This window comes from Chionomys nivalis, chromosome 19, assembly GCF_950005125.1.
Source record: "Chionomys nivalis chromosome 19, mChiNiv1.1, whole genome shotgun sequence".
Taxonomy (NCBI): domain Eukaryota; kingdom Metazoa; phylum Chordata; class Mammalia; order Rodentia; family Cricetidae; genus Chionomys; species Chionomys nivalis.
The window spans coordinates 49,346,286-49,489,496 of NC_080104.1; the positions used below are offsets into that span (position 1 = coordinate 49,346,286).

The 143,211-nt window shown below is 46.7% G+C and overlaps 2 protein-coding genes across 2 annotated transcripts; both read left to right on the forward strand.

Moving 5' to 3' along the window:
- Positions 1-6,822: 6,822 nt before the first annotated feature.
- Ccdc6 (coiled-coil domain containing 6) lies at positions 6,823-105,799 on the forward strand. Its single transcript, XM_057751639.1, has 9 exons — positions 6,823-7,442; positions 49,858-50,007; positions 62,851-62,979; positions 77,533-77,636; positions 79,716-79,876; positions 85,716-85,872; positions 93,219-93,319; positions 100,602-100,726; positions 101,696-105,799. The coding sequence occupies exons 1-9, from the start codon at positions 7,161-7,163 to the stop codon at positions 101,897-101,899; spliced, it is 1,413 nt and encodes a 470-aa protein (XP_057607622.1). The 5' UTR covers positions 6,823-7,160; the 3' UTR covers positions 101,900-105,799.
- Positions 105,800-115,627: 9,828 nt separating this feature from the next.
- On the forward strand, positions 115,628-128,849 carry Mrln (myoregulin). Its single transcript, XM_057751983.1, has 3 exons — positions 115,628-115,757; positions 127,159-127,273; positions 128,619-128,849. Exon 3 carries the CDS (start codon positions 128,638-128,640, stop codon positions 128,776-128,778), a length of 141 nt encoding a protein of 46 aa, XP_057607966.1. The 5' UTR covers positions 115,628-115,757; positions 127,159-127,273; positions 128,619-128,637; the 3' UTR covers positions 128,779-128,849.
- Positions 128,850-143,211: the final 14,362 nt, after the last annotated feature.

Consider the following 143,211-nt stretch of genomic DNA (forward strand, 5'->3'; position numbering starts at 1 on the left):
TATCTTCAGAATTCTGAAAAGTTCTCAGCAATTTCCACTTTAAATGTTACCCCTCTGTAGTCCCTTTGTTCTCCAGTTGCCTACCAGATTAATAGTTGGCCTGTCCCTTAAACATATTTCATCTGCTGTTACTTTTTTTAAATATCTGGACATCTCTGTGCAGCATTCTAAGGTCCTCAGTCCTTTTTCCTCTTTGCTAATTCATCTCTTGAGAGCTTTACATTTTAGCTACTTAAAAAACTGGACAAGGGTTGGACTGATGGCTCAGTGGTTAAGAGCACTCGTTGCTCTTCCACAAGACCTGGATTCAATCCCAGTACCCACAGGGCAGCTCACACCCATCTATAGCTCCAGTTCCAAGGGATCTGATACCCTCTCTGGCCTTGACAGGCACTGCACACACAGGGCACACAGACTAAAATACCCAGGACATTAAAAACAACCAGACAAAGGAAACTGAAGGAGTCTTCAGGTTTCTGCTGCAGCCAGGCCAATATGCTCCCATCTGGAACAAACAACCAATTCTAGCAGAATAAAAACTGCCTGAATAAATCCACTCCATGTCGGTGGCTTTACCAAAGCACAAGGACAATGCCAGCCACACAAACCAGAACAACCCTCTGGACTAATGTGATTGCTTTGTACTCCTTTGTCAACTATTTGCCAGATGATATCTTGAACACACCAACTCCCTAGTCAAAACTTAGCAGGACATTCAATTACCAAGTGCAAAACCCACAAGTATCGTGTCCCACAGTTCCTCTAGTGTGTGTGGTTGTAGCTACAAAAAACTAAACAAGCCTAACTTTAGGTGCATTCCTGGCTTTTGTACAAGGGCTTCAAAATGACTGATAGAGTTACAGAGTCTTGCTGTGCAGTCCAGGAACTCATAACAAACTAAACGTTAGGGTGTTTTTTTGCTTGTTTGTTTTTCGATTTCTATTCTGTTTGGCTCATCTGTAATTCTGTTTTCGTGTTTAACAACCTTCCTTTCTATGCTTTCCATTCCATTGTTTATAGCTGTGATTATTTTAAACAGTTTTATCCAACTCAGTTCTTTCCGATATTCTTATTGATTGAAGCTGTGCGTATCTTCCTGCTCTTCTTTGCCCGAGGACGTTTGTTCAGAGTGGATTACTTGTCTGTATTCTGTAGTTTCCCATTGTACGTGCATCTTCATTTCGAAGCTTCACTCCTTCCTGAGTGCATCCCATGCCTGTGTTTTCAAGGTACCCCAAGGAGATTAGCAAATCAGTGCCAACTATTTTTTTAATTAATTGATTTTATTGTCATATTTTACACAGTGTGATTCACCCTTTCGAAGTGTGTGTTACAAGATCAGACACCTGTGGCAACCACCATCTGAAGTCTGTAGGTTACCTTTCAGGAAGGAAAGCCATCTAGGAGACTGCAGTGCGGACTCTCATCTTTCACAAATCCTAGTCCACAGAGAAAGTTCTCCGAAGATATTTAAACGACACACTCTCTGGTTCGTAAGTCCCACATGGCTTCTGTTTCAGGTTCAGACCCCAGGCTTACTACCCTCTTTCAGCCCTGTCTCCTTCCCATTTGCATTCATGTATTTTACTGAAATATAACATTTATGCAGAAACCACCCTAAGTATATATTCAAATACCTTTTTGTGACCAAACACACATGGGCACTCAGATAAGGAAGAATAAGGCTGCTGCTAGGACTTCCCAGTGTCTTCTCTGCCTCACACAACCTCATTAGCCTCACTCCTGACAGCACGCGCGCGCTAATTAAATAGCTTTGCGTTTATGCTCTTCTGCTTATCAAAAAGGATTTAGAAAGAATTTTCTGGACCCCAATGCTAGCCAGTCCCCTGCAGGACAAGTTTCCAGGAGTATAGACTGCCAATTTCCACACATAATCACGGGTTTAATATATTTAACTGTATGTAGGTGCAACTATACAGTAGTTTCTGAGTCTGGCTTCTTATTTATTTATTTATTTATTTATTTATTCATTTATTTATTTATTTTGGATACAAGGTCTTGCTATATAGCCCTGGGTATCCTAGAACTCACTGTGTAGATCAGGCTGGCTTTGGGCTCACGGAAACCTGCCTACCTCTGTCTCCCGAGTGTCCAGCTTCCTTCCTTCCTTTTGAGCTCTGCTGTATGGTGAATAGGATTTAAACAATATATTTTTTTTTTTTCTGGCTAGTAATTTTTAGATGGCCTGCTTCGGGACAGTTTTCACATGATTTGGCTGCCACATCTCCAGACATACTTCATATTTAAATAGTTTTTGCAGATCTGCCTCTTTGATTCTATTTCATTTACTTTAACTGATAACTTAGATCTGAGACACACGAACACAAAAGATGGGGTAAAGAGTGATATGTACAAACGCATCTTCCAGTCGTGACTTTCTGCCCGGGTGGGATGTTGCACGTTCAAGGTGAACAACATTTATAGCAAAGCCAGTGAAAAGGTGAGTGACTGGAGCTAGGGATAGGAGGAAAAGTGGATGTGCTTGCTTGGGGACAGACTCTCAGGGGACTTGACATGAACTACCACATGTGGACAAAATGGTCCTGGTGGCTCTGCAGGAGGCCATCAGCGTGTTGCTGGTTTAAAAGCATCCCGATGCGGGGCTACGTTATTCTACTGCTCTTCTAGATGTAATCCACTAACGTGCCTCCTGGGTGGTACCTCTGGAGGAGGAGCTCTTCAGCAGCGCTGGTCTGACTCTGGCTAAAGCTGGAAGTGTGGACAACCACGAACAGAAGGTTTTGCTAACTTACATATACTTCGAGTGTATGCATTCCATACTGGCATCCTTAAATCTCTTGTAGGTCCCAGGCTCCAAGTCACACTTTGAACAATTTAAAGGACAGGAGACTGCTTGTCTGACCACTTGGGCAGATGGGAGATTTACACAGCAGAGGCCTTGCCAGAATTACTGCTTAAGTACATCAGTGTTCGTCTTTTCCAATAGTTGTTACCGGGATCATCTTGCCCACTGGGCAGAATTATGCTTTTCCTGATAAGAGTACAGAGGACTTAATGGCAGACCAGCCTTAATGGTGGCTGTGACCCTGTGCTGACCCCTTGAACTGACCCTTAGAGGCAGGGTTCTTTGCTATGGGGATGGGCCTAATGGCTGGTATCAGGTCTCCCTTTGTTTCAGGAAAGGAGCCTAATTGGGGGTCAATCCTAGTGAACAAACACATCCTAGCATCCTAAATTTCTCTTATCTCTAACAAGCTTGGTTAGTTGCCCTACTTATCCTTGGGGTATTTTGGAGGCAGAGCTCCTTTAGCTGAATTCCATTTGTCTGACTTAATGCCTCCTAAGCGAATCTAATAGTAAGTCCTTTATAATACCAATTCTAAAATTTCTTCTACCTCATGAGTAGAACAGTCGTTTCTGGGGTGGGAGAGGGGGTGGTGAGAGGCAGTTCTGGCAATGTCTGAAGACATTTTGGTTGACACACTATCGGCATCTGGCAGGCTGAGCAGAGGAGTGCGGATAAACAAAACAAACACTTTAAAAAGGCGCACTATAGCTCACAACAACAACAACAAAACCATCTAGTCGGAAGAGTTGGCAAGGCCAATGGTCAGATCCCCCTTCAAGGCCCAGTGGCCAGACGCAGGTTCCAAACAGTGTGAACTACCTTTCTGAAAGTGATTGTCCCACATTCGCTTCACTCCAAGTCGGCTGCTCTAAGTAGTGGGGCAGGAGTCATGATGGCTCAGTGGTTAAGAGCACAGACTGCTCTTCCAGAGGACCAAGGTTCAATTTTCAGCACCCATATGGCAGTTCACAACTGTCTGTAATTCTGGTTTCAAGGGACCCAACACCCATGGCAAAACAACAATGCACATAAAATAAACAAATAAGCCGGGCGGTGGTGGCGCACGCCTTTAATCCCAGCACTTGGGAGGCAGAGGCAGGCGGATCTCTGTGAGTTCGAGACCAGCCTGGTCTACAAGAGCTAGTTCCAGGACAGGCTCCAAAGCCACAGAGAAACCCTGTCTCGAAAAACCAAAAAAAAAAAAAAAAAAACAAATTAAAAAAAAGCAATAACAACAACAACAAAACCTCTAGTAGTGGGACCTGAATCCATCAAATCACTCAGAGTTGAGTGATGTCACATGAATCTGATATTGGAGGAACCAGTGATGCCTGGTGATACATATATACATATACACACATATATACGGTCATTACAATTAAGTGACAAAAATTTTCTATGATTTATGCCACTATTTTTTTTAAAGATTTATTTATTTATTGTGTATACAACATTCTGCCTCCACGTATGCCCACATGCTAGAAGAGGGCGCCAGATCTCATTACAGATGGTTGTGAGCCACGATGTGGTTGCTGGGAATTGAACTCATGACCTCTGGAAGAGCAGCCGGTGCTCTTAACCACTGAACCATCTCTCCAGCCCTATGCCACTATTTTTATGTCAGCATTGAGAACATTAAAGTTTTAAGGGTACCCAGCAAATCAGAATGCAAAATAAAGTATTTGAGAATTTGGAAAAAAAAGATTTCAGTGTAGGTTTCCTCCTCCCCAATTCAACTGCGAGGCACCCTTTTCCTTCATCCACAGCTCTCATCACTTGCACTCAGGGTGAAGCTGATTTCAATATTTCTGAAGTGGAGGTGCCAATTTAAATACTGCCCCTTCTTCCTCCAGAGAACTCAGGCTACCGCTACCCAGGGATGCATTTCCACTGGGAAGCTGAGGCGTTTTATAATGATCCGATCTATTTTGTAGCTGGTGTTTCCATTGTAATGCTATTACCGAACCAGTGTCGTGACAAATCGTCTGTTTATGAGGAAAATCACTTCTACAAGAAGTAGAAAATTAGACATGCTTCTGTTCTGCAACAAAACCTGGACGGAGGGGGGGGGATTCTCCAATTTATTCCCATTTGTACCAGCAGAGAAGCTTTAGAAGATGAATTTTTTTCTAACATCTTCCAAAACCGATTAGTAATTACAAATACGATGTAAAAAAAAAAAATGCAGTTCCCCAAATCCTAACGAAGACCAAGACATTCTCAAGCTTTTACTGCCACGGGCCCTTTAAGAAAACCAAGCACTTTTAACTCCACCCCTCTGCCGACTGGAAGCCTGCAGGTCGCTTTCCCAAGGCAGTTTTAGTACTAAACACCAAAGAGCTAATTTGCCCCCCTACCCTGCCAGCAAGGAATGTTCCCGAAGCTGTAAGCCCTCTAAATGTGGCGGTCTGGAGGTCGGGTGGGAAAAGAATAAAAAACTGTGAAGTATGGAAGCCACGCCCACCCCAGACTGCCCTGCACTGAATAAAGCGGAAAGAATGCAGTTAAATCCCAGTCCCCGGCAGGGCTCCCCATACCCCATCCATCTCCCCCTGAGTCGGTTTTCCAGAAGCTTGCTGAAAGCGCTGGAGCTGAGTGTCTCCTGTCCCAGACCCAACATGGCAAGGACAAGGAGCCAAGTAAACTTAGTGGTTCCCTCAGCAGAGGCTTATTTAAATTGGCGATATACTCCTATAGGGGAAAGCCCTTTCCCCCTCGTTTTTTTTCAAAACTGTTATTGTCAAATTGTGCTTCCCGGACGGTGCTTTCAGAAGCCCCCTCAGCACTAAACGGAAGAATGTCTAGGTCAAGTTTGGGGGGCTCACTGGAATTTCTGAGTTGACTAGGAGCAGCCATCTTGGTAGAGAAGAGGTCAAGGTTCCTCCCTTGGCAGGTTGAGTTTATTCGAAGGTGAGGCCAAGCGAAATGCAGGTTTGATGGACAAGGGGGAGTGGGACTAGGAACGAGGACCTCGATTTCTTAAGTCATACTAAATGCTTTATATAAACTCCTGGAGCAGTTGACGGCTAGAAAACACCTTTAACCCACCCCACCCCCGTCTCCTTTTTGCATTTTGTTTCCGTGACTTTGTTCTCCCTTTGACTGAACTCGGATAATAAAACCCGTCTGGTCAGTTTCACTTTCCAATTTTTTTACCCGTAAGTGAAAGCTGTTTGGTATCAGCGGGGTGAAGTGTTTAGACCCTGTTCACCTGCTAAGCCAGTTTCCTGCAAGCCCTTCGAGGAGGGAAGGGCCTAACAGTATTTGAGTTTCTGATTGTTTGAGGCTGGCTCTCTACGGTAGTAATTACGGTTTTATTTTTACCTCCTGGAGTTTTGTAGGAGTTGGTGAGCGGTAATAATGGTTATACAGTTCCCTCACTTAATCGTGGTTATTTGTTTAGCATTGTGCCTGCAGTTACTTTGGAAAATTGGCACTTGAAGTGTGTTTCAACCCTTTTGGAAAAAATACTCCCGTTTCACGACTAGACGAATCTTGGTGTCATAATCCTATTTCGTGCAGATAAGTGTTTGCAAGATGCAAAGGGGAAAAGGGTGGAGGGGGCTGCGCCCAGTTTTAAACAACTGGACGAAAGGGGCTTGTCTTCTCTGCAAAATTCTTTCCCAAGCGAGGCTAACCTGTGGCTGCTGTCTTGCAGGGTCCCCCTCCCCCCCACCCCGCCACCTCCCGGGGCCCACGGCAGGGGAACTTTCTGTTCCTAGCTCCAAGCGAGCCTCTGCATGAAGCAGCCAGAGAGATCCACGCGCGCCGGCGCCGACGGAAGGTGCCAGGCTACAGCTTGGCGGGGGTGGGAGGGTGGGGTGGACCGAGGAGCCCGGCTGCCCCTCCCACGTGTCCCGGCACCTGCAGGGCTGGCGCGGTCGTGGAGTCCGCCTTTCTCCGGAAGAGGCGGCGCGGCCGTGGGTTGGAGCCTGGGACGCAAGGGCCCGGGGCGGGAGCACGTGCGCGGGAAGGCGGGCGCGGACCCGAGCGTGTGTGTGCGTGCGAGCCGGTCGCTGAGCGCGGGGCTGGGGCTGCGGGGACGTCCCCCGCCGAGCGCGCCAGGCCCCGGCGCTGCAGTACTGCCCGAGTCCGGGCGGGGTCTCTGTTCCCTGGCGGAGCAGCTCGCGCGGCCGCGGGAAGCGCCCTCTCTTTCTCCGCCGCCGCCGCCGCGCGTCTGCGCCCTGCCGCCCGCGCCGCGCTCTGAGCTCCCCGCTCCCCGCCGCGCGCCCGGCCCCGCGCCCACTCGCCGCGCGCCCGGTCCTCCGCGCCCCTCTCCGGGCTCCCCGCTTCGCCGGCTCCCCGTCTCCCCGCGCCCACTCGCTCAGCCATGGCGGACAGCGCGAGCGAGAGCGATACCGACGCGGCGGGCGGCGGCCCGGCAGCCATGCAGTCGTCCTGCTCGGCGACCTCGGGCGGCAGCGGCGGGGGCGGCGGCGGGAAGTCGGGGGGCATTGTCATCTCGCCGTTCCGCCTGGAGGAGCTCACCAACCGCCTGGCCTCGCTGCAGCAGGAGAACAAGGTGCTGAAGATCGAGCTGGAGACCTACAAACTCAAGTGCAAGGCGCTGCAGGAGGAGAACCGCGACCTGCGCAAAGCCAGCGTGACCATCGTGAGTGCACCCCGCCGACCGGGTGGGGGACCCCGAGGGCGCGCACCCGCGAGGGGCTGCGGGCCTGGGGACACAGGGAGCTGGCCTTGGGGTCCACGCGCGCCCTCCCTCCCTTGGGGTGTTGAAGGTGCTTGGGGAGACCCCCCACGTCTCCTCTTAGCCCCGGGTGGAGGCCCCTCCGAGGCAGGGCTGGAGGCTGGCGGCGTGGCTTGGGGGGCGGGGTGGGACTCTCAGTCCTCTGCTGCCTGGAGACTCCGAATCGCACACCCCCACCCCCACCCAGTCCTCATGAATGGACGAAGCTGGGGTCTGTTTGGGGGTTATTGGGGGAGGCAGGATGTGTCGCTGGGCTGGGCACCCAGTTGGCAGAAGCACGGCGCTTTGCTGGATCGCCGGCGCAGGGGGAGGGAGAGAGTGGCCCGGAATCCGGGAAGTGGAGTTTTCTGGCCAGGATAGAGAGGGAAGGGCGGGCACTGGGGCTACACTAGTACCTCGTTCGGAATCCCTGTCCTTTTGGACTACTAGGTTGGGCGGGTACAGAGAAGGTGGGGAATGTAGCGTCTGGCACTGGCTGGGACAGGGTTGGAGCTGAAGCCAGGATGGAGGGTGGCCGCTGGGACCGCCTGGCTGAGCAAAGATGTACGTGTGTCTCCTTCATTGGTGGTGGAGTGCTTAGGAGTACTTGTCTGTGAGTCTGGGTACTTGACGGGAACACAGGCCATCTGTTCTGTTTCTACCTGGCCCCTCGAGGCTCCCTGGAAGAGGGTAAGATTAGTCTGAGATCAGCCTCCTGGTGTAGCCGAGTGGAAAGGCCCCCGTAGCGGTGATGAGGCGAAACGTAACTAGAAAAAGTACGCGTTGTGCTCTCACCTCCCATCCTTGCCAACTCCACATCATTAACATGCAGAATCCCCCACAGACAACCCTATTCAGATCAAAACGCTTTCCCGGCCAGCAGCACGGAAGAAAATGTCAAGAAATCAAGGAGGATAAATTGCCAGAGCCGCTTGCACACAGCTGATTAGATGAAACCTTCCAGCGGAGAAAAGAAATTTGATGATGGGTCAAGGATCACATCCTGGAGACGAAATCGGGACAAATTTAAGCTGCCCTTGTGCCAAGAAAAAGTGAAGTGTGTGTGTGTTCCCTGTGCCTGGCTTCTCCATGGCCTTTCTTGGTTTGTGTAGATAGCAGGTTTCAGCCAAGGAGGCTGTGTGATTTTGTAGAAAAGCACCCTGCTTGCTTTCTTACAGCCCGGTTCCCTGGGGCTGGACCCGCAAGCATGCATCTCCAGGTTGCAAGTTGTTGGACCGGCCTTTTGATAGGGAAGGAAACCGGTTTGTGGAGGTGATGGCTTGCAAGCCTCCAGTCTGACTGGCCCAAGAGGGGACTTGGCAGAGTTGATTTGGAGCAGGGAGGACATTGGTGGCAGTTGTTTATTTAAGAGTTGATGTAAATGAAAACTACTTTAAATTCCTTGTAAAGGAAAGCATTAGTCTTTTGCAGACCTTGAGCTGTGGAAAGGAACAGAGCTTACCTTCAGCCTCTTCCCTGCAGGCTAGGCTGCTGTTTGTTGAGAGGCAGGAGACTCTGTGAAAGGGTGATCTGTTTGACCTGTTGACCTCTAAGTAGTCCTGTCACCCGTGTACAGACACTGGCCTCGCAGGGACAAACGTGTTCATTGCTGGCGTGCAAGACCAGAAGCGTCCTGAATACTTGGGAACAGTGGGTAAGGGGGCAGCTTTGTTCTTAGCACTCCTAACTGCAGCTAACATGCCATCCAGTCCCTTGTGGAAGCAAGTGTTCTGTAGTCCCAGTCAGTAAGGGTCTGACATTGTTCGTGCTGACAGTTTGAAAGTGTGGGGCAGGTCTCTCTCTCTTTTTTTTTTAATCCCTAATGTGTTCGGAGAGATAAAAGTGCTTGTGGTCCATCTGGGTCCCTCATTTTTGGCAGGGGTTAGTTAGGAGCTAATTGTCCTGTGTAGCTGCGGCATTTGACCTGGGATGAAGATGGGGCTGGGTGGGGCTTGGCCTCTCCAGTGGCTTTTGGATGCAGAGCAGACCGCCACTTGTAGAGTTCCTGCCAGTGTCAGGCTGTGTGGATTCCTGACAGATCCGACCTGGAAGGCTGTGACAAGGCCAGGGCAGGCAAGGGAGGCCTCTGCTATTTTCCACAGTTGTCGTTAATTTGACAGGAACATCGGGAGCATCATCCTGTTTCTTGCTTTCCTGGCTCTTATTAGTTCATCTAATTATAACGTTACCTTCCTTGTTGATGAGCATGAAAGGCGATGAAGGCTGTCCGTGAAGAGAGAGAGAGAAACAGAGAGACTCATGAAAAAAAGTAGGTTTTTTTTTTTTTTTAGAGTAGGCTTAGGTTTTTGGTAAAAATCAACAGAAAGTCGTTTCTCCCACCTGCTTGCTACCTCCTTGGTAGGCACAGCCTCCTCCACCAGCAGCCCCGAGAGTACCGGAGCAGTTGTTTGTTAGTGTTGAGCGTCCCATGTCCACCCATATGGTTTACATCAGGGCTTTCTGGGAGTTGTATATTCTGTGGACTTGGACAAATGGACAAAGACATCGCTCACCCTAAGAGCATAACGAAGAATTCTGCCACTGTAGTAATTCTCTGTCTTCCTTTTTGCTTCCTCCTGTAAGACTTGGAAACTGTTGAGCCTTTACTGTGTAGTTTTGCCATTCCCAGGATGTTATATGTTGGGTGCGGAAACAGGTTGGGTTCTGTCACTTGGTAGAAAGAATTGAAGGATCCTCCATGCTCTTGGTGTGTGTGTGTGTGTGTGTTTGTTTCTGTGTGTGGGGGCCTTGGATTGTTCTTGATTTCATCTCTCCCTTATATGTTGGGGCCAGATCTTTCTCACTTTAACCCATGGCCTGCAGATTAGGTTAGTCTAGCTAGCCAGCTTTCTTACCCCCCCAATCCCCAACTCTTGAGGGCTAAGATTACAGGCTGGTTTCTAGGCTCATCCAGCATTCATGGCTTTCTCTTGGGTTAAGGGAATTGGAACCCAGTCCTCGTGACTATCCAGCAGGTACCCTCTCACGGCTTGTTTCTTTTGAGTGCTGGGATGGAAGCATTTATGTCTATCTACGTACTGAAGGACGTCTTAGTTGTTTGTTGCAAGTCCTGGCCGTTGTGAGTAAATCCGCCTTAAACATTCCCATCCGTTTGTCTAGACAAAAGATTTCGGCCCGTTCGGGTAAATACCCAGGATTAGGGTTGCTGGGTTATGTGGTAACTGCGTGTTTACTTTGGTAAGAAATTGCCAAACTATGTTCCAAAGTGCCTGGAAGTGTTTTCATCCCTACCAGTGTTAAGTGAAGTTTGGGGTGCCCTTCCCCTCCTCACTGAGTGCTGTCCTGCTGCTTCTGGGATTCTACTCTTTCTCAGGGTACTTGACCTCTTTTTCTACAGTTAGGTTCAAGGCCGATAGACGCTCTAGCCTTTGGGCTCTCCTGTCTGTTCTGGTGCAGGTGGCTCCTTCCATCATGATTCCCATTTCAATAAGGGTGGATCCTTTGCTCCTTGGCAGCACCTGTGGGGAGAATAACCTGTAACAGACCTCTTCCCTAGGACTGCATTCTATGGGGGACGAGTTAGAGCGAGTCTACAGTGTCTTTTATCTGGGGCGCAGAGGGGGGCTACAGTGTTTTGAGTGATTATCCAGTTTTACCCGTTAAATCAGCGGCAGAGCTAGGCTACTGATTATAGATGACGATTTCATTTTTTTGGAGTGGGAAAATAAACCAAGTGCTTAGTCACCCCTTTGCATGGTGTTCATGTGCTTGTCGGGATCAGCCTGCCAAGTCCTGGGAGAATGTGGTCTCTGGTTGTATTGACTCAGAGCCTGAGGGTGGTCCCGGGGTGCAGGTGTGGAAGTACCATCCTGGGCGGTCCCTGTGGGGTTGCAGAGTTCTCAGCCAGCTGCTGGTACTACATGTGTAAGCATGGTCAGCTGCCAGCTCTGCAGGTGTGTGTAGTTCTTCTAGCTGGGCCGAGACATTCAGTGTGTTTAGTTTGGAAATAAATGCCTGTGATCACTAGGATTTAAGTGCTGTTCCTGATAATAAAACTAACTCCTTCTTTATAGAAGTTTAGATCACTACAGAAATAAAAAGTTTTTTTTTTAATTTTATGTTTGCCTATATGCATAAATGTGCATCACACGTGTGCAATGCCCTTGGTGACCTGTAGAGGGTGTTGGATCCCTTGGGACTGGAATTGAGAGATGGCTGGGAACTGCTGTGTGGGTGCTGGGATCTGAATTAAGGTCCTCTAGAAGGGCAGCCAGTGCTCCTAACCTTGGAGCCCTCTTTCAAGTCCAATACAAAAGTCTTTGGAAGTGGTAGCCTAAAACAATGGCCGAACGCCATGCTTAGAAACCTCCAATGGCCTGTCCATCAACAATGGTGTTCTTACCCAGTGAAGGACACCCTATATATAGTTCATAATGTGTATTTAGGATTATTTTATTTACTGTGCAGCCTCAGGCTGCAAGATTCCATTTTTAAGACTTAATTTTGGCAGGCCTCAGTTTTGCCCCTGGAAAAGGGCGGGGTATCTTTTTTCCCCTTTTGGAAAAATGAAACATATTTTTGGTTCTTAAGGAGTCACGCACTTAACAAAGTTTTGAGGGAGCAAGCTGGGAGCTCAGTGTTAGGTCACTGTACACTTCTCTGAAAGAGACTGTCCTTGCACTGAAAGTTCTTTTTTTTTTTTTTTTTAAATCTGTGAGTGCCTTCTGGGTGTCTCATTCAAAGCACCCCAAATCTGACGGAGGTCACCACATTCTTCTGTAGTCCTTGTGTTATCCATTTGCTGGAAATGGGGCTAGTTAGAAATGGGGACTAGAGAATCCACAGCGTTTGGTTTGTGGGGACAGCTGTTCGAGACTGGAGAAACGAGAAACCTGTCAAGCCAACAGCAAAGCTGCTTGAACTTTTTCTTTGTTCTCTCTCAGTCCAGGTCGGCTCTCTGTTTGTGGCCCAGGCAGTATGACTGACCCGACTTGCTTCTCAACCACTCTGTTCTGATCTACTGGCCTGTGTGCATTTTCTGAGTCCACACAGGCCTAAACTGAGTTCCCTAGCTCCATCTGACTATACCGCTGGCTGGCGTATTTTGCCCTTCTCCACCCTCGTGTCTCCAGTGTGAATTCTAATAGCCTATGCTGTCTCCACACCCATGTGCCCTGGCCTTGATGCTCTGTGAGCCGTGATTGGCCAGCATCATAACCCATCTGCCACCACCCCCATCTTCTTCAGGAGAGGTGGGTCTTCCTGTGGGATCAGACTCCTTTGTCCATGTTTCTCTGCAGTTGGCATCCTGGAGACACGCGAGGGTTGGTGAGCTGGCTCAGGAGGGGCCCTGTTTGCATTGGTTTTCTGGGGTGAGGGTTTTGTCACCTGCACTTGCTGTTCATAGGCCACTCCTGGCACAACAGCAAACCCCCGTCTTCATAATAGGTGGATGAGTGGATACACTGTATATTGTGGGGACTCACTACAGCCAGTGTGCCCTAAGCCCTGGCCTCTACCTTGTAGGCTACCTTGTAGCACATACCTGGATGTTGCCGTTACATTTCATTTGCAAGGGGACAAAGTGTCTTCAGATTGAGTTTCGAGAAAGGCCCAGGACAGAAGCAGGCCTTTTGGAAGTGGGCATGTTCACATTTGTTGCTTTGGTGGTACTTGATGGTGACAGATCTTCCAGATGGTTCTTATGGCTTCTTTTGTATTAAAATCACCAACACTGCCTCAGGGAAACACCCATGACCATCATAGGGCAGGAAGATTGTGCAGATACAGGGGACCTGGGTCTTGGCTTGAGGATGGGTGTGGGAAGAGGTTCGGGATCCTTGAGTCCAGAGCTGTCTCCTGAGGATACTCTGAGTGGAGGTGGGGATACCACACCCCCTGTAGGTGCATTCTTCATGCTTTGCTTCCCCTGAAAGACATACCTTGCAGATGTAAGAGCGATTACACCTAGCAATGCTAATGCTTGTGTTTAAGATGCAGCAAGGCTGAGCGAGGGGGAGTAAGCCGTGTTTCTTGTCCTTCGGCATAATTTTTCCCTCAGTGGGGAGGCCTTGCATTTTCTCTTCAGTCACAGCGCCGGCTGCTTTTAGGTATATTGAATTATTGTCAAAGCTAGCAGAGTGAGTGCTCACAGGTTCAGTGTGTTTCTGACAGGAAGGGATGCTCTAGAAAACACTTGTAATGGCCAGGATCCTGGAATGGAAGCTCACAGACTGGTCTTGTCTTCCACAGAAATCGTGTGCATATGTGCACGTGTGTGTAAGCACACATGTTTGATAGTTGTCAGATGCAGTGTGAAGTTTATCCCCACATCCACGTCAGTGAGTTGCAGATACCACTTTAGCTCTCTGAGGGACGAGGAATGTGGCTGCTGGCTCTTTACAATCAGCGCTCCTCTCCTGTCTCTAGATTCAGGGGGGAGTGCATTTTATTTAAAAATCTGTTTAATTAGTGTTCACTGTACACATCAGCGGTTTTCCTAAGGACATTTCCGTTCGGATATGTCAGGCTTGGACCATGCTCACCCCTCAGTGACCCTGCAGGGTGGTGTATGTTTCAGTGATTGAAAGTCATGACACTTCTTTGTTTGATGGTAGGAACTTGATCTCTGATCCCTCCCCTCTGTACCTTTATTTCCCCAGAAAGGGACAAAGTGACAGCTAGTAAGAATGGCCCTTAAGTGACAGGGTCCGGTCCCCAGTGACTGCACCCAATCTTCTATGTGCCAGTTTCTGAAAAATATCCAGAGGGAGTCTGGCGGCTCCTGTAACGCTCACCCAGCACCACACCTGACTTTATCTAGCTTGGCCCTGGCTGGGCACTGCAGGCAGTTGAGCGCAGAGGGAATGAGGCTTGATCTCCAGGATCCCCTGTACCCCCATACAAGGAAGAAAGGGAAGTTGGTACACGCTCCTTCAGGGTTTCTGAACCAGGGCCCTTCTCCCTTCGGCTTTCTACAATGAAGTTTATCTATCTTGATATGCGTCTGTCAGGAAAGCATGGTGTCAAAGATCCTCATAGCTTCGTTAGCTTGTAGTTTAGCTTGTAAGGGGGAGCTGTCTAGAGCTGCTGCTCCGTTTATCTCTGCTGAGGTGGTTCAACCTTTTGTTTGTTCTTAATTTTCATTTTTATTTGGTGACGATGGAACAGAAATGTCACTGGTGTTTAAGTTTTGTGATTTGTGTCTGGCGGCATAGCAGGCAGCCCTCCGTGGTTCTCTCCCCCCTTCCCTTCATGGAATGCAGTTGGAGGGACCAGACTGTCAAAGCTTTTTAAGCCCAAAACTATGGGAAGGCAAAAGACCAGGTAAGGTGAGGTTAATTAAGCAAGAGGATTTTCTGGGCAGGTTAGCATCCCAGCTGGTGGGAAGCCCGATGCTGATGGATGGGGCTAATCTCTCACAACATCTGTTTCAGATCGGTCCAGCCCCCTAAGGAGGCCAGGTGTGCTTCCAGCATGATCTGCTTAATACCACCAGGGCATCTCGGCACCAGGGCATCAAGTGAGGCCATGCTCAATGGAGAGTGGAGCTGGGGTGCCCTCCCAGACATGGGTCATCATTCAAAAGAACTTTCCAAAAAAGGAAGGGGGAACTGAAAGCGTGAGGACAGTGGTTTGTGGGCGCGCTTCAGCTAGAGTCCTAGTTGCCCCTGTGGAATGGTCCCTGTGTTGTTCACATAGAACCTTTTGCAGCATAGGCCTTCAGAGATTAAGTGAGAGGACCTAAGAGATGGGTGTTTGGTGTAGAAGTAGTATATAGGTGGCCACATTCAGCCCCCAGGTGCCACTATGAAGGCCTGTGTCTCCTGGAAAGAACATGAACCCTTACACACCTCTTTGACCCTTGAACGCAAGGAATGGGAAACTGTCAGGCACCCAGAGGAGCGGCAAGTAACTTTCTCGTAGTATGAAATTCTCAGTGTACACTCTGCTGACATCACCAGGTTGCAGTGTAAGATTCAGGACCTCAGATGCATTCAGAGTGTTTTGGTGTCGTCACTGATCAGAACCAGAACTTTATGCTCTTTGGTGCCCCCGCTTTCCCTCCCTTGTGATCTCTTTTAATAATCATTATATATATTTATGCATGTTCTTTATCTGTGGTGTGCTGGGTGGAAACATACTAGGCCAGGACTCTCCCATTGAGCAGTACACTCGGCTTCATATTTACTTATTTACCTGTGTGTGTGTGTCCCTGTATGGGAACGGGGAGGTGGGGCCAGCGCAGAGGTCACCACTGGGTGTCTTCTGTGTATGCTCTGTTCTTTAAGGCAGGGTCTCACAGATCCCGAAGCTCACCAGTTGGCTAGACTGCTGTCAGCCCCCAGGGCTCCTCTTGCCTCAGTGCTGGGATTTCATGCGAGTGCTAGCTGCTGAGCCCTGGGATTTACTGGATGCTGCTGTGTTGGCGACTTTTCTGTCAACTTGACACAAACCAGAGCCATTTGTGAAGAGGGAACTTTAATTGAGACAACCCCCCCCCCCCCCCCCGCTTGATTGGCCTGCAGGCAAGCCTGTGGTGGTGTATCTTCTTGATTGATATGGGAGGGCCGAGTGGTGCCAGCCCTGGGCAGGTGGTCCTGGGTGCCATAAGAAAGCAGGCGGAGCAAGCCAGTAAGCAGCACCTCTCCATGGCCTCTGCATCACCTTCTACCTCCAGGTTCCTGCCTTGAGTTCTTTCCCTATGTCCCTGAATGATGGCCTACAAGCTATAAGATGAAATAAACTCTTGACTTCCTACGCTGCTTCTGGGTGTGATATTTTTCACAGCCGTAAAAACCCTAGCTAAGACGCTGGATCTCTAACCTTAGGTCCTCAGGCCTGAGGTCAGGCTTTTTACCCACTGGCCACCTCTGTTCAGATTGTTTTCTTCTTTTTTTTTTTTTTTTTTTAAAAAAAAAAAAAAGATAAACTCCAATCTACTAAAGCAGTCCTGGAAATGATGTAAGTTGAGACTTCCGGTGTTGTCAATCTCTGGCTCCGACATAAGTTTTTATGGCCTGCTTTCTGCCCTGCGTCTGTTTTTTCTTGACCCTGTCACAAGCGAGCACAGAGCCCTGGCCCTGCGCTTGTCACTGGTGTCCTGATTTATATGGGCACCTAAGAGAAGGGACGTGGTTGTCCCATCACAGATTGCCTTCTGTTGTTGTTTTTAAATGTAAATTCATTAATACTAAAATGAAAAGTGTTCCATTTCCTGAGCCGAATTTTGAGTAAACTATTACTTGACGGTGAAGGAACAAAGAAAACCTTACAGAATTCCCGAGAACATTTCCCCACTTGTCTTTTTTTTTTTTTTTAATGTATGTGAGTGTTTGCCTGTATGTATGTGTATTATGTGTGCAGTTCTCACAGAGGTCAGAAAAGGGTGTTGCCTTCCCTCGAGCTGGAGTTATAGATGGTTCTGAATTACTGCCACATGGATGTTGGGATCTGAACCAGGGCCTGTGGAAGAACAGTAGATGCTCTTAATCCCTGAGCCACCTCTTCGGCCTCTTCCCAGTCTTTTACCTGTCTCTGTGGTAAGAGAGGTACCAAGGGAAGAGTTGTAAGCATCCTCTCATACATCTTATATTTATTTGTGTATGTGTGTGTGTGTTCCATGTGGAGGTCAGAGGAACTTGAGGGAGTCTGTTCTCTTCTCCCAGGGTGTACCCAGGGATTGAGCCCAGGTGGGCAGACAGGGCAGTAAGCCCCTTTACCCTCGAACCTTCTCTCGGGTACTGCATCTTCTCATTGAATCCTTACTGTGGTCCTATAGGTCAGTGCCTCTCATTATTTGCTGCGAACCCTCAAACAGGGGAGCAGCGAAGGGGGTGTGTCTCATGGTTTTCAAGTGAAGCCATCATTTGAACTTGAGTCTGGCTCCAAACCTAAAGCTTGAGGTGACAGCCAGTGGGAGGGTGATACACTAATTTAGGCGGTTTGGTCTTGATCTGGTCGTAGATATTTGGTCTTGGTTTCCATACACTTAGTTCATTCACTAAGGTCATCGGAGGCCATCCTATCTACAGCAGTTTCCCCAGGATCCTGGGCTCAGGGGAGCATTGCCAGGGCAGCAGACTCTGGGGAAAGCAGCCACAGCAGAGAGGGTGTCTGCACTGTCTGGGGCTAGTTCTGCTGCCTGTCTGTCTGGCTCACCATTCGACACTGCATTGGTGTGTGCCACAGTCGTGCGCCACAGTAATCCCACTCCTACACCACGTGTCATTTGTTCCCATCCGAGGCCGGAGTCAGTTTCTCGTTCTTTGCTTATGTTTTCTGATTTCTTTGCTTAAAAATAGCATGGTTAGCATAGCACAAGGAGTTGGGTCGCACCCCCACCCCCATACTCTGAGTACCGGCTTCATGTCAGGAAACTGTGCCTTTGTGTGTCACTGAGGAGAGACTGTTAGGGCGGTTGTCCGGTTTGAGTGAGAGTGAGGGCCTGCTCTAACACAGTGGTTCTCAACCTTTGTAACGCTGCGACCCTGTAATACAGTTCCTCGTGTTGTGGTGACCCCCACCCATAAAATTATTTTCATTGCTACTTTATAACTGTAAGAATTGTGATGTAAATATCTGATATGTAACTCAGAGGGGTCGCAACCCACATAGGTCAAGAATCACTTTTCTAAGCCGGGCGGTGGTGGCACATGCCTTTAATCCCAGCACTCGGGAGGCAGAGGCAGGCGGATCTCTGGGAGTTCGAGGCCAGCCTGGTCTACAAGAGCTAGTTCCAGGACAGGCACCAAAGCTACAGAGAAACCCTGTCTCGAAAAACCAAAAAAAAAAAAAAAAAAAAAATCACTTTTCTAGAAGGAGGCCAGTTTTTAGCCAAGACATGAAGTGGAAGCTGGATTTGATCTAGAGGAAGAGGGACCGATCTCATGCTCAACAAATCCCCCAAGTGTCTAGGGACCAGGGGATCTTGGGAGGAGAGTAGGGAGCTGGTGGCTGGCTACAACTGGTTGGGCTCTGCCCTGTCTCTTGAGGAGAAGTGGGAGGGAGAAGTCAGGTGAACGAGCTATAAGGGCACCCTGCCGGTTAGACACTCGCCATTTGTCTGTTTTCTGTTTGGAGCGCAGGTATTTCATTGCAATAAATGATCTGCCGTGGTCTCCCAGTCCCAGACACCTCAGAGATGGCAGTGTGTGCCGGGATAGGACCTGGCATGACGCCCTACATGGGAAGACCTTGCTAGTTGTGTTTGCTACGGACTCAACACAGCTGTCCAACACAGTTCACGCTGTGCAAGCTCTGGAGGGCAGTGGGACCTAATTACTGTGCAGCGTACAAACCTACCACAGGTGGATTGAATGGGGCGGTGGGTTTAGAGAGGAAACCATGGGTGCTGTCTCTGCTTGACTCAGGGTAGCAGCTGTCTACGGCACTCTGAGGTCTTCAGTGCTCTCCCTTCAGATCCCCCAGATGCCTTTCTGACGCCTCTCAGTGCACATTTCTTCTGTGTCCAGACTTCCCATGGTTGGGATTGTATGAATGCTACTCTGCATTTGCCGCCTTTGACTCCTCCTTGTTGGGAATATTATTTTAAGGTGTGTTACTTTTGTTTATGTTGCATTTGTTTAACTCCGTGAAGCTGTGATACTTCGCTTGTCTCAAACACCTGATGGCCTAAGACCTGAACGGCCAGTAGCGAGGCAGGGGGAAGGGTGTGCGGGGCTGGCAGGCAGAGAAGGAGAAAGCTGGGAGAAGGGGTTCGGAGTAGTAGCCCGAGAGAGAGGAGGATTTCAGGGGCCAGCCACCCAGCCTCACCCCAATCCATGGAGTAAGAATAAGATTTACAGAAGTAAGAGAACCGGGAAGACACAGAGGCCAAAGGATAGACAGGATAATATAAATTAAGAAAAGCGGGCAAGAAACAAGACAAGCTAAGGCTGGATGTTTATAAATAAGAATAAGCCTCCGTGTGTGATTCATCTGTGAGCTGGGTGGCGGGCCCTCCAGATGAGTCCAAAGAGCATAATAGCATCATATTACAACACCTTCTAGTTCGGTTCCTAGTGTCCCACAGCATCCATGTGGAGTACAGGCTGGGTATTATTGCTGGAGAAGATTTCACGCTCTGAGGACCTATCAGGTGTTTTTAGTTTCTGCCTTGTGGGTTCTGATGGCCCTGCACCCTCCGTGTGTCCCCTACCCTGTCCCCTTGTGTGGGTTCTAGCGATCATCTCAGCCCACCCCTCTCTGCAGTTGCCTAGAGTACATTTCAACAACAGTCTCTCTAGCTAGTCCTCCAAGATGTCAGTGGTATTTTGAAATGATATTTCGAAAGCTGGGATGAGAGCCGGAGCCACACCTGGATGCTGGAGACCGCAGGCTAGGGAGAGCCTCACCTTGGTTCAGTCACTTAGGGTGCGTGCTTCTCTGACTAGGGGATGGGATGCCTGGGAACTTGGCTGATGTCTAGGGGTTTGGTAAACCAGGTCTGCGCTAGCCTGCAAGCCTACTTCCTGATTGATCCCATCCCCAGGGTTGAAGGCCTAATTCCATCCTTTCTGGAAAAGAAAGTCAGCATGTACCTTCCAACTGTTCATTTCCTGGCTTGAGCACTGTGGAAAGACAGGGCTGCCCTGGTCAGCTTCTCTCATGTGTGGCTTTTGACCCTGCTCTCAGCTTCCAGAAGGTGAACTTGGTGGGCATCACACTAGTGCAAGTTGTGCCTAACAGTTGGTTTGAAGACCAGAAACCGAAACACCAGTCTTTGTGATGGTGCTGGCGTGGATGGGGCTTGAGTCGTGGAAAAGAGCTTGAAGGATGCAGACGTAGAAAGAGAGCCCAGGAGCGTGAGCCAGGGTCAGGTCTGGTAGACAGAAATTTGCTGTTGAGAAGACTCTCACGTGCCCTCTTTCCCCTCTCTGGTGTCTCAGTCTCTTCCCTGGCTGTAGTGTTAGTGTCCTGGGGACTTAGGAAGATTGAGGGCTGTGCTCCTCACGAGGACACCACACTTGAAGTTTGGGGACAGTGAGAAAGCAAGAAGCGCACCTTTTCTGAGTGAAGAGCTCTGTTGTCACAAGCTACAGAGCCATGGAGGAAGCTGTCACCTCCTCTGCAGTCACCAGGGATGTAGGACTGCAGCAAGGACTCTAAGACCCTTTTGCTTTCTGTCTTTTCTGTCTTCATCAGTCTTCTCTGAATGCCCTCCCATTTACCTAAGGGAGATGAGCGCTCGTTCGTCACCGCAGTCCCTTGCTTGCTTCCTACTTGACCTTGAGCTTCTGGCGCCAAGTCACTGACTGGTACCTGCTGGGTGGTAGGAAAAGGAAAGTTGACTTTGCGTCAGCGGTTGCTGCTTCCTGTGGGTACAGGGCACTCTTCTTCCAGGCCTCCCCAAGTCCTCTGTGGCTTCCAGGACCTTTGGTTCATGCTTCTGGTTTTATGTGCTGCCACTCAGCTTCTGGTGGCTTAGCTCTGTCAATAAGTCCTCTTTTGGGTTTTATTTGTTCTTTGAGGAAGGTCGAGGATAATGGGGGAAGACACCTGGAAACTGGGAAAGGTTCCAAATGAAACAGGACACATACATAGCCCTATATATTTAAAAAACAAAACCCCTGAGAGTTTTTACGTACGCCTTGAATGTTGCATGGGATATACGCTTTAAGATTGTTTGTCATTTGTCTGAAGTTGAGTTTAACTGTGTTAGATGCTCTGACTGGCAGTTCTGAGCCCTGGAGGTGTGTTCTCTTCCCAGGCTGTTCGGCCCATCTCACCTCTCAGGGTTTGTAGGTAGAGGACTTCTCTTATGAAAGCTCTTGAGACCTGTCTGTGGGACTTCTGTTTTCCTTTTTCCATTGGTTGTGAGTTTGCCTCTTGCCTGTGTTCATAGTCGGCCTCCCTTCTGGTCTGGAGGCAGCCCAACCCAGTGAGCTCTCCACTGGGTTCTTGAGACTTCCGATGGGCTCAACAGTGGTGTCCCCCGACCTCATGTCACCCTTTCCGCCCTTCCACCACCGGGTTCCTCTTTTCCACTCTGGCTTTCACTGTAGGTGTCAGGTGTCCCTGTGTATCAGCCACAGGTGAGCCCGTCTCTTTGATTCTCCTTTCCACCTGAGCTGTGATGGCCCAGGGAGATCTGGCTTCTTGGTGTCTCACTATTTGGGAACGTACCTCTTAGCACCTCACTTGTCTCCTCAGCGTGCTGAGGTGTATTTGCAGTTGGCCAGACACAGGTGTCTGGTTCCTGAAAGTCCCTTCCAAGGGGATGTCTTAGGAAGAGCGGACATCAGACCTGCCTGCTCTGTGACTCGGATGGCCTTTGAGTCTGAGACCCTTGATGGAGAATGAAGAGAAAATGAAGGCAAACCAGTGTATTCTGTTTGGGTTGAGCCTTGAAATAAAACTAGGGGACGCAGTTGCTGCAGCTTCAGAAATTGAAGAACTCATGTGGAGATGTTCCTTGGCCGAGGCTATTCCACTGGTTTTGTTGGGACTAGGGTTTGGCAGCCTGGCTTTGGAACCTTTGTACTTACCCACTCTCCGTTTCTGTGACTGCCTGCTATTGGGGGCCTGTGACAGTCTTCACAGATGCTAAGGACAAAGCAGATGGGTTTTGTTTTTAATTTTTCTAAAATGAATCCAGGTCCTCACTCTATAGGTTGGACAGTTGCTTTAATTTTTCGGTAGTGAATTCTTAATAGATAAATATTTCTTACACCTGCCGTTTCTTAAACATGCTTGTCAAAGTGTTCCTGTCTCGTGGCCTTCCTGCTTAGCTTTTATAGATGATGAAATGCCTATTTATTTAACTGAACAGTTTTCGGACACCTGGATAGTATTAGCGGTTAACTTAAGATGCTCCTTCTGGAAGGAAATCAGAAAATGAGGAATAAGCTATCCAAAGCCTAGGGACCTTGCGACTTCAGTGGAGATGGCATTAGGCTGTTGGAGAAACAGGCAGGGACAGCGTGACTGCCAAGGGTGGTCATCTCAATTTTCAGGATTCACCGAAAGCTATCCCCATGATGGGAGTGTCGTGAAGACAGAAGCTGGACAGTGAGCAGCCCAGGGTTTGCAGGGCCTGCAGTCCCACGCTTTCTCTGAAGGATGCAGGAGGCAGCTGGTATTTTTGGAGCCAGAAGATGGATTCACAAATGGGGAACCTGGGCAAGGTGGAGGAATCACCCCGGATTGGCCCTTCTATTTTTATTGCCTCATATTGGTGGAACACAGCTGTAGGTTAGTTGACTTCGGGTACTGGGTACTACGGCCTGCAGACCAGGAGAAGGCAGTATAGAACCCTCTTGGGCTGCTTGCTCAGTCCTAATGAGATGAAAAAGAGAATGGGTTGTCTGGGTCTGCCCTGGGCAGCTACTGAGTGTTTTGCAGATGCTAGAATATTAAAAGACTTCTAGGTTCCTCTCAAGAGGCTAGAACGGGGACCATTCCAGGGAGAGGGTACAGGGGAGACAAAGGCATGACAGGCTGTGCAGTCCCAGATGGCAGGATTGGGCCTAGCCTTTCCTGTCTTGTTCTCCTTTAGGTCCTTGTGATGGAATGCCTCCTCGTGGGTTGGTGTTGTCATTTCTGACTGACGTGTGTCTTCCCCGGGGATGCCTGTGGGAGGCTTTGCACATGGATGTCTTACAGACCATCTGCTTCTGACACACACATGCCATTTAACTAGTACTAAGTTGCTTGTGATGCCTCCTCAACACTGGGAGGAAGTTCATGGACAAGAATAGTGATGCTCCCAGTGGGCTCTCTGGTTCCCCATGTGTCAACGTCCAGGAGAGATGGCTGCCCAGCCCAGTGCCCTTTGGGGACTTGTCTCTCAGCCCCGGTGTCTGCTGATTGACTACGTCATTAGGATATACACAGTCTTCACAGTCCTCTACTGTAAAATTAGTTTTTCGATGCTAATGAATTTTATTTTAATTCTGTATAAAGGTGTGTGTATGTGTATGTCTGTGTGTGTTTAGATACTCAAGGCCAGAAGTGTCAGATCTCTGGAACTGGAGTTCTAGGTAGTTGTGACCTACCAGTGTGTGGGTTCTGGGAACTGAACCAGAAGAGCAGAACGTGTTTTTAACCAATGGGCCATCTCCCCAGCCCTATGCCAATAATGAATTCCATAGTCAACTTTTAAAGATTCATTTACCTTGACTTTATGTGTATGCGTGCTTAGTCTGTAGGATGTCTGCACCACATGCGTACCTCGTGCCTGCAGAGGCCAGAAGAGTGTTTTGGAGTTAGAGGTGGCCTTGTGCTGCCATGTGCGTGCTGAGAACTCAGGGCCTCTACAAGAGCAGCAAGTGCTCTTCACTGCTGAGGCCTCTCTTCAGTCTGCATGTAGAACACTTTCTATCGTGAAAAATTTCAGGCTTACCCCACGGAAGTGTGAGCTGCAGACTCCCCCGCTTCACCAATGACTGAAATACATGGTCAGCCTTGTAGGAAATGTATGTTTGGAGGGCAAACAGCACAGGCATTGGACTCTTGGGTCCTGTCCTTGCTTCCTCCTGTTTCCAGCTCCTCACCTCTGTGTGCTGAGCCTGCTGACCTCCACTCTCCTCGCCCCCTGGAGCTGTTGACAGCAGGCTCAAGGGTCCTTTGCCCGATGCCCTGCTTTCTGCTAGCAATGCCCCAAGCATCCAAGGCACGCTAGTTTAGCCGTCAGTAAGGTGTGCCAGCTGGCATCCCAGCACGCTGCAGCAAGTCTTCCAGGTGCCCTGCAGTTGGAACAAGGATCTTGGTTACTGGAGCTCTACTTAAGGACGTCTGAAGTAGGCATCACGCATGGTCTTCTGTGGGAGCTTTTAGCTGAGCAACATCTGACAAGCACCCTGAGGCTGTTTAGTTGTGGCTTCCAGAAAGTCTGTGGGGTATTCGAAGCCCCAGAGGTGGGGAGAAGTAGACAGGAACCTGAGGGGAGTGTGTGCAGACAGAAGGCTCTGGACCAGGTGGACGAGTGAGTAGCTCAGGATCTCTACCTCTGGGAGACCTACAGTGCAATGGTGTCAACTGTATCAACTCTGTGGTGTCTTGAGGACTGTGGGGTCAGCATAAAGGATCTGGGGCACAGGGCAAGCATTAAGTTACCTGCCAGGGAACAGTGCTGACAGCTGAACTGGAAGGGTCAAGGCTAGGCAGTATGCTCCCAGGCCAAGGTTCCTGTTCTGTAAGTAGAGGTTGTGGGGGTAGGGGAATGTGGATGGAGAGTGTGTGTGTGTGTGTGTGGGGGGGGGTGCCGAGCACTTAAAAACAAAGGGAATCAAATTCTAAAATTCTCAAGTGATTCCAAAATAAAAAGTGTGTTTATGTGTGTGTGGTATGTGACATCTAAGTGTTTGCATTGTGTGTGAAAGCCTGGGTGTGTGTGTGTGTATGTATGTATGCATGTGTGCTCACGTGGGGATGTGTGCTACACATGCACATGCTTGTGCTTGCATCTGCAGGCCTATGGTTGATATGTAGAAGTTTCTTCACTTGCTCTCCATCTTAATCTTTGAGTCAGGGTCTCTCTGTTGATGGAGCTCACCAGTTCAGATAGGCTGGCTAGCCAGTGTTCCCTGAGCTTGCCCTTTCCCTTCTAATCAGTAGAATTTTCCCTTTGTGAGTGGCCATCAGTTGCAGATAGCTTTTGGGTTAGGGATGGGGGGACTTGTGTCCACTTCCCTCTCAGTGCTGGGACCCCCATCTGGCTTAGACCTGTGCAAGGACCACACATGCTGCCATAGTATGTGAGTTCAAATGTATGTCAGCCCTGCTATGTTTACAGGCCTTGTTTCCTTGGTCCTCCATCCCCTCTGGCTCTTAGAATCTTTCTACCTCTTCTGGATTCCCTGAGCTCTGAGGGGAATGGTTTGATGGAGACATCCCTTTTAGGATGGAGTCTTCCCAAGTCCTTACTCTCTGCAGTTTGTTCCATTGTGGGTCTCTTTCTATTCCAATCTGCTTGAAGAGGAAGCTTCTTTGATGATGACTGAGCAAGACACTGATCTGAGTGTAGAAGAATGTCACTTTATTTCCACATTCCTTTGACAGAACAATAGGATTGGATTTCCCCAGGTCTCTGGCCTATCTAGTCTTAGAGTCTTGGCCACTTGAGAGTTATCAAGTATGGGTTCCCATCTCATGGAGTGGGCCTTAAGTCCACTCAGATATGAATTGGTTACTCCCACAAGCTTTCTGCCACTGTTGCACGGTATATCTTGTGGGGGTGTCACCACTGTAGGTTGAAGGATTTGTAGCTGGGTTGGCGTTTTCATTTCTCCTCTGGTGGCATACCATGAGCACTATTATTCATCGGGAAGAAGCTTACATGTAGGCGCCTGCTTGACTTCTGTTTTCAGTGGGTTGTATAGGTGTGCTCTTCAGCAGTAGGGCCCCCGTTTGGAGAACAACTGATAGTTTTCCCAGTAACCTGGGTTCTTTGGGGATTTCCATGGGGCTCCTTTGATGTAACTCATTTCTAGAGCTGGAAGTTTCCTTTCATGACAAGAGATGTCTGGTTGGGGCTTTGTTTTTCCCCTGTTAGTTGGTGAATCCATTTATATTTCTTTCATATGGTATATATTTTAGGAAGCTTCTGCTTTATTAGGTTTCCTTACAACCCCTCAAATGGCCAGTTTTAGCTGTTTTAGCTATCTCTCCCTATCTTCCTTCCCTTACCCCCCCTTCCCTCCCTTCTCTGTTTGATCTTCCTGTTCTGTTCTTCCTCCCAGACCCTCCATAACAATCTGTTCTATTTCCCCTTCCTACGGAGATCTATCTCCCCACCTCCAGTTTTCTACTTTATAGCTAACTTCTGCGGTTATACGGATCATGGCCAATTTACCAAATACTTAACAGCTAATAGCCACATATAAGTGAATACATACCATATTTGTCTTTTTGGGTCTGGATTACCTCACTCAGGATGATTTTGTTGTTGTTGTTGTTTGGTTTTTTGGTTTTGTACCCCCCCCCCCCCCAAGACAGGGTTTCTTTTCTGTAGACCAGGTTGGCCTTAAACTCACAGAGATCCGTCTGCCTTTGGCTCCCAAGGTCTGGGATTAAAGGTGTGCACCACCACACCTGGCTCAGGATGATTTTTTTTTTCTAGCTCCATCCATTTACCATTATTTCATGATTTCGTTCTTTATAACAGCTGAGTAATATTCCAGAGTGTAAATACACCACATTTTCTTTATCCATCCTTCCATTGATGGACATCTAGACCTTTTCTAACTTTTGCCTGTTATGAGTAGAGCACCAATGATCAAGTATCTCTGTGGTCGGATGAAGCATCCCTTGGGTACCTGGTGAGGAGTGGCATATCCATGGCGGGATCTTTGAAGTAGATCTATTCTAGCTAGCTGCCTGAAGAACCGCCACACTGGTTTGCACTGCCTGCAGCAGTGGGTGAGTGTTCCCCTTGCTCTTCACCAGCATGGCTGTCATTTGTTTCTTAATCTTGGCCATTCTGGCCGGTGTGAGATGAAAGGTTCAAGTAGTTTTGATTTGCATTTTCCTGGATCTTTCCTTCAGTGCTTCTCAGCCATTTGTGTTTCATCTTTTGAGAACCCTGTTATGACCTGTGCCCCATTTTATTTGCTTTCTCCATGTTCAGTTTTTTAAAGTTTATATTAGATATTAGTCTTTATCAGATGTACAGTTCATAAAAGTCTTTTCGCATTTTGTAGCCTGCCACTATGTCCAAATAATGGTGTCCTTTGCTGTGCAGAAGCTTTTCAGTTTCATGAGGCCTCATTTATTATTGTTCTTAGCGCCTGTGCTATCAGTGTTGTGTTCAGAAAGTTTTCTCCTGTGCTAATGCGTTCAAGATCATGCCCCATTTTCTCTTCTCTCAACTTCACTGTATTTGGCCATATGTTGAGGTCTTTGATCCAGTTAGAGTTGAGTTTTGTGTGCAGGGTGGTTAGGAATGGATGAATCTATTGGTATTTTAGACATGCAGCCATCAAGTTTGACCTGAATCATTTGTTAAATATGCTGTCTTTTCCCATTGTGTATTTCTGGCTTCTCTATACAACGAAATAAACAAAAACAAAAACAGGTGTGTGGACTTAATGTCTGGGTCTTCAATTTGATTCTATTGATCAGTATGTCTCCTGTGCCAAGCCATGCTGTTTTTATTACTATAGCTTTCTAATACAATCTGGGGCCAGGAATGGTAATATCCCCAGCAGTTCTTTTATTATTCAGTATTGTTCTTAGCTGTTCTGGATCTTATGTTTTTCCATATGAAGCTAAAAATTGTCCTTTCAAGTTTTCTTAAGAATTTTTTTTTGGAATTTTGATGGGGATTGCATTGTATATGTAAATGGCTTTGGGGAAGGATGGCCATTTTCACTGCATCAATCCTATTGATCATGAGCACGGGAGAGCTTTCCATCTTCTAATATGTTCTTCAATTTCGTTCTTCAGTGTCTAAAGGTTTTTATTATACAAGATTTTCACTTGCTTGGTTAGAATTTTTCCCTAAGAGAGTTTAAATTTTTTTTTGAGCTCTAAGTATCGTTTGCCTGATTCCTTTCTTTGTCTACTTGTCAATTGTATATAGGAGGGCCACTGACTTTTGTATTAATTTTTGTGTCCACCTTCTTTGCTGAAAGTGTTTATCAGTTGTAGGAGATTCCTGGTGGGATTTTTAGGGTCACTTATCTATACTATCATGCCATCTACAAATAAAGATACTTCTTCTCTTCGTATTTGTATTCCTGTTACCTCCTTTGTCTTACTGCTTTAGCTAAGACTTCCAGTACTATATAGTGGATAGGTATGGAGAGAGTGGGCAGCATTGCCTTGTTCCTGATTTTAGTAGAAATGCTTAGAGTTTCTCTCTGTTTGAGTTGATGTTGTCTGGGCTTTCTGTAAATCTCCTTTATTGTGTTGAGGTGTGTCCTTTGTATCCCTGGTCTCCATTGTATTTTCTCTGTTACTTCTCTGTGGTCGTGCTTTAGATGTCGTGTAAGGTCTTGAATTGGGACAGACAACCATAGCCTGTTGATCAGATGCTGAAATGCTTGCATTCTAGACTGTTTAATAGCAGCATTTTCCTCCTCTCTCAGGTTTAACTGGAATTCTTTCTCCCTCCTGGGCAATCTCAAGCTGTTTATCTGACGGCTTTAATCCACTCTGCAGTATTTTCCATTTCCCCTTCTTAATAATTGTATTTTGAGTATTGGACCATCCATCCATTTACTCTTCTTCCATGGTAGTCAGTCTTTGTCCATATCCCAGGCGTTGTGTTATCAGCTGTTCTGTGTGTCAAGGCTTGGGGGACAGTCCCTTCCTTTTAGAGTTTACATTCTCTAGTGAAAGGCAGACCAGGCAGCTGCCTTTAAATGGTGATAAGCCTCCTGAGAGGACGTGACTGAATTGAGCTTCTAGGCTTGGGGCAGCCACGGAGAGCGTCCCTGACGTGACATGTAGACTGCCACCATCCGTAACTGCTTTGAACAACAATAAAAGCTCATCTGGGCCAGGGGAACAGCCCATGCCTATATCCTGAAAACGTCAGAGGCGTGGCACGTTTAGGGAAGTGAAAGATGTATGTCCGGGTGCAATTGAGATGTGGCTAAGATAGATCTGGGTAAGAGTAGGGTCGGGTGCAACCTGGCAGACAGTCTCACATCTAATTCAGAAGGTAGTGCTGGCTCGAGTACCTTTTAAGTTAGAGATCGGTCTTCATTTATTCATTTGCCCCCCCTCCCCATACTATGTCAGCGTAGACCTTCTTTTATTTTTAATCTTCCACTTGAGCAGATTCAGGATGAAGGGGGATGGGTAGTCTTTTTTTTTTTTTTATTTAAGGCTTTCTTTAGGGTATATGTTTGTGCTGGTCATCTTCATGATCCAAAGTCCAGATGCGGCAGAAAGATGCAGCTGTGTGTGTGCAAAGCAAAGCCGCAGCTGAGTCTGAAGAAGGAAGTGGCAGTGGAGAGGCAAGATGTGCTATAGATGCAGCCCAGATGGGTGTCTCCGTTCATCCCCATGTTTATCGTCTGCCCTTCCCTTCTGAGTGTGCAGTGAGGGGAATATGCCTTCTCCTAAACCACCCTGTTTTCCCCGAGACTTTCCTGGTTCAGACTCTGCCTGCCCCAGTGTTAGCATCTTCTGACTGAGGGAGAACCCCTCGACCTGCAGCCCAGATGAGTCAGAGACCAGACTTTTCCTTATCTGGTGGAGCCTCTTGGTGTGGTAATCTCCAGGATGACTCAGAGGAACCCTTTGAGTCTTGGCCTGCACATCAGGGCTGCAGAGGAAGCCTGGCAGAGAAAGTCGACTTGGCGGAATTGGAAATGAGGTGGGCCAGTGGTCGGGGCCAGAGAGTAGGTGAAGGCAAGCAGGGAAGAATAAAAGTTCAGAGTAGGTGGAGTCAGGTGTAAGAGGATGCCCTTATGTCTAGGTCAGTCACTTAGGGAGGTACATGGATAAGAAGTGGGTGTCTGTGGATGGAGACCACCAGGAAGGAGTCTGTAACTATGACGTATGCGTTTCTTTGACCCGCTAGTAGATTGCTCTCTGTGTTGGGGACTAGAGTCACAAGCAGATCCATCCCCTGGCAGCTCCCAGGATGCATCATGTGCTCCTCTGATCTGCCACTTTATCATTAGATAGCATTTATTGCTCCTCTCTGTCCCTGCACCCAGTTGTCCTCTGTTGACTTGCTCTCTGGTGTGACAGGATGAGACGCAGGCCTTCCTTAATAGATAATAGTAGGGGCCAAGTCACAAGAACACAACGTTAGATAGGTTTGTATTGTATTTTATGACAGGTTTAAATGGTAAAGGGCTCCTGCCTCTCAATCTGAGACCAGATCAAAACCAAGGCTGGGCTCTTCATCCCTGTCATGTCTGTCTGTAGAAGAGACCACTGTTCTTAATTAGGCTTCTTTTAGATAAATTTTATGCAGATAGAAGTGTCCCATATCCTTTTTAAAAGATGTTCATGAATGAGCACACACTGTACCCATTGCCCACCCCCCACACACACTCTAAGAACACTCTTGAGTTTATTCTTCCTCTGGGCATAGCGTTGCATTCTTCAAGGGCTGCATGTGCAGTGGCTCGCAGACAGTCAGGGCTGCATTTAGCACCCCTCTGTTGTATCTAGTGTGTTGCTTCCCACAGATGAGGTCACAGACTCGTTTCCTTAAAATCGTTTCATGCATCACCCCAGTGATGGTCTGTGCTGCCCCTTGGAGCATCTTGGAGTGGAATTGCCAGTTCAGAGTCACATGTATGCTTTCAGATTTTTCCACTGATGTTCACTTGGGTGTGGCACATCTTTCTCTGTCGCATCAGCCAGCTCCCAAATAACAACACAGAGACCTTTTACTAATTACAAAAGCTATGCTGATAGCTGAGGCTTGTTTTTAGCTAGCTCTTATGAGTTAATTTAACCCATTTCTATTTATCTTTGTGCTGCCCCAAGACTCATTTACCTCATCTACGTACTGTCCATCCTGCTTGCTCTGAGTCTCATTGGCATCTCCTCTCAGCTCTGCCCTTCTCCTTCCCAGCATTCTCTGTGCCTGGAAATCCTGCTTAGTTATTAGTCTTTCATCTTTTTATTAACTCAACCAGAGTGACATATTTTACACAGTGTAATCAGATATCTCGCAACATTTGGAAACTTTTAATTTACTTCTGGCTTATTGTCCTCTATCTCTTTAAAAAATATATTTCTAGAAATTATATTAGTTGTGTGTGTGTGTATATGGGGTGTTCGTGTGTACATGCACACACAAAACACCATACATGTGGATGTCAGTGGATAACTTTTTAGGGACTAGATTCTCAATTTCCTCTTGTTATTGCAACTCTGTGTACCCCAGGTTATCTGGTCCTAGAGCTTTCAGATGGTTCTCCTGTCTGTGCCTCCCATTACCTTATGCTGGGATCCCTTACCTGTTTTCCTGTGGTTCCAGGGCTTATACTTAGGTCATGAGGCTTACATAGCAGGAGCTTTTCCACACCAAACTGTCTTTCTCACCTGCCTCACCCTCTTTCAGCCCAAAGCCCCTTTTTCTTTCTTTATACTTAACTTTCTTTTTTTTTGTAGGAAGAAACATCTTGTTTTCTTTGATTTTGGAAAGGATTGCTTTTACGTAGAAAAAAATTGCCGCATGACTTCTATTTATCCTCCCCCCCATGGAATTACTCTACTTCTTTTGCTTAAATAATCATGAACTGAGAATGATAATGTGGTTTTTCATTAAACACTCTTCTCAGTAAGAACCTACAACTTCGTGAGTAGCAGGAGTTGGAAGCTATTGAAGGCTTGTTTTTAACAACTGTTTATAGTTATTTCCTCTGACTTAAAGCATCCTATCCCAGAGGAGGGCTTAGAAGGGAAACAACTCACCAATCCCAGGAAGTCCCTGAAATTTACCAGCTTCACAAGGCTCCTCCTTCTCCAGGTTATACAACAGACGGGATGGGTGAGAAAGACTTTGCAACCTGCCCAAGAACATTGCACAGTCTGTATTGTCATCCTCCATTAGTGAGGGCCACGGTGGGGGGCGGTGGTCTTTGAAGAACCCTAGGAACGATTAGGAGCTTTGCTTAGACTTTGGGACTTTGTTAGGAGTGAGGGTTTTAAATTCTGGCTAGCCCCTGAACTTTCATCTGGTGTGTCCCTTGTCTAGGGTTTCTTAAAACAGGCCCTGCCCCAACCAATGTCATTTCACGTGATAGCAATCGTAGCCCTTGGTTCTCAAATATGTTAGGCCATTTTAGAGCAAAGTGCATTTGTTCATTAACTGTAGTCAATTGAGTCTAAGCCAGTTTGTGTAAGTCAAGACAAGCAAGGAATACAAGTTCTTACACTTACTGTGTAGCTGGGTAGGATTTGTAGTTTGAGCAACTTTTCAGTAGAACTTTCTAGTTTCATCACCATAAATATGGGGCATAAACAATAGATCAAAGAAATGATTCCACTTAAGTCTGACTTGTGACCCAGTTAGTTCATTGGGACAACTTAGGGGAGTACGGGTGACTTCCTTGCAGCACGGATGACTCAAAGGCAGCTGCATCCCTAAAAGGTCACAGCCTGGGTGCTGGTTCACAGAAGCTAGGATTCCTAGAGCACTCCACAGTGTTTCTGCTGCTGGGCAGGTTACAGAGTCTCTTCCTCACCCATCCCTACTGTTGGATAACCTGAGAGAAGGAGGGGCCTTGTGAATCTAGTAAGTTTCAGGATCTTACTGGGATTTGGGAGTTGTTTACCTTCTCATACTAAAGCCTTCCGCTGAAGTGTGACCTGAGATGTGATGTTTTAAGTCAGAGGAGATGACTACAAACATGTTGAAATGTGCCTTTCCCTCTCTTAGTTTCTACTGAAATTAAAAATTCAATTAAAAAATAGAGTGTTCCATTGTGAGCCCCTTTGTACACTTTACATGAATTCACAGGTATTTATCATCACCCACTCCCAAAGGACCCTGCACCCCTCTCCTCTCCCTGTCCCTTTGTTTAACCGTCTGAAAGTAGGGCTACAATATATTGCTCGATTCCTGCATCTTCATTGTGTCTCCCAGGATGCAGCTGGGAAGTTGACTATCCGCCCCATCACAGTGTCCCTCTTGTGGGGGCTCACAGGAGAAATGGTTTTCCTAGGTCTTAGTAACGCTCCTTTTCCTGCAGAGGCCACGCACTGCCAATCAGTCAGGGTACTCGCAGGACCAAGATTTCAGTTTGCATAGGAGCTGCTGTTAATTGACCTTTCTGTAACTCTTGATTTTGGGCTTCCTTTGACTGTTTTCCTCTACTTCCCATGACCACTCATGTCTACTCGTCCTTAAAATCCTGTGTGCACTCAAAGAACTGTCTTAGTGCGTTTTAGGATGAACTGCTTTATAAAAACTTCCCAGAACAATCTGAAATTACAGTAGGCCCAGTCTGACCTTTGAGAGAGTCCAAGTTCAGAACCATGTTACCTCTTCAGGCCCGTCAGGGACATGCTGGTAGAGTTTTTCTCGTCTGCAGCCCCAACACTTTCTTCTGCCTCCAATATGCCGCTTTGATGTTTGTCTTAAACTCCTGAAGACCTTATAGGACACCCCATGTTCTAGCTCACACCTGCTCCTCAGAGGGCGCCTTGGTCCCACTTTCTAACAATATCAGCCCCTCCTCTAGTATTCTGCTTGTGACAAAATGAAAACAGCCGCAGGGTCTCTTGTCTTGGTTCAGGGACACAGACAGTAGGAGAAGGGGGATCTTAGTTTGGGATATAACTGGTAATTGCTTGTTTACACTTTAGAATGAGTGATGGATAATGTGATGTGTGTAGTCATCTTAACAGAATCTGGAGTCATCTAGGAGACCAGAACGGCAGGGTATTATCTTGACTTGGGTTCATTGATATGGGAAGACACTTATTGACCATGGGCAAGGCACCCTGGAATGTATGAAATGAGACAGCTAGCTGAGCAAGCATTTATGGCTCTGGACTGTCTTGGAACTTGCTCTGTAGACCAGGCTGACCTCAAACTCACAGAGATCCATGTGCCTCTGCCTCCTGAGTGCTGAGATTAAAGTTGTGCACCACTACCGTCAGTCAGTGGCTCTGTTTCTTGACTGGGTGTGACCAAATAGTTTAAAAGCCTGGCTGCCTTGACTTCCTTCCTGTGATGGGCTCTACTCTGAACTGTGAGCCAGGAAAACTCAATCTGCTCTTTGTTGCTTTCCTAAGAGTGTTTGATCAGCAACAGGAAAAGAAACTAAGTCAGGTATCATCTGGAGGACAGAGGGTGGCCAGCAGGTATGTATGTGCCGCCGGAGGAGCTTCCCAAGACCTGCGGAACAGGCTAACAGTCACAGGCAGGGGAAGGAGGCAGAAGGGGAGTGTGGCAAGGGGCAAGCTGGACATTGATCTGCTCTCTTCCTGCTTAAGGTAAGAGAAGCATCTCCTTTGATGCCCCTCCCTCACAGGGGGAAACAGTCTCAGAGAGACTCAGGTGTGGCCAATGGACATACACAACCTGCAGAGTTTGCACGGCTGCCGCATCTGCTCTTTGAAAAGACGCATTGTAGGTATAACTGACATAATACGTGAACGTCGTTGTGTGATACATATCCAGGTCGCCAAACAGAACAGCCCTGAGACCCTGGATACTGACCTCCGAGCGTCAGCTCAGCCACAGGGCCACACTGCAGGAGCTCAGGATGCCCTCCTCCCTGTCCAGTCTGTCCCCCTTAGAATCTTCCAGTGTCTCTCCTTTCCCTTTTGAACTTGGACCTCAGGTCTGTGGCCGCACCATGGTGTGCGCTTAAGTTTGAACTAAGATTAGATCTCAGGAACTAGACTGCCCAGAGAAAATCTACTTAGACGCTAGGGCTGTCAGGTCCCCTTTAGCATCCTGTTGGTATTTTCAGAATGTAGACAGGTGGGAAACGGTTTATCTGGGTCATCGTTTGGTGCCCTTTAGATCCCCAGATCCTCTCACTGTAGCTGGGAATGGAGCTTAATCAATGCATGCTTTCTTAGTGTTGGGGTGTGTGCACACAAAGATGTGCATGTGTGTGGACTGGCCAGACTGGCTATCTAGGATTCCTCTGGTTTCTGTCTCCCCGGAGCTGGCTTTATTGGTGTACACCACCATGCTGGGCTTTTTCATAGGAGTGCCAGGGACTGAACTTGAGTCTTCATGGTTGCACGGCAAGCCCTTTGCGTGTCCAGCTATGGCCTCCCACCTCCCTCCCAATACTGCTTTTTGATAGCATCCAACCTCCTCGGTGGTGCACATGGAATGTGTTCTTACCCGTGGGCTGCAGCTGTGTGGCTTTTCTGGTCTCAGTACAAAACCAGTGGATAGGGATGGTGAGCCGAACCTTGTAGTATGCAGCCCAGCAATGTAAAAGAAATTAGAGAATGCTTGGGGCAGTGGATTCCGAGTCCAAGGCAGTGTATGCAATGCAGTTGAGCAAGGGGAGGCCTGGAGATGGGGGTCTTCTGTCGCCTTCCTTTTGAGATCTTCTAATTTTTTATGTATCGTGTGTGTAACTTAACATATTCTGGTGTTTTCAGTGATGAGACAGAGACAGTAATCCTTTAAATGGCATTGGCTTCCCTGTTGTGTGCCTCTTACTCCTTGATTGTAAGCTTGGGGTTAATCTCCGTACCTCAGTTTGTTGTGTGCACGCGGGCCTGAGTTGAGACCTCTGCACTACCTGCCTGGACATGTGGAGGTCAGAGATCAACCTTTGATAGCGTCCGTCAAGAACTGTCCTTTAGAGACAGTCTCTGACTGGAGTTTACTGATTAGGTTGGGCTGCCTGGTCAACAAGTACCAGGGATCCGCTTGTCTCCACCTCCCCATCACTGGGGTGACACGTGAGGCCACCACACGTGGCTTATTATATGGGTTCTGGGGTTCAGACTCAGACTCTCTTGTTGCTGTGGCAGGCACTTTACCTACTGAGCCCCACAAGTTTCTTGTTTCTTTCCATTGACGACTTTTTTGTTGTTTTTAAAGAGAACAGGATCCTGACACTACCACCTCACCACCACCACAGCCCCCTCCCTAACTGTACCCCAGCCATCCCATGAGCAAAGAAAGGCCAGCTGTCTGCTATGGTCCACTTCCGTACTGACCTTGGGCCCTAGCCCTGACGCGAGAAGCACTTCCACAGTTTGCTTTCTTTTTATTGCCTTGGCCGGGATGTTCTGTACCATGCTGAAGGATGCTGACAGTAGCCTCCTCCTCCTGTTCCCTGTGTGTATGGGAGTGCACCAGTAAAGTCTTGGGTGGAAGTTTTGGGGAGATGCTGGGAGTGCTCGCTTGATTCCATTTGCTCTTATGACTAAGACGTATAAAGACACATGCTTTCTACCCTTCGGTCACTAACTAGTGTTTGGTTCCCAGAGAGACGTGGCTTGCACTTGACATCGTTTTCCACAGAAAACTTGAAAACGGAATTCCAGTGTCTGAAATGCCTTCCGAGGTAGGAAGAGGTTGTCTTGGAAGCTCCCCTGGCCATGAGTCTCGGAGCGGTCTGTCTTGTAGCTCTCTTGGACCGCGTATAATTCTTCCTGCTCAGAAGGCTTATCCAGCTCAGACCTCCTGACTCAGTCCTGGGGAGTGTGTCCTTTTAGATGAGCTGATCTGTTTCCATATTTTTATCAGTCTTTGTGATCTCTTGTGTGTTTATGGTGAGTGTGTGTGTTTGTTTGTTTGGATATATGCAGTTGCATGCATGCCACAATGAACACGTGGCAATCTGATGACGACCTCAGATTGTCTCTGTCTTTGCTTTTAGACCTTGTTTGTGGCTGCGTGTGTCAGGCCAGCTGGCCTGTGGTCTTCCAGGGATGCTGTTTTCTTTGCACTTCCCCTCTTGGATGAGGGTGGGAGTTATAGGTACCTGCTTCACACTTGGCATGGCAGGGATTTTACTCTCTCTGCAGCCCTACACATTGTTGCTCCTACTGCTAAATACGCACCGTGGGTTTACTGAAGGCTGCTTGTCATTGCTGTCCTGGAATCACCTCTGACCTGGTTTCATGTTTTAGTCCCTTTAGCACCTGAGGGATGACATGAATCCCTTCAGTGAAGAAGTTGGGATCCTGGTGTGTTTCTCAGCCTGTCTTTTTCCCTACTGAGCACTGGTGGTCTGGGCACGGCTGACAAGTACTTACTTGTTCTTAATCATAGCGACATTTTTCTATGGTCAGGGTGAGTTATCATTCCCCAGTGCCTACATTAATTCTTTCTTGCTGTAGCAGATTTCCACAGATGTTGATGGCTTACGACTGCATAGATTTGCAGTCCAGTTGGACGGACAGCAGAGTGTGGCAGTCTTGAGTAGCCACAGCATCCAGAGCAGTGGTCCTCAACCTTCCTGACGCTGTGACTCTTATACAGTTCCTCATGCTGTGGTGACAGCAACCATAAAATTATTTCATTGCTGCTTCAGAACTGAAGCCCTGCTACCGTTACGCACCATAGTGTAAATATGATATGCAGGATATCTGATAGGAGTCTCGACCCACAGTTTGGGAACCTCTGACCCTTGCTTTCTCTAATATTGAGAGGCAGCTTGGATTCCTTGCTGGTGGCTCCTCTCTTCCTCTCAATGTTAGCCATGTACCCTGAGGTCTCTCATATGGTGACCCTGACTGACCTTTTCTGCCTCCGTTTTCCATGTCCAGAGTTTCTCTGGCCCCACCCGGAGAAGCTAAAGTTGATCGGTCAGCAACCCTAACTGCAACCGTACCCTTTGCAGCTTCCTGGGAGATTTTATAGGACTGGGGTTGGACGTGGGCGTCCGGAAGTGAGGCAGACATGATGGCACCTCACACCGGTGTCTGATGGCTGATGGATAGGCAGTTTGGATTCCAGTGGATGACATTTCTGTGAGCACAGAATGTCCTGTCTCTGTACTGCTTAATCCGTGTAAAGATGTCCAGACGGGAACTAGAGAGATGGCTCAGTGAGTAAAGTACTGAGTTCGGATCCCCAGAGTCTACGGAAATGCCCAGTGGACATGGTGGGCCACCTGTATGTGGAGGCAGAAGCAGGATCGTCTGGCTGATTAGGCTATCTAAAGTGGTGAGTTCTGGGTGCAAGTGAGAGACCCAGCTTCAGTATGTTAGATAGTGATCAAGAAGGACACCCAGTGTGAGCCTCTGACCTCTAAATACATACATGTACATCACACCCACATACACAAGTGACTCCACATATGGCAACCTCCAACACACACACAGACACACACACCTGCAGAAACCCCAAAGCCAACAAATGTCTTCATGACTGCAGTTTTAGTGTTTGACTGGGTTAGAGAACAGGAGGCAAGCTGAATACCAGTGAGGTGTTTTCAGAACTGAAAGGATACTAATCCGTCCCTTAGTTGCCTTCTTAGTAAGAATGTAATGTCCCGCCTCTTACCGTCTCTTCCAGTCATTCTGTTATATTCCTGTGCTTGTGGCATGGTTAATTTGCCGGCGTGTATTTGCCAGGTAAATGTGTAGGGAAATGAACGTCTGCTCTTCTGCACTTTGCCAGCAATTGCCACCGCCTTTTGACTTCCTTGCAGTGTGCTAGCCGGGACTATGCCGCAGCATGTGGCATGCAGGTTGTGTCTGTGTGTCACTGCCACACCACCTCCGAGTTAGGCAACATTCATTCTTCCTAAAGAAGTACTTGGATGGTCCTAACTTTTCTCGCTAATTTTGAAGGCTAAACATACCTTCCCCCAGTTTATTACACAACCTCCGCAGTGTTAAGGCAAATGCCTTATTAGAGCCTTGAAAGAAACCTGGAGGTTCCTTTGGAATATTCGGGATAGGAGATGTTAAAATGTGTCTCCATAGCTCCTTATATGTGGGTTATTTTAGAGGGAGGATTTGTGTGTGTGTGGCAGGGGAGAAGTCTTGTGGCATATGCTAGTTGCCCAAGGAATGTTAGACTGCATCCTTCAGTCTTGGAGTTTATAAAAGATCTGCATTTTCTACCCAGCTCTGGAAGCTGCAAGTTCCATGGCCAGATACTGGCCAGGGCAGTTTCTTAGCTGCTAGTTTCTCCTCGCCAGTTCCTGCCTCTGGCTACAACGCTGCTGCTTCCCCTATCTCCACCCCCCCCCCTTGTGTTTCTGGTTTCCCTTGTTAGGGACACCAGGAGTTACAGTAGGGCCCACCCTAATGACCTCATCTTAGCTTTATCTGCAGAGACTTTATTTCCAAATAAGGTCACCCTCACTACTCACTGGTTCTTGGGAATTAGGACTTTGGCCTATCTATCTGGAGGGACCCAGTTCATCCCATAACTGGTAGTGGAATATGGAAAAATGCAACACTGCCGGCGGGTTGGCCCAGTCGATGCTGGAGACCCATCACCCAGCTGTGTACAGTCCGTAGTGTGTACAGTAAGGAAGTGTGATAAAGCCAAGAGCCTGTCTAGAGTGCCAGGCAGCTTGTCTGGGTTCTTGGCCAAGTAACTGGGGCTCTTGGTTTTCAGTCTTTGGGGAATTGTATTTATGGGATCCAGTACCACCTTAATCCATTGCACTGAACAACGAGCTTTCCAGGAAGCTCCTCCAGGGGAGACATGGGTCTCAACTATCTGTTACCCCTCTGGAGAATCCCCCAATCTGGGAGGTTCTACTCCAACTGAACTCCGGGTCTCGAGGAGGTACCATTGTCTCACCCCTGTACCCTGGTGTCCAACCAGAAGAAAACCTTCACAGTGGAAGTTAATCTCCGTGAGCAAGGTTCAGTCTCCTGTCCTCCTCCCCAGGAAGTCTAGAAAGAGCAAGCAACAAACACATAGCCACAAAACACCTGCCAAGGAAGCCAGTCTCTGAAGCCACGCCCCTAGACCTAGACAACAACTCTTGGCTGAAACGAATGAACCCCCAGGGCCAGAAGTAGGGAGATAAACCCCGCCCCCAATGCGTTTGCAGCTGTGACTCTCATTCTTACAGATGTGTGTGGTTGGAGAGACTTCACTGTCAATTGCCTGCCCATCTGCTGTCAGTATGGCTTCTTTTCAAAAAGTAGATGTGTTTCCTGCCCCTTGATCTCACCTTTGATGCTGGTTACCGGTTCAGTTAAAGCTGCAGCTGAACGCAGATCCAGTGCTAAGGGTCAGCAGTCAGCCTCCAGCAACAAGGCCTTGCTGTTGCTTGGAACCTGGGCATGGTTAGGAAGCGAAGGAGTGGTTCTGGTGGGGATTTTGTGACACCTTCTTATCTCCTCATACCTCAGGTTGGGCAGTTTTTCACGTTGTAGAATAATTTAGGTCAGATTGATAAGTCTCTTTCCAATCCCCATCTGGAAGGGTCTCTGGTGTTGCTGTGTAGGGGAGTTTGGCTGTTTGGGGGAGGAAGGTCTTCATCTCTGACCTGACTGGTAAGCAAAGCCGTAGATGGGTCTGAATTTAAAGAGGAAGGGAAACTTCCTTTCTGCAGCCCACACAGAAGCGGTGTTTTCCAACCAAGACCCAGGCCATTTTCTTTGCATCCTAGACTAAGGTTACTTCGCGGCGTGAATGAGTCCTTGAAAGCTGGCCGGGGGAATTGAATCACAATGAGATCACAGTAGAGAACATTATCCTAAGCAACGTACAAACCAGAATGTTTTTAACTTGTCAGACATTTATAAGATGGAGTTTGCCTGAAAGCATAGTAGAAATGATGATACATGGAGCATGGGCTCGCCGTTTGTCTAAATGTGTCAGGATGATAAGTATCAGGCATGTCTAATAATTATGGAAATTCATGAATTGTCATAACGATAGGAACTTAGAGCTCTTTCGAGTTTTATTATGTTATAAAATATGCTTCTCTTTCTGCCTCTTTGAGGCAGCTGCACGTTATTATTATTATTTTTTTTTTGGTATGAACACAGCATAGGCTGAGCATAGCGATGCACACCTGTAATCCCAGTACTGGGGAAGCTGAGGCAGGAGGATCAGGATCTCAAGTCCTTCCTTCCCAGAGCCACAGAAACAATCCACTTGTTTCTTAGAGGCAGTTCAGTTTTTAAGAGTCCGACTCTGCATGCTTTATAAGTTGTGCATGTTATATGAGCTGTTTACTCTTTTGTGTGAATGAAATGAAAATTTGTGTATTAAATGTGTACGGCTAAGTGATTACTTTTTAGTGTTGTCTTAGTTAGCCTTCACTGTCATCTGATACAGTTTAGAGTCACCTGAGAAAGGGGTCTTGATTGAAGGGTACACTGTTGACAAGTCTGTGGGGGATTAGCCCAACAATAATATGTCTCACTACCAAGGGGAAATGCTTCTCCACCGTGGCTGTATAACTTTTGGCTAACGTTTTTATTATGTTGTAATTTATTCAGACAAAATAAACGAACCATAAGACGTGCAAGTTTCAAAGCACAAGAAGAACTGGCTGGCCCCGGTCCACAGGCCAGGATGGTTCCCTTAGACCTGGAAGCACCCATGAAGTGTTCTATGTCTTACCCCTAATCCTTATTTCTCAAGGGTATACCTAAACCAGTAACTTTTTAAAATCTTTGTTTCTTTAAGTGCCTGGGTGCACATGATCGCAGTGCCTGGGGCGGACAGAAGAGGGCTTCAGATCCCTCAGAGCTGGAGAGAGGCTGGTGGGAGCCACCCCACCTAGCTACCAGGCACCAGACACAGGCCCTCTGCAACAATCAAGTCCTTTTGACTGCTGATAGGTCCCTCTAGCCCCCTCACTACGCCAGTTCATCATGTATTCTGTGGCCTGGTTTAGCTTTAATGAAGAAATGTGCATTTCTCCTGTAGCTTTTGTTGATGCAGTACTATTTCTTAGATTGGTCCATGGTATAGTTAGCTGTTTCTCTGGACTTCATTGCTTTTTAGTTCCTTTGAATCTGCCCTTTCTGGTCTGCCGAGGCGTTGGAGGTGCTCGTGGTGTTTTATGCACACAAAGAAGTCATCTCTTGATGCACAGGGCACGATTTTCCAGGCAGATAAGTGAAATTGGTACCCTGGAAAGAATAGCAATATTGAGTTTATCGGGACACCTGGTCCATTTCACACTGCCAGCTGTATTGCATGGAGAATTCCCATGGGTCTTTGTTCTTGTCAAAGTTTGATTTTTGTCTGACATCTTAATTTTTACCAGTCCAGAGTAAGTGTTCAGGTGGTGGTTTTAATTTGTACTTTCTTAATTCTGTGTGGGGATGAGTGTGACTGTTGGAAGCCTTGGTCATTCAGCTTGTAGGCAGTGGAGCCCGCTGTGACCATTTTCCCTTTGGAAAGTTTCTTGTTAACGATAATAAAGTCTGCCTTGCCCTGGAAGGTAGATGGGCACCCATGCCTTGGGGGTGTTGTTAGGTTTCCTGTCCCCATTCACACCTCATGGGGTGGGGGGAGAAAGCTCCTTGATTCTGATTTTGGGATATTGTCCCTAGTGTTCCCTCTGGATTCTAGTTTCCTTCTGTCTGCTGAGATCCCCCTGCTCCAGCCTTTACTTAGCTCTTCTGCTAGGTCCTTTAGCATTCTGTCCTTGCTACTGTAAGCCCCCCACCCACACCCCAGTTCTCATCTCTGGAAGATCACATCCTGATGTTTTCTATTGATTAAAATTTACAACTTGATTTTGTGTGTGTGTGTGTGTGTGTGTGTGTGTGTGTGTGCATGCTTGCATTTTTCTGATTTCTGTCATTCCTGAGTGAATGGTGAACATTGTGCACAACCCGAAGTCAGTGCCGTTCATACCACACCACCTCCTCCGTTTGGGCATCCAGCTTCAGCTGAGTCTGTCTACTCAGCAGCTAGGCCAGCTGCCGGGGGTTTGCTGGGATTCTTTCTTTCCTTGACCTGCAGGCTGTAGATTCGTCCAGCTGAGGGTTTCTGTCACCTTGTTCTCAGGGCCTGTGGTACCTACTCTCCCATCCTCATGGTCCGTCTTCTAAGCTGGAGGGGTCTTTGTGTGCCTGACCCGCAGTGTCTGGGGGCAACTGTGGACCAGGGTCGGTTACTGGGCACGCGGTGGAGGCCGAGGGTGGTTCCCAGTTCTTCTGAGGCTGAGGATGGTTCCTTCCATGCATGGAGACAGGGCCTCTCCCGTCCATCTGCCCCTTTCCTCCTCTGATACCAAAACCGCCTCAAGCCTCGTGTTTGTCTTGGCAGGAGAGAGATACAGGCTTGTCCTCCAGGTGGTTCATTGCCCAGGTCATGGGGGTGGCACTTCAGGTCAAGCTCAAGGTCTTGGGCATCAGGAAAGCAGAGAATGCCCTCCACTCCAATGTCGGTTACTGGGGTGTGTGTAGAGCTCCTGCAGAGTCTGTGCCACCATGCACACCCGGTTAAACAATACTTCTTTCTTCACCCCGAAGAGGTGCCACCCTCTTAGTGCTCATTCTCCACACTCTGCTGGAGTCAGTTATTATTGTTCTTTCTGTCTCTGTGGATTTGCTTGGTTTTGATGTGGCATCCTATAGCAGGTGACCTTTTATGACTGGCTTCTCTCGTTGGTGTAGTATTTTCCAGATTTGCCTTGTGGTAATATGGATCCTGACCTCATTCTTGGAGATGTGATGGCATTCTGTAGGTGGGCACTTAGGTAGTTTCTACTTCTTGGCCTTCACGAATGGTTCTTCTGAAGGATGCTTCTGTGAACGCTTGTGTATGAGTTTTGTATGGAAACGGAGGTACTGTGGTGAACTCGATACTTGAAGTGTGTGTGTGTGTGTGTGTGTGTTTGTGCTCACACTCACTTGTGCACATGGTATGAAGACCAGGTGTCAGGTGTCTTTCTTAATCATGGCCTACCTTATTTGTGTGTCGTCTGCTTATTAAGATGGGGTCTCACTGTGTCACCATAGCTGGCCTAGAGTTTGCAATATAGGCCGGTCTGGCCTCTAACTCAAAGATCCACCTGCCTCTTCTTCTTGAGTGCTATGTTTAGAGTGACCTAGTGCCACCAAGCCCACTCTACAACACCCCCCTACCCCCCGCCGAGACAGAGTCCCTCTGAATATGAATCTTGTTGATTGGTGAGACTGGCAGGCAGGAACCAAGAATCTTTTTGTCTCAGACTCCAAAAGATACCAGTGTGGTCAACTTTTTATGTGGGTGCCAGGCTCCCAGACCCCAGTCCTCACGTTTATGTGTTAAGTGTTTGACCAGTTGAGCCATCTCCCCAGCCCAACCGAATCACTGCAGTGTGTCTTCCCAGCACCTCAGAGGGAGGTGACATATTTATTTAATAAGGGAGAAGACAATGCCTTGAAGGAGTCAAGACCCCACTGGGGCCACACAGTTAGAGGTGGCTGCCACATACTTGTCTTGTGAAGCAGGTAGCCTGCTTCTTTCATCTTGAATATGACCCTCTTTCCCTGTGTGGTCTGTCTGTCACTGACCTGTTAGACCAGCCCATTTCATAGATTTGTGATGTACCCACACAAGTAAACAAGGGTTTCATTGTGACCTGCTCATGGATTTGGGTGTTGGATTCATGTAGTAGCGTGAGATGTACTTGTGACATTCACGCAACCATGGATATTGTTTGTCTCCCGCCCTACAGTCTTATAACCTGGGATACAGTCTTATAAGTCTGGGATAGAGTCTGAGCCTGGTGGTACCGTAGCACTACTCATGAAGAGTCTGCAAGTCGGTCTGTTTCTCAGTGTGTGTGTGTGTGTGTGTGTATGTGTGTGTGTGTGTGTATTTGCACTCACACAAGTGTGCACTTGCATGCTTATGTGGCTGTCCTGGGATAGAATCAGTAAGTGCTTTTGCTGCGGACTAGTGCGTAGGATGGGAGGGAGCATGCGTCAGCTGGTACAGCCGGGTGAGGAATTGCCGTCCTCGGGTGTTGAATGGGACTCCTCCTTGAGCTTTACATTGGGACGGTGGGACATCTGGCTTGTGTTTGGTTTCACCGCCGCCTTCCTTAAACAGATTTCTGCAGGAAAGTGGTTTGTGGTGGTAAACCTATTGGTTTAGCCAGTGTGTAAGCTAATCCCTTAAGACCCACCAGCTGTCAGCCTCCAGGGATCCTGTTAAATTCTGAGCATCTGCTGGGGCAGTCAGTAAGTGCAAACTACCTCACAAAATGACAGTTTAGAAAGAATGGGGTTTTATCCAGTTGCCTGGCAGTGTGTTGGGTGGTTCTTGCTGCCCTAACAATATGCCATCAGATGGCATTCAAACTAATTTTTGGTATTACTATTATTTTGAGACAAAGACTCTGTAGCCCAGGATAGCCTAGAACTGACCATATAGACCAGGTTTGCCTCAAACTCTGTCCCTCCCCCAGCTCCCCAACTGCTAAGCAAGACTTTTATACTTTTTAAAATTTAGATCTGGGGATGTCAAGGCAACTCAGGGAACAAGAGAGTGCGCTGCCAATCTGAATTTGGTCCCTGGAACCCATACGGTGGACTCCCACAAAGTTTTCCTCTGACCTGTATGTCTCTGACAGGGCACAGGTGCCCCCCAAAGGGTTAAATTTAGATCATTAAATGACTAGACAACAGGATAGCAATCGTAATGTTTATTATTATTATGTGTCTAGGTGTGTGGATGTCAAGTCATTGGACACCCTGGAGGTGGAGTTAGAGATGGGATTGTAAGCCAGCTGTGAGTTCTGGGAGTCTCTGAAACCCCGGTTATCTGAAAGAGCAGCCAGTGCTCTTAACCGCCCAACATCCATCCAGTCCCAGAATAATCATTTTTTTAAAAATAATTAAAGTAACATATACAAGTATAGTCTTAATTTAAACGATTGCAGTAGTAAAAGGATCCTGTCTGGATTCCTAAGCAGTGACAGTTCGTAATTCTTGGTAACTAAAACAGATCACTAGCCAATGTCAAGGTAGTGCCTTAAGTCACTGCACTGAGTCCTGTTGATCGCCACTTGACCATTGCTCTGCCTAGAGCCTTTTCCTGAAGCTGTGGTCAAGCACATGCATGTGTGTGTGCCTGTACTTTCGTGCTTTGGGAATACGGCCCGCCTTTTTTTTGACCTCGCAGGTGTTACATCCACCTGCGGGGTTCTGGTTCACTCAGGCCCTTGGATGTCCTCAGCAGCAATGAATGCTCTAATAGATAGTTTTGGAACTCTCCAGAATGCCGTGGGTAACAGGCTGAGAGTGAGGCCACCACCGTAGGCACCGCCGACAGATCTCTGCCCAAGTGATGGTGACTGAGAAGAGCCCATCTAAGGGTCGCTCCATGCTTGCTATTCCAGAGGAGTTGATCCAGCTCTCCCTTTGATTATATTCACTTTCTAGTATATTGGGATTCTGTTTGGTAGGCTAGGAAAAGGATAACGGTGAGGGTAGGGTCCATTTTCACCTCGGTAGACACTGAGAGCTCACTGGTGGCAGAGACCAGCATGTTGTGTAGACACTGGTCCGTGACTCAGATGTCCTCATTGCTAAGCAACTCGATTCGTACTGGATATGAAGACAGAATGGTGTGTTTTTCCTCATCTTCAACTCTACAGACACACAGAACAATGAAGACATTTTTCTTGCCTGCGTTCCCGATGTGCTTGCTTACATTTTGGTTTGAGACTTCACAGTGAGAGAGAGATAAACCTGGATTTGTTTGTTCAGCTTTGAGCTTTGAGATGCAGGCTTTAGTTTTGAACTGAGACGTGCTTAAGGGCACTGAGATTTTCAAATATTTCAGATAACGGCGGTGGGGGGGGGTAGCTGATGTAACCTGAGGATGAGATTTCACAGGAACTTGATTTATCTCCCTCTGTCAACTGTTGGTGTCTTGGGACTAGCGCCCGGGCTTGCTCTTTGTCCTGACCTCCTGTAGGGAATGCCTACAACAATGACTCTGTACAGATTCGATCCGAGGGCCTGTTTTAAGATTGGGATGTAAAGTTGAGATGATGCCCCACACTGTGGGCAAAGCCTGCTGGAGGATTGAATGGACGTAGGATGCTTTTCTGTGATGTGTGGCTTCTGTCGTGATCAGGTTTACCCATACCGTCAGGATACCAGCAGGATGCTGGATGCCATGTCAGATTTTTCTCAGAACATTATTATCCTCCGAGGCAGTGTTGAATACATCTTACCTTTCTCTTCAACTATGAACTCGTGTCTGACATAACCTGTGCCAACCAGATGGCCCCAGCTAGAACTTAGAACTGCCAGGAAGCTGAAGGAGCTTTTCATAAGCTCTGGCAGCCTCACTGGGCTTTTGAGACAACATCTTGCTGTGTAGCTCGGGCTGGCTTTGAACTCATTGTGATCCCTCTTCAGCCTCCCAAATACTGGGATTACAGGTACGCACCAGGACATCCAGCTTCATATAGTTGTCAACATGATAGTTACTTTTACTCAGGGTTTCAGAGTAGCATTTTCTACTAATGTGCTTTGCCAAGAAATAAATGACTCCTCTTCAACGGTAAATCTTTTATCTTTTTTTCCCACAGACCTGGCTTCTCACCCCCATGCGTGTCAGTTGGGAAGGAACATCACAGTAACTTAAAAAAAACGTGCTCCTTTGCCTGGGAAGAATTATGTAGAAAAACAGCTCTGTCAAACATGCTTTGTTAATTCGCAGAGTCCTTTTTTAATAATACAAAAAAGGATAACAGTCACCCTTTTAGAACGTATGTTTTGGTGGCAGCTAGTATATTCAGAACTGTCCATGCTACCCAGTTCCAAGATGCTCCCCTCAGCTCTGCTAGCAATCGGCACACGGTAGCAGCCACTCCCTAGGCTTGGGCAACCGCGAGTCCTCATCTGCCCTTAAAGTTCTTGTTGATAAGGAACTATAGTCTGTCATCCCTTTAACTCGACATGAAATGATGAGACGGAAGGAGCCAAGTAGATGAAGGCTGAAGGTTGATCTGTGTCAGAAGTACTAGCTGGAAACCTCTTACTGTCCCTGTAGGCCCCGCTTGAAGGAGGAGGTGGTATGCCCGGTCTGGGTGGAGACTCCTCTTACTACTTGTGGTGAAACTCATTTAAGATAATGTGTGATCGTGTATAAGTGGTGGCTTGGATGCTGGCTTGTGGCAAGTGACCCTTTTGAGATCTAAGCCCAGCGTCAGTTATGCCTCTGTCTTTCTCTTCCATGACATTTAGAATAGTCAGAATTGGACTAGATTGGTCAGAACCAGGAAAGCAAGCAGCTTGGGGCGATTACAGGTGGATTGCGGGGTTAGCTGTCTAGATGAGCTAGCTATGTAAATACTTGGGATTCTTGCCTATCATGTGAGCAGGGGATCTTGCAAGTTTCTGAATTTGGAAGAAGAGTACAATAGTGACTTTAAAAGACAAAAGTTGAGTTCTCTCCTACTTCCTTGTCTGTAGCAGGGAGGATAAGATCATGGCCAAGGGCTTGTGAATGAAGCAGGTAAGGGAACCAAGCCCTGGGGGACTCAAGTTCTGCTCCTGGTATCCTTGGCTGTTCAGGGACTTTATAGTGAGTGGGTACGCTCTGTGTGGCTCAACACTTCAGTACTGTCCTGTGTAGTCCTGGATTTCAGTCCCAGTATCACAAGTGTATTTTGGCGGCTGTTTTCTAGGGTTACTGAGAGAATGGAACCCAGGGGTGTGCTGCCCCCCAAGCCTTGAGGATCTTGGTCTATGTTGGGGAAGCTGGTCTCGAGGTAGTGATGGCCTTGGAGTGGTTGTCCAGTCCTTTAAAGATAAAGGTAGTGGCCGCCCAAACCGGCCTCCTTTTTCCTGTCCTTCTGGCTGTCTGGTGTCAGCAGAGGCGTGGGATTTATGCAGCGCTCGCGCTCCCCCCCCCCCCCCGGACTTGGCTGTGTGCTTTCAGCTTGTAAATGCCAACAGTAGAATTAAAGTATCTATTTAAAATAATAAAATACAAGACTGGAGAGATGATGGCCCAGCAGTTAAGCACACTGGCTGCTCTTCTGGGGGATCTTGGTTGGATTTCCACCACTTACACAGTAGTTTACAGTCACCTATAACTTTAGTTCTAGGGGAACCAACACTGCCTTCTGGCTGCCATAGGCATACATGGTGCACAGACATCCATGTGGGCCAATACCTATTCACATAAAATGAAAACCTCAAAATCAAAAAAAAAAAAAAAAAACCAGCTCAAGGAATGTACGTGGAATAAATATATCAAAAGGTTAAAAGGTTGGTGTGTTTTTGTTTTTGTTTCTTTTTAATATTTTGGGTAGAGCTGAGTCCCTTTCTTTCTAAAAGGGATTTTCCTCGAGAGTGATTATGCTTTGCTGTTTTTTAAAGCTTTTGGGGAGATGAGAGGTGACCCCCCCAGAAGAATGTTGTCACCCACTGCATTATGCCTGGCCCCTTTTGCTTGAGTGTTTCCACTGTGTTTTTGTGAACCACCATGTGGTTGCTGGGAATTGAACTCAGGACCTTAGGAAGACCAGGCAATGCTTTTAACCGCTGAGCCATCTTGCCAGCGCACTGTGTTTTTTCAACTCAATAATTCCTGCTTTGGCAGTCACCCCACCTTCCACCCCTGAGTTCCTAGTAGGGACAGAAAGTAAACCGAGGGAGCTTTCTCTCTGGTCTTCCGGTGGGCCTGTAGGCACTTAGTACCTCTTACATATTCTTTAGGACTCAGTACTTCTCATCTGTAACAGTTCCACGAGCACACAGGTGTGCCTCGGTTCATTCGAGGTGGTGGCATTGAGGGACTGCGCTAATCGGGTGTGTGCTGCGCAGGCTGGGTCCTGTCACAAGGGATGCTGTGTGTTCGGGTATCAATCTTGGGGTACCTCCTGAAATCTCGCCTTTGATAATTTGACCTATCATTTTTAGGAAGGTTCATGCAGATAGTGGGAAGTTGTACCTAGAACCCCTGAGGAATTCCTCTGCTTTGTGTGTAGGGGTGTGAAGGTTCACTGCTAAGAACAGAGCTCTCGTGTGCTAAAATAGGCAGGTCTAGAAATAAGAGCTGCGGTTGCATTTGGGAAATTCTCTGTGTTCTCACCACATATTTTTGTTTTCTTCTTCTCATTCTTCTAAACAGCAAGCGAGGGCTGAGCAGGAAGAAGAATTTATCAGTAACACGTTATTCAAGAAAATCCAGGCCTTGCAGAAGGAGAAAGAAACACTCGCCGTGAACTATGAGAAAGAAGAGGAGTTTCTCACCAACGAGCTCTCTCGGAAGCTGATGCAGGTAAACTAAACGGTCTCTTTGACCTTCCCTGCCCCGCACACTTCCTCTCCCTCTTGCTCTCCTTCTCCTGGAAAAATGGCTTTATAGAGTGTTTCATTTCTCAAGTGCTAATGTGGTTGTCGCCTTGGTTCTGTGACTTAAGAATGCTGGGGTATGGGTCCTGCAGACTCTGGAGCCCACCTCGGGAAAGGTGGGATGAGGCGCATGAGGCTCCTCAGGGCTGCACCCAGGTCACATTGTGGAAATGCAGGGCTCAGCGCCTGCTGGAAGATTCCTTTCTTCTTTGCTGTGGAGTCTGCAGTTGAGTCACAGACACCTCCACAGGCGGAGGTGGGTCTTCTGCGCTCACATATGTGGTGGGGAAGTGAGGTCATGTGCTAGTGGGTGAGCTGAGGTACTGACTGGACCAGATTGCTCTTGCTCGTCATGGAGTGAAGCCACTCACAAAGCACAGCAGGGCGGTTTGGGTCCCTGTTAGGAGTCAATTCGCCTCTTTGCTTGTTTGTAGGCGCATAAGTTATTAGCAAAACACAACTAAAGCCCTCTATGGCAGTGGTTCCTAACCCGTGGGTTGTGACCCCTTTGGGGTAGAAAAAACCCTTTCATAGAGGTCATCTAAGACCATTGAAAAACAGAGATTTACATTATGATTCATAACAGTAGCAAATACAGTTATGAAATAGTGATGGAGATCAGTTTATGGTGGGGGGGATCACCACAACATGAAGTTCGTTAAAGGGCCGCGGCATGAGGAAGGTTGAGAAGCACTGCTCTGCGGCGATAGTTTGTATGCTAATTCCTAGGAATTTTCGAATAAGATACTGAGATAATGAGCAGGTGGGCAGTCATATGAAGCGTCTGTACTGTGCTGAGATGACATTGAAGGAAGCACGCGTTTGTGTTTTCTGTTTACCAGAATCACACACAGGTTGCATATGCTACAACCAAGAGTGTGTTTCAGCGAGGTCCCTTGTAAGAAGGTACTAGAAGCTTGTCACCACAGTGCTAGGTTCTCTCCTCCTTGCCTAGAGGCTTTTCCAGGAAGCTTCTGTGTATAGAAGCTTTAACTCTCTCCCTTTTCTAGCGTTTTCTTTCCTAGTCATTGAATAAAGACGGTGCTGGAGCTTGTACCAAAGTGGATTCCAGCAGTGGCTGTTGGGAAGGGACTGATGCAGGTGGCCAGGCCAGTCATTAGCAGAGGTGCAGAGCAGAATGCTTTTGCACACAGTTTTTAAAAAATTATTCATTTGCATTGTGATGTAGAAAGAAGAGGGAGGAGGTTAATTTGACTTGCCGCTGTGACCCATGTTGTCAACAGTCGATGGCTTATTCTGCGTGATGTTTCTAGAAACGCAGGGACACAGGCACAGTCACAGGGTGTTTCTCCCGTGTTTAGCTGGGCCATCAGTTTCCTTCAGTTTTCACAGTGCACGAAGCCTTTCTTATAGAACTCACATTGCTGTTAGCATCTGGCTGAAGCTTCTCACCCAACAACTAATTAGAACCTAGCCAGTGTGTAAATGTTCATCTCTGGGGCGAGAGGCCTTGTTTGTATAATTGGCCTCCCATTTACCTATCATAGCCTTTCCAGTTAACATCGGTGTCCCTCCCCTTCAGATAAGATATGAAAAAAAGAGAAAATGTGAGAGCCACGTGCAGAAGAAAGCAGTGATGGTGGCACATCAGGCCCAAGACGAGGCTTGGGCTTCAAATGTGTTCTCCCAGTGTTTTAAGAATTCACCTCTTCCCTGGAGAACTGTAGTGACTGTCCCATATTCCTCAAATCTAACTTTGTATGTATTATAAACCTAAATCCACACAACTAGTTTTTCTTTCTAAAGAGAATAGTGTTTGAACTGTATGACACGCTAAACGGAACCCCTTACCCCCAAAGTAGTATGTAGTCTGAAACTTCATGTGATAGTGTCTTGTGTCCACCTCGAGACCCAGTATAAAGTGTGATGCAGGAAAGTCTCAGAACACACTGTCAAACTCTCGGGGGAAGGAATAGTTAGCATGTTCCTAGACAGTTCTTCATGAATCTTGGCTTGGCCTTTAGATCTTTAGGTGCTTGTTGGTTGTTTATACTTGTTTAAACATTGTGGTAAGTCTGTTTATGGGGTCTAATTTGGTGGTAGTATGTACATTAGCATCTGACAATGTCACTACTCTATCTCCAGAATGTTTTCAAACTGAAACTCTTGACTGTGGAACCGTATTGAACCATTGTCTTGTGGGTCTTGGGATCTTGAAGGTAGTCAGTAGTGTGTTGCTTGGAGGTGGATGTTTCTGGCCTGTCTCCCAAGTGGGGCTCCTTTTACAGCTCTATAAACCCGTTCTTTCAGCTAGCAGCTGTATTGCTTGGTCTTAGTTTTTGACAGGGTTTAGAATCGGCCAGGAGGTCTGTTGGGAGGGCATTTCCAGACAGGTTTAGCTGAGGACGGAAGACCTATCCTGATGGGGTGGCTCCGCCCCCGAGGGCGTGGGAGGGCTGGACTATCTAAGAAGGAGAGAGTGAGCTGAACTTTTTGCCTGAGGCTGCAGCGGGATCAGCTTCACACACCCACTGCACACCCTTCGGTGTGATGGACATACACCCTCAAACCTTTAGCCAGATAGTTCATCACAGCAACTAACCCAGTAGGCATACACACATGCCCAAGAACCTGCCTCCCTTGTTGGCCAGTCGGAGGAGCCATAACTCCAGGAAAGGACTGTCTAGTGTTTTATCCCCACCCTCCAGGCCCTTGATACACATTTCGTTAATGGAGCCAACCGGTCCTTTGTCAGATACTCAAACTCTGAACCACCCAGTGTGGAAAAGCTTACTCCATCTGGAAGATTGTTAAGAGTAATCGGCCTGAATAGGCTTTTCCAACTGTGTAATTCCTTTAATATGGCTTTCGAGGTGTTTATTTCTGTTTTGAAATAAAAACTTGCTAAGGGAGACTGTTGTAGGTGCCACAGACAAACACACGTGGCAGAGTTGATCTGTTCATGAGAGTGCTTTAGCGTGTTCCGCCCAAACACCCCTGGAGATCCGGTTTACAGGACAGTGTGATTTCTCTGTCGGGATTGGATGTTTTCTTAGTATCCATTTCAAAGAGATTCCTGAGAACAATTAGCCAAAGCCCAGTGGAGTTCTGCCTGCCTCGGCCTCCAGGGACAGAAGGGAGCACCGCCACCATACCTGCTCCTGAGATGCCCATATAAAAACAAAATCAAGTTCATGTAACTGTAGGTGAGGGCCCTTTGGACTATCAGCCTGGGAAGTGAGTCTTCAGTAGAGCAAACTACATGCTATCAGACATGCAGCGTGTAGCTCGTCTCACTGCCTGCTTTTCTGTGGGACTACTTTATGAGTGATGACTGACCTGAAAGAGTAGTAGCTTCCGAAGGATAGCGTACGCGCGGCTCTGCAGCCCCTCAGAGAGAAGGCAGCATTGTCATTGTGTGGAGTTGAAATGAATACGGTGCTTGGAACGAGCAGACTCACACTGATAGGCGGCATGTGTTAGAAGTCTCAAAAACGGTTCTCCAACGTGTTAGCAGTCACTTGGGCTGGGGCCGAGCATACAGTCTGTTATTAATTTATTACCTTTTGAGGCAAAGTCTCGATCGTGCCCCAGCTCATGATTCTGCTGCCTCAGCCTTTCAAGTGCTGGGAATACAGCTGAGCACTGCCGCACCCCGCTAGGTTATGGTCATTGTTGGGCTGCCTGCTCTTACTGTTTACAAGCAACATGCATTGTTTCTATAACTGAACACTCTTTTCATGGGGTTTAAAAATTCTGTCAACTGGATGTCTTTGCCTCTTGAAAACCGCATCTCTGCCCCTTACTTCAGCCCTCGGAGCCCCGCTGTCGTGGTCAGGAGTAGCGTGGAGGCTCCTATGGTCAGTCAGACTTATTCTTGGGTGATAAAGGTTTCTCACTTACCTCCCATCATTAAGAACCAGTATAATCCAAATGCCTGGTGGGGTTCACTCCATGCTGACCCTCTGTTGCTTTATCATAGAATAGTTGAGGATAATAAGGACTGCTGGATATTCCATATTCCTCAGTTTGTAAAATCTGGTCCAGTTCTCAATTTGCTTACCTTGAAACAACAAATAGGTTCACGGTCTTATTTTGATTTGCATTTGAAGTAGGATCCGGCCCAGAGGGAAATGCTGTCATTTTAGATGGAATGGAAATGACTTATATTCTACTGAGAAATCAATTCTATTTTTAAATTGTATGTGTTTGTGTGTGTGTGTGTGTGTGTGTGTGTGTGTGTGAGAGAGAGAGAGAGAGAGAGAGAGAGAGAGAGAGAGAGAGAGAGAAAGGGAGAGAGGGGCTTTGTGCATGCAAGTGCAGTGTCCACCAAGGCCATTGGACCCTCTTGGAGCTAGAGCTACAGATGATTGGCAGCTGCCCGATGTGGGTGCTGGGAACTGAACTCAAGTCCTGTGTAAAGAGCAGTGGATACCTGTAACTGTTGAGCCGTCGTCTCTCCGGCCTCTTGAGTGTCATTTTTGTTACTAACTTGGCCCCCCGAGGTTAGAATGCTTTCTATAATTTCAGTAGTTTTCTAGCATCTGTAGAAACGTGGAAGTTTTGTGTGAAACCGGTGGCAAAGCTGCTGGCACCAGGAGGTTGCCAGCCGGTACCTCACGGTGGTGAGTGTTTCAGACTGGTGCCATGCAGTGGCAGTAGCATTCTTCCTTCTCTTCCAAGGGAATAAAAATGGAAAGGAAGCAAAATAACGTGCCCAGTTGTTCTTGTTTGCCCACCATGCTGCCGTGGTGGTCGGCATGAATGGCCCCCGTAGGCTCGCGAATGTTTGAGTCCTTGATCCGCAGTTGCTGCCGGTTTAGGTAGCGTTAGGAGGGGTGGCCTTGCTGGAGGAAGTATGTCACTGGGAACAAGCTTTGAGACTTGTGCCATTTATAGTTAGCTCCCTCTCTGCCTCCTACTTGTGAGCATCAAAATGTGAGCTCTAGGCTCTTCTGCTGCTGTGCCTTCGCTCCAGCATCGTAGACTCTAAGCCTCTGAAACTGTGAGACCAGCTAAATGTTGCCTTGGTCGTGGTGCTCTGTCTCAACCATAGAAAAGACACCTTGCTTTCTCCCTCTCCCTCATGGAGAAGTTGTGTCTCCCCCCAGATGGGTGTGCTTTCCCCAGAACTCCTGAGCTTTATGCCTCTGAGATGCCAACTAGGATTTGAGGCTACTTCCTGATGCCTCTACAAAAGTGGTAACTCATTTCATTCAGTTTGTGCAGGCAGCAAAATCACATGACATAGTGATAATAAGAAACTGTTTTGTTAATTTCAGGGTCGCCGAGGTCAAGAATGTCTTGGTATACATTCAAATGGCAGCTTCGCCTCCTGTGGGGGAGGTGAAGAGACCTTGATAGATGTTTTTCATTAGGTTGGCTGGACCGGTGGTCCTTGTGGCCAGTGGTGTTTGGAGATAATACTGACCAGGGGAGATTGCTTTTGCATCATAGCTACCAAAACAGTTGGAAGGGTTGTTTTTTTTTTTGTGCTTGCTTCTCGTTCCCAATTACCAGACTCTCATCTCTATGTGGTTTTCATTTCCTTTCATGGAGCAAATAAGTTCCATTCACAAAACAGCTGCAAAGAACTGCCGGATTGTTTAAACTGCCTTTGAAATGCCACTGGCCCACCCGTGGCCAAAGTATAACCCCAAATCCCCCTGTAAATAGCATGCTTGGCAGCTCTCCGTAGAACGGGTTCAGTGTGAGGACGAGAGAAGACGAGAAAGCTCTGCAGGGATAAGACATTGCTCAGTGGCTGGAGAGAATACTCAGTGGTTGCGAGCACTGGCTGCAATTCCAGAAGACCCGGGTTCGATTTCCAGCACCCATACTGTAACTTACACCCATCTGTGGTTCCAGTGCCAGGGGATCCGACTCTCTTCTGGCCCCTGTTGGCACTGAACACATGTGGTGTATGGACACACATGCTGGCAAAGCACCCCATACACATAAAATAACAGTAATTGAAAATCCCAACATTGCCACGTTTCTCTGAAAGACTGCACACGAGTGTCTACACACTCCATTCGTCCTTGAGTGTGTTAGTATTGATTCTGGAAAGATGCACGGGGTCAGAAGCTGCTCTGGCCTGGCTTTGACACAAAGTACGAGATAGAGCAGATAGCAGGGAAAATAAAGGTTAAAGGAGAATAAAAACCATGAGGTTAAAGCCAGGGCCGAAGCTTGCTGGATTTATGAGAAGGAGGGAAAGATTATTGTTTCTAGTTGGGAGTGTGCGTCTTTGTGTCAGGTTGACCTGACTGGATGAACTTGAGCCATCAGTGGGAACACAGGAGGCCTAGAGGTGTGGGCCTATGGCTGGAAAAGCGGTCATCATCCTTCAGAGTGGGAAAGCAGCTGGTGGCGTAGGCTGATGCAGAAGGTCAGAAGCCCAGGAGAGACGTCTAGACTCGAGATGGGGAAAACAGGTCTTTGGACAGAGGCCCTGGCTCTGTGGAGACAGCCAGGCTAGTGGCGATAAGTAAGGCTGGAGGTATTGTCCATTAGGATTTATCTCTATAGGAATCAACACCATCGCTAGGAGATGTGCCTTGAGGGTCAGAGACACCTTAGGAGATTGTGTAAGGCGGGTACAAGGGAAAGCCACGTACAAGGGAAAGCCACAGAGTAGGGCAAGGTGTCTGCGACACAGGGCCAGTGTGAAACTGCAGTCCTGAGAGAGATGGACGCAGACAGTTGGGAGGAGAAATGGCACAGAATTTGACCCCGCTGCTCTTGTTGGTAGGGTAGCTAAATGGCTGGGATACAGCGAGAAAGTACAGGACTCCAGCCCAAGTGCTAGCGAGTTATCCTGCTCTGCTCAGAGAGCCGCGGAAGTGTGACATCTTTGGAACAGATTTGCATTTCCTAAGTAAGCTAGAAATCTTGGTTCCATGTGATACAGCAGCCACACTCTTCCCTCGGGGTCACCCTGTCCGCACGTGCTCGCCACACCCTGGAGAAGAAAGTAAGAGCCACGGTTTAACTACCGTGAGAATCGGGGGTTGAGGACCTCAGGGAGAAGGGGGTATTTGTCGGTTGGGGTGACGGCTCCTGGCGTCCATTACTTGCATTCTGCGACCTCTTGCTGTGTCATTGAACTTCGACACCGCCACAGCTTTGTTCTTGGTGTGGATGCGGTACCCCCATCATGGTGTCTTTTCTACCTCCCGAGTTGTTTTCATTCATCCTGAGGGTCATTCTAGGACAGACAGTGTGCAAAGAGTGCCGGTGCCATCATTCATCCAGCCACTGTGTGAGCTTTGTCGAGACATTGTGAGGTAAAGAGTCCTGGTCACTGCCCTTCAGGGCGATACAGTGTGGCCGGCTGCTTACGTCAAGTCTAAGGGCAAAGGGTTTGGGACCAGAGACCTTGGCTGGAACCCTCACCTGCAAGGCTTCTGGCTGTCCGCTAGCCTTTGAAGGTAAGTGTCTGTCCTATGTGGCGCACAGGGTCACAGTTCCCTATGCCAAGTGAGAGCAAATAAATGACAGCAAGTTACCCAAGGTGCCCAGGGCATGACAGCGCCCTCAAGCGGATTTCCTACTTTTAGAGGGTCATGTGCTAAAAAGTGCCACGAACTATCATTAAATCGCACAGGACCTGCCAACAGTGCTCACTGCTGTGTGAGTGTGGGGCACATTGTGCCGAGAGGCACGTGGGGAGGCACCACCGTGGAAGTGTTTTGAGCTACACCCCAGTGTTACTAACTTGGGATGTGGGAGTCAGGCTCTGTACACAAAGTTCTAAGGTGACAGGGGCACGAGGTGCAAGTAGACCCACTTTCTGCTAGGAGCGGGCCTGCGTGACCCCCAGTGTTGTCACCTTCGTCCTTAGGCCAGAGTGGTCTTCGAAGGTTTTACAGTTTGGAGAAAAAGACCGAGGGAAAAGACATGGACCTTGTGTCTGTGCCTGTGTGTAGTGTGTGTATTTGGATAAGTGTGCATATGTTTATGTAGGCCAGATGTCCAACATTGGGAATCCGGTACCTTTCTCTTTGGTTTTTCTGAGACAGGGTAGCTTTGGAGCCTGTCCTGGAACTCGCACTGTAGACCAGGCTGGCCTCGAACTCACAGAGATCCACCTATCTCTCTCTGCCTTCCGAGTGCTGGGATAAAGGTGTGAGCCACCACCGCTTGGCCTCTGGTCCCTCTCTCAAAAGATCTCCACTCTACTTATTTTCTTTTTTCTTTTTAAGTGTGTGATGTGTGTGGGCACGTCTGTTTGTACAAGTGTTGGTCCGTGCCTTGCACTTCGATTGAGGCAAGGTCTCTTTGCTAGGTCCTGTGTGTACAGGTTAGCTAGCCCCAGAGTTTCCTGACTCCTGCCTCTGCCGCACCTCTCTTAGGAGCACTAGGATTGTAGACATACACTCTCACCGGATGGTTTTACATGGGTTCCGGGGATTGCTTCTCCGTGGAGCCATTTTCTCAGCCCACTTTATTTTTCGAGATGGCTTCTCTCGGAACCTCGAGCTCTCTGATTTAGCTCTTCAGTTGGGGAGCTTCAGAGATCTGCTTGTCCATCCCCCTTTACACTGCCTCCCTCCGAGTGCTGGTATTGGCATGCTGCTGCCTAACCCAACGCTTTACATGGGTGCCGGGCCAACAGCATCCTCAAGCTTACACAGCAGGCACTTTACCCACTGAGCTATCTCCCCAGCCCAGGATTTGCCTCCACAGCCACTCCCTCACTCAGGCCCGTCTCTTTCTGCTCATGCTGTCTCGTGAGCGTGGTACAAAGCCGGGGGGCTGACTGGACTAGGTTGCAGAAGGACTTGAAAGTGATGCAAATGTCTTTGGACTTAATCTGCAGTAAGTAGGCAGTTATTTTCTAGTGTTAAAGAGGACACTGGAATATCGGGTTGTCTGCTGTGCTTGCTAGATTTATATCAGCTTGACAGGAACCGTGGCCATCTGAGAGGAGGGAACCTCAGTTGAGAAAATGGCTCCATAAGCTCAGGCTGTAAGGCAAGCCTGTAGGGCATTTTTATGAATTAGTAATTGATGGGTGCTGGGGACAGAACTCTCACCCTCTGGAAGTGCCATTATGAGCCGTCTCAGCTCCTAAACTCTTTAGTTTTCAAAACAACCCTTTTCACCCAAATAAGCAGAGTAGAATTGCATTAAGGAAATAGCGGTAGTTGATTTCTAGCATGTTGTGGCGTTTGCTTGCTTTCTTTACTTGGTATTATTTTATTTTTCATAAGAATTGCAGACCTTAGTGGCAGCGTGTGAAGGGCCCTGATGAGATTAGAGATTTAATGGTTGAGTTGAGGTTCTCACCCATATTGGAGACAGAGCAGCGAGGGTCCTGGAGCCCATTTCTGGTGGCGGCTCTCAGGTCTGCCTCCGACAAGGTTCCCTCGAGGGTTTGTGGTGAAATGAGCTATGATTTGAGTCAGCAGGCGGATTCAGGGTGTCCATCCGAGCCCTTTTCCGTCTAGGATGGCTTGAAATGGCACAGAAGAGACAGAGAGTGTCTCTTCTGAAATGCTTGGGACACTGGGTGTAAGGAATTTCAGGTTTTCTAGGAGTTTGGATTATCTGTTTATAACTAATAGAGGTATCCTGGACAAGAGGACTCAAGTCAAAACACAGAGTTCATTGAATTTTCATCACACAGTGTGACTGTTGCACAAAGCCTGGCTGTGGTCTCAGTGTTGAGTGCCCCTGTAGTTTTACTCTGGCGTGAAGGCAGGTTGTGACACTTTCTACCTGTAGAGGTTTTTTCAGTGCTCAGATAGTTTCAGGCTTTGGAGCATGTGAGGGCTTCAGGTTAAGGGTACTCAGTCTGAATCTGCCTGAAATGGATAATTTATAATTTCTATTTCAGGCAGACTATCTGAGGCAAACTGGAGATCTTTAAAATCACCACCTGCGCCACCCTACACACCTCTTCCCCCTCTCCTCTCCCTCGTCCTCCCCGCTCCGCCTCCCTCTCTGCTCCACTCCCCTTCGTCTTAAATCTCATCACATTGCTGTGGGGGCGTGTAAGCCATTCATGCACTGAGTCACCTTTTCCTCTTCTGTTTCCTCCGCTGGGAAACTCCGTGCCCTGCTTCAGATCTGCCTGTCACCTGAGAGGTGGCAGAAGGCCTGCTGACTCTGTTCTCTCCTTGGGGGACAATGACAGCCGTGAATCCCTGGCAGAGTCAGGGCTTGGGGTAGCTCGGTAGCTTCCAAGTGGTAGTGTAACTTGGGGACCTTGTCCTGGTCGTGACAGCTTTATCCTCCAGTCTTCCTTAGGGCATGGCTCTGGAGGACACCGACCTGCCGCAGCAGGGCCTTTGTTCCAAGTTCACTGTGTCGTCTTTTAACGGAAACGCCTTGCCGGCTATTGACAGCAGTTGAACATCTGTCTAAATGTGACTTCCTGCCGTCAGCCAGAGCCTCTCAGGTTAACATTCCCTGACAGATGATGCTGGTTGGGCCAGAAGCTTTTCAGGGTTAGATTCCATTCTTTATTGTTTTAATTTACCTGGGGGCAGAAGCAGCAATACTCTTTTCAGAGGAAAACAGAAGAAAAGAAAAACTAAAGAAGCCATTTTCAGCTAATAAAATGCCTGCAGTTGAAAAACATGTCGGAGGGTATATTTAGAAACACCTTTATGCAAATGGATTAAAGGGTTTAAGACTTAAGTGCCTCTTGTCCTTAACTCGCAGACAGACCTAATGTTCCAGTCTATTTCAAGGCACGGGGACATCTTAACAGTGGGTTTACCTGCACCCTACACATGCCCAGAATGGCAGTATTTGGTGAAGGCAGCCCTTGCTTGTTTTTCCGAGTCTGCCGCTCAGAAGCTCTGCCTGGGCTCTGGCCACTCGTGTAGTTTGAATGATTGCATGGACTTGCAGAATCTGAGTTTTCAAGAATGAGCTAAGAATAGATTTATCCCTGTAAGCATCCCCTCACATCTGCTTTCTGTTATTTTTTTTTTTTTTTTGAGTCCCTGCAAGGGTGACCAGCTTGTTTGTGGGGAGGGAGGACACACACTTCCCGTGTGGAAGATGACCTCAGACTGAGAAGGAGCTTTTAGACAGTATGCACTTCTAAGCAGCAGAAACCCCTGCCAGATGTGAGTGTGTGTCCCTTTGGGGGTGATCTGGCCCTGGGTCTCCCAGTTGCCCACTGTCCCCTCCTGAGGGAAAGTGGCTAGCCTAATTTTTCTTGGACTTAATCTTTTGATTCTCCAAATGCCAAATATGTCTCTTGACACAACTGGAGGCAGAGTCTGAAGGCAGCCTTCCTGGCGTGTCCTGGGTTCACTGAGGGATGGGGCCAAGGGCTGGGTGTGGTTCCTGAGCTGTTGATTTCCAGGTGCATTGTCCTCCTCCGTTCAGTGAGCTGTTGTGTTCCGTATAAAAATGGAGGTGAGTGAGATGGGCCGGGCCCCACTGCTCGTGCCGAACGGTACCGTTCAGTGAAAGATGTTAAAACTCTGTGTACTTCATTATTACCGTCAGCTCTGCGGGGTTCTGCAGCAGAGGGCTGACTCTCGCTGTAGATTAGTGTCTGTGTCTCACTGATGCCCCCACCCTGTTAGTACCCAGGCACACCTTGGCCCTGCCCCTTGGGAACCTGGCGCAGTGCATCATGCCCTGTGCCCTGCCTCATGCCTGCAGGCCTGGCAGACAGTACCCTGTCCCTTAAGAGGCAAGCCCCGCCTACTCCCACTCTTACTTTTTGCCATTTCTCTGAGGAGGCAGCTTTCTGTCTCTTTCTCTCCTTTCATGTTCTGTCCCTCCTGTTTTCTCTTTCCCCATTCTCTTTATCTCAATAAACTCTACACTCAAGCTCTGTCTGTATGGCATATTGGTCTTTCACCCGCCACGGGTCCTGCTTGGGTCCCTCTCGCGCTGCAATTATAACACACCCGCCCGTGAGCGTGCTAGAAATCATGACCGGTTATCAGCGAGGACTCTGGCCTCCCTTGTGACCCCTGGGTTTCTTTAATTTCCTTTTGATTTGAAAATTTTAAATTATGTAATTTTTTTTACGTTTAACATCATAGCATTAACTTTTTATTGCATATATAAGAGGTTCTGCCCTAGTCACCCCCCCCCCCCCCCCCCCGCTCCACATACACACCCCGGGTTCGTTAGCAAGACGTAGGAGGTGTGATGATTTCATTATGCAAAGAAAACTTGATGTTGCTGATTTTTGCCAACACCAGCTTACGTGCACCTTGGGAAATAGCATAATTCCAAATAATTTGCTAAGTGTATTTTCGGATTGTGACATCCCTTTCTAGAGACGTGATGCAAATCTGAGTAGGTTATGGTTAAATTAATGGCTGACAGCGTGAAGTTTCTACATGGAAAATTCCTTGGGCCGGTGAGATGGCTGAGCAGGCAGAGGCACTGGTCATAAAAGCCCGACAACGTCAGTTCAAACCCAAATCTCAAGGCAGAAGAAGAGAGCTTACTTTCTCTTCACTGGCACACATGTGCCTGAAGTCCTTAGTCTTTCTGTCCATGATGTATAACTTAAAAGGGGCTGCAGTAGTGTTCTAAAGCATCCCTCTCTGATCTCTGGATTCCCAATTCCTCCCTGCAGAGATACTCACTGAACTCTTTTAGAATAGATAACAGGGTTTGATTATGGTTTATGTATTTACTGTTTGGATGACGCCCTGTGTTTACAAAGAATCAGCTACTAGTTGTGCACACGCGAGCCTAAGTAGGCACCATTTTGCTTGTGAGCAGCTTAGTGGCGCAGCCTTTGGAAACCCGGATTTGCAAGGCATTGATGGCGTTTGAGTTGCTCAGTGTCCGTACCCGTGTTCTTGTCTTCCAGCTGCAGCATGAGAAGGCGGAGCTGGAGCAGCATCTGGAGCAGGAGCAGGAGTTTCAGGTCAACAAGCTGATGAAGAAGATTAAGAAGCTGGAGAATGACACCATCTCCAAGCAACTCACGTTAGAGCAGGTGAGCCCTGGCTCCCTCCCTGCTTTCTCTCGCCATGGGTGGGGAAGGCACAGAGGAGTAGGAAGGAGGGACTCATTTCAGCTCTTACTGCCTCCCTCCCTGTTCATCCCCCTCACGTGCTCTCTCGCTTCAACCACAATTATTGTGCTTCAGGAGCTGGGCCATGAGCTCCTGTTTCATGGCAGAAACGTCAGCTCCCTTTGCTGTGAAGCAGTGGGGAAAGGTTCTAAGGCCAGGATGGTTTCTGTGTCAGTCCTCTGGCAGGCTTGTGGGGACCAAAGCCGCGGTCGAGAGTTCAGAAGAAACGATGGACACCTTCCCACATTCCTAGCACTCGTGTAGGAGCAGCCTCCACGCAGCTAGTCTTGTAGAGACTGGTAAGGAGTGGCAGGATGACCCTGAAGAACTGTGCCCACGTCTCTGAGCCCCAGGTCTCTGTTAGCAAACAAAACAGGTGAACGCTGAAACTGGGGAGCAGCAGACTGGGGGAGGTACAGAAGGTGACTGGTCTCAGTGGACCCCTCCGCTTGTCTGACAGGCTGCTGTGGGTGTCCATTCCAGAGCTAGCCTTAGAAGTACACACTGGTCCTTCTACTCATGTCATACACAGCTGTGGCAGCCGTCTTCCTTCCATTCAGGCAGCTGTGTCCCCGGCATTGTGACCTTTGATGCCTTTTCTCACTCAGTGGCCTGAGGTGACATTTCCCTAAGGCACCGTATAAAAGGCCATCCACGGTGTGTGGCTTTGGGCTTCCACGCAGAGCTGAGCAGGTGGGTTAAGACATCCCAGCTCTGTCTTGCAGTGCCGAAAACCATAGGATGATCTGGCTACGTTTGTGCTAGCGCTGTGATCTGCTCTCCGTCTGCATCTTTTCTCTTTGCCCATCCCTGTGCTGGCCCGTTTGTCCATCACTCTGTAAGTCTGGGTGTTCACAGTTTGCCTGAGTTGAAGCCAGGATGGGAATGAGAGGTGGTTTTCAGCCAACAGTGACTGATTTTCTTGTTATCCACATAGTTCCCTACACAAAGGTATCAAAGGAGGGGACCGACCAATTGTGCCTGGGTTTTGTGGGACTGAATGATTTCTTTAAAAATGTCCTCATCCCTTCCTAGTTAAATTTTGTTGCCAAATGCTGGTTGTTTCATACGTATATCTAGAGTTCTCTGTTTCTGTTAATCAGCTTTGTAAGGAAGATGCAATATATAAGTTTTAGAAGGCTCGTTTCCCCAGTTTCAAAACGCTTTGTTCCAGTGTTTACCTACTGCATTGCCATGATAGACAAACGGCACCGCAGGATAAACCTTTGAGGGTTTGTGTCTTATTCCACAGCACAGATCCCAGGCGTCTAGACCATTTAGCTGAGGGACACTCAGGAGGCTCAGTAAGAGTCTCACAGTATCGATATTGTGCACACTGCGCTGGGCTGGGACATTATGATGTGGGTCGGTGGCCTGTATTTTAAGCAGCCTTCTTCCTGGTGTGTGTTCATAAGCTGTGACCCTCTCCCCAGGTGTCAGTTGTGGCCACAAGGTGGAGAAAGGAAGCTAGCGTCAGCAGGAGAGGGCTGTAATCTCTCACAAGCCTTGGGGAGGTGGGGAAAGGGGTGTCGCGTGACACAATGTCTGTTCACCCCAGATAGGGAACTCACAGCAGGTGAGATATGGATACCACCAAAGTCCAGCTTCGGTGAGCCAGTGAGTTTTATTGAGGTTGCTTGCAGGAATATGGGTGAGGGGTTACAGGGGCAGAAATGACTCAAAGACAGCCTATCACCAAGCACGGGTGGGGGGTGGGGGGGTGGCTGACAAAATAGCCTGGAGCACACTGCACAGCTTCCAGGTAGCTCCACAGGTCTGGAGAGTGTCCTTGGTCCGGACCCCTCCCAGGCAGGTCAGAGGGTTGCTGCTGCTTCCAGGGAGCTGGTCTGGTCTCAGGTCTTCTTGTAGCTTGGCTTCCTTGAGTCTAAGGGGAGTACTCTCTCTTTTTGTTGTTGTTGTTGTTGACTCTGGCAGGGCGGGGCCTAGAGAATCTGGTCAGTTTCAGGGACTTTCTGAAGCTATTTTGAGTTGTTTACCTTCTAGCTTAACGAGTTTGCTACAGGATGGAATGCTTCAATCTTAGAGGAAAGTTACACAAAAGCGCTGTGTGCTGTGAAGACTGGAGCCCCGATGGTCTCTCCCGCTGTCTTTCAGGCTTTGGACTCTTCCCAAGCTTAAGTAACAGCTCAGTGCACACTGTCTGTGACCTTGCATCTTACTAGGAACAGACCCAGCAGAGTGTGTCTTGCAGGGAATCAGAGACGAGACATGTCAAGATTATATTTTAATTAAAGCGGAGAGTTGTTACATTGTCTAAAATGTCTCTGGCATTCGCGTGGGTGGGTCTGGGTGGCTAAGTGTGAAGAACTCTGCTGCATCCTTTTGCACGGCAGGTAATTGTAACCAGTGTTTGAGAGGGATGTTCTGGTTTCTTCGGAGGCTCTGCAGCACCACCTGAGCAGCTCGTGGTCAGCTCTGTGGTTGTCGTCTGTGTATCTGTGGGGGTGCTGTGCTGTCCATTGCTGTCAGCAGTGGGCACCTTTGTTCTTTCTAACGATCCACCACTGTTGAAGCCAAAGCTGCTGGGGGTAGGGAGAGTGCTCCGTCCTCCGTCCCCACAGACACATCATGGTTAGGCCTGAGTGTTGCTTTGAATGCAAGAGACCCACATTGGTCGTTTCCCTGTTAGAAGGCAGCGCTGGGTGTGGGGAGTGTTCAGGATCTGCTGTGACTGTGAAAGAAACCAGGTGTGGCTCTGGTTCCTCTCTTCAGGTTTTGCTTTTTTTCTTCTTTTTCTATGTTTTAAGACAGGATCTCACGTAGCCTAGGATGACTTCAGTATCACTGTTGTGGCTGAGGGTAACATTGAACTCACGGCTTCCTGCATGCTAAATGGGCATTCAGCAACTAGCCCAAGCTGCTGCCCTGCCCCCTTTCCCTTTAGACCCAGTTCTATTGAGATGTAATGCACGGATCATCATTTCATGTAGTATATTTACAGTTGTGCCAGCGTCATCAGTCAGCTTTAGAGCAGTCCCATGGACTCCAACAGTAGCCTCACACCCTCCACCTGGCTGTCCCGCTCCCCTTAAGCCTGCTGTAGATGAATCTGCCTATTCTAGGTGTTTACTCCCACTAACATCATACGGTATGTGGGTTCTTGAGACAGACACCCTTCATTTAGCATAGCGGTCCATGTCTGCACACTTCTATCTCTTTTCTAGCCGAATAATTTCCCACTGTATGTGGTATACCACATCTTACCCATCCACTCATCGTCTAGTACGTGTTTGGGTGAACTTTTCCAGTGTTTTACAAAGATGTGTGTACAGTTTTTTGTCTTTGTTTTTTACTGTGTGAACAGCAAGAAACCCCTACTTGCATGGCCTTAAACCTACCTTGAAATGAAAATTGCTAGGTCACATGATCACAATTAAAATCGTATAAAACAGAATTTTAGCATAGCTCACCATTGGTGGATGAACCTGAGGAAGGGCTCTTGGAAGCCGTTCTGCCGGAACTTTGCATTGGCCGTGCTGCGTTCATTTGAAGGTGCAGCTTGGGCTGTCATGGTTTTTAAGAGGTGCATCCCTGTTCTTCATAAAGCAGGGCTCACCTGGCCACGAACTATGTTCTCGGGCTCCCCCCTCTGGAGACCATGCTTAACTTCGCTTCTACAAGGCCTTTGCTCTCAGCTGATGGCGTTGAAAGTCGGGGCCTCCTCGTGAGAGGTTAATGAGTAGTGCTTGGTCTTCTCTACGGTGCAGAGCCGGGCTTCCTTGATTATTAAGGCAGGAACTGTAGCAGCCCGATGCATACGGTCCCTGGGCCACCAGAGCTACTGCTGGTGCTTGTGTCACAGTGTGTGTATTCATAGTTGAAAGGCCGTGTTGCTGGTCCTCACACCCTATGAGGACATCAGCTCTGCTTCCAGAAGTTGTCACTGTATCCTCTTGTTCCTGATATACCTCCAGAACATTCTGCAGAGGAGGAGGGTCTTGGGACTCGCTCCTCAGGAACAGATGAGTTTGGCCTGTCAGTGGCCCAGCCCACTTGGGTTCCCTTCTCAGGGATGGAATCAGAGGGTTGGGGCGGGGACCAAGCTTTCTCCTTACGCAGGTCACACATGATAGGCGAGGGGAGCGTCCCCAGTCTGGTGTTCTAGACAAGGGAATATGTTGTTTGTCCCCCAGGGAACTCAACTTCTGTCTGTTCAGACAGCCCACAGCGTTCATAACCGTCCAGTTAGGGTTTATTTCACGTTCTAAATGCTCAGTGCCAAAGAGAATTTATAAGCAAGTGTATGGGAACATGCTGAAGTAACGGAAACCCGCGAGGCCTTTACTGACCACAGTACTAAAGTGGACTAGTCCGGCCGGCATGCCTTTAGAGCTGATACCAAACAGCCCTTCCGTCTTTATCCGACAGCGACAGCTTGGTCACTGTAAGTCTCTTGCTTGCTATTCACATTGCTCAGGTGACAGTAACAACATTTGGAAGTTGTGTTTTTGTTTTGTTTTGTTTTTCTGTGTCTAAGACTCTTGATCCCAAAGTGTTTACTGTCAGCTGGGTAAGAGTGTCCTCACCTGTCTACCAGGCAAGTCACATGGTAGCTTATTAGTGAAGCCCGGCTCCCCAGTTCCCGGGGCCTTCTCTGCGCTTGGCTCAGGAAACTCTCGTGAGAAATGTCGTGCCTTGGATGTGGCTATGCCGTGCTACGATGTGCTGCTGGCACGGCCTGGAACCCTAGAGACAGGGTAGCTGGTGTGAAGGAACTAGGTCACTGGGGGCACCGCCTTCAGAGTGAGTGCTGTGGTTCTGGTGCTGGAGAGAGACAACTACCAAAGAGCAGGACGAATTCCAGTCCTGAGTATCTGGTTTCCTGTCTCTCTGTCCAGTATCCTTCTGTTGTGATGCTATGCACCATGTTGAGATGCAAGCCAGGGCGCCTCTTTAGACCTGAACCCAGTCTTAGGCTTTGAGCCTCCAAAATTGCATGCCTAATCGACTTTCATCACTGCCTTACCTTGGGGTGTTGTGTTCCAGGAACACAAAGTTGACCAGTGAAAGAAACAGTGGCGTCCAACAGCCGGCATAGATGCTCAAGTAACGAAGTAGGAAAATGGTGGAGTAAATCCAGTCATGTGACTCAGTTCACACTTGAATGACACACTGCTGCCTGCCATGGGCCAAATGCCTGCCTGCCCTCCTTCCTTCCCACCTGTTGTAATTTTTAAAAAAGTGGCGTGCGCAAGAAAGATGCTGTGCAACAGAGTTCTCGTGGAAGGGTTTTTATTAGGGGAAGGGGAATGTAAAGAGAAGGAGGGGAAGGGGGAGACCAGCCTCTGGGGCAGGAGCAGCAGGAGAGAAGAAAGAGGCAGAGGGAAGGAGGGAGGGAGGGAGGGAGGGAGGGAGAGAGAGAGAGAGAGAGAGAGAGAGAGAGAGAGAGAGAGAGAGAGAGAGAGAGAGAAAAGGAGCTCGTGCTCGGGCTGAGGATGTAGCCTGTTAGAACCCCAAGGTCAGGCCAGTGTAGATGCCTGAATATAACACCTACCTACCTACCTCTGACAATTGGCCCCTTGTAACGCCACTGGTTACTCATGGAATTTTGAGAGTCCTCTTATGTGAGTTGTCCCTCCTCTCTCAAATTCCATGTGGGAAGGACAGATCCTGGGTTGGTATAGTCATTTGGTTTCATCAACAACTATAATGCCCACGCCTCAGCTAAAGTAACTCCCAGAAGTTTCCCTGGAGCCCCTTCACCCTCCATGCTGGAATGAGCCCTGTGACCCCAGGCTGTAGTTTGACCTTTTTTTTTTTTTTTTTTTTTTTTTTTTTTTTTTTTTTTTTTTTGTGAAGCAGGCATAATATCTAATTTGCAGGTTTGGAGGAGTATTTACTCCCCTGCCCCCACCTCTCTCATGCTCCATGCAGGTGGAGACTCTCTGCTGCAGGAGAATTCAGTGCACACGATAATGCAGCACAGCACCTATGGTGTCACTGTGTGTGACTATGGTTCACTTAAGAAGGGAGACGCTCACACGCCGAGCGTCGATTCTTCCATCCTGCCTCGTTTTTGGAAGATGTGGGTCACAAAAGATGGGACCAGTTTCACAATCGGCAGCGGGCTGCAACCTGCAGGTGGAAGAGCTTGCTCCGATGTGTCAGAGCCTTGTTGTTTCTAGAACTTCCTTGGGCTCGTTCCCTCTGCTTAGAACACGGTCTTCTGTGCCCCTCCGGGCCTTCCAGTCTGTCCTCCAGTGAGCCAGGCGTCTGCACATGTTGTCCGGGCGTCTTGTAACATTCCATACTTGGCTCAGTTGTTTCTGTCTCGTAAGCTTTGCAGACCGTCGGGGAGGGCAGACACTGTGTCGACCCAGTGATCATATTCCCAGGGACAAGTATCACAGCTGCTGCCATTAAGCAGCGGTAGTTGTTGAGCTCGAGAGATGGTGCAACACTTAGGAGCCCTTGCTGCTTAATCATGAGGACTGAGTTCAAATCCCATCACCCCCACATGAGCCAGCTAACTTATGAGCACCTGTACCTCCAGCTCTGAGGGATCCAGCGCCCATTTCTGGCCTCTGTGGCCCTGCACACGAGGGCCCATACATCCACACAGACATAAGTGTGAACACACATAATATGACAAATCTTAAAAAGAAGAAAGAAAAAAGGCGAATGATTATGGTGCACACCTTTAATCCCAGCACTCGGGAGGCAGAGGCAGGTGGATCTCTGAGTTGAAAGTGAGCCTGGTCTACAGAGCTAGTACCAGGACGGCAAAGCCATCACAAAGAATCCCTGTCTCCAAAAAAAAAAAAGCAAAATAGAATAGAAAAAAAGTTGTTACCTGTCACTTTGGGTATTTGGGGCTACCTATTTTCCAGGAATCTATCAACAGATGTCTTAACCCTTCCTCAGCCAGTCACCAGTATTTTACTTTGTGAGGTTTCTCTCCTCATATGTCCTCATGACCTGGCTCTTTGAACTTGTTTTTGCCTGTACCTCTGTTGTGCTAATTGGATGGTATGAGTCTCTATGAACTCACATCTTTACCACGTATCCCCCATAAGTCACAGTCTCCCAGTAACGATGACAGAAGTTTCCTGGCCGGGAGCCTTGCTCTGGAATAACAAGTGGTCCCCGGCGGTTAGTGATGAAGTGCTGGGTGGAAGCTTGCCATGGAGGGAAGCCGTCTCCAGGCAGCAGAGGAGACCGGGACACAGCAAGATGAAGGCAGAGAAGACGGGACCCAGACCAGCGAGAGAAACACCTGCATCCGTTCTTGCTTAGGGAAACAGACGTCCTGGCAGGCAGAAATGGGGGAGGAGGTAGCCAAGCCAGTGCCAGCAGACTGCACAGCTATGCTGACGTCAGACATGCTGGTGAAGGTGGTAAATGAGCTCCCTCTCCCTCACAGGGTGTGGAGAGAGACAGGCCGTGGCAGCGGGAGTTTGAGGGCACAAGCTCATCACTAACAGTGAGTCATTTAGCTATCCCAAGGCCTCGCCAGACCTTGGTGCTAACAGTGTCCCCATGGTGTTACCCTCAGTTCCTCGCACTAACAGGTGACTCACAGGCTTGATAAGACCCCAGCTTCTGAGGACAGTGCCGAGTGTCCTGTGCCGTCTACAGCTGCAGAAAACAACATAGGCCAGTATGGTAGCCTTGGAGTCCTCGGGGGAAAAAATTGTGTTTTCTGTTGATTAGTTTTGTGACGTGGCGGCTTCGCGCATACACATGTGACATTCTGATTACTTCTACGCACCCATGTATCTTCCTTTCATCCTTATCTACCACCCCCATCTTTATTAGTACTTCTCCCTGTGAACCCCCTCCTCCCTACCAGCTGATTTCATCCTGTCAAGCTTCCTACTCCCTGTCAGTGACCTACATCCCTATCAGTGACCCTTCTTCATCAAACCCTCTTCCTGTTAAATACCTCTCTATTGACCAACCCCCTTTATTCCCCTACCAGTTCCTATCTGAGATTGGCGGTGGTTCATTTTTTTCGGTGAAACAGGGAAATGTTTAATACACTCTAAGTTTGCATTTGAGATTCTTGCTCTTAGAATTGGGGTTCTTCGTGTGCTACGCCTTTTATGTTGTCTGAAAGGTAATTGGCTCACAGTAAACTGAACTGACACCCCACACGCGTGGCTCGAACACATAGCCACCTGAGTGTGTGTCATGTAGCATGAGTGGACAAGAGCACTGATGAGTTGTGTACAGGCCAGTGCGTTCGTGGCATGTCCCTGTGACTTACACGAGAGAGAAGTCCTTGGCTTTTTGGTTGTTGGAGAACAAATTATATCTTTGAGCCACAGCTATGAGAACCAGACAAGGTCTATTAGCATCCCATTCACATCCACAGCTGTCCTTGCAGATTCCAGCAGCTGGAAGGACCTGGGAGGGGGCTGCTGGTACCCTCCGTCCCTGTGTGTTTTGAAAGCATGAAGAGTCGAAAAGTAACCTTTATTCCTTGAGCATCTCCCTGCATTAAGACAATAAAATTGAGCCAGGCAATGGTGGTGCATGCCTTTAATCCCAGCACTCTGGAGGCAGAGGCAGGTGAATCTCTGTGAGTTTGAGGCCAGCCTGGTCTACAAGAGCTAGTTCCAGGACAGGCTCCAAAGCTACAGAGAAGCCCTATCTTGAAAAACCAAAAAACCAGCAAAAAACCAAGAAGATAAAATCCCATGACCTCCATACATGTTTTGAAACTCAATTTCAAACATCCATCTCAAATTATGGAAGTTTCAAAACCTTTTATTATACTCAATGTTTGCATTGTAATGACAATTCCTTGCCTGCCCAAGAAAATTGGAAAACAAGTACAAAAAGATGCATAAAATCACAAAAATACTACCAGAACAGCGCCTGTATTTCCACTCCCACCCCCAGCTGCTGTTGATAATTTTTCTTCATCCTCCTCTCCTTCTCTTTTCCTAAAGCAATGTATATCATTTCAAAACTGGATGTCAACAGATCTTTGGAGCAGTGCCAGTTTCTTCCAAAGCTTGGGTACAAGAGTCATACCCTCTGGGCAGTGATGGTGCACACCTTTAGTCCCAGTACTTGGGAGGCAGAGGCAGGCAGATCTCTCTGAGTTCGAGGCCAGCTTGGTCTACAAGAGCTAGTTCCAGGACAGATAGCGCTGTTACATAGAAACCCTGAAAGAGTCATACCCGCTGCTCCTCCAGGAGAGGAATAGAGAAACCTCCAGCCATGCTGAAGATCACATAGGGTTTTGTGCCCTGGATGTAGATGCACTGGGGTCATTACCTTCTCTCAGGAAGCTTTGGCAGTCCCTGTCATTTCATTTGTCCAGTCATTTTGAGCTGCCGAGATGTCCCTGTGTCCTGTAGCAGTTAAAGGGACACCTGGTCCCTGGTGGCATCTGCACTTCGGTTAAGTACAAAAACTCAGCTGTGGTCCTTCTTGTTTAACTTTGTTCCCACTAGCATCAGGTCATGTCTCCACGTGGGCCAGTTCACACAGGTGGCCTGTCCTATGTAGAAGAAGGGAGCGTTTCATCAGCCAGTGGTGTGCATTGAATGATCAGGCCCTGAGGTCAGCCAGTGGTGTGCATTGAATGATCAGGCCCTGAGGTCAGCTAGTGGTGTGCATTGAATGATCAGGCCCTGAGGGTCAAATAAATGACACTAGGAGGCTGTGTCATGGGCAATAAAATCCAGAGTCCCCATCCTGAGATTGCCTGCTTATCATTTGAAATGTATCGGGAACCTGCTGAGATCTTGCTGGATGTTGATTGACATAGAAAGATTCTGAGCAGTATACATATGGAAAATGAGTAAGTGACTAAATTCAGCCCCACAGGGCAGTGGGGTGAGTGTAGAGGCAATAAATGGTTTTATTTTAAGGATACTTGCATTTTGGATACAGTATATCTCGAGAAATTTCTTTGGTCTTATTTGCCTCACACTATTTTAGCGTTAGCAAGATTGCTTCTGGGTGAGAGAGCGTTGCCACCAAGCCTGATGACCTGAGTTCAGAGAGAACCGTCTCCCGCATGTTGTCCTTTACCTGCCAGCACCCCCAACAGTAAATAAACTGATTGTGAAAATTGCCCATATGATTTTTGTAAGAACTTGTCTACTGACCTTTTCTTTTTAAAATTTAGATTTATTTTTTTTGTATGTGTGTGTGGAGTGACTGAGGAGGCCTGACTGGGGCTATGGATCTCCTGAAACTGGAGATAAGGAGGCTGTGAGCCATCAGATATGGGTGCTGGAGACTGAGCTCAAGTCCCCAGGCAAGAGCAACAAGTACTTTTTGCACTGAGCCATCTCTCCGGCCCCTCCGCTGAGTTTTTGACATAGCTAAAGGACACATACCCAGTGGTTTGCGGCCTCCTTCCCACCACAGTAATTACTTGGTCAAAAAAGGCCAAAAAATCCTGGAGAGTTATGGCCAGCATGCCAGTCTGTGTAATAGAGTGCTGATGCCCCAGGAAGGGAGACCCGTGTGTCTGTTTTGTTGTCTGTTTTTTAAAGTTCCCATTGGGTGTTGTGGCCCATGGTCTTTAACCCCAGCATTTGGGAGGTAGAGGCAGGCAGACTCTAGAGCGGTGGTTCTCAACCTTCCCAAAGCTGTGACTCTTTAATACATCTCCTCATGTTATTATTTTCATTACTACTTCATAACTAATTTTACTACTGCTATGAATCATAATGTAAATATCTGTATTTTCTGATGGTCTTAGGCGACCCTGTGAAAGGGTCATTTGGTGCTCCACTAGGGGTTGTGACCCGTGGGTTGAAAACCGCTGTTTTAGAAGTTCTTCTGAAAGAAAAGAGAAGTTGTATTATACAAGGCTGACTCTGGGCTCTCTTGCTGTCCCTCAGGGAGGTAACCTTTGCTCACTTTTATCCTTGTAGGAGAAATGGTTGATCCCTGAAGGGTGCTTTAATAACCACAAATTAACACCAGTTTATTGTTGGATTGCTATTGGTGGTTGCTGTATTGTTTCTATTATGAAACTGCAGCTTTCTAAAATTAGATACCTTTAAATTTTTTTATGACAAAAAATAGATGTTCATTTTTAAAAATAGGATAAGGCGGGAAGTGGGAAAGAGACAACCATTTCATCCAGCGGACTATTTATCATTCTGCATAGTTCGTTAAACACACCCGCCCACCCCCATCCCCTCAGTCCGCTCTCAGTACAGAAACATTTTCAGCTTCTGGAGTCTGTCACTGACCTGCAGTGATGGTTGTAACGTCTGGGACTTGAAAGGGGCCACCCTTCCCCTCCTCTGACTCTTTGCTGGTTGACTTTTATGAAGCTGCCACATGTTTTGAGTCCTGGGCTGCAAATACCCTAGGACTTGTCCTTAGTTCTGAAAAATGGTTGCTGATTGGTTCATCAGATAAAGGTGGGGTGCGGCAGCGGCAGTGTCTTAATCTGGACTAACACAAATGGACTGTGTGTTTTGTTCTTTTAAGGACTGTTTTCTGGAAGGTGTGTGTGGGGGGAGCAGAATGAGAGGTGTTCCCTGCTAGGAGGAGAGTTGCTAGGGCCAAGCAACCACCCCAAAACAGCCGAGGCTGTCTCTGCAGCTTTAACCTGTGAAGGGTGTGCCACTGAGCAAGGGCCACTCTGCACTGTCAGCAGCTGCTGTGTCCCCTCGTGAATCCTCAGAACTACTTTCTTCTGATATTGTATGCAAAGGCCTGATTAACTTACAGGGAAGGGACCACGACCTACGGAATGTCTCCCCTCCAGCTGTGAAGTACACACAGCTGGTTCCTGAGTGCTCATTTTCTAAATACTGGTGCTTTTATTTTTCCAAGTGGTTCTGACGTACCACTAGGTCAGCACTATGGATGCCTGGTCATATGTGTATTAAAAGAACTAGCGGTAAGAGTGGGCTGAGTTAGTGCGACCTTCAGCTACAACCTTTCTGGAAGGATTTAGGTGATCCCATCCCCCTCCTGTTTTCTTAGACTTTGTCATCTTCTCAGTAAACCAAAATAAAAGAATCCTGGCCAAGTGTTTGGTTGATGGAGGACTTGTATTTGAAGAGATTATATTTCCTATGTTCTTTGTGTGAGTGAGGTCTTGCTGTGTGGTGGCTTCAGACTTGAATACCTAGCTCTTCATGGGGTGGGGGAGGCAAGTGTCTTCTCTGGTCACTCTCCACTTACTTTATCAACTGAGGCAGGCTCTCTCATTGAATCTGGAACCTGCTGATTGCTCGTCTAGCTAGCTAGCTCGCCCCAGGGACCAGCTCGCCCTGGTGCTCTTACCCCCTGAGTACCACCAGGGTTACAGGTGTACTGCCCTGCCTTGTGAATGGTGGGGTCCCAGGTGATGGTCCTCGTTCTTGCATGGTGAGTATTTAATCTCCTGAGCCAGCTCCCAGCCCTCTCAGTGCTTTTTTTCTTCCTTCTCTTTTTAAAGAAATTACAGTTATTTATCTGGGGGAAGATGGTATGCCCATGGCATGTGAAAAATTTCCAGAAGTCAGTTCTCTTCTCGCATGTGGTTACTGAGGCGCAAACTCAGGTTGCCTTGCTTGGTAGCCAGCGCCTTTGTCCACAGAGTTATCCCTTTGGCCCCCAGACCACTTTGGGAGAACCTCCATTGTAATAGACTTTGTGTCTGTTAGTCTTCCTTTTAGCTTCTTTTGTGATGCCTAGGTTAGTAGTGTCTGATAGATCAATCAGTAATGTATGAGTTCTAACAGACTGTTCTCCCCATTTTATTTGAGGGGTCTGATCTTTGGAGTTCAGAGTGTCTTTTCTCTTAGTGGTACAGGAGAAATTGTGCTTAGACTAAACCTTGCAAAGTGGATTGGGAAAACCCTTGTGCGCCTCCCAACTGAGCCTGGTAGGAAAGGGTGGTGTTCTCACTGGGTTTGTTACTGAGCCTTTCTTTCCCCTGACCCCTCCCCAGTGTGAGTCCTCTTTTATTTTAGCGTGCATTTTGTTTCATTTCAGATTGAGCCTCCTACTTTCAGTGTCCCGTCCCCCCCTCCCCCCCCAGCCTCAGCCTTTGAGTGTTGGGATTACAGGTCCTCTCGGTCTGCTCTAATAGGGACATGAACAATGGGGAGGGGGCACTGTGGAGCTGGGCCTCCCTGCCCCTTCTGTACCCCTCCCTCCCAGATACAAGCCTGGCAGGCTAGGGGAGCTCATGTCCCAGGGATACTTTCATACACTCTTCCACCTAGGAAACTCCAAGTTTATTGGGGGAATCTAATAGGGCTCTCAGTCTGCCGTTAATGAACCCGAAATGAGAAGCGGAGCTGCTGAACCCCAGTGAAGAATTGGGCATGCCGCTGAAAGCCTTAATTAGGAAGCGGCTTTTCAAATGCACTCTGCCGACCAGCTGTAACCATGAGTCCTGGGGGCTGCAAGTAACCTGGTGGGAGGTGTGGAGCTTGGCCTGATATGTAGATATTTGACCACGGGTGAGAGGGTGCCAGTTGTGGGAACCTGAACTTAAACAAAAACCTGAGAAGGGTATAGGGGAGATAATTACAGATAACCCAGCAGTTTGGTATTTTTGTGAGATGGAAGTCAGTCTGACCTGGCAGGCAGGATGCTCTGGGACCTCCTGGAGCTCCCTGCTGTGTCACCAGGTACTCCTGAAGTACCCTGACCCTGCTTCTTCCCTGTGTGTTACCCTTGAGCTGTTCTTCAAAGCTATATTCCTCCACACAAATGAAATACTTTGTGTTTCCTGTATGATCCTGGCTCATTCAAAGGTCCAAAATAACCGCCTGTATTTACCAAAGTCTCGAATCGAGACATTTAGGATTTGTTCCTGAACAAAACAGAGGAGGATGAGGGGAGCTGAGAGGAGGGTGATGGGGCTGTCGTGTATACAGTCACAGCATAGTCCATGAGTGTGCGAAGGTGTCATAATGAAGCCCTCTTATTTTGTAATAAGGTTTTTTTTGTAATAAAAGCAAATGAAATATAATAGCAGCTTACAAAGCTAGAAGTATATTACCACCAAAATACTGACAGTATTAAAAAAAAAAACAGCAAGAATAGGGAGCTGTGGAGTTAAGCCCTATGTGGCTAGAACAGGATAAAACAACCAGAGACAGTGACAAATATTGAGCACACAATTCTAAGTGCACCTATTACTGATGCCTAAGTTAAGTCACGTAAACTCTGTCACCCAGACATTAGGCTTCTCCTTTACATCTCATAACTTCCCGTTCTTCTAACTGACCGTTGGTGGAGCTGGGGTTTGAACCCAGACATTTGACTTGAGGTTTGTGATCATGACTACTTGGTTCTCGCGGCTTTTCAAGAAACAGAGATAAGTCTAATTATGGCGGTGAATTAGCGCCGGGGTTGGCTGTCTTGCTGCAGTGGTTACAGTTATAGGAAATAGTTTGATCTAGCACCCAGTCATTCTGAAGCTACTCTGCCAGCTCTGTCCTCATCTCTTTCCCATTCATGGTGAGGTCCAGTCAAAGATGCCCCAGTGCCCTGGCATTCTCAGTAAAGCTCTTCCCTTTCCTCTAGTTGAGACGGGAGAAGATTGACCTGGAAAACACGCTGGAGCAAGAACAAGAGGCTCTGGTGAATCGGCTATGGAAGAGGATGGATAAGCTGGAAGCTGAAAAGAGGTTTGTTTAGCCTTGGTTGCGTGCGTGTTTGTGCATATGCGTGGGGCGGGGGGGGGGGTTATACAAGTTTGGAGGACTCCTGGCTGTTGCTGTGGAGAACAGTGGGAAATTTGAATTTTTGGGTGACATACACCATCCTAACTTGTTAAAGGAAATAAATGTTGATCTCTCTCTTGGCGGCCTCCTCTCTGTGCCTTGTTTTTCTCTTCCCTCCATAGTCAGAGTCAACCATAGTACCACAGTTCCCCTGTTAATTAGTGCACATCTCTAGGATTCACTTAGTTGGAAGATTTTGATAGAAAAATGGCTAGCCATTTGCTTTTAAGCCTGTTGTAAATAAATACCTGTGGATGTTTAATGCTTGTGCGCTCAGTGTACAGATAAAAGGTGTCACCCCAAAACGATGTTTTCTAAGTGACCTTGTTGCAGATTGCCTTGGTCCTCGTTTTTGATCGCACTGTGCTTTGGGGTTGGAAGGGACAGAGCTTCTAAGAATGGCAGGAAGATCCTGTCTCAGAGCTTTGTGTGGGGTAAAGGCCAGTTTCCTTTGAAGTTGATTCTTAGTTCCCTGCCCCAGAGTCTTGTTTGCCTCCCAGAAGCCTGTGCATTGGTTTTAAAGCACCGTTCAAACTATTCTGAGTTCATATGTAGAATTACAAACACCAAACCAACCTCAGAGTTTAAGAAAAGTGAAAATTTGAAATATGTGTCTAGGAGACTTCCTCCAAGCCATAGGCAGTCAGCATTATGGGAGCAGTTCTGATAATCTGAATTAGGCAGTTATTTTGTGATTGCGACCATATCTACCTGTTAATTTTCTCAACTAGGGTAGAACGACAGGTGAGTCAGTTTGCAGTTGGGCAAACTGGAAGGTAAACAACTAAACAAAAAGCAACCCCAGAGCCTGGCGGTGGTGGCGCACGCCTTTAATCCCAGCACTCAGGAGGCAGAGGCAGGCGGATCTCTGAGTTTGAGACCAGCCTGGTCTTACAAGAGCTAGTTCCAGGACAGGCTCCAAAACCACAGAGAAACCCTGTCTTGAAAAAGCAAAAAAAAAAAAAAGGAGCCCCAGGAGCCCCATCTGCTTACAGAGGAGGTTAGAGTGTTGCAATTATCCTGCCCTTTTGGAATGCAGTTGAGGTTTTATGTACATATAATTGCATTGTTACTGAACTTAGCTGTAAGAAATGGTCATTTTGTAGGCAAAATGCTGTTGACCCTTATTTTTAAGTTACATCTGAATGATAATAGCGGAGTGCACCAGCTATTAACCGAAGAAATTTGATTTGATTTTAACATTTTATCATTGGTCGCAGTTGACCAAACCTTCCCCACAGGTTTTTATCAGGAGGAGCATTACTGGCTGTGACTTCCTCTTCCACAGTGATTCATAGCCGTTCCTAAATTTCACCCAAAGCATCCTTTTCAGCCAGCTTGCTAACCACGTAGTCAGCTAGTGTCTGAATGTTGACTGGACTCTGGGCAGAATAACCAGAAAGGTGTTCCACAGACTTTATAGTTACAAATGACTGTCAGGGTTACTCAGAGAGCTGAAGGAACAGGGGTGGCGGCTCCGTGGGTCATATGTGAAGCACAAAGCCCGAGGACTTGAGCTCAGATTCCCAGTACCCACATAAAACTGAATATGCTAACCCATGCATGTAATCCCAGTGTGCTCCTAAAGCAAGGTGGGAGGTGGTGACAGAATTCCCAGAAGCCTGGGCCAGTTTACCTTGCTTAGCAGCAGAGAGCAAGAGACCTTGTTATACACAGGGGTAAACGGAGGAGCCACACCTGAGAGAGCCCTCTGACTTCACGTGGAGGTGGCACATGTACTAACACATGAACGTACCAGAAACAAAAGGGATGAGATCTGGCTGTGCCGCCTGTTTGACCTGTGATAATTGTAGCTAAGGAAGACAGAGAGGTAGCGAGCTAGACAGACAGGCGTCAGTCTGTCCTATGGGCGCTTTTCAGGCCAGCTCTCAGCGTGAATGTTGTGTAGTTTTTGCCGCAAACTGGGCTTCATTGTTGCTTTCTTTTCTTTCTTTTTTTTTCTTTCTCTTCCTGGCTGTGAAGAATCCTACAGGAGAAATTAGACCAGCCTGTGTCTGCCCCACCATCGCCTAGAGACATCTCCATGGAGATTGATTCTCCCGAGAACATGATGAGGCATATCAGGTTTTTAAAGAATGAAGTGGAGCGACTGAAGAAGCAGCTGCGAGCAGCCCAGTTACAGCGTACGTGGCCTCCCGTCCCCTCGAGTTCCTGTCTGCTGCATCCGTGCGTGTACCAAGCCCACGTCAGTCCCCGTGCTTGCTGATGAGCTTGCAGTAGTCGTGTTCACAGTGTGCTTTATTGGTGACGCATAGGCTTTTGTACGCGTGTCCCTGTCATCTTGGGATATATATTTTTAAAAAGGAAGCTATCATAGGGGAGGGCCGATAATTTAGAATACTTCCAGAAGATACTTGTGATAATCTCAGGAGGGAGTCACTGAATTAGCGGGTTCCCAGGCATCTTCCTTCCTTCCTTGCTGAGATAAAATTCTCTACTTAAGGGAAAATGTGCTTATTTGGCACACAGATTACAGCTCCTTGTGACATGGGAAGTCACAGAGGAACTGGTCACATCACACCCTCGGTGGGAAACAGAATAGTTGATTAATTCATATCTCTGCTCAGCTACCTTTCTAAAATACATATGAAAGATATACATATATATCATTCATATGTATATAAGTATTTTTATATGTATATACATACATACACATAAACATGTATTTCATGTTATTTTGATTATAGTCACTGTTCTCTTCTCCCCCTAACTTTAGCCACACCCACCCTCCATCACCACACTTCTGACCTGGTCTCTGCGTTTCATTTAACTCCCTGACGCCACTTGTGCTATCCAGGTACTCAAGTGTGGGGCCACCCACTACATCACAGTCAGTCTACCAGGGCCTGACTCTGACCCTGGACCTCAGGAAAACCAAGGTGGAACAGTGCTACTCACGGGGCATATCACCCCACATCAGTGAATATAATTAAAATAACCCTTCCCGCATAACTTTCTGAGGCCCCGTTCCACGTGGTTCTGTTACCAAACGTGACTGGGGAAGCGGGTCATGACCTGTAACCCCAAATCAGGTCTGGCTACGTGTCTTCGGTAAGGCAATAAAGAGGCCAAATTCTGGGCTAGAGATCCCAGTGGTTAAGAGCACTGGCTCCTTTTCCAGAGGACCCGGAATCAATTCCCAGTGCCCATGTGACAGCTCACGACTGTCTGTAACTCCAGTTCCAGGTGGTGCCAATGAACATAAAATAAAGTTAAATAAATTTTAAAAAATTAAAAAGCCAAATTCATAGTGGAAAGCAGAAAAGGAACATTTAGTTAGTCACTGGCCACACTGGGGAAGGAGACAAAGCAAGCAAAACTCCTAAGTCTGTGTTCGGGGTCCTGAAGTGAGATAGACGTTTGCATAAATCCAAACCAGTTTCAACACATTGTTTCCACAAGCGGGCTGTTTTCCATCCCCTTCCCAGCGTATGAGCCACACAGAGTCTGAGCCCCAACTGTTTCCTAGACTCAACACAAATTGAGAACTCAAGACTTTCAAGTGCTCCTGAGCCAGGGATGAGGAGCTAATGTCACAGCTACACCAAAGAGGGTTCAGGCTGTCTGATACACAAAGTTGGAGATAGAGGATGGGACTGGACATTAACATCATCCTTTAAGCCTCACTGAGACCAGCTGATCTATGCTGAGCTTTGTTGATGGCCTCTTTGGGCCAGCCTTTTCTGTCTTGGGGGGCAAAAATCATACTAGCGTTCACAGATGCTTTCAGCAAGATCTGCAGACCTTGAGACCAAGCAGTGCAGTGAGTGCCAAGGGAGGAGAGTAAAACATCCTTCCCTGATGGAACATCTGAGTCGTCCTGGTTCAAGTGTGGGCCCACCCTTCACGGATGCATCTTTGTCTGGGTTTCAGTCTCATCCTATAGAGCATGAAATCTCTTCCAGGGAGACAGGTTCCCCTCCGCCTGTCACCTTTTCCTTCTCCCAGTGTGAGATTCCCGGGGAAATTCCAACTCCTTTGGTGCCCAGTGTTTCAGTACTTTCATGTGGGAATAAAAGACAAAAGTGTTTACTCCAGCCGGTATCACATTGACAATTAACCCTATCAGGCCAGGTGACCTTTGTAATCATGTTTATCTGTCTGATGTGCTAATGAGTCTGTTCAGGAGCCCTTCCTGCAGCTCTGGACTAGGAAGGGGGCACCGTGAAGGGTGTTTGCCTTCCTCATTGTTGCTGCATCTAATCTCAGCTGACATTTGCGCGTGGTATTTGCAGAATAAATGCTTCTGAAATTTAGACTTAATATTTTGGAAAAAGCCAAGGTGTGGAGTGGGTTTCTGAACTTGTCTAGGTCACTTTGCATTTTTAGGGGTCTACACTCCTCCTGACGTTTGTTTGCAGACATGTCTTTCTTGAAGTAATATCGTGAGGGCAGGGCTTCCCTTTCGCTGTGCCTGCCAGGTGAGCAGTTTGCACGGGCACACGCCTAGTGTTCATGCAGATGTGTGCCTGCATACGAGATTGCTTTGTGCCAAGAGCTGCGCCATGAGCATGACCTTCTGCATCTCTCTCTTTGAAAACAGCGTTGTAGCCGGGCGATGGTGGCGCACGCCTTTAATCCCAGCACTTGGGAGGCAGAGGCAGGCGGATCTCTGTGAGTTCGAGACCAGCCTGGTCTACAGAGCTAGTTCCAGGACAGGCTCCAAAGCCACAGAGAAACCCTGTCTCGAAAAAAACAAAAAACAAAAAAAAAAAAGAAAAGAAAACAGCGTTGTTTTGTTTTTCAGGACAGGGTTTCTTGGTGTAGTCCTGACTGTCCCGGGACTCACTTTGTAGACCAGGTTCGCCTTGAACGCAGATATCCACCTGCCTCTGCCTCCCTAGTGCTGGAGTAAAGGTGTGCACCACCATCGCCCAGCCAAACCACTTTTGACAACAACTAGTCCTGCAGTTCTTCTCCTGGCTACCTACACGGCTGCCTTGGGCCCTCCTTAAGGGCTGACTGTTCTATACATTAAATGGTCATTGCAAGTGATCCATGTTTAAAATATTTCTTATTGCATTTATTTGTTTGTTTGTTTGTTTGTGTGGGCGTGCACATGGCCTGGTGCTCATGTGTTGGTTAGAGAACAGCTTGTGGGAGTAGGTCCTCTCCTTTCCACATGTGGGTTGAGGGATCCAGCTCGGGCTAGCAGGCTTGGTGGGAGCCTCTTACCTCAAGGACCATCTCTCAAGGCCCAAGTGACCCTTGTTGGTTGGACTCCAGCTGCAGTGAGCATGCTTGTGCATGCATCTTACTTCTCTCCTGGAGCGCATTGCACGTAGGGCCCAGTGTTCTGTCTTGGATGGTTCATCAAGATCGTGGAAATCTTTCAAAAGTGTAGCGTGTTCTCTCTCTCACTGTTGCAGCAACAAGCCTAGGCACAGGCTATATATAAAAGCTCCCCTTTTGTTTTGGGCCACTTGGGGTTCCATCTGTGCCACCTCTTTGGCTCTTCTTGTAGGGCTACCACTCCCTGTTCAGGTCCCCTTTTCACTGACTAACCCTTGTGATTATCTCACACCTACCCTGATAATCCAGGATTATCTTGAATCCTTAACTTCATCGCACCTACGGAATCCCTCTTGTCTTTGCTGTGTCACGCAATAGCCTGTTGGGTTGAGCCTGTGGGTGCCACCATTGTTCCTGCTAGCACTGGGTGGTTTCTGGAGTTCTTCCAGGACTAGACTGTAGTCCGCTGGCATGTTCGTTTTTAATCCTAGTCATTCTGAGGTGTATCTTAGGTTAACTGCATGAAGCCCATAAACTAGGTGAGCTAAATGAAAACGTTCTCAATGCTAGTTTGTCTGGGCTGGCTAGGCAGTGTGTTTTTATCACTTCTTCCCAGGGCTCCCAGCTCCCTTTCTCCTTCCACATTCATGCTTGACTAGTCGGCTCTGAGGGAAGGATGCTTTATTCTCATCCCTTGGCACTCACTGCACTGATTGGTCTTTAAAAGACCTGCAGATCTTGCTGAAGGCATCCGTGAATGCTAGCGTGATTTTTTCCCCCAGGACAAAAAAGCCTGGCCCAAAGAGGCCATCAGCATCACTCAGCTGGTTTCGGTGAGGCATCTTTAGAGGACAGTGTGTCCATGACCCGTCCTCTTCTCTGTCTCCAACTTTCCATGTCAGATGGTCCTGCATCCCCTTTACTGTAGCTGTGGAGTTAGCTCCTCAGCTTCCATCCCTGTCATAAGCAGTTAATGGTCTCAAGTTCTCAGTTTGGGTTAAGCCTTCGTATCTGCTGGGGCTCAGACTCCCTGTGGTCCATAGACTGGGAAGGGGATGGAAAGCAGCCCGCCTGTGGGAGCATTGCTTTGAAAATGATTCAGATGCCACCCTCATTGGATGACCCCTGTGGTTCTATTTCAGGAGGTACTAGACTATGAGGGCCATTCGAACAGTCCCCCCCCCCCACTAGACAGGGAGTGACAGTGACCAGCAGAGGGCACCCAAGGAATGCCTTGGTTCCAGCCTCCTGTGCCTGGGTCCGGACACTGGAGAAGTTGTGCTTGGGACCTGCGAATATATCTGAGTTAAATAGATGTGTCGACAGGAAGTCCTGAAGTCCTATCTGAGGTGACCTTGTCTCTAAGTTACTGTCTCAGCATACCTCTGCCACCATGTCCCCAAATGCTAATGAATTGCCCTCCTTTTAGTTTTGTCTGTTATATTGTTTGTTTGAGACGAGGTCTCACTGTGTAGCCAGGCTGACCTCGAACTCTGAAACCTCCTACCTTAACCACCCCCCACCCCGGGTCCTGGGAATACAGGCATGTATCCCATGTCCAGCCTGAATTGCAATTTTCTTTGAAAAACAATGTTTCCTCTTAAGTCACTGTCCTGGGAGATTTTGCTGTCTGTGGAAGAGAACTTGCTCTGTAGTCGCCACTCTGAGTTTGAGCAACATCAGGTCCACCCAGGGCCACCCGGTGCTTCCTGTAGCTCTCAGTGAGAAGTCTGCACACAGGCATGCTTGGGGAGACTTAATTTAAGCTGTCTATATTAAAAGTGAGCTTTGTGAGTGTTTTCCCAGCATCACTTCAATTAAAAAGACTTTGCATATGGATTAGGCAGCGGGGCTTCCGGCTGTATTCAAAACAGCCGAGAGATTTAGTGTTTAGTCTACGTAATGGTGTCTAATAATCTGAGTATTTTAGTTTCTGAAACAGGGAGAGTCCAGACTGGAGAGATGGCTCAACAGTTAAGAATGCTTGCTGCTGTCCATTTCAGTTCCTAGCAGCTGTAATTTCGGCACTAGGGCATGGGAGGGACGTCGTCTGGCTTCCATGGGCATTGTACTTTACTGCGCATACTAACACACAGACACACATCTACACATAATTTAAGATAAAACAATTTTCTTACATTAAGAAATACAGTTTAAGAGCTTTTGTATATTCTGATGCATACTTGGAAATCATTGAATAATTGTTATCAGAAGCCGTTATTGGGCAGGCGGGCTCAGTGGGTAAAGGCACTTGCCACCAAGCCCGAGGACCTGTTCAATCCCCAGAATCCACATGATTGAGGAGCGAAGCAGTTTCGGAAGGTTGTCCACGCACACCTGGATGAGGCTTGCGTACACTTCATGGAGAAGAGTTGTTGTTAACTGTGTGTTAACTGTTGTACAAGAATGTTATCTGAGCATCTTCTAGCACAGCATGCGCGGTGCATGACTCCCCACCCCTCAAGTGGCCTGTTCCCCTAACTGGGCTCCCTTCTCTCCCAGCCCCTACCATGGAGGAGAAGGAAGTCTGACTGTCCTGTGGATGTAAAGACACCTAGCCTGCCAACGCTGCCTGTTGTTAGATCATTTGCTAACTGTAACTCACTTGTGAACTTTGACTCCAAGAATTAATTTTAAGTCCTGGACCTCCCGCCAGGGGAGGGGGCCCGTTCCACAGGTGTGGTAATGATTGCACAAACTGCGGTTTAATTGCGAGCTGTGGCTTTTCAGATTCCGAGAAGATGGCCCAGTACTTGGAGGAGGAGCGGCACATGAGGGAAGAGAACCTGAGGCTGCAGCGGAAGCTCCAGAGGGAGATGGAGAGAAGGGAAGCGCTGTGTCGCCAGCTCTCCGAGAGCGAGTCCAGCTTGGAGATGGATGACGAAAGGTTTGCGTCCGTGCCCCACCCTCACCCGCCCCCCCCCCACACACACCCACCTCCAGTCCCAGGTATCCAGTGCTCTCTTACGCCCCCCACAGGCACCAGGCAAGAAGGCTGTGTCCAGGCATACATGCAGGCAAAAACACCCACACACATAAAATGATTTTAAAATGATACATTCTAGAAAGGCAGAGCTTAAATGTCACGTGGGGTCATGGTGATGAATACCCCACGCTGAAGCTCATGCTTGCTGTAGATGGGCAGGACCGGATACTCTGCTCCTGGGGCAGAAAGTGCCCTTCGGAATGGCGGGCGAGGGAGAGGAGTGGAGGCAGAGCTGACATTTGTTTTGTTTTTAAATATTCAGCATTGGTATTTAAATGTAAGCAAAGTACTTGAGAAATACATTTGCTGCTGTTCCTATTTCTGGTAACGGGAATAAATAAGTTCACATACTTGGATACAAATACCACGGGCACATCTAGCAGGATTTCCTCCAAATCTTCTTTAATTGAATTGCTGACATTTTAGTGATTTTTTCCCCCTTTAGAATATATATGTTTCCTCCTTTGTCAGTACACAGTGCCAAGCTTTTTTTTTTAATTCCTTGATAATTTCAAATGTGTATATTAAATTTGGATCATTTTCATCCCCCATGACTCTCAATCTCTATCACTCCCCTCCCTTTCTATCCATCCCCTCCTGTTTTGATGTCTTTGTTTTTAACTCACTGAGTTTAGTATTTAGCTCGTATATGCATCTGTGTCCTTCGGAAGTAACTGTGCTGTTATAATCTCAATCAAGAAAGCATCAGGCCATAGAAGTACAGAACGATCTGTGGGGGTGGGCTTTGAACAGTGTTGAGTTTCCTAGAGACCGTCTCTCTCAAGTATATTATGTGTGTTGACCACGTTTACTTCACATCCTCCCCTTTCTCCACTTTCTTCCACCTGATTGGGCATCTTTCCATCCCTCAGCCCCCCTTCTGATTTCATGCCCGGTGTGTACATATAAATGGCTTTGTGTATATGTAAGAAATCTAGAACCAACAAATAAGACAAGACGGGATCCTTGCCTCCGAGTCTGGCTTAATTGACCTGCTTTGGTTTACAGTGGCCTCTGCATTTCAGCAAATAGCCTAGTTTCTGTCTTCTTTACCCTTGCATAAGCTCCATGGCTTGGGCACATTGCATTTCCCTTGTGTACGGACCTCTGTGCAGAATCTGTAAGTCAGCTGTTGGGCATAGAACTGTAGAGCAGAGATGTACAGGCATTGCTGTGACTCTGACGTAAAGCCCTCTGGTAGCGGCATATCTGAGACATAGGACTGTTCTGGTTTTGTTGTTGTTGTTGTTGTTGTTGTTTTGTTTTGTTTTGTTTTTTTAAGAAACCCTCCTACTGCTTTTGATAGCAGTTGGCCTGGCCCACATTCCCACCAGCAGCCGATGAGGGCTTCCTCGTATCCCCGTCCGCACCGGCATTTGTTCCTTGTTTTCTTAGTAACTACCATTCTAGCCAGGGTGAGAATCTCGGGATAGTTTTGACTGGAATTTTCCTGGTAGCTAAGGATGTTGGACATTTTTTCATAAGTTTGTTGACGTTTATAAGTTTTCTCTGAGATAGGATCTCACTGGGAAGCTCTGCCTGTCCTGGAGCTCACTATGTAGACCAGGCTGTCCTCAAACAGGCAAGGCGTGCCCCGTCACAGCTGGCCTGTCCTTCAGCTTTTAAGAACAACTGTTTATCTCATTTTCTTGTGTATTGATGGGCTTATTTGGTTTTTTAGTGTTTATTCTTTTTAGTTCCTTATTCTGGATGTCATTAACCGCCTGTTTGATGTGTACCTGGCAAAGATTTTCTTCAGCAGTTACTGTTTCTATTGGTTGTCCATTTCATAGCATCCCGTGTACCAGTTCTTGATAGCATTTCCTGAGCTGTGTCTTTCTTTGCAGAAAGTCTCTGCCAGTCAATGCCTGTGTCTTAAAGTGTTTCCCCCAGTAGCTTCAGACTCTCAAGTCTTTAAAGTCTTTGATCTGTTTTGAGTTGATTTTTATAGACAGGTTTCATTCTACCTGTGGGGGTACCCAGTCTTCTCAGCAGCGTTGTTAGAGAGGCTGTCCACTCTCCAGTGTGTATTTTTGTGCCTCTCTCAGAAAAAGCCAGGTAGTTGGTTACATGGATCTGAGTCTCCATCTGCTGTTTTTTCCATGTGCCTTACTGTTTTTATTAGTATGGCTCTGTAGTGTACCTTGAAATCAAACACAGTGACACTGTGAACTCTGTTCCTTCTGCTCGGGATTGCCTTGATTCTCTGGAGTCTTTTTGCTTGTATGTCAACGTCAGGGTCCCCCCCCCCCACCTTCTATGAAGAATGCCTTTGGAACTTAGATGAGGACTGCAAATATCATTATAGTGATTCTGTATATTCATGCCAATGGAAACAACGTCCATTTTGGGGGGGGGGCGTCTTTTTCAAATGGTTTTTTTTTTCAGAGTTTTAAATTTTATCATTGTTGAGATCTATATAACAAATCATTTGTACAAATAGGAGTCATTTGGTTTCTTCCTTTATTTGAATCAATTTTATTTCTTTATTTCTGCTTCTTCCTAGCCACCACGACTTCATGGCCATAATGAATAAGTGTGGAGAAAGTGGGTGTCCTTGTCACAGTTCTGCTTTGGGCAGCAATGATCTGAGGCTCTCCCACTTAGTATGGTAGCACAAATATTAAAAACCCAGAGACAGATACTGGGGTTCAACCTGAAGATCAGAAAAGCAAAGCAGCCAAGCCACTAGAGAGCGAGTTACTGTCTCATCCCGCCTTACATTCCTCTCTAATGCTGGGATTAAAGGCATGCACCTCCACCGCCCAGCATTTATGGTTACCTAGTGTGGCTGCTGGGACTGAACCTGGCCTATATGACTGACTAGTGTGGCTGCTTTGCTTCAGGCAAGCTTTACTTACTAAAACACAAATAATAGACCACCATGTGGAGTAATGTCGGCTATCAGTTTGTTGCATATATCCTTTATTATGTTGAGATATACTCCCCCACCCATAGTTTCTTCAGGTCTTTTATCGTGAAAGGATGTTGGACTCTGGACATGGTGAAGCGATTTCCATCCACATCAAAGACTGCTGATGTATTTATTGCTATGAGTATGTTGAAACATCCTTGCATCCCTTGCATCCTTGCCCAGCAGTCCAGCAGAAAGGTATTGACTGCTGTTGTTGGGTCCTTATGTGGTTGGGGTAGCAGCAATGCTGGCTGTGCGAACTGAACATGGCTGTGTTCATCCCTTTCTTCTTTCATGGTGCCCTTGGAAGAGCTTTGATGTTGCTTCTCTGGAGGTCGGGTAGAACTCAGCAGTGAATCCTCCTGAGACTGCACTTTTAAAATTGTTTTTAATTGGGAAACTTTGTCTTACTAAGTCAGTCTCATTGCTTGGCATGAACTCTAAGTTCTAAGTAGCTTACGCTAATCTTCTCAATTTAATTTTGATAAGTTGTGTGTATTTCAGAATATATCAATTTCTTGTAGACTTGTCAATGTTCTAGAGTATAGGTTTTCACACTGTGCTTTAATGGTCCTCTGAGTCTGATTGGTGTCTCTGGGTTAGTTTGGCTAAGGCTCTGTCAAACTTCCCTTTTCAAAGAACCAACATTTTGTTTCATTGGTTATTATTAGTAGTTATTACTTCCATTTCATTAGCCTCTGTCCTGTTCTTGGTATTTCTGTCTGTTGAGTTTTGTGTTTGGCATGTTCTTTCTCTTGAGGTGTATAACTAAGTTATTGAGTTGTGATCTCTCTCTCTCTCTCTCTCTCTCTCTGGGCGTTTGTAACTGTCAACTTCTTAGAAACACTTTCATTGTATTCCTTGAGTTCTGATACTCTGTTTTTGATTTCATTGAATTCTGGGAATTTTTAATTTCCCTCCTGACTTCTTCTATGACCTATTCATCATTCAGTGCTGTGTTGTTTACTCTGTGTGACCTTTTGTGTTCTGTGGTCTCTCTCATTGCTAATCTCTAGCTTTGTTCCAGTGCAAACAGAACGCAAGAATTAGTTAAACTTTCTTAAGACTTGCTTTGATCCTCAGTTTCGACCCATTTTGGAGAAGGGTCCATAGGCTGCCATGAGAATGTGTATCCTGCACTGTTTGAGTGGAATCATCTTAGATATTTGTTTAAATCCATTTGATCTGCGATGTCTCACTCTGATATTTGTTAGTTGTTTTGGTCCGGATGCCCTGTTGCTTGGTGAGCATGGGAACGGAAGTCTCCCGATACTGCCTAAGCGTGTGTGTTTACACCTGTGGTGTTTATATTTATGAAACTGCGCTCATCCTCTTTACCTCTCCTGACTTGTTCTCCGTTGAAGTCCACTTTGCCAGATGTTTCAACTTGATTTCAAGTTCTGTTGCCTTAGAATGTCTCTTCCTCCCCTTTTCCTTGATGCTCTGTTTGGCTTTGCGGGTAAGATATGTTGCCTTGTAGGCAACAGACAGTTGGCTTCTGTTTTTTAATCTAATTTACTCCTCTTGTGTGCTTTGTTTGGATGGTTGGGGCTATTAACATTTAGAGTTAATATTGAAAGGTGTTCGTGCCTTCCTGACAATTGTAGATTCTATAACCTTTGGCACTTTGACTTGCAAAGATCTCCGTTTGCTTGTTTGGTGTTCTAGTACATACTTCATTCTTCACTGTAGCCTAATGACTATGTTTTTTTTCTTTTGTCTTTGCTATGTAGAATTCCTTCAGGTATCTTTTATAGTGCTGGTTTATTGATTATAAATTAGTTTGTGTTTATAATGAAAACTCTGTCAACTAAAAGGAATAGTTTTGCTAGGTATAATAATAATCTGGCTTGGTGGTTAACCGTTTTTCAGAGCTTGTATGTCCTCTCTGATTTTTAGAATTTCTCTTGAATAGTCTGCTGCTCTCTGATGGGTTTCCTCTTCTCTGTGACTTGATTCTCTTCTGTGTCAGTGTTAATTTCTTTTTTCTGTGTACTCGGTGTCTCGACTATAGGATGTACGAGGTGCTTTTTTCAGTATGCCTTTTCCATCTGCGTGGCCCTTTCTTCCCTAGCTCTGCAGTGATTTTACTAAATGTTGTCTATGTCTTTAGCTCCAACTTACCTTGTCTCCTATGCTGAAACAAGCATCATACGGGTAACCAGAACAGCTGGTTTCTGTATCTGTACCTCGTTTTGACCCTCCTCCTTTATGTCCTCCTCTGTGCTTGTGAGTAAGGAAGTCATTAAGATAACTAACAAGTCAAAATAGAACAAGGACTTTGGGTGTGCAGCATTTACAGCTAATTTATGGAATTAGCCTTCTCCTGACACAGACCATTTCTGACCAGGTGAGGTCTGGCTTCCCATGGGCCACATCTCAGCGTAAAGGGGAGACGGAGCCTCCTGAGACAGATGGGCACCCTCGCTGTGAGACCTGGCTTGCCAGCTAGGGTCTGTTCTGTGAGAAGTGCTGTCTGCTGAGGATACATTCAGCTCTCTGCCTCTGATTCTTAGGGAAATTTAGACCAGAGGCCTGCCAAAGCTTCCCAACCATGCCCCTCGATGCTTTCAAGAGAATTGATTAAAAAAAAAAAAAAATGACAAGTTATAATTGAAAGTTGCAGAAGTAAAACAAGTTTTCCCCTTTTAAACGTCTCCCGGCTTCCTCCCTTAAAGAATTACTTCTTTTCTCGAGATTGTGCCACAGAACTTTGATTTTTGCTTCTGAGCTTCATGCATCTGTTCTGCACAGTTTCTCATTCTCAGGAAAATGGTTTGAAAATGTCGGCCCAAACGCAAAGCAGTTCACTGGATAGTTTAGTACATATTTGAAGACTCAGAGGAGACTGGGGTTGGAGTACAAAACTCCTAGGCTGGGCCTCAGGAAGGGAAGCATTCTTGAAGCGTGGCTCCTTCACACGTCCAGGTGGATTAATGCTTACTGCGGAAGTCTGTCTTACTTACTCAACTCTATCTATCTATCTATCTATCTATCTATCTATCTATCTATCTATCTATCTATCTATCTATCTATCTATCTATCTATCTATCTATCTATTCTAGGCAAGGTTTCTCTTTATAACAGTCCTAGTTGCCCTGGACCTTCTCTATAGACCAGGCTGCTCTTAAACTCACGGAGATCCACCTGCCTCCACCTCCCCAAGTGCTCAGATTAACGGCGTACACCGCCACACTTGGCATTTTACTTCATTTTTGTTGTTTTTCATCTGCTTTTAGGCAGGCTCTCGTGCAGTCCTGAGCTGTCCTTGGATTTTGACCTTCCTGGGTCCACCCCAGAGTTCTGGGATTACAGGTGCATGGAGGCACAACCTAGGGCTCCATGCTTGGCAGGCAGGCACTCTGCCAGCTGAGCTACATCCCCAGCCTTGCTTTTATTTGTTCATAAATTACTCCAGGTACAGTGGAGTTGCCTGATTAAGTACCACTCGGCCTCCAAGGACCGCTAACAATGTGGTGAATCTCGGGGAGAGAAAACTTCAGGCACTTAAGACCACTTAAAGGGGTGATAGTAACCACCTGCCTGCATGCCGTACAAGGAAAGGGCCTACCTGGTATTTCTGTGGTGAGATGTTCTAAGAGGGGAAGAAGACAAAGAGGCCGGCATCTAACTGAGCTGTGTGTCAGTCAGGATCTGTGCTGGGAAATGGTCATGTTAGTTCCTCCTCGTGTGAATTAACACCAGGGCTGACTGTGCTCTGGGATGAAAGTACAGGTCTGTTTAACTTTTAAGGCCAGGGAGGGCGGTTTGTCAGGAAGCCTGTCAAGCAGAAATTCTCTCCCATCAGCACTCTGGTCCTGATGACTTCGCTTGAGCACGTTCAGGACTGGCGTGACTTCGGAGACTCAGCACAGTGTGGCTGAGCGTGACCCACCGAAGGTGTTGCTGTCGTCGGTGAAATTCTAATGCGTGACCATCTGTTATGTAAAGCTTGCCTTGCAAACACATGGCACTCAGCCCCAGAGGGCATATGTGTCTTTAAACTTAATGGGATAACTTAAATATTGGTGAGCTTATTTAGTTTTGAGCTTCAAATAGCAGTTTCAGCATAGAGGTCTTTGTGCTTCTGGGATCACTGAAGGGACTTCTTCAAGACTGGTCCTCTCTGATGTGTGGCATGGCTATGACAGGCCTCTGTCAACCTGGAGCATTATGATCCAGGAGTCTGCACTCGTAATGTCCCCTGGGTCCACCCTCACCAACTCCCTGGGTTTTGACCTCAGATTGTGTGGTCACACCTTTGCGGCTAGGATGTCTTCTAGGGACTACTTGAACACGGCTGTTTCAACTCCCTCCTCCTCTCTTCTTCTAGGTATTTTAATGAGATGTCAGCACAAGGATTAAGACCTCGCACTGTGTCCAGCCCAATCCCTTACACGCCTTCTCCCAGTTCCAGCAGGCCTATATCACCCGGTGAGTGTAACCTCTGCAACCACAGTGTAACTGCTTTCCGGGCAGTGTCTAGGGGGTGGGGATTGAACCCAGGGCCTCACACGGGTTTAGCAAGTGCTCCCCACCGATTTTTCAGCCTGCTCTTCTGGCATGTTTAATCGACAGCCCCTGGTTATGTTCTCTTCTATTTTGTGTTTTTCAAAAATAAGTCACTGTCAGTACTGAGTGTTGGCTTGAAGATCTTAAACATGAGAACTGTGGGGGGGGGGGTTATTACTACTTTATTCTTATTTCTCTTTCAACTTTTATTTTTGAGGGCTTCACATCATCGATATCTCCCTCTTCCTCAGTGTTCACTGAGCTTTACGTATAGATTATTTTTTAACCTAGGTTTGACCTCAGAACCCCTTTCTAGAAGACTGTGTGTGACTAGTCTCAGGATGGGCAGGGTCCCTGGGTAGAGTTCCAAGATGCTTTACCATGTGTCTTTTGTGGATCCTTTCACTGTGCTCCTGCTTCCAGTGGTACTTAGGCATCCTTCTTCACTTGTGAAAATAGAAGAAGCTGCCCTTCTTGGGTTACCAGCTCTCATTTGTTGGGCCAAGAAGAGGCCAGGATGGGCTTCCATGTCCACCATCAAGCTCCTGGCCTGAGCTGCCTCTTGATACATTAGTGATATGTGAACCAGACCTGGAAGGCCAGAAAGAAGCAAGGCAGCTGCTGCTGTTCCTTCTGCTTTGTTTCCCATCATGAATGTCTTCACCTGACCCCCAAAATACTCCTCAGTGTCCCAGGCCCAGCACCAGCATTGCCTGGCACTCCAGTGTTGGTGGATCAAGTACAGGCTCCACCCTCAAGGGATGAGGAGGAAGTGGGACCAAGGGTGGTTGGCAGGGGTAGTGGGGCAGGGGAAGACAGAGACTGGCACTGGCACACTCCTGTTTATGTGCTACCCGATGAACAAGCTGCAGGTAGAGTTGAGGGACAAGTCCGCGGGGTGACACCAGGTTGGAGGAGTGGCACAGTAAGGGTGGCCTTGCAGAGGCTTTGTGAGCACTGTGGTTAGTTTTGTCGGCTATCATGGTCGAAGCAAGGGTTTCCCTTAAGGATGATGAAGAGGACATGATACTCTCGAGCGACTGCAATGAGGACAGTGTGGCACAAGTGTCTTGGCTCTATCAGTTTGGGATCTGGCCAGCACTACAGTGACTTTTGATGATATTATTAATATTACTATTTTGCTGTGTCTGTGTACCACGTGCGAGCAGTGCCCTCGGAGGTCAGAAGGAAACACTGGGTCCCTGAGATGAGAGTTGCAGCTGACTGTGAGCCACCATATTGGGGTACTGGGCATTTACGTCAGGTCCTCTGGAACAGCAGCCAGTGCTCTAACCACAGAGCCATCTCTCTAGCTCCCTACCCCCTTTCCCTCTTCAAAGGAGACACTCAAAGCTAAAGAGAACAAGTCTCCCACATGGTGGCAACTGTTAGAGAGAGGAGACCAAGGACGGCCAGCAATTCCTATCCAAGATGAACAGTGTGGCTGGCCATTGTTCCTTGTGTCTTGCCAAAAGATGTTCCCAAATCTGAATCCTGTTAGGAGGAGGCCACTTGTTTGTCCTGACCGCCCAGAACTGAGATAATCACACAGAAACTGTATTAATTAAAACACTGCTTGGCCCATTAGCTCTAGCTTCTTACTGGCTAACTTTTATATCTTAATTTAACCCATTTCTATTAATCTGTGTATCACCACGTGGCAGTGGCTTACAGGCAAAGATTCAGCATGTCTGACTCTGAAGGCTCCATGGTGTCTCTCTCTCTGCCTTTCTTCCTCCCAGCATTCCGTCCAGTCCTTCCTGCCTACCTAAGTTCTGTCCTATCAACCGTCTGAGGCAGTTTCTTTATTCATTAATGGTAATCATAGCACACAGAGGGGACTTCCACATCAGAATCCCTTCCTCTAGTCTCCAGTGGCCTTAAGTCTGTCCCTGAAAGCCTCTCTTAGCTGCCTCTCCACTTTTATCACCATGATAAAGGTCTCTTTTTATCTTTTGATTTATTGGCATAAAAGGAAGACTTAAGTCAGGATTGTAATGGGGGAGGGTTACTTAGTAGGAGGCAGAAATGCAAACTCATGTTGAGTGTAATTTAATATTTTATTTTTGCTTAAAGCTAACAATTTTTAGAGGCATGTCATTTCTAAATGATCAGAAAAAATACTGCAGACATTGAATGGTGGGGCGGGGCCAGCAAGTGTGAGAGTTTGGTTTCGAATAGTATTTCTGTTGTTGAAATTTTTGCAAGGCAATCTTACTGCATTTGTATAATGGTACCAAGATCTTCTCAATAGCTTGTTTGGATGTGTCTGAATCAGGAATGGGCAGTAACTAGGCCTAAAAACAGCTTTGTGTCCCCAATAACAGTTGTGAGTGCATCCAGAAGTCAGATTTGGTTTCTGTCTTCGTTCTCAGTTAAAAGGAACTTGGGCCACTTGGAAAAATGGGTGTGTGACATCTTTGCAAAGTGAAGAATTTCTCAGAAATAATGGTAAGGCTGTGACAGCGAGTCAGGAGTCCCCAGGTACCAAAGCCAGGACAGTGTGACCAGTAAGGACCTGTGAGGGATATGACAGAGATTCAAGAGCCTCAGGTACCAAAGCCAGGACAGTGTGACCAGTAAGGACCTATGGAGGGATATGACAGAGATTCAAGAGCCTCAGGTACCAAAGCCAGGACAGTGTGACCAGTAAGGACCTGTGAAGGATATGACAGAGATTCAAGAGCCCCAGGTACCAAAGCCAGGACAGTGTGACCAATAAACACCATGGACAGCCATGACCCTCAGCAGTGGGCATCAGAAACCGCAGTACTTCCCAGGGTGTTATTCCCTAGCAGTTTGGGGACACTCTGATCTCTCCCATTGAAATTCTTACAATGTGTCCCTGTCCTTAAGCTGTGCTGACTATTTTCTGCTTAGCAGCCTCTGTGTGCAGATTTCCAGGTTCATCAAGGGTTAGTTGCTGTTGTTACTGTTTATCCTCTAATGTATTCCTGGGCCAAAAGGTGAGATGCATGGTTATTCAGATTTAAGAGAGAATAAAAAATAAGATCCCCTGACTTAATATTATATAATCAATAGGGCCCGGGGAAGACAGTTAAAAGAAAATACACCGATAACTTATTGAGGCCTTTCAGTCATCTGAGGGTGTCACAGCAGTCAGGTTTGCTCGTGGTGGGATTTATAGCACAATGAGATGAAATGATACGTCTTTGTGGCTCAGTGCCAGATGGAAGATTGTCATCACTGCCCTGAATTCCCTTGATTGATTGATTGATTGATTGATTGATTGATTGATTTGGTTGGGGTTAGGTTTAGAGTCAGAGGGCTTGGTGTTCACAGTTGAGAATTACTGGCCTAGAGCATCAGAAGGGGAGAAAGAGTGGGTGGATGGATGGACGGACGGACGGACAAGAAATAGACTTTGAAGATTCATGGTTAATGGTTTAACATAATTAAAATTATTCTCTAGAAAAATTAATCTAGTAAATAAGGAATCTATTTTTAATGTTATTTTATGTTTTTATGTGTATGAATTTTTAGCCTGCATATGTGTGTGTGCATTCCATGCATACCTGATTCCCTCAGAGGTCAGGAAAAGGGGGTTGTGTCTCCCTTTCATAGATGGTTATGAGCCACCATGTGGGTGGTGGGAATCAAACCCAGCTCTTCTGCAAGAGCAGCCAGTGCTCTCAACCACTGAGTATTCTTAATCAAGAGATTCTTTGAGCACTCTTTAAAATTAAGGAGTCATTTTCTTTTAAATGTATCTTGGATTTTCTTGCGGGGTGGGGGTTGAAGGTATTTATTCATTTGTTTTTTATTTTTCTTTCTTTCTTGGTGATGGGGACTGAACCCAGACCTTGGGCCCATGGACAGCTATTGTACCTCTGGGTGGGACATCCTCGTTCCCACCCCCAGTCTCACCATTACTTTCATAAGAAGCAGAATTGGAGTTTTGTTCCAGGCTGTTATTTGAAGATGACCTCTTCAATCTCAGCGCATCATAAACATCACATTAAACGATCGCTTTGATCTAAATGACTTCATCACAGAGCACCACTTGGTGAATGCAAGTCAAAAAATCAATCGGAGATGGGAAATCTGTCAAAAAGTGCCTCTGACATCGTCAAGTCAGGAAATAAGCTCTGAGCATTTGATCTGAAAGGCACAGAAAAGTCCTGTAGATACTCACTCGGTGTATCTTGTCCCCACTAATGCAGGGCAGCAATAGTTGATAAAGCTTGGCCTTTAGCCGCCTCTAGCCTCGAAGAAGAAGTCGGTGACAGCAGTCCTTGTCCAAATCCTTTTCCAATAGTGTTTTTACTTCATCCATTTTTATGACTCTGTTAGTTACACTATGGCCAAACATTTGACAGGAAGTAGCCTGAGGGGCAAAGGGTGGGTTACAGCCAGTCCCGTCAGAGAAGAACATGGGGACAAGAGCCTGAGGCAGCTGGGCACATTGTATCCACGGGCAGGGAGCAGTCTGGAAGTGAGGCTGCACTGTATAAACCTTACTCCCACCTTCTGAGGCCCTACCTCTTCAGGGGTCCCAGCCTTCCCAGACAGTGCCATCTGCTGGGGACCAAGTGTTCACGAACCTGTGGTGGAAGTGTGGACAGGACACACTGAAGCCACCACAAGGCTCTGCCCTGTGCAGTGTTTCCATTTAGACACTAGGAGTGAAGGTGTAAAGTACTGGATTGATGGTACGTCAATGTTGCCCAGACCAGTGCAGCTTCCGTACAGCTCTCTAGGGCTTCTTAGACTGTCCACAGTTAATCACTCTGAGTATTTCAAATTGGGCTAATTGGACCCCCAGGACAACCTCAGGCATCATCCCTCAGGAGTGCATGTCCATCTTGATTTGAAGTAGTGTCTCCCATTGACCTGAAGCTCACCAATTCAGCCCTGCTGTCTGACTGGCAGGCCCCAGGGACCCTCCTGGCATGTTACCCGGGCAATCCTCATGCAATCCTCATCCAATTGAGCCACCTCCTCAGCCCTGATAGGTGTTACTTTCTTGGTGTCTTTTAGGGACATTGGCATGTATGGGGCTTTTGTATCCTGTAGCAGACATTTTCAGGTTGCGAAGTTTGTATACATGCACACGCTTACACACACATGCACACACAGTTCTCCTGTATAATTATTACTGGTATCATCTCTCTTCCTTTTTTTTTTTTTTTTTTTTTTGGTTTTTCGAGACAGAGTTTCTCTGTGGTTTTGGAGCCTGTCCTGGAACCAGCTCTTGTAGACCAGGCTGGTCTCGAACTCACAGAGATCCGCCTGCCTCTGCCTCCCGAGTGCTGGGATTAAAGGTGTGCGCCACCACTGCCCGGCTTCTCTTCCTTTTCTTTACATTTGATTTTCACCCTTTTCTTATTTCCCCCTTGGTTTTTCTATATTCCTATTCTGTAAAGGGATGAACTGCAGGGCTTGACTTTTTTAAGCTATGGCGAGCACTTAGCCTGAGGTCTGCCCTCTCTTTGAGTGTACAGTACTACTGTTACCTGTGGGGCGCAGTCAGTGCTCTCTGGCAGGTCTCTGCGTCTTGCTATGCCGAAACCTCACGCTGACTCAGCAGCAGAGCTCGCCTTTCTTTCCTCCTTCCTGGCCCCTGGAAGCCACCATTCTCCTGTGTCTGCTCTGTCATTTTAGATTTCACGTATACATGGAGCTGTGCTGATTTTGTCGCTCTGTTGTTGCATGAGTAATAAAAACCCAGAGGAGAGATACTGGGGCTCAAGCTGAGGATAGAAAAGCGAAATAGCCAAGCCACTGGAAAAGTCTCACCTCTACCAAGGCTGGGCGATTGCAGACTGAGCTCTGAGCCTCTGTTTCATCCCTTCTTATATTCCCCTTTAGTGCTGGGGTTGAAGACATATGACTCCCTAATATTGGGATTAAAGGTGTGAGCTACCTGTATCGGTTTCTGCATTGATCTTCTGTAGCCCAGGGTGACCTTGAGTTTACGGAGATCCATCTGCCTCTGTCTCCCAAATCCAGGGATTAAAGGTGTGTGACACCACTGCCTGGTCTCTAGTGGCTTAGTATTGCCCACTGATCTTCAAGCAAGCTTTATTTATTAAAGCGTAAATAAAATATCACTATGCTCTGTGACTGGTTCCACTTGGCGTAATGCTCCCTGGGCTCGTGCGTAAGGCAGGATTTCCCGCTTTGTAACAACAGTACTCAACCATCTGTGTCCCTGGTTCCTTTGTCTGCTCTGCCTCTGGTGGGCTGGTAGGCTCTTTTCACACTGCAGGTTTTACCCACTGGTAAAACACAGGCATGCCCTGCGGCTTCATAGTCCCTTGGATGCTGTGTGTGGTGTAACGTAAAAGGTGTTTGCTGGTTGGTAGCAGGCTTTCTCTTGGGCCACTCACCCAGCTCCCAAATCATGATATGGAAACTTCTTACTAGTTTTGAATGCTCAGTCTTATTTTATGCTTGCTCTACTAGCTCTTATAACTTAACCTGTTTCTCGTCGTCTACATCTTACTTCAGGCTTTTGATGTTTCTTTCTTTCTGTATATCTTCCGTTGTTGCTTTGTCTGCCTGGCTGGTGGCTGCCGGGTTTCTCCGGGCGTGTCCCTCTCTCTCTTTCCCTTGTTTTCTTCTCCTTTTCTCTTCTCTCTCACTCTTAGCTTTCTCCTCCTCCTTATTCTCTCTGAGCACTAGCCCTGCCCATTCCTCTCCTGCCTAGCTATTGGCCCTTCACCTTTTTATTAGACCAGGCAGGCACCTTAGGAAGGCAAGGTGAAACAGCAACACATCTTTACTTGGTTAAATCAAGCAAAAACAAACACAGTGCACCTTCACATAGTTAAAGTAATATTCTGCAGCAGAGACAGATGTAACACATCTTTGCCTGGGTAAAGAACTATTCCACAGTGTATGTATGTTTGTTTGTTTGTTTGTTTGTTTGTTTTCCCTGTGGATATGAAGTTTTCCCAACACTATTGAAGAGACCATTCTTGTCATCCTTTCTGCAGCTCTTGGCCACCATCTGAAGGGTCATTTGGTGTGGACTACGACCACGTTCATGTCTGAGATTACTGTTCCACTCCTGTGCTCGATAGTTGTTTGTTTGTTTTTATGCCCCTTGCTACCCACCGTGCCCACTGAGTGGCCCCACACCTTTGCACGTCTGTTTTTATTGAAAAGTTCTCTAGAGCATTCTAGACAATCCGGCTACAAATAGTGCTGAACCTCGTTGCCCTTGTTTGTGTTCTAGGTCTTTCGTACGCGAGTCATACAGTTGGTTTCACGCCGCCAACCTCATTGACCCGCGCCGGGATGTCTTACTACAACTCTCCAGGCCTCCACGTTCAGCACATGGGAGCCTCTCACGGCATCACAGTAAGTGTCCTTGCTGGGCGCAGGCACCTCCTCAGTGACTGAGTGCGGCTGCCGCCCGCCTTTGCCACCTTGTGTCTTGGGTCACTTCTCCCTCTGGACACAGAGTTCTGGTGTGGAAACTCGTATCCCCCAGATGGAGAGACTCATCTTTTATGAAAATTGCCCACTATGAAATGTAATTGGAACTCTGGACAATGTCTTCACTGATTCAGTGCCATAAAGCATTGTCGGTCGTTTCCATAATCGCCAAAAATACCGATTCTCAATGCCTTTGCAGTTCACTGACCCTCAGTGGCCTTCCTAAACGTTGCCCTGACTTCCAGATTTATTTTTCTCTCCTGGATTCAGGAGGGTCAAGTTCTTCCGGCTCTCGCGCTCCACTTGGGAGAGTAGCCCTACATATGTGGATGTGCAGTTGGCTGAGAGAACAAGAAGAACGTGAGGATAGGATGGAGGAGAGAAACTAATTCAAAGAGCCTCCTCTGTGAAATTACATGGGGCGCCCATCCAAGTCTTCTGAACTTTGAAGGGTGTTTTGTAAAGACAGAAGGTGTTGTCCTGGGATCCCTCAGAATGTGAGAAAAAGCCGAATAGTGGAGGGGAATGAGGGCGCACGAGTGACAGTGTTTAAGGGGATAATATGGCATCTTTATTATTATTATTATTATTATTATTATTATTATTATTATTATTATTATTATTATTATTTTGTTTCATTAAAAGGACCCTGAGTGTTTGACTATGAAAGATGTATTATCATTTTTGTATCTTCTTCACAGGTGTAGGTATGATGAACACTACCTTGTTTATGTTGTCTCAGCTAGTTCAGGAACCACTAATGATAAAGAAGGAACCCATGGCTTCTATGACCCTTGTTGGCCTAGGTTCCATCCTCAGCCCCGATTCTGACTTCGTTGGACTTGAACTGATATCCCAAACTGACCTGCTATCCCTGTGTCCTCCCTACAGAGGCCGTCGCCACGGAGAAGCAGCAGTCCTGATAAATTCAAAAGGCCCACGCCTCCTCCATCTCCCAACACACAGAGCCCAGTCCAGCCACCTCCGCCACCGCCTCCGCCCCCCATGCAGCCCGCGGTCCCCACGGCAGCCACCTCCTCGCAGCCTGCCCAGTCCTCGCAGCAGCATTTGGTGCACCCCTCCTCCCAGCCTTAATGCATGAGCTTAGGTCAGAATTTCAAGTCGGGACTCGTCTGATGGAGCCGCCTTCTCAACGCCAAAGGCTTCCTTCCTGGCATATTTGGATCTGATGTGTTTGCACTGAGGTTGTCTAGCTGCCCTCCTCGTAGTGTCGTGAATGTTCGTCGGAAACGCAGCCAGTGTTGTGGGTCTACAACACTAACCAGACGACTTCTTTCCATCGGTGTTTTACTTGAATCTCTGTGCCCGTCATTCCCCGGCTGGAACATTGCTATCTGGTATTTGGTCATAAGAAGCAGTGTGCAAAACCCTACACCCTACGCCCGGCCCCAGGGCTTCTCTTCTTGGCTTTTAGGTCTGTAAAATAGGAAGGGAAATCTTGTTTTAGATTGTTCCTCTGTGAACTTGCAGGAAATTACTAAGCTGTTAGTAACCCTCGTCCACCAGCTCACAAGGGAGTTTACCAAACTATCACAAGAGTCGAGCACTACAGTTCAGACCTTTGCAAACCCAATTCTGAGTATAGGATCGGAAGTGAGATGGATCAGTGCCCACAACATGTCTAGTGTAGAGCTCTCTACAGACACACTTTTTACAGGTTGTTTTTGATGTAAATTGTCTCTTGTAAAGCAGCCTACAGAAACAAATCACACAGCTGTAGCTTCTCCCCCTGCGTGGGGTGGGAATTATCGCCCGTTGAGATGCGATTTTTTTCCTTTCTCCTCCAAGTTAAGCCACCTAAGCTGGTCTCCTCTGCCATGAGCGGGTAGATGCCTTCCCTCTGGTGATCTTGATGGCTGACTCCAATGCTGTCTTGGAGCTCTGCTACAGGGGCCATGAGGTTGTAATAGAGCCGAAATGGTGACCCCCCCTCCCTTCCATTCTTTTGTGCTGTCCTGAGCCAGGGTGAACAGGTATTTCCCAGGTACAAAATGCTCTTAGGAAATACTAAGTGTAGGTGACATCTTAGTGTGATGGCCAAGGGGCACTTGACAGAGAAGAAGCGTAGCCAGCAAAGGAGCTCATTGGCCTTGCTGGCAACTCACGGTACCCATCGTAAGTAAGCCAGGAGAGCACCAAGGAGGTTCTGAACACGATTGCCATTCATTCAGCACAAATCACTTGGGTGGAACACCGAGTGGCTCTGTTACCACCTTCGTTTCTGTTTGTCAGCCGTTACTTTGTGCTTTCGTAGTCAAGTGCTTTTTTCCTGCCTGTGTTTGCATATTTATATATGCCGTGGATGAAAATAACTTACTAGAGAATGTATATTTTATGATGAGAAACGTGAATCTGTTGGATATAATCAGAGAACTGAAAATTAATTTATCAGTCATTTTTAAGAGTTCATGTTTGTCACAGCCATCTCCAATAGCGACTCCTCACGGAACACACTCCCGAGAACAAGGAAATACCCTGGTGACATTGTAGATATTTAATATTGTACAGCCTAGGAAGCTCCATTTTTGCCTTTGAATGCATATTTAAGAGTTAACAGAATGAAAAAGGCGTTATGGGATGATAGTGTTTGATGGCATTTTAAGAACTTGAGGACAAGAACCACCGTAGGACCTTTCACCTCTTCTCTTCCACCCCTACACTGAGAATGTTACCCTCCGACGACCAGGAAGAAACTGTCGGTCTGTGAAAGTTTTATTTTTAAGGTGTGTGTGTGTGAGTGTGAGAGTGTGTGATGTACCGGCCATGGTGCCGTTATCAGACCCGGGCTGGAGGCTGGCGCTGTCAAGGCGGTAGGTTTTCAATGTCAGACTAAACCCGGGCATTTCTCCAGCAACTCCCTGACCCTCTTGGTACATGACCATTCCAGGGAAATTCTGAGGCTAGGGCAGAAGAATTCTTCCTTCACGGTACAGTCTTGAGTTTTTTTTATTTTATTTTCCTTGCGAGAGAAATTTGGTATGCGTTTACAAGACTTCTCTGGGATTGTAGATTTCAGCACTGCTGGCTCGCAGCTTATACTCCAGCACACAAGTCCGTTCTGTAAAGATCTCTCCTCCGCTGCCCATCAGTATACTTACCTCCTAGAAGCGCAAAAGTGAAGGCTCTGCCGTGCGGCCCGCAGAGCCTCTCAGCTAGGTTCTTGGCGTTCATGCTTGTCTCGGACAGTGTCCCGCAGATTCCTCTAGACCCATCCCTTCCCTCGAAACGTTCCCCTCAACAGCACTTTTTAGCATAATCCAGTTGCTTCTCCCTGCAGGCAGCAAGACTAAAAGAACAAACACTACACCTGAATTTAGGATACTTCTTGTTACTTTGGAAGCCAGCAGTAATAGGAAAGAGAAGCAGCTGCTGAGCCCCCAGAGACGGGAGCCTCCATACTGCGGGAAACCCGTCCTAGGTGGGTTGGGGCCAGACATGGCGCTTTGGGGTTCAGTTCCCTTCTCTCACAGGCTGACTCTGGATTAAAATCAGTAGCCATCCTCAGCAGGTGAGAGCAACAGTGGCTCCACCTCCTGTCGTGTTGACAGAGACCCTCGGGTACCACTGTGCTGCTAATAGGTTGAGAGTCTCTTCCCAGACTCCCTCGCCTTCATACAGAACCCAGTCCACACACCTCTGGGCTCTGGGCTCTGACCTGCTTTCTCTTGTCAAGCGTGCTGGCCTTCTAGACAGACTTCTAGACCTTTGGCCAATGTGGAAGTGTTTAGGATTTTATGTATACGTCTTAGTTGGTTGGAAAGGAGACAGATGGCGGGTGACCATGGAATGAATGTGTGACCAGAATGTGGCTTTGACACCTCATGCTGCTGTGCCTTTGTCATTGGCTTCTGATTCGACCAGATGTAATTAATAATGTGAATTTTTGTTGATCCTTCGGCTATAGGAAAGCAATGTGTATTCCCCATTGTTGGGTAGGGTAGACATGATCTTGCCCTGTACAAAGCTCTGCTCTTAAAGATAAACCCAGGAAGACAGGAAGAAGCGCAGCGATGCGTGCTTCAGAAAGGGTGTTTTTTAAAAGTGTTGGAGACAGTTTCCTGTGTAACTTTACCTTCTGTCTAGTACTTGTCTCATAGGATAACCAATGCTGAGAGCTTGTAGTGATGACTACCAAAGACATGCGTAGTAAAGCTTCAATTTCCAACGATTAAAGAGCCAGCCATTGACGTTGTTCCCTGGTTCCTTCTCAAGAGCCATTGGGAAAGACTAAAAGAGTCTTAGGGTTTTTTTGTTAAGTTTTAGGTGTTGTTTTTTTTTTTTTTTTAATTTTTTGATAAAAATGTGTTAGCCTACCATTTTGGGGAGCATTTTCCAGAATGCTCAGCAGTTGTGATTGCTGGCCACACCCAGGTCGCCTCTCCTTGAGTGATCCGTGGGATCCTCTGTGCGTGCTAGCATGGGTGCTGTGTGTGTGCACGTGTGCGTGTGTGCATTCATGCCTTAACTTGGGTTACTGCTCAACTTTGCTGTTTGACTCGATCCTCACCATCATCAGATTGTATTGTGCATCTTGATCTGAACTTCATCCTGGCAAAAAATAATAATAATTAAAAAAAAAAAAAAGGTTGCAGGCGCCACAGGTTGGAATGCATTCCTTCAGAAGACTGTCCAGTCAGATGCACCCTGAGTTGTTTCCACAGACTTTTATTTGGGACTTCATTTGGAAAGACAGCAGACTGTCAAATGGGAAGATGTCAGCAAGGAAGAGAGGAGAGCCAAATGCTAGCATGTCCTCTGCCTCTGCACACCCGTGTGCTCTGTGTGTCGTTCTGCTAGCCTGTGTACAACTTGACTAGCTTGGAGTTCAGGTAACGGTGGCAATCCTGACCTTCTCTGTCGGAGTTTAGAGAGACGTAAGATGTCCAGTTAATGTCTTATTTCCTTTATGTTGATCAGTCTTTAATACATGTGCTGACTCAGAAAACCTAAATAAAGATAATTTTTTAAAATGTACCTCTTGAACCATAAACTTCCCTCTCCTTCTTTCTGGTCTTTTGAGTTGGAAGCGATCATTGTTTGGTGTTGATTCCAGCAGACTTTCAAAGTAAATCCAATTATAAACTCTAAAGACATCCAGAGGAAGTAAACGTAGGAAGGTGGCATAAATGGGGCTACTGTGGTTTTCTTTTTTATAAATACTAAAGAGGGGAAAAAAATGTGGGTATTTTTCCTGCACGTATGTCCATGTACTACATGTGTTCAGTGCCTGTGAAAGACAGAAGAGGACATTGGAGTCCTTGCAACTAGAGTTAGAGGAGGTGGTGCTAAGAACTGAACACAGGTTCTCTGAAAGAACAGCCAGTGCTCTTAACCACTGATAGGGCTCATGGTTTTAAACCTTTATAGAGTACTTGCTGCCCCAGTATGCTATATTTCAAGTTCAAACAGTAAACCTAGAGGTGTGTGTGTGTGTGTGTGTGTGTGTGTGTGTGTGTGTGTGTGTAAAGGAAAGCTACCTCCCAAAATGTCACATGGGGCCCACATGCACAGGCATGCACCATAAGACATGTCAATGAATGATGCATCAGCCTGAAAGCCTACAGTGATCTGGACAGCCAGGCTGTTGTGAAATGCCGTGTGTTGGACATGTATGTAATAGACCTGGTGTGGATAAGCCTGTGACATCAACCCTATGTAAACAGCACGCATTGTTACTACAGTGTGTAGTAGGCAGTAAGTGTATTTTTTAAAAAATGTATTCTATTTATTAAAAAGTTTACTCTTGGGCCAGTGAGATCGCCCAGTGGATAAATGTATCTGCTGTAAGCCTGACACCCTGCGTTTGAACTCTGAGACCCCATGTGATCGGAGAGAACCAATTCCTGTTAAGCTGCCCTCTGACCTCCACATCCCTTCAGTACACACATATACAAAAGCAATAAAAGGCAGTAACAAAACTGTTCTTTAAAACACACTTCAGCATCGTTCCAGTGGAAGCTGGACCGCCTTTACCCATTGAATAAAGGCAACTCTGGGAAGAAGGACCCTCCCTCTCTACATCCAGGTTTTCTGTGCTGTGTTTCAGAATCTTGGTATTCAGCAAATGAATTGCCCACCCTGTGCTTTGTGAGGGATTCCAGCAAATGACACAAGTCACCATGGTGAAATCAGGTAGCCTGGGAAGTAGAGGGAATAACCATCTCATCACAGATTGCTGGTTCTCTTGGAAAAAGTCAAGTGCAGGAAGGCTGCTATTGCCCAGTCATTGCAGGCTGAGGGGTCGGTGCACCTGAAGAGCAGAAAGCCCCCGCCCTCTTCAGAGCCAGTCTGCCCGCCACTGTAGTTATTAAAGCATGGACCTGCAGACTCTTGAGGTCCTGACCTACTTGGAAAGGGCATAGGTTGAATACGGGAAGTCCAGTACAGCCAGTTCTTGTGTGCTCATGGGAAAGAGGAACAGAAATTAAAGCCTGCCTTGGAGAAAGGCATAGACCAGACATTCCTGGACTTGTATCCAAATAATCATAAAACAAATGTACCCAGGGGACTTTGGTAAATGAAACTTCCTTGTGGACCTCAGGCTATAAAGTAGGATTAGTGTTTCTCTGTTCTCGTGGCTATAGTATCCTCTAAGTGGTTCTCAACCTGTGGGTTGTGACCCCTTTGGATTACTTAAGACTGTTGGGAAACTAATATTTGCATTACAACTCATAATAGTAACAAAATTGCAGTTATGAAGTAGCAACAAAAATTTTATGGTTGGGTGGCTGGGGATTGCTGCGTGAACTGTAGTTAAGGATCTCAGCTTTAGGAAGATCATGATCTAATGTGTTTCTTGTAGTATGGGTTGGGGGGAGGGATTGAGACAGGGTTTCTCTGTGTAGCCTTGACTGTCCTGAGACTCATTTTGTATACTGGGCTAGCCTTGAACTCACAGAGATCCATCCACCTGCCTCTGCCTCCTAAATGCTGGAATTAAAGGTGTGCGCTACCACTGTCCTGAGGCAGGTCTGGCATTATAAAGAGATCCAAAGAATGACATTTTAAAAGTCCCGGCTCTCCTGAGTGTTCTGGGGCACGCTTTTAATCCCAGCACTAGAGAGTCAGTGGCGGAAGAATGTCAGAGCCCCAGACCAGCCAGGGCTATACTGTGAGACCATGTCTAATAAGCAATGAACCAAAAGTCCTACCTCTCTGAAAGTAGCCCTGATTCATATTGCTTGCTAATTTCTTTAGTGTAAATGTTCCGATCACAATGGACTTCAAGCTGTAGCTTTGTTTACCGTGTAACTGTGTTAAACTATAAATAGTCTTGTGAGGATGAGAAAAGCAAGACAGAAGCTGGCGTGTGGCTTAGGGGTAGAACACTTGTCCCGCTAGCACACAGTCCTGGGTTCTCTTCCCCAGGCCACATAAACCGGAAGTGGTGGTGCGCACCTGCAATGCTAGCACTTGGAAGTGGGAGACAGAGGGTCAGGAGTTCCAGTTATCTTCAGCTACGTAGCGTAAGTGAGGCCAGCCTGGAATAGATGAGGCAATGTCTTGATGAAAATAACAAAAGTAGAATGAATTAAAAAAAAATGTGTTAAGGATTATCTTTTTCTCAGATATGTTTTTTTTTTTTACCCAAATTCTGTAATTTAATTTTTAAGTGTCTATGGTCTACAACCGGGTGATTGTTCCTAGATGTAATAGTTGGCTCTCATGATCTTTGCCCCCCCCCCCGCACATCGGGCTTGAGGTCAATAGAGGCTTTGTTCTCCAGCATGCATGTCCATCCTTTAGCCCACAGGCCACATGTGACCACAGTGTCTGTGACTGAAGTCCAACAGCAAATCTGAAACTTCTTTCACCATGATTTTTGCATTGGGGAGCGTGTTTGGTCGGTTTGTGACTTCCCTGTCCTGTTGTCAAGCTTGAACTTTGTCGACGACAATGTGGACCACCATGGTCTTAAGAAGTCTGGGCATGCTATGACCTTTGGTGCTTGGCGATTCCCTCACAGGGCAGGGCCAGAGAAGGGAGGGGGAGCCGCAGTGATTTATGTGGGAAACTCACAGCCCAAGCACAGCTAAAGGCTTGAAGCAAGCATGAAATGGATGTGGAGGAAGGCATGCGGCCGAGTGAGACTCTCTTGGGAATCTCAGGACCCTGAGACAGCTGTCATGTGGAAAGCGTCTCGTGCACCAAGAGCTAACCTGTCACTCTCTTGTGGTTTTTTTTTTTTTATTTTATGTGCATTTTTGTTTGACCTGCATGTGTGCATGAGGAAGTCAGACCCACTGGAACCTGAGTTACAGTTGTGAGCTGCCATGTGGGTGCTGGGAATTGAACCCAGGTCCTCTGGACAACCAGCCAATGCTCTTAGCCACTGAGCCATCTCTCCAGCCCTCTGACTGTGTTTTTGTTCAAGTGTATTTTTCACACTCGGTTTTCCACCTTGCTGCCTTTGTCTTCCCTTGCCACCACCCTGTGCTTCAGCCTGGACAGGAGCCCGGAAGCCATACAGGCAGGAACATTAGTTAACAGTGGGAGGAACTCAGGTGGGCGATCTTTTCCTCTTAGCAGTCCCGTGTTGGATGTTCTAGATGGAGGTGGCTGCTCCTCACCCCTCTCTCTGTCTTGGGTTTCACAGACTTCATATGACTTGCCTGGGATCAATGGGCAAGGACAAAGACTGGTTCCAGAAACACGATCTTAGCCACTTAATGGGCAAAAACAGTCGAGGTGGGATGCGCGGTCACCCTGGGTGACGCTTGTCTGCGGCTGAAGCTGAGAATGGTGATATACACCTGTGCTCAGTGATTTTTCCAGACCCAAGTGTACCAGGATACACTTAGTGCTCTGCTGACCACATTGGACACTTGTAACATATTCTGCCACCTTGTCACTATCCCCAGGTCATATTATTCAGAATAATACCATGAAAATGTTTGCTAACTGGCCACATCGTGTAAACAGCACGTTCCTTTAAATCAACTCTCTCCCCGTGTATGTGGAGGTCAGGACACAACCTTGCTATTATTGTTCCAAACCTTCCATTTTAAGACTTGTTAAGGTCTCTTACTGGTTTTTTCTTTCCCACTGTGTACCCAGGTTAGCTATCATGTGAGAAGCTGCAGATCCCTTTCCTGCCTCCCATCATTTCAGGGGAGTTTTGGAGTCACAGACAGATGTACTACTATGTCTGACCATTCATTTTGGGAATTCAAGCTCAGGTTCTTAACGCTCGTGCCTCAAGTACTTCCCGCAATGGGCCACCTCCCCAGCCCATGGCAGCACAACTTTGACATTCTGAGCCCTGGTTCTTTCATCTTGGTTTGGTTTTTGTTTGTTTTTTTGTTTTGTTTTGTTTGTTTGTTTTGGATTTTTAAGACAGGATTTCACTGCGTCGCCCTTGCTGTCCTGGAGCTCATTTTATAGATCAGGCTGGTCTTGAACTCCACAGAGATCTCACTTGCCTGTAGCCCCCACCCCCACCACCAAGTGCTCAGATTAAAGGCCTGTGCCACCACCGCCCGGATCATCTTGGTTCTTAAACGCAATGGCTTATCAAACTAAAAGTGAAGAACCCTGAGGCACAGAAATCCACAGTCCGCTGTTCTCGCTGTCCACAGGGCAGAACATGTTAGTCTATGGGGCTGGCTGAAGTCTAAATCAGAGCAAAGGTTTCTTTGGATTCAACCAGTACCCAGGTCTCCAGCCAAGTTCTTAAATCGCATTCTGCCACGTAATCTGAAGAAAACTTGGCTTCCCTCACCTTTAAGACCTTTATCAGCACTGTTTTACGGAGGGCAAGTTGAACAGCCCAGGCAGGAAGGCGTGGATGTGCTCGTAAAACAATTAAACAGTAAGTGTTATTTTTATGATAGTCTCTGTTTGTGCTTTGGGGAAAACGGTTGCTTTTAAATTGGCAATAAGGACCTTAGTTGATGTATAAATTTCACTGCCACTCAGAGAGAGGAAAAGCTACTCATGCTACTGGCCTCGTTATACAGCCCCGCTCCCCTACACACACACACACACACACACACACACACACTTTGAGACTGGAAGAAGAAGGGAGGGGACCCAGGTTTAACCTTGAATGTTTAAGAGCCTGTGTCCTGAGTTAACCTTTTGTTTATTTGTGGAGGACCAGTGGATTTCTTGTCAGGCTTAGATTGGCCAGGTTATGTGTCTGAAGGGGAAATCTACCCATGAAGCATGGCTCATGCTCGTCTATGCCGAGCGCCAACTTGTATTGTGAGGCTTCCATTTCAACAGGGTCTGGCATCCGTGGTTCTGGTTCCAGAAACACCAGATTACCCCATGCATTTGGCTCTAGGCATGACTCCTCTGTCTCCATCCTCCCCTGCCTATTTCCCCTCCCTTCCATTTTACCACCAAGATGGCACGCTTTTGCCACGGCCATCCCTGTCCATTTTGAGAGCACGGGATTCAGAACATGGTCTTGGAACCAGAATGTCTGCTACCAAAGCGTGCGGGCTCGTACACCTGTGGCTTTGGATGAGTGATGTGGCCTCTCTAGATCTGTAGCCTTGTCTTTGCCATCAGGTGGTGGGAGGGTAAGTATCACCCTGAACGATGATTGTCTGCAACTGAAGCTGAGAACAATTATATACACCTGTGTTCGGTGACTTTCCAGACCCAAGCTAGCAGCCAATGGAGCTTCTGGAATATGTTTTCATTTTATGAACTTGCACATAAACATAAAATCATGCCTTCTTCAGCGGTGACCTTATTTTCCTGGCACTGACATAGGAATATTGCAGATGAAAGTGATAATCACCTTTTAGAGTGTTTCTGTCTTTCTTCCTGGGTGTCACGGTGCCCACTGGTCATGCCAAAGCTTGGGAACTGTCACTGAACTTGGTTGGATTTAGAATCGCCATGGAAGTGCACTTCCGGGTGTGTCTGTGAGGGTGTTCCCAGAGACGTTTAACTTCAGAAGGACGTATCTTGAATGTAGGTGGCAGGGTGCTGTGGCCTGAGGTTCTGAAGTGAGTAAAAAGGAGGAAGTGGGGTGCTAGCGGACATCTGTCTCTGCTTCCTGACTGTGGACACAGTATGACCAGCCGCCACACAATGCCTGTGGTCATGACATACCCTCCATGATGGGCTATACCCACCTTTAGATTAAGAGCTCAGAAAGCCCCTTCTGTTCTTAAATTGCTTTTGAAAGATGTTATTGGTAAAGCAGCAGCAGCTAGAAGAAGAATTAATTTATAGAGGCAGAAATATCATTAATTCAAGGTTGGCACAGCTACATTGCAACCCTAACCACCATCCTCTGAGACCACACAAAGAAATAATTCCCTTAGTTCTAGGCTGTGTGTGGTGATAGACACCTGTAATCCCAGCCCTTGGAAGGCTGAGGCAGGAGGCTAAGAGTTTGAGGTCAGCATAGGATTCATGGTAAGATGAAGGCTCCATCACACAAGAGGAAAGGGCAGAAAAGAAAGCACACTATATTCATCTTGTATTGTCTTCTGTGGGATGCTTTGACTTTTAAGATTAAGTTGCCAAGTCCCCACTGTATAGGTGGGAGGACTGTCATTCATATCTAAGAACTGACAAAAACTCCCCATCTCTGGGGCCCACAGCTGCATCAGCCACAGAAGATCCCCTACAATGGGCACAGACATCATAACGGGGCCCAGATTGAGCCAAACAGGACAGAAGGCAACAGCCTTCCATTGACATTCTTCTTTAGTTCCTCTATGTACTTATCCCAAAGACGATCTCTCTGGGGTGTGTGTGTGTGTGTATGTGAGGTTGATTAAGGGCAGCGCATTAGTTTCCTGGTAAATATTACCGTGAAAGGCATTCATTTACTGCATTTGGCGAATCATCTATCTGCAGTAGGCCAGTCTCTCTTCCTCCAGTGGAGGCTCCTGCTGCCCAAGGTCCTGAGAATTCTATGGAGGAACATGAGCAGAGCAAAGCCTCCAGATCTGACATGACTGTCAAGGGACACCCGCTAGAGCTTCCTTTCTGCATCTCTGAGGTCCCCAAGAAGAGGAAGCTAGGTCCATGAGGAAGGAGTAGGTTGGGCCTCAGATTTCACCGAGGATTTGCTTGGTTTTCTTAGAAGGTTCCCTGACTCATCACTCATCAAGCATATTATTACATAATTAACTTCTTTAAATGATATCAGGGGAAAACATGAAAACAGCGTTCATGGGCTGGGAAAATGGCTCAGCAGTTAAGAGCACTGACTGCTCTTCCAGAGGACCTGGATTCAATTAAAGCCCCACATGGCAGCTCACAACTGTCTGTGCTACCAGTTCCGGGGATCCAACTCCCTTATAGAGATGCACATAGAGACAAACACCAATGCAAATAAATCATTTTTTTTAAAATAGAAAAATAGCTTTCATTGTATATAATATTTTGTATTTCTGATGCTTCTTTTCGGGAAATTTAAGAAATAAAAAGAGTTGTCCCTGGCAACAATAACGGATGCTAGAAGCAAAATGTATAAGTTTGCCTAGTTTTCTAGAGGCTACATGGACTGACTGACCTATCACAGTTAGGTTTGATAAATGGTGTGTTGGTATGTGTGCTGGCAACAGAATCACCTGATTGTTTGCCCCATCTTACATTAACACAGCCATATACACATACAGCCAGTAGCTACTCATAAATGCTAAGCCAATCATTGTAACTGGAGGATTCTCACCTGCCAGCCAATTCCCAAATAACCACTCTGAGCCTTAATATTAATTGCAAACTGTTTGACCTGTGAACTCAGGCTCATTATTAACTAGCTCTTACACCTTAAATTAACCAGTTTTTATTATTCTATATTTTACCATGAGGCTCATGACTTGTTAACTCACGTCTGGATTCTCCAATGGCTGCTGATGTCTCCCAGACTCCACCTTCTTTCTCCCTGTATTCAGTTTGGCTTTCCCACCTAGCTATATTCTGCCCTGCCATACACCAAAACAGCATTATTCATCAACCAATGAAAGCAACACATATCTACAACATACAACAGGGCTCCCCACATTAAATCACAGTGTGGGTAGTTGAAATTGGAAGCCCCCACATATTTACTCAACCAGCAATCACTCCTGTCTCACCAGTATCTAGTTGGACAGAGTTTGTTTTGGGACAAAAGCGAAAAACAAAAAAACAACAAAAAACCCCACACAGTTGACAAAATGAATTTAAGGAAAGGTTTTGTTGTTTCTCTAGGCTAAAGGATCCAGTCCTTCATGGTTGGGAAATCATGGCAGAAAGGTTATGAGATAACTGGTCACAATGAGTTCACAATGATGACACAGAGACCTGACTGCTAGTGTTCAGCTTGCTTTTATTTTTTTCTTTGTTCCCAGTCTGGTACATCGTACCCATGGCATGTTGTCCCCCTCTTAAAGAAGGTTCTTCCCTCCTCAGGTAAATCTCTGTGGAGACTCTCTTACAGACATGCCAGAAGTGTGTCTCCTAGGTGACTCCAAATGCAGCCAAACTAACTATGGGGTTCAAGCTAGGGTTAAGAATGAGATAGCCAGTGAGCCCTGCCACAAAGATGGCCACAGTACAGTTACATACTGCAGTCACTGTTAGGTAAATGCCACTTCTCCTTTAACACTCAAGACAACAACTGTCTTCAGTGGAACTTGGTCTAAGCTGCTCCCCCAATGATCTGGATAACTTGATGTTCAGTATGAGGGAGGGGCTCAGAGGGACCATCTGGAAATTTTTGAAATAGAGATTTTCAAAAGAAGAGCATCCCTGAAGCCAGAAGCTACATTCTACTCTTTCTATCAGACCACATCAGTTTTGCAGGTTGTTTTGGGGATATGGTGTCACCCCAAGATCTACTTATCTCATCCCCAAACAACTATAATATGATTTTAAAATTGTTTTGGAGAGGAAACAAACTTCAAGCAATCCATACCAGAGCTGAGGAGATGAGTCAGGAGAGTACTTGCCAGGCAAATATGGAGACCTGAAGTTCCATGTCCATGATGCACATTAAAAAGTCAGGTGTAGTGACAGTACATGCATTCCCAGCACTGGGGAGGCAGAGACGGGTGGGTCACTGAGGCTCCATAGCTGGCCTCGGATACTTGTCAGGTTCCAGGTCAGTGAGAGACATAGTCTCAAAATAGTGGACAGTTTAAGGCAGCGATTCTCAACCTTCCTAACGCTGTGACCCTTTAATACAGTTTCCTCATGTTGTGGTGACCCCCAACCATAAAATTTCTATTGATACTTCATAAGTGTAATTTTTCTAGAGTTATAAACCACTGTAAATATCTGTTATGCGTGATATGTGACCCCAAAGGGATCATGCTCCACAGATTGAGAAGCACTGGTCTGAGGAATGAAAACCTTACCACACAATCCCACACAGAGATACGAACTCAAGATCAAGATCAATACTAGACATTTTAAAATCCGCTTGATATCGTTTGACCATGGAGGAATTAAAAATAGAGTTTCCCCGAATCCACATGTGGTATTAGAGCTCCAACAAATCTGGCCTTCTTAGGCACCCATATACATGTGGCATTACACACATACAGAGACGCATACTCATAAGTAAAAACTAAAGCAATAAAAGCCCAGGTCCCCATAGAAAGGGAGCGTGGAAGAGCAAAGGTCATTCAGTATTTGCTAAGCCTTGCGCTCTCAGCAAGAAGCTTTTGATTGCTTGTTAATATTTTGGAAACTGCTAACATGAGGACCTATGGATGGAGGAGGAAGCCATCCCTGCCTAGGGGCTTGCTTGAGCTTCTGTGTAATATTTTTGTTACAGTTCATCCCACCTGTGCCCGTCAGTTCCCTTCCACTCTCCTCCCATGACAGACGGGCTCATGTGTCTGCCTAACACTCTAAGCCAGTTATTAATAACAGCCCAGTGAGCTCTGCCTCCACCAAGAGCATATGGTGTGCTTGAAAGGAAGAGCCACCATTCCCGTGACTTTGGACTTGGCCTGTTGAACCCCGAACAGTAAGTGTTGCATTTGTCTTTTTAAGTAGCATTGGCAGAGGAGAGCTTAGTGTGACTCTTGCCTGCTCCTCCTAGGAAACAATGGCGGGTGAAACTTGCTGAGACTCACGAAACCTATTTCCACTGCCTGTATTTCAACATTGCTCCAAGTTCCATGAGCCTGGTGAGAGGAGAGATTAACGAATTAGGATCCTGCCCCTTTCGTTTCAGGTTTGGCTAACGGCAGGAGGAACGGGTGATTAATAATACTGGATATAAATTGCTTGGCCAAGATGTCGAGCTGCAGCTTGACACATTTTCCTGTGTTTTCTCTCCAGATAGAATCCCAGGGGTTTCAAAGGGAGTTTTCACTTACAGGAATCTACTTGGGGGAGCTGGAGGAAGCATGAGGCCCAGCTGTTTTCCCATGTTCTGGGTTTGGGTCAGAAAGAGCAGCCAGGTTGCACAGACCCATTGCTTACTAGTGTCATAACCAAAGGGCTTCGTCTTTGCTGCACCCTTTGTAATGGTTACTTCTCAGAGGCTGGCGAAGTAGGTCATTGTGTTTGCTGTCTGGCAAGGGAGGATAATGGAATTCAGATGGCCAGATGCCTCGCCCAGCCCTTATGAACAGAGCTAACACCTGATACTCCAGTCGTCCTTCGAGGCCATGTACTAGCATAGCTCTCTGCGTAGGTTGTGGGAGCGATATTATGGAGCATGTGTGTGCTTCTAGATAGAATCTTACCAGCATTATTGTGATGAATTGGAAAGACACAGATTTAGGCCTGGTAAGAGCAGTTGCAAAACTGTACAGGGACTCAGCCTCCCCACTTAGGAAATGAAAATTGTTGCTTATCTTGCAGGGTTTTGGGTGTTTGCTAATAATGTCTATAAATAACCATGAATAGGAAGAACTATTTTAATGTTATCCATAAAATCCGATGTATTTTATCTTCAGAATTATCCCCCATTTCCAATTCAATTGCAGAGCCTACAAACACCATACTTCATAGGAAACATTAGTCTGAGGAACAAGCTCATGTTGACCTGCCCCGCATTCGATGTCTTTGTTTTCAGAATGCTGTGTGCTGTACCAGTGTTGAGAGTGAATGGGAAGATCCTATCTTGCTTACAACTCAAGACTGAAGGCCCTACAGCTGGGATCAGAGATAGTGGGGCAGCTCCACCCCTGAGCCTCCTGCCCATTTTCCTCTGCTGCGCGCTTCTGGGGATCTCTTTGCTTACACAGAGTAGAGAGGAAGGTGGTTGGGACTCCAGAGGCAGGATGGGATTTGTGTTTTCCTCTGCAAGTTTACACTGGGCAAAGGTGTATTGCATTTCTGCTGTGTAAAGGCACAGGACTGGCCCAAAACAGCCCATAAGCCATTCCTGTGGTAAGAGAAAAATGGTTATTTTATGAGGAACTCTAGTAAGAAAGTGGGCTTCTTCATGATTCACAATTTAGGGGAACCTACAAACTGATCATAATCTTCATAATAGCTTGATGAGCTTAGAAAAAATACTTAATGATAAACCTTGCTGGGAATGGGAGATGGTGGCCAAGTGCTTGGCACACAAGCTGAGGGCCCGAGTTGAGATCTCCAGCATCTGTATGAAGTTGAGTATGGAGGCAGGAGGTGACCCAGTGGTTAAAACCACTTGCTGCTCTTCCAGAAGACCCAGGTTCAGTTCCTGGCACCCATATGGTGGTTTACAACCATCTGTAACTTCAGTTCCAGGAATCCAATGCCTTCCTCTGGCCTCCATGGACTTGGTCCATGAACTGGGCATTCACTTGGGGCACAGACATACATGCAAGCAAACACCTATATACAGACAATTTAAAATGAAACAGACTGTGTTTGACGGTGCATCTCTGTAACCCTAGTGATGAGACAGGTCATGGAGACAAGCAGGTCCTCAGAATTCACAGGCCAGCTTACCTAAGCCAATCAGTGAGTTCTGGGCTCAGTGAGAGATTTTATTAAAAAAAAAAAGTTATGAAGAAAGACATTTGATATTAACATCTGGCCTCCACACATACCTGCACATGGATATATGTGCACAAACAATGCAAATACCCTCATATACATGCACACACAAGCATGCGCATACCCTCCTCATGCATCTACACAATAGCATGCACATGAATACATGGGCACAAACAATGCACATACCTTACACATACATGTACACACATGCATGCACATACCCTCTACATGCATGTACACAATAGCATGCACATGGGTACATGTGCACAAACAATGCACATACCCCGCACATACATGCACACAAAGATACACCTCACCTTCCCTGTGGCCACCAGAATAATTGAGGGTCGACATCGTTGCCAGTCCTGAAGGAAACCATAGTCTCATTTAAACACGAGATGGTGTTCTCCAGCCACGCCTTCTGTGTTCTTAATTAAACTTGCCCCCAGAGAACATCTGAAAGCTCTCAGAAATTGTATATACCCTGAAGAGCATTTTACACCAGCAGTAGCGAACTGTTAGAAATGTGTTAAGGCAAACTATGTAAGCAACCAAAAGCTTTTACCAAATGCTTTGGAGAACTCAAGGATTCTTTCCTCTCTAGTCCTCATTCCCAATTCAGGAATGACACTTGTTTGGGCAGTTAAAGTTTTGCATGTAACACCCCCACAACCCCCATCTCACCCCACCCCCATGACTACCACTACCATCCAGTCCACCTGAATCCCCATACCTGTTTCCTCAGCTCACCTGGCGGCTGGATGTTGGGAGCTGTTGCCTGTTGGGGTTCTCTTTCCAAGCCTGGTACCAAGAGTATTCAGCCAAAGCCTGGACATTTTATTAGACCTTGTTTAAGAGTGCATTCTGTGAGTCAGGGACAGGGTGGGAGCTTAGCGGCCGATAACGTCCTGATCATTTGAATTGCAGACTGTTTCTAATACCACTCAACAACACCAATGTGGGCTGGAGAGATGGTTCAGAGGTTAAGAGCACACTGAGTTCAATCCCCAGTAACCACAACCATTTGTAATGAAATCTGGTGCCCCCTTCTGGCCTGCAGGCATACATGCAGACATAAATGAAAACAAACAACCAAACAAACAAAACCAAAAAAACTGACATAATTTAAGGGTCAATGTACAACTTACTTACTGGTGAGAATGTGGTAATTAGGATCTCCAAACCTTCAGGAGCCCCAGTAGCAGGTGAGGAAGAGGACGCTTTTTCTCATGAGTACAGAAGGGGTTTGTTTTAGGGCCAGGATGCTGACTTTCAAGCATCTGGGGCATGTGTGGGACATGGTGGCGACATGAAAGGAGAGATATGAGTAGCATGGGAGAAAGAAAAGGGACAGAGATGGCTTGGAAGGAAAAACATGGACAGAGCCGTGAGAGCCAGGTCCGGGTGGGAACCCCTCTGCCCCCTGGCAGGCACCAGACAGTCAAGCGGCCTTTCCCAAGTGCTGCCAGCCAAAGCAGGGCTTTGCTGGCCGCGTCTCCATTGGCTTCACCCTCCTAGGGCTTTCTGCGTGAGCCACTCCCTCGCTCTTCTGGTCGGGAGCTGAGAAGGGCCGGTTTTCTGATTCTGGTGATTCATCTCTTGGTTACTGAGCACCAGGCGGCTTGCTGGGCTCTCGGCTTTTGTTCTTATCAGCCCTGAGAAACTGCAGCGCTGAAGCCTACGGCCTTGGTGCCAAGCAGATTTCTTTGCCATTCTCAAGTCACAGCCTGTTCAACAGATGACCTTGGAGAGATTATTGATCTCTCTGGGCTTTGGTCTCTCCAACTAAGAGAGGACTCGTGTTAATTTCTAACCGCTGGTGTTTCCTGAGCCTGACCTCAAAGTGTGGAGGGTCAATTAATGCTGGCCCTGAAGTAAATCATGCAGATGCCTGCCAGGCAGGCGTTATTTTTCTCTCTGTTCTCCCAGATAAAGTAACATCCCTCTTCCAAAGGCCTAGAGAGCCAGCCAGGATCTAAACCAGTTCCATCCAGCTCCAGAGCCTCCTCTTCCCTTCTCCTTTCCTTGTTCACTGCCCAAATGTGGCTAAACACGCCTTTGTTCTCGGTTCAACTTTACTTTGTCAAATTTGTTGTGTGACCCTGACCCACCAGATAGTTCCTGTGTTCCCTTGTGTTTTACATTACAGGGAACTTTCTGGTTCTATATTGGCCTGAATCAAAAATGAGGGGTGGGGGGGGTGACAAAGGCAGATTCTTTACAAATAATAAACTCGGGTGAAGTTCAGACCAACGACTTTAAATGTCAGAAGGTTACTAGGCAGTTGTGGCACCATGTGGCTCTGGCCAAGTCTGTCCCTCTCAAGAGCTCATGTAGCAAAATGAGAGGCTGATGAAAACTGAGAACGCATTCTGGTGCCAGCGTCTCTTTAATACTTTCACTACTAATTATTTAATTTTTTTCTTAGCTAGAAAGGAGAAAATTACCTTGAAATTAAGTCGTAATCAGTGAGCAGGCCGCGGCAATCAGGGCTGCAATCATTGTAATGCCGTAGGTTCTTCTCCTGTTTTCAGGCATGTTTTCTCCTATCCAAGGTTCACCCTGATGAAGGCCATCTTTGCTCTGTATCAAGGGCTTCTCTGATGTGATTCAGCTTTGGGCATCCTTGAATGGGGCCTTAGTCAGCCCAGAAAATACAGCTTGAGCTGACTGTTCAGAAATTTTATAGAGCTTACAAAATCTGTTCACTATTGAACGTGCATACGTTCACAGTAAATTTCCACATCACTGGAGTTTGGTGCCCTTAGTGACTGTAGATCTTTATGCTGTCATTTAAATGACTGCAGGTCATGGCATCCTGGGTCAAATGTTTGTGACCTGCCAGCGACTTGACTCAGTTCCCCAGTTAGAAGCAAACATAAAAAAAAAAGAGCAAAAACTTCTAAACAGATTTTCATAGGATCGCTCAAGTTCAAAAAGACAATCTTATTGAACACAACCCTCACTGGAGTGCAAAGCCCTTTCCAAATCGAGACAAGTTGAACACATTCAACCTTGGGGTTTTTTTGTTTAAACAGTTTTCCTGAGAAAAGTAGTCTATGTTTTTCCCACTGTGGTTTTCATCTGAACAAGGCCAGTAAGTCTTCCAAGAAGGTGTCTGTTTTGAACACATGTATGATGTCAGCACTTGTCGAAAACCAGAGAGTGTCACAGACTGTCTGGCCTGTTACCCAGGATCAGCACAGTGCCCCCACCTTCTAGGAACCTGGACCTGTTGCTGTGGGGCCAGTAGGTAACAGGTATGGCTTGATATGTTTCTGCCAAATGCAAGATCGGTTCTGCCTGAGTTCAGGATGGAGAACCGAAGAAACAATGTGCCGGGACAAACAAGCGGGCCCTCCTCCTACAGCAGTGTAGACTCTCAGGGTGGACAAGGACCTGAACAGTTCATGTGAAGGTCCTGAGGGAACCTGTGAGTGTTTTGCTGAAGGGCAACATGCTAGGCTATGACTAATAATTACTGCTATTGTGCCTTATGTATTTACTTTCTAGACACAAATAGTCACTGAGGTCTCTCATCACCCTAAAAGGAAGATGCTCTTGCCACCTCAGGTTACAGAAGTGCTTGCTGATGCAAGGGTTCGGTATAACTGGCTGAGGTCCCATGGCAAAAGGTAGACCTGAAGCTCAAATCTCATCAGTCTGAATCTCGGCCTTTCTCTTAGCCACCATGGCCTATAGTCATTCTCTTGTGTCTAGTGGATGTTCAGGTGCAGGCCAAGGAGGGAAACCCTTCAGGTGTAAGAGACAATGGTTCCAAACAAGATGACAAACAGTACTTGGTGGCATACTCATGCTGTCTTAGCACTTGGGAAGTCCAGGAAGAGTGTCAGTTTGAGGCCAGCCTGGGCTACATTTGGAGTCCAAGACCGGTCTGAACTACAAGGTAAAACCAAGTCCAACAAAACAGCTTCCAGCTGACCTCATTGTGAGGCAGTGATCGTGACCCGTGGTCTGCGAATGTCCCACTGGCTGAGGGTAGATTGCCCAAATGACAGGAAAAAAAAAACCAAAACTCTTCACCATTATAAAGACAGTCTGGAAAACTCAGGGCTGTCAGGCCCCAAGTGCACCCGATTGTCCCACAGACTGTTCACATTTATGGAAAGGAACCTGCACCAGCAAAGGAAGGTGGCTAGTAATGTCAGCTAGCCTGACCAGTGTCCCCGGCACTTATGACCCTTTCGGAAGCAACTTCTCATCCAAAAGCATTACCCAGTCTGTGGAGTTGAAAGAGTGCCATCTAGAGGCTAGTGTTCTGGATGTGTCTGGATCTACCACAGGAGGCTAGCAGCCATGGACTACCGGGTGTCCCACAGCTCCCCAGGGTACATGGAAGGGCCCGACTCACTGCAGACCCTCAGTGAATGGAGTTTACTGCGGTGACATTTTTCATGGCCTTACTCTTTAGCGCCCTTCTCAAGGGAACTTTGGTGAATATTATCTTAGCCGTTGGATGGAGATGAAGACACAGGGTTAAAAAGCTCTAGCAAAAAGGAAATATTTTTGAAGCGTGACTCACGTGTTTAAGACTCTTCACTGAACTGAAGAAAAAGTGTTTTTCGTAAAAGAGACTCACAAAGCATGTACTGTTCTTTGTCTTGACCAAAAGAAAAAAGAAAAAAAAAGAAAGAAAAAGAAGTCCACACCTGAGGACGGAAAGAAAAGTGTGAACTAGAAATGCTGTCAGGTTCTTTGTTGGCTTGCTTATTTTGCTAGGGGACCTAAACAGTTAGAAAATACAGTTTTCTTGTGGTCCTAGAAGTCAGTATTATTTCCCTGTGAAAATAAGGTATTTGTGGTGTTGAGGCAAGGGCTTGCAAGCTGGGAGCGGCAGGAAGGAGAAACCGATCTTTGGGAACCGAGCGTCGTCGTCATTCATGCCCATCCATCTCGTTCTGTCTTTGGGGGATTGCCACTTGCTGAGCTGCCCCATAAGAAATGGAACCTGGTGACAAATTACATCATTTGCACCAATGTCTTGATGGAGCCAATGGACAACTTCAAAGTTTATAAGACTACATCATCTATTATCTCTTACATAGTTTTTAAATCTATGTATTCTTATTTTATGTGCATTGGTGTTTTGCCTGCACATATGTCTGTGGGGGGGTGTTGGATCTTGTGAGCTGCTGTGTGGGTGCTGGGAATCGAACCCAGGTCCTCTGGAAGAGCAGTCAGTGCTCTTACCCACTGAGTCATTTCTCTGGCTCTTGTTGCTTCTGTTTTTAATATAGTAGTCTATAAAATGCTGCACAAACTCCCCTGGGCCTCTGAAAACGGGGAAAAGACAAGCAGAAGGGTTTATGTTGGGGGCGGGTTATTTTTGTGCTTCAGTGTGAAATAAACTTGACCCCAAATAACCTTGAGTGTCACAACAGAAATCGAAGGGCCTGTCTTATGATTTTAAAATACATTTGAGATAAGAATAAGATCTCGAGAGGCTGATAAAGCATGCAGCAAAATTACACATAAATTTTAAACAAGTCAGCAAGTTAAAAACTCTCCTAGAAAAACAACTGGGAAGTAAATTTTTTTTCCTGAAAATTGATGCTACTAAACAGCTTATCCCCAGGTATATTCTTTATATCCCAAAGTAGAAAAAAATTGCTATCAAAGGATTGTGATGGTCAAGGTTTTAATCCAAGGTAAAAGCTGTGTGTTTTCATGCTGACACTGTTGGTACAGGGACAAACAAACTTGTATCTACTAGGGATCCAGATCTAGAATCAAGGGGAAGAGACAAACAGGACACGGCCAAGTTCCTGTTTGTCATGGGTGTTTTGATTGAAATGGGAACATGTTTGTTTGGCGAGTCTATCGCTGATATATTTTCATGGGAGCAAGCATTTCACCGGCAAATCTAATGTTCCTTTTTGTTCATAGTTTTGTAGTGATAGTTTAGCAAAACCGATCAATATAGACTACTTTTTTACTTTTTAGCAGAACAGGAAGAATGCTATGAGGAAAATAACTTTTTCTGATTACCTAAGATTGGAAGAACAATAGCCTTCTGACTCAATGGACCTGAGCAATGGAAACAGCTTGGGAGATGGGAATCACCCATGGGCCTTCCACCTAAGCGTAGATATGCTGCCCACTGCCTGTGTGTGTATTTCTCCCTTGCCTTTCCTCACTCAGTGCTTTAATTATGAAGTCCACTGTAAATGCAGAAGGGCACACAAGACTCATATGCACAAGGTTTCCTTATTTCTTTTGTGTGGGGAGGAGGGGTTGATTTTGTTTTGTTTTCTTTTTGTTTTTTGAGACTAGGTCTAGCTATATCGCTCTGGCAGGCCTGGAGCCTACTATGTAGCCTAAACTAGCCTCAAACTTCCAGAGTGATCTTTTGTTTGTGATTCAACAAATAAAGCTTGCCTGAAGATCAGAGTGCAGAGCTAAAGGCCAGCGAGTGATGGCACACACCTTTAATCTCTGGGCGTGGGAGAGGGAGGCAGAGGCAGAGGGAGCTCTGTGAGTTCAAGGTCACCCTGGGCTACACGAGGTTGAATCTGTCTAAAAGAAAAACAGAGCTCAAACAAAGGTGGTCCCAGCACTTGGGATCCCACGCCTTTAATTCCAGCACTGGGGAGGTGGAGCCAGGAGTTATATGGCTGGGCAGAGAAAGGAATATAAGGTGGGCGGAGACAGGAGCCCAGTGCAGTCTAAAGATGCAGACTGAGGAGACGGTCTAAGGACAGGATCGTCCCTTCGGTCTGAACACTGGTAGAGGTAACAGGTCTCTCTAGTGGCTGGCTGCACTGCTTCTCTAATCCTTAAAGCTTTCAACCCCTAATATTTGACCCTGGGTTCTATTTATTAAGACCAATTGAATTTGTGCTTCAATCTTCCCACACCATGCTCTATACACAGGATAACAAATAGTTTAAAAGTGATTGTGAGTGTATTGACAAGAAATTAAACCCAGCTGGAAGCTCTTGCCTGTCCCTCTTAGTGACTTCTGCCCTGTGATGGGTGATCGTGATGGTTAACATTAGTACGTTTGGAACTACCCTGGAGACACTCCTCTGGGCAGATTTTTAAAGATGCTTTCACATAGGTCTATATGAAGAGAGAAGACCCTCCCAGAATAGGGATCGCTACATTCCACAGACTGAGTTCAAAGGAAGAAAATGAGCTGAGGGCCAGTATACTCTCTCTTTGCTTCTTGACTGCAGTTACAGAGTGACCAGCTAGTTGCTTGCTCATGCTCCTGCCTCATCATGATGGACTGTATCCCCTCAAACCATGAGATCTAATAAACCCCACTCCCTTAAGTTGCTCCCTTGTCAAGTATACTAAGTATATGTTATACTAAGTATATGTTATACTAAGGAGAACATTAGCTCAGTATCCATTTTCTTCTTTATAGTTACCCTTTAAACCACTATTACATACATACATACACACACACACACACACACACACACTTCTCAACCGGTCATTGGGCCCACTCTCTCTGCTTTATGTGAAAGTGCCAACACTGTGTCTTTGCTTTGGTCCCTTGCTTTGTGAGGTTTGGTTTTGTCTTTATAAGGCTTATCCTAACTTTGTCTATCACTGTGGTTCAGTTGTCGTTGCGGTATTGCATTCTGTTTGATGTCTATGCCACCATTTATCCCTGCCTCCCTGGTTGTAGGGACAGAAATTCCCGAGTGAGTGACGTCCTGAATGAATGTGTGCTGTCAACATGGGCATGACTGTGTCAAGGATCCGGGAGCTGCAGAGAAAAGAGCGAAGCCTGCTCCCCCGGAGTGAGGCTCAGAGAGCAATGGGATGGTGGTGTGTCTGCAGAGACTGTCCGCTGTAGCTTCCTCTCCCTGGACATTTATGGCATGAAGACTGCTCCCCTACAGAGCCTGCCCCTATTGCAATTTGTTAAACCTGTGCCTTGATCCAGCTGTTCACCACGACCCTGCCTCCTTGTCTATCTCTGTGCAGTAACCCTTCCTCCTTGTCTATCCATCTGTAATGACCTCTCAGCCCTTCTCAGCTCTATATAAATACCCCCGAGCTTCTGGAATGCCGTGGCTTCTCCAGCCAAGAGCCCAGACCACCTGATCCCAGCTTGTCTGTTTGTGTCCCGATCTGTCTTTTCTTCATTCCCTTACTGCCCAGTCAGGTCAAAGGCCCTAGAAGTCATGCCTGGACGTGGCACCTAGGCATTTTTGGATTGTCTCCAGTAAAGATACTATGAAGATCATTTGGAGACATGCTTTTCTGAAGGAAGCCATGTGGTTCTTTCAAAGAGTACGATGCATAGGAGTCTACGGGGTATTGTGGCCACTCTAAAATATTTAAACATCATCTTCTAAGTGATGTTTCTATTATTTCATATGTGCATTAACCATCATTTTAATGGATATATTATCCATGGCTGAATAATGGCTTAGTGGTCATTCCTATTTTCTAATTTATCTTATGTAATTAAAATAATTTCAATTTTTACCTGTAAGTATATTTACTTGGTAAAAGTGTTAAATATCTGATTTATTTACCATGACCTTGGCCTATTTGCCTGATGTGGAATACAGATGGAGACCCCACCCCCACCCCCTGCATCCCAAGCTTTCAAACTTCCTGTCTCTCAGACCCCACAACTGGAAGACTCCAAGTCTGATTCTGACAGGCTGGGTTGCAATAAAAGGGTGGGTATGCTCAGAACACTGTTTATAGGTGCTAAGCCTTGAAACATGGATGAACTTTGGGTTTAGACTCAGAGCCCGTACCCAACAAAGATCATGTATATAAAAAAAAAATTCAAACTCTGAAGAAAAAGAACTTGGCTCTTCATTGGTCCCAATAACTTTTGAAAAGTGGTCACTGAATCTGTACAGAGAAATAGCCTATCAGAGAGCTGGGGTGATTAGGGCAGAAGAAAACCCACAATGGGCAATATTGAGCACAATGTCTTTATGTTCAAGACACGAAGTACCGGAAGGATAATTACATGGTTGAAGGGCATAACGACCATATTTTACAGCCCTTTGTTATTACAAGTCCACTGCCCTATTTCTTACTTTGTAAAATATTTTAAATTTAATATTTAAAAATCAGCCCTGCCGTCTTGTGAGCTATGGTCTCTTACATGGAGATGTGTTTAAGCTTTGCCGTGAGGATATTGAAGCATTTGTTCAACTATTACTTCAAGGTAATTGTTTCTTTAGAAAGTGTGGTGGATATTTCCCCTACAAGGGAAATCCTTCAGTTTGACTTGGTATTTCTTTTCAGTTTTCAGTTTCTAAGCCACCCAATTCTATCTTAAAATAAAATTATAATGTCCTTGTCTCCCGTCTTCAATGATTCTCCCTTTCAAGTCCTGCAGCAGTTTCCTGTGCAAGCTGCTGCACCTCTGTTTGCCGAACCACAGTGGAGTCCAATTAAGCCTTCCATGTGCTTTGACACAGGGACCGAGGTTGCTAGGCGAACACCTGTGCCCACAGCACTTGGTCCTGCCAAAGCTGGAGAGGAGAGTTGGAAACCGGTCGAGCCGTGCTGCCTGCCGCCGCCCGAGGATCTCTGGTGAGAAATGGCCTCACCACCATCTCTGTTTCTCCAGCACCTATCTATTCTCGTTCTTTCCTGATTTGGGGAAGAATGGAAAGGTCCCCAAGGCAGCCCTGACTGAGGACAGCCAGGCTGGAGGCTCGAGCTATGGGAGGAAGGGAAGGACACTCCTGAACCTGTATGTGGCTCTTGCCCCGCCCCCTCTTTGGCTGAAACACAGGCAAAAGAAATGGCTGAGTGCAGAAAAGACTAGGTGCTTACTCTGCGAGTGACTGCTGTGTCACTCTGGTAAGCTGTTCCCTTCTGGGAGATTGCGGAATGGAGCCAGTTGGTACAGAAATGGAGGAAGATTCCTCAAAGTGCGAGGAGATTTGAGCTCAGTATCCATCTGTCTTTTTTAGCCCTCACCTTGCCTTTTTCAGCTTTGAGTGAAGAAAACTGTCCATTGAAATGGCCTACCAGGCAAATCTTGCCACTCTGTTGAGGTCTTTGTGGTCCTTTGAGAGGATGTACAGAGTCTCAGTTTAAGGCTTGGAAAAGGATTCATTTGCCTGCTCGTTTTCTGGAAAGGAAGTTAGGAATGGTGTTAGTCCTGCACTAGATGTACGGTTAAAAAGTTGCTACAGCGTGGGAAACCAGTTATGGCGAAACTCTGTTTAAGAGTCCAGATATTCAAAACAAAAATGAAACAGACAAAAGTTTCTATAACTCAGAGATGTGGAGGACAGGATGTTTGATCAGTGGCCAAAACACACAAAAGAGAGGCCCGGAGGAAAGTTCCAGAAATTGGAAAGACCCTGCACCATTCAGTTTTGAAGGATGCTGTTACGACTTGCATCTCCCATGTCTTCCTCTGCTTCTCTCATGGGAATCCCGGGCGGCAAGTCAGACAGCATAAAAAGGGAATGATCATTGAGGAAGCTTCTTGACCCATTCCTTGTAGAGCAAAAGACAAGTTTGGCATGCAGAAAAACAACCTGTGACCAGGGGCTAGAGAGACGACTTGGTGGTTAAGAGCACGTACTGCTTTTCCAGAGGATCCCAGTTCAGTCCCCAGAATTACAGGTGGTTCCCAACTGTCTCCCAAATCCCCTTCTAACCTCTAAGGGCCCTGTGCACATCTGCATATACCTCAACATTTGCATAAATTTAAAACTAAATCCTAAAAAGAAAAATAACAAACAACAAACCAATGACTATGGCATAAAGTCACCAAAATGAGTGGGAAACAATATTTACTTCCCTGGTTGGCTACAAATAGGTAGAGCGTTCGTTCATTAGAAGGCTTGTCTTCACCAAAGAAATAAGGAATATAATGTGCTTCCTGCAGGGTGCTGATTGCCCTCTTTTTATTTTCTAGGGAGCAAGAATATCTGAATATGAGTGGTAGAAACTGGATATTAGTGTCTACAACTTCACCCCAAAGCCTGGAAGATGAAATTCTGGGACGGCTTCTGAAAATTCTATTTGTTTTGTTTGTTGACTTAATGTCCATTATATATGTCGTCATAACTTCCTGAAAGCCTGACATCATTTATTCTGTATGTTTCTAACTAAATTCCAGTGAATAAAGACCTACATTTTAATATGATGAGTGGCCTTAAGTCGGTGACATACCAATTTAGTCTAGAAATGAGACATTAGGATGATCACAACATATGTGTTTCTTAGTTCTTAATGGTCTACAAATAAGATTCACATGAATTGAAGCGGGAGCTCTTTGTGTGGAACTTTCACACTGTTAAGAATAAAACATTATCCAGGCAGTGGTGGCACACACCTTTAGTCCCAGCACTCGGGAGGCAGAGGCAGGTGGACCTCTGTGAGTTCAAGGCCAGCCTGGTTCACAGAGTGAGTTCCAGGACAGCCAGGGCTACATAGAGACCTTGTCTCCAGCTTCTTCTCCCCTCCAAAAAGGAACAAAGCATTGATTTTTGTTCTTTGAACATCACTGGTATGTAGGATTCTGAGTAAAGCCGGTAGGTAAAATCATGAGTGGAGTTGACTTTCTCAGGATCTCACCATTCTATTTAGGGGGTCACGCATGTGTGTGGGCCTCGAGCCAGAGGCTGGCTTTGGATGTGCTCCTCTAGAATGTCTAATCTAGTGTTCTTGACATAGTGTCTCTGGTTGATCCTAGATGCTCACTGTTTGGGCTAGACTATTCAGGGAGCTATCCGGGCTCTTCTCGTCTTCCGGTGCTGCACTCACAGACATGCCACGTTGAGGGTCCAGGTGTCTTAGGTTCCCATGCTCGCACATCAAGCTCTTGGAGTCGTCCCAGTGAGTCATCTTTCTGGGCCCTATGCAATGGTTTGAATGAGAACTGTCCCCCATTGGATTTTTGAACACTCAGTCCACAGGTGGTGGCACTCCTTTCAGATGTTCCCAATGGGTGTGTTTTGAATATTTATAGTCCCCCCCCCCAACTTCTCATTCACCCTTTGCTTCATGCTTGGAGTTAAAGATGTGATCTGATTCTTCCTCCTGCTACCGTGCCTGCCTGCTGCCGTGCCTCCTCAATCATGATGGCACCAGCCTTCAAACCAAGTAAATAAGCCAAGTAAACTCTCCCTTCTATAAATTGCCTTGGTCATGGTATTTTATCACAGCGACACAGAAGGGACAGCTTGTCATTTTTTCTAACACAGCAAGCTTACGCTTAACATCCCAGAAGCATTACCTATATAAAGTAGGCAATGTAACAAGAGAACAGACCCATTAAAAACTATAAACACTCTTACACATACGTATGAACTAATAATAATTTTTTCTTAACATGGTACAATTAAATAAATATTTCCACCATCACATACATAAGAGCTAGGAATAGAAATTCTTTGAGAAGCCTGGTGGCGGTGGAGCCTGCTTTTAATTCCAGCACTCGGGAGGCACAGGCAAGCAGATCTCAGTGAGTTCAAGGCCAGCCTGGTCTACAGATCTATTTCCCGAACAGCCAAGGCGACACAGAAAAACGTTGTCTCGGTAAAACAAACAAACAGAAACAATGCTTGCTAGAAAGTCAGAGGAAAAGAGAGCCCACACACAGAAAAAGAAGAAAAGCTAGGTAGACAGACTGAAGCCTGTGTTAAACAGCTGCTGAGCAGTATTTACCATAGGTTACGATCGCCCGAGTGAACAGGTGTGGTCTGGCTATGTTTAGCCAATGAAGAAACTGAATCTCAGAGGCCGTGTGCCAGCTCAGTGTCAAAGTGAGGATGTGGCAAAGCAAGGCCTTGATCCACAATATCACATTCCCTCCAAAGGTAAATAAAAGGACTTGAATAAGATAAGCTTGTTAAAACCAAATGCATGCTTGCCTTTTTTTCTTTTTTAACCACAATGCCCCACTCTGGCCTGTGCTGTATTTTGTATATCATTGTCCTCATTTATTGTCTCATTGCCCATTTGAAAATCTTTCATCAAGTTTAAGGAAGTTTAAATTTACTGTTTTTCCACATCCCAGCTGACAGTATGCTCGCTCTCTTCTGTAATTCCTGCATTTTCTAACAGCTGGTGTTAAAGTATAACCTTCAAATTGTTTTCTAAAGGCTTTAGAAACACAAAGGTCTGTCCTTTAGACCCTGGTTTACATTTTGTTTCGTTTGGCTCTTAGACGCACATGCTTAACAAAACTGTGATCTCTTCCACGGGACGGCTGTCTTCTCAGATTTGGTCCAGTCTTTAATATGAGGTTTCATAAGAGGCCTAACGAGCTGTGAAAGGAATTGGACCTTTGAGACAGCTTCCCCGGTGGCCTCTTACCTAAGCTTTTTGAGATGTTGGATATTTAACCAGTGAACGAATAGAGTCAAACTGAGCATGAAATGAAAGCTAACAAGGTCCTGCTCTTTCTCGACACTGTATTTTCAGACTTTCATATACGACTTCCTCCTGTATACAGCACAATGCAGTCCTCTTCTGAACATGAGTGCTGCCTCTGCATATAAGGGATCCCCTATACAAGGCCTGCTTCTGCACATAAAGAGTCTTCTGCACACAAGGGCTTCTTCTGCACATAAAGGCTCTGTCTCCTGCATATGAGGGTTTCTGCATTGGGACAGGAGTTTGGATCCCTGCAACCCACATTAATGCTATGCGAGCATGTGGCCGCCCACCTGTAATTAAACCCTTAGAAAACTGGAGACAGGTGATCCCCAGGACGAGCTAGCTAGCCAGATTAACCATATCAGTGAGCTCTGGTTTTGACTAAGAGATCCTGCCTCAATGACTAGGGTGAAGTGGGGTTGAGGATGGTTACCAATGAAAATTTCAGGCCACTGCAAGCATGATAGCACATATACTGGTGTGCACGCACACTTGGAAGCATGCATAGATGCACACACAAATGGGAACATAGAAAAAGGAGGGAAGCCTAGCTGTGTGAGCTCAGATACCTTCAGCCCCCATCCGTGGTCCTGGGAAAGGGCTGTCTTCACGGATGACACCAGTATCTTCAGCGTAGGAATGTATGTGTGCAGTCTGTATCGGGTAACAGGTTTGTTTGCTTGTTTTTTCTGGGGTGGATTGCTATGGCATTTCATAGAACTTAATGTCTACCCATGTGGCTATAATCAAGCCTGGATTGAAGTAGACAGTGTTCCTTGACTTGTCACCAGTGAGTATTAGCTACTGTGACTAAGCATAGTTATCATTGTGCTGTTCATTGCATAATCTCCTGGTACCAATTCAAGTGACCTTGTGCCTGCCTCGGTTCTGTTTCCCTGGGAGAAATTGTCTTGAGCTTGAGAAAAGTTCAGATATGTGACTGTGTCTGCAGAAATTTACTTGCTTTTTTTTTTTTTCTTTTTGAAGACACAGTCTCACTATGGAGCTCTGGCTGTTCTAGAACTTGATGTATAGACCAGGCTGGTTTTGAACTCACAGAAATCCACCTGCCTCCTCTGCCTCTGTCTCCTGAGTGCCATCATGCCTAGTTTGCAGAAACCTTCTTCCTCATCAGCACCTGTGTCTAGAACTTTAGTGCCCTGTGCTGTGTGCTTCTATAGAGTTTATGAAGTTTAATACGTGCGAATCAGCTGATTTGTTCATATTTCCATTTATACAGGATTTCCATTTCATGAGTCAGAAAACACAAGTCCGAAGGAAGTCAAAAGCTGAAGTTCCCACAGGGCGTCCTACCTGGGATGGTGCAGCCAGAAGATCAGGAATTCAAGACCCAGCTGCAGACACCTGCCCCCGAACCCTGCTCTGATTCTTCACCAGGACCCTGGCTCCGACCACTTCCCCTCAGCCGCGTTCCTGACTGCCATTACTCTGCCCCACATCAAGCTGGAGAAGTTCATGACCTCACTGGTTCCTCATCTGGAAGGCAAGGGGCTGGGATGCTAATGAAACGCCTCAGTCCTAAATGCAAGGATGCCACGAGGAAAATGCAGTCATGTGAAAGAAAGCCTGCAATCAGCCTCTCCGGAAGCAGACGCTTCAGTCCGTAAGGAAGCAGCAGGCACGGTCTCCAGTCACTGAGTTCCGTTGCTCTGTGTTTGTCCGTCGGCAGTGAGGCCTTGTGAGGAGAAGCTTCAGTTCTGCACTGAGTATGTAAACACAAGCATCTGTAAAATAGTTTTAGGACATTTTTATTTGAAAATGTCATACGTGCATCTAATGCATTTTTGTCATATCTACCCCACTTCTCCCTAACTTTTATAAAGGTATAATTACAGGTGGGCAGCCACACGCCTGTGTAGCACTTATGTGGGGTCCAGGGATCCAAAAACCTGTCCCGATACTTGCCCAGGAAGTGGCCCAGCTCTTTCCCAGTACCACACCCCACCCCTTCCCATTTTCTTGTCTTTTTAATAGCCCACTGGTTTCAATTTCTGCTATTAATATATTAATGAGTATGGGGCCATCCCCTGGAGTGTGGGTAACCTATCGGGGGTCCCACACTTAAAGAAATTGACTCTCTGTTGAATCGCAGCTTCCTCCAAGTTTAAACATTCCCTCCAGGCACCGGGGAAACTCATGAGCCTGTGGGGGAAAGCAAATGGTCATATGACTGGGAAAGCAGATCCTCCAACACTCTCCAGTCTATGAAAGGATTTTATCAGGAGAGGTTCTGGTCAGCCCAGCTGCAGAGAGGGGATTTCTCAGATCCTGGAGCTGAGTCCAAGCTGTGCAGAGAGCGACAGGGATGCAGCTTTTGGGAGTCACTACTAATGTTAGGGTGCTCTTTTTGGTGATGCAGCTGGTTTTGTGCCATCTGTGTTCCTGTAAGTAACCCTTCAACCATACTCCTGTTACAAACCCCAATAAAAGTGTATTAATCCACCAGGTTGGAATTTTTTTTTTTTTACTTTAACCCTTCATTGTCGTTTTTTTTTTTTTTTTTTTTTTTTTTCCCCCCAAGACAGGGTTTCTCTGTGGTTTTGGTTCCTGTCCTGGAACTAGCTCTTGTAGACCAGGCTGGCCTCGAACTCCCAGAGATCCGCCTGCCTCTGCCTCCCGAGTGCTGGGATTAAAGGCGTGCGCCACCACCGCCCGGCCATTGTTTTTTTTTTTTTTTATTCTTTCCTCTTTGGGGGATCCACCACCCAGTTCCCAAATAAATCACACGGAGTCTTATTATTACTTATAAATGCCCAGCCTTAGTTTGGCTTATTTCTAGCCATTTTTTCTTAACTTATTTTGGCTACATTTTGCCTCTGGGCTTTTACTTTTCTCTATTTTTGTACATTTTTTCTTTCCCTCTTATTCTGTGTCTGGCTGGGTAACTGGGTGGCCTACCCCTTCTTTTCTTGCTTCTTCATCCTTCTCTCTTTCTTCTTCAGTTTATTCTCTCTGCCTGCCAGCCCTGCCTTTTCTTTCTTCTGCCTAGCTATTAACCAATCAGGTGTTTTAGATAGGTAAAGTAACACAGCTTCACAGAGGTAAACAAATGCAACATAAAAGAATGCAACACATCTTTGCATCTTTCCATTAAAGAAATATTCCACAGCATAAATAAATGTAACACATTTTAAAATAATATTCCTTAACACAACATAGTTTCACTTTCTAGGGTGAGAAGACGTGTGTGTGTGTGTGTGTGTGTGTGTATGACGGAGAGAGAGAGAGAGAGAGAGAGAGAGAGAGAGTCTGTTCCTGGTCAGGCTAGAATGCTGACTGGCTGGATCTTGTCCAGGCAAGCATAGCTGCTGTGATTTCACGAACACAGCAGTCCTCTCGTGTCCAGAAGATGTTGTTTCGCTTAGGTCATTCCAGACCTCTGACTCTTACAGTCTTCCTTTTCCCTTCTATGGTGGTCCTTGGGGCTTGGGTGACATAGATGTCCCATTTGAGACACAGCACTCAATGGACACTTACTCTCTTAACTTTGACCAGTTATAAGTTTCTGGGTTAATGGCCATCCAATGCAAAGAAACTTCTCTGATAAGTTCTGAGAGCTGCGCTAAGTTATGGCTATAGAGATAGGAACCTAGGTACTATGTCCATTGAACAACAACAACAACAAACATTGGTGAATTCACCCCTTGGGAATTGTGAGCTCCCAAGCATGGATTCTTGGTCAGATTTACAGCATCAGACATGTGTTTCCTTCCATGGAGCAATCCTTAACTCCAGTCAGAAAGTGGTAGTTTATCCACATGACATTCATGCCAACAGCCATGGGCTATCTTGCCACACCACATTCACACCGCTATTGTAACCAGGGCCATACCTTGCCAAACTGGTCATGATCATCGCTCACAGGGTTCACACCTGTTTATCGTCTCTCCACCACCGGCAGCCTGAACAGCACGTTCCAGAAGCATACAAACTAGCCAGTATGGAGGAAGCATCTCGAGCGCAAAACCAACGTGATGTTTGCATGTCCTGTGGCCAAAGTGTAATGGTCTTCAGCAGTCGGGCCTTCCCTTCAAGCTTTGGTGTGCCTTTGTTATTAGTCAGGGTTCTCTAAAGGAATAGAACTAATACACACACACACACACACACACACACACACACACGGACTTTATTAGATAGGCTTATAGGATATGGCCCAGTTAGTCCAATGCAGCCGTCTCACCCTGGAGAGTCCAAGAATCTGATAGTGGCTCAGTCCACAAGGCTGGGTATCTCAGTAGTACCCATCTGGTGCTGGAGACCCAGAGAGCTTACAGAGAGCTGTTGCTCTTTAGTCATGTTGGAAGCCCAAAGAAGTTGGTTCTAAGACCAGCAAAGGAATACCTCAGCAACAAGATGGATGAACTTGCCACTGAGAGTGAGGGCAAGCAAGTTTCCTCCTGCCGTATTCATGTCCTTTATCTGTGCTATCACCAGAAGGTGTCATCGCCTCAAAGGGCAGGTGGGGTGGGGAGGTCTTCCTGTTTCAAGTAATATAACCCAGGAAGTCCCTCTGTCACTGCTCTAGTGGGCAGCCCGAACTCGGAAGAGTGGAGTCTGAAAATGAGGTGGGCTGAAGTCTTACACAACAGCCAAGATTTATAAACTCAGACAGTCTATATTCCGAGGATTAGGCAGGGTCGTATAAGTTAAGGCTGCATACAGTCACAAGGGAACACCTGTGCTTGGAAGCACTTTCGTGTAACAAAAATGAGCGGCATCGTGTCTTCCAGAGTACTCCTACTGACTACACCTGGGAGGGGCCCCAAAGCACATTCCAATAACAAATCTGTGTTCTGGAGAAACAGAGCTTACAAAACTCGTGTCCTGTTTACTTGGAGCCTTCGCGCAAGCTCTCGGAAATCTCCTCACACAGCTTCCTTCACCTCCAAGGCTGTGACACTTCTGTAATAGTGAGAAATAGTCCCCACAGGCTAGAGTGTTCGAAGAACTGGTCCCCAGTCGGCGGTACGACATGAGGAGGTTCCGGAGGGGTATCTTTGCTGGTTGGAAGGCTATCACTGGAGGGGGCTTCAAGAGTTTAAAGACTGGGGACACTTCCAGTTTGCTCTCTGCTTCGTGGTTCCAGCTAAGGATGTGAGCTCTCAGCTCCCTACTCTGGCCACCATGCCTCCCTGACCTATCTAGCCGACAGAATGGATGCTTATTTCTCTGGAGTCATGAGCCAAAATAAACTTCTCCCGTAAGTGACTTTTGGTTGTGGTGTCTTATCACAGCAACCGAAAAGGAGCTAATTCGCCCTCATTGCCGCGCGCAACAGCCTGCCTTTCGGTTGATTCCAGACACAGTCAAATTGACAACCAAGATTCGTCATCACAGCAGCCAAGAACAATGACAATTGTTTGTATTGTTTTTTGGGACACTCCTGACCGAAAGCACAAGGGGGAAGCATCATTTTACCTATAGCACGAACGATTAAAAACCCAGAGACAGAAATTGGGGTTCAACCCGAAAACTAGAAAAGCAAAGCAACCAAGCCACTTAGAGAAGCCTTAGCTCTACCAAGGCTGGGCAACCGTAAACTAAGCAGACTATGCCCCTCTCTCTCCTCCCATTGTATATTCCCTCTAGTGCTGGGATCAAAGATGTGTGACTCCCTAGGCCAGGGATTAAAGATGTGAGCCACCACCACCTGGATATGTTTCTGAATTGATCCTGTGTGTAGGCCAGGGTAGCCTTGAACTCACAGAGATCCATCTGCCTCTGTCTCCCAAATTCTGGGATTAAAGGTGTGCGTCACCATTACCTGGCCTCTAGTGGCTTTAGTTTTGCATCTGGTCTTTAGGCAAGATTTAACGTATCCTTATACTTACCCCTGTCACAGGGCTTTTTATTAGTCAGCCTATTGGCTTCCTGCCGTAGCATTATCCCACTCCAACTAAACTCATGGATCTACACCTGAATCTATGAAGCTACAAAAATAGGTCTCCATACAGCTGTTTCAAACATCCCCAGTGTTAGATATCCCTTTCTCTATCCCTCTACTGTCCTACCCACCAATTGCTTTTCCCACCCCCTACTACTATTCCTATCCCTCTCCCCACACCCCTTCTCTTCCCTCCCCTCCCATCTCTCTCCCTACCCCTTCCTCTGTCCTACCCATCAATCACTTTCCCCACCTGCTGCCCCTACTCCCACCCCTTCCTCCCTTCTCTGCCCTCCCCTCCCCTTCTTCACCCCACCTTCTTCACCTACCCCATCCCTCCCTCCCCTGCCCTCCCTTCCCATCCTTCTCCCCACCCCTGTCCCTACCCCCACCCCTTCCTTGTCTGCCCTCCCCTCCCATCCTTCTCCCCACCCCTTGCCCCTACCCCCACCCCTCCCTCCCCTGCCCTCCCCTCCCACCCTTCTCCCCATCCCCTGCCCCTACCCCATTCCTTTCTCTCTTCTCTGCCTTCCCCTCCCATCCCTCTCCCTGCCCTTTCCCCAGCCCCTCCTCTGCACTCCTCTCCTCACTTAAACCTCTATCCTCATTTTCTGTCTTCTCGCCTTCATATTACCAGCTATCCTCTCTTCCTTAACATAAAGTCATTTTTCATGTGAAAATTGAAATACAAGTCACAGAGAAGCCTCAAATTTTATTCTCGAGTAGACTGTTTCCAAAGACTCCAAAGATGCCCCTCTGGAACATATGCTTCTTCCTTGAGTTTAGGAATACTTCTGGGTGACCAGCACTGTGAAGAACTCAGTAACAAACATGGTAGAAGTTCTAACGTTTGAGTGCCCTCTTGAAGTATCCCTAAAGGCAATAAGCCAGAGAGCTGTTGCAGAAAGGGAGGACAATCCCTAGCCCCAGGGGATATGTGCTGGGAATAAAACACTTCTGTCGCTGCTGGGGGCCAGGTTTGAGGTAAGGGCGTCAGTGTGGGATGTTGGTGTGATGGCTCATACCCCGGTTATTGTTCTGGGTCATTGTTTGTGTGGCTGTTTGATGATCTTACCAGGAGCTCCTCTACCTGCTGAACAGACTGTGGGCAAGGTGCCACGTGGGCCAGCCCAAGGCCAGCTGCAAGTTCAGACTTATTTATGAACTGCAGGACAGTCCCCAAACATGCTCTACTGTGTGACCTGGGACTGAGGTTAGGGGAGATTAACATGCAAGCATCCGAAGTCCTTTGTTGCCAACTGGGTCTCTAGTGTAAGTCACTTGGGCCTCCAGCCAGGAGGCGGCTGTGGCCAGAGCCTCTAAGTGACATGCCTCAGACTCTTGTAAAGAGGAGCTCTCCCGACACACAGGTTCACTTTTGCAGCCGTGTTTATGAAATTATTTTTCTATATAGAGATCATTTGCTCAATATATACTGTCACCCAACAATTGTCTATCCAGGGGTGTGGGGGATACCAGCACAGGTTGAAAAAGAAAGTAAAAAGTGTCCCTGTCCCCCCCTGGAGCTGGCTTTCTCATAAGGTAGGCAGATCAACTGATGAGCACATGAAGATGCTGATCTGTGTAAGCATAAGACAGGGTGATATAGTAAAAAAAAAAAAAAATTAATGTGGTGGGAAGCCATGAACCCTTTCCTGAGAAAGTAACATTGGAGTACAGGTTTGACTGATATGACTAGCTATGTGGAGACTTGGAGGAAGAATTGGAGGAGAGAATAGCAGGTCCAAAGGACCCCGGGTATGCAGAACCCATCAAAACACAGATAGCCTAGTAAACACGGGGAGTTAATGCTTCTGGGTTGAGAAAGACCAGCTTTGTCACTGCTATCTGCCCTATAAGCATAGCAGATGCTTCTGTGGCGGAAGATAGAACACATAGCTAGGAAGATGCTGGTGCGTGCCCTTCCTGTCATCCGGCATCATGGACGGATGTCTTACATGAAATTTAAAATGTGTGTCCCAGTGATCATACACCAGCACAACTCATTTGGGAATATTCGCATCACACCAAATAGGAACTGTGTCCCCTTTCCAACCCATACTGCTAAGCCATCTTCCCAGAGAGAAGTCTTATTCTGGGCATTGAATATAAATGCTGTGATTTCATATATAGTCTTTCTTTCTGGGTGCCTTCTTTCACTTAACACAGTTTTTCAAAGTTCATCATGGAACGGTACGTATGCATCAGCATGCTCTCAGGGTAGAATAGTATTAACTGTGTGGATATGATATGTTTTATTTATTTATCAGTCAGAGGATATTTGGATTGTTCCAGTTTTTGGCTACTACAAATAATGCTTCTGTGAACATTTGTATACAAGCCTTTGTATGTTTTCACGTCTCTTAGCTAAATCCTCCAGAGTGCAATTAATGCATCTTATGCACACCCAATCCCTAACCTTTGTTTTTAATGCATTCCAGACTAAATAATTGATCCTCCTTCATTTTAAAAACAGCTATAATTAGTGTAGTACTTAATGATAATTTACTCTTCTAAAATTAGTGCCCTATTCTGCGCTTTGAGGATGACAGAGTTGGTGATGATCATTATAATATTACATCTAGGGATTTTTTTTCTTTGAAGGAATGTGTTGAGAGCATATCCACAAAGCAATGCCTCCAATCACTTTTCATAAGTATATCATATATAGAATTTTATATTAAAATATCCCAAACTTATAATTACTGTGGAGAAACTTCATCACATTTTTCTTTCCAAAATTCCTGTATATCTCCCATAAATTTTATGTGGAAATGATAAAGACACACATGTTCACTAAAATTTACCCTTTTTAAAATGTTTTATTGATTTGAGATTTCATACATGCATGCAATGTATTTTTTATATTTACCACTTCCTGTTCTACAAGCCCGCCCCCCAGAACTCCCTTCCACTTCATGTCTTGTTTAAATAATTCTCTGACTCTACCTTTGACCAGTGGAAGAGCTGTTGGACTTTCATAAGGTGGATGTCCCACAATTATATAGTGTTTTAAATATCTGGTCTTTATGGGGAAAGAGACATTTTTGGCGCACTGATAATCCTTAGGATTTCAGATGTTAGTTTGTGATGATGAATCTTGGCTGCCAACTTGACTGCATCAACTGAAACCCAAGATGCTGGGCCCTCACTCCTGAGAAAAACGTGTCTTAATCAGATTATTTGAAAGTGGGAAAGATCCACTCTAAATCTGGGTCTTGCCGGCTGGTGGGGGCTTAGATAAAAGAACTTCAAAGAAGAAAACTGCTCTCTGTCTGCTTACCCTCATTCTTGTTGCTGAGTTCATCTCTCCTGTGGCTGTAGCATCACTGGTATTAGAACCAAGCTCTTTGCGATTCCAGCATAGACAAGACCAGCAGCTCCAGGAGTCCTCCAGGCCTTCTGCCCCGGAGTGGGACTCCGGAGACATACAGTCTTGTGGGACGAGCAACTCCGGGGTTCTCAGTCCCTCCAATGTGAGAAGGAGATGGTTGGGCTACCTGGGCATCCTGTAAGTCAGTCAAATAGGTACCTAAACCCCATATATTATAATTGCAAAATATAATAGATCAATCATTTCTGTTCCTTTGGAGAACCCTGGCTAATACATAGAAAGATCATGAAGAAAGGATGAAGATCAAAGCTTTTTCAACCTATTAATTTTTAAATTAAATAATTAAAGCTTTTCATCCTATTAATTTATTTTGAATTTTTTAAAAACCTTTCATTGGTTTTCTTTCCATTGTTGTTTTATAACTTTCAGAATTCTTGTCAGAGTTCTTTCCTATGTTTTGATGTTCTGAAATCTCCTGCACATTACCTTGGAGTATCTTGGGCTGGTGATCCGCTAAGGCACCCTAAGAGATTTTTTCATCAGTAATGATTAGATTCCATCTTCTAATTTGGAGCAAACATAATTTGTATTATCTGTAAGCTTCACTTTACAAAAGCAAAGGGGAATTATGAAATATTCATATATATGTTAACATGTTTACATGTATTTGTATGAAATATAAAATAAGCCTTATTACTCTATAATTTATAATATCTGCGTTTGAATACTGTATTGTACAGTTTTATAATACAATTACAGATTGCATATCTCTACATTATAAATCATATATGAGTTTCATAGATTACATATTGAAAGGCTTACTTGATTAGTTGAAGGTTAGGAAAATGTTCCAATGGCTCATTTTTCATAAACAGAACCATTGAGTATTGAGGTTCAGGCTTTTGGTGTTCATTAGCTATGACGTTCTTCTCACCAATTACACTGTTGGGGCTGCGTTGTTTCAAGCTGATCGCAGCTGCCAGCGCTGTTAGCTGTTTCTTTTTCTACCCCACAGCAATGTCCATTTTTTTAATTTATTAACGGCATAGTATAACACTACTGGCTGGATTATCTAGTGAAGAACACTCTTGACCTGCCAAAGAAAAGTTGAACCACAGGGCTATCCAAGAAGCACAGCTAAGTCAGAGCCCAGCTCTCTAGATCATTCAGACAGTGGACAGAAGATATATGGAGTTGTAGGTGGCCTTGGAGAGATGTGGACGGGGGCAATGCCTGAGGAGTGGTGTGGGTCAACTAAGTCACTAATTTTTGTTGTTGTTGTTGCTGCTGCTGTGTTTTCAAGACAGGGTTTCACTGTGTAGCGCTGGCTGGCCTCCAACTCACAGAGACTCGCCGGAGTCTGCCTTCTGAGTGCTGGGATTAAAGGTGCATGCCACCACACCTGGTTCTTTAGACTCTATGGGTCTTTGGGCTTTGCTGATTATCCTAGCTGGTTGCCATGGCAGCTTGATAATACAGGCAGTCTTGGCTTTGGCATCCGCACTTTTGCCCTCTATGCCCTCTGCCTCTTTATTCAACCTCTTAGGACTTCTGTCTCTTCACCTGAAATCACTGGCAGGTTAAATTCTGCGTGGATTGGGAGTGGTGTGTGTGCTGATGGAGTAGCAATCTCCAAGTTCACCTGTACTTCTAAACGCCTGATTCAGTTCAGCATTCTCAAATAAAGCAATCCAGAAACCCACTTAAAGCCAGGTGTGATGCCACACGCCTGACATCTCCGTACTCGGGAAGCTGGAGCAGATGGATCAAGAGTTGAAGGACAAGCTTGGGCTACAAAAGGAGGCCCTGGGAGAAAAAGAAGACAAAATCAAGGGGAAACATATTCTAAGAATTAAAACACTTAGAAACAGCCCCCTCGTTCTTCCAAGGATGTCTGGAGGACCAAGCTCAATGGGAAGAAGTTGTTGTAATTTATTTGAAGCTGTTGTGAAGAGAAGTGGCGCCTTGTGACAGGGCTCATATAGGAGGTTCACTTCAAGAGGAAAGAGAAGGGGCAGAGAAGAGGGCAGGGGTACAGAGAAGGGTACAGAGACCACTCCCTGGGGACAAGAGTGGCGGGAGAGAAAGAGAGAGAAAGAGGGAGGGAAGGAGAAAGAACAAGCTGGGATGGGGGCAAGGCCCACTTTTATAAGGAAACATAGCAAATGTGCACAGGAGCTGCTCTTAGTGGCTACAGCAGAGGACGTATCCTGCCAGGACCCCAAGGGCAGGCCAGTGCAGATGCCTAAATACTGACAGAAATGACTCCAATCACCATTGTATGTGAGGTTTACGGTTCATTTGGCCTCACTTTGGTGAGTACCAACGTTTGAGTGAGAGATTCAAGCATTTTCCTGTGGTGACAACCCTCAACAGGGAAACACAATGGATTTTAATATAAGAACACAATGATGGAGTTATTTGGAGTAAAATGATGTTGGCGGACTTCTGTCTGAGCTGGCTATGTTTCTGAGATTGATTGATGGCTCTTTGCTTATTATCGCCAAAGAATGTCACTCCATTTCTTCTTAAGGCTGCTTTAGCCTGATCATCAACTCTTGATTTCTCATGAAACATCCATCTGCCTTTTCAGGTACCATTTTTAACCTTCTGGGATTGAGTAACTGTTACTTTCTGGCACCTCTCCTGGCTCATCTGTGGTCTAGTGTTGGAAACCACAGATCAGGAAACTGAATCTTAGAAGATAATCTGTATTGTTTCAAGCTGCAAAAGAAATCGTGGAGATATTTCTTGATTCAGTGATGCTGAAGCTCCATAGGATTTTTATTTGTTTGTTGAGACAGGGTTTCTCTGTGTAGTTTTGGAGCCGGTCATGGAACTAGCTCTGTAGACCAGGCTGGCCTTGAACTCACAGAGATCCGCCTG

Bases quoted from the DNA above. Each gene is read 5' to 3' on its own strand.
- Ccdc6 (XM_057751639.1), top strand. From the start codon at position 7,161: ATGGCGGACAGCGCGAGCGAGAGCGATACCGACGCGGCGGGCGGCGGC. The intron at 85,873-93,218 runs GTTTGCGTCCGT...CTCTTCTTCTAG, and splicing joins TTGGAGATGGATGACGAAAG to GTATTTTAATGAGATGTCAG. The intron at 93,320-100,601 runs GTGAGTGTAACC...TTTGTGTTCTAG, and splicing joins CAGCAGGCCTATATCACCCG to GTCTTTCGTACGCGAGTCAT.
- Mrln (XM_057751983.1), top strand. From the start codon at position 128,638: ATGAGTGGTAGAAACTGGATATTAGTGTCTACAACTTCACCCCAAAGC.